The sequence below is a fragment of the Pholis gunnellus genome (assembly GCF_910591455.1).
Source record: "Pholis gunnellus genome assembly, chromosome: 16".
NCBI classification, from domain to species: domain Eukaryota; kingdom Metazoa; phylum Chordata; class Actinopteri; order Perciformes; family Pholidae; genus Pholis; species Pholis gunnellus.
The window spans coordinates 1,249,822-1,367,136 of NC_136543.1; the positions used below are offsets into that span (position 1 = coordinate 1,249,822).

A 117,315-nucleotide genomic window follows, 5' to 3' on the forward strand; every position below is an offset into this window, starting at 1 on the left:
AGTCTGAGGTTTATCGTGAAGCATCTCAACAGTGTCCTGTATCCTGCAGCAGGGGGCTCAGCGAGACCTGCTGCTATGAATGGCAGCTTTGTTTAATGACTCAATGAGTCCTGCATCCTGGAACAGGATCCTCTGTCTCTAATGTAAACACGTCTCTCCTCTCCTAAAGAGTTTTATCTGGAACAAACATTAGAGTTCAACAAGGAAAAGAACAGAAGAAGCAAGACATGAAATCATGAAACACAAGGACAATAAAATGATATCAAATGCTGAGTATGCATGTTATGACTAATGTGTTGTGAATTGTTATTTGCGTTCATATTTTTCAATTAAACTTAGGGTAAAAGAGACACCCACATCTGTGTTTTTGTTCAAAGATCCGAGCCTTTAGTGGTCAGACACATGGTATTTCTCAAGCCACTAGTTTTTTTAAAGTTAATGGTAAATAAATAATTTATTTTTAAGCCGTTGGGAGGCCAGGTTGTTCATCATCCTTCAGCAGGACATTTGCTTCAGTGGACTGACTGGTTTTAATTAATCGCTTATTAACATTTAGATCTGCAGATTTTATGGATTGTTGTTAATGACTGTAACATGTTTGTGTTTTGAGGTTTTCTACTCAAATAAGTGGATTTCCAGTTAAGTTACTCCTTTTACAAAATCATGAAATAATCATGGAGGACTATATAAACATGGCACCCAACAGCAATTTCAGTGATTAACAAATATTGTAAGAAAGGTAACTGAGACTTTGGGGTTATTATTGAAAAGTTGGTTCCATGAATGTAACAAACACCACGCTGCGGGTGAAAATGAAAGCAGTGTAGATGAAAGTTGAATGGATATATTCCACATAACCAAAGTGGCACCTGAACAGCCCAGAGACATACTCAAGAATCACACTTACAGGAAGTGTAATCACATGAAAAGACCAAAACCTGCACGCAAAACCTTTCTGACTTCCTGTCCACAGCTCAAACCAAACGTCCCAAAGCACTAAACAAATAATTGTTTTGGATGCTGTGTGAATGTGCTGTTGGCTTGTAACCAGGATGTGGGAACAGTTTAGTGCTGAGGTGTCCTTAACCCCCCCGCTTGCTCTTTCACTGCGCGTCTCTGTCTCTCCGTCACGGTGTGTTGTCACAGCACCAGGGTCAATATTTGAACGACAGGGCAGCGGTAACGGGCGCTCCTATTAACACTTCTCATTCAGCAGCTGTACTCAGCCCTGCCCTGATAACACACACACTGCTATTGGCCGGCCAACTCGAATAGGATGCAACTTCCTGGTTTGTAGTGAAGCACAATGCACCTGAGCTCACTGCAGATAAAGCTGAGAAATACCTACACACATGTTGTGTTAACCAACTCTAGACTTCACTAAACACACACATTCACTGCTTTCCCTTAGATCACTTTCTCTTTTCATTATTTCATTTCTGGACCAGTGGTGAGCACATCACACACTACTACTGGTATTATTAGTCACATTTCTATTACTATCACTGCTTTTATTATCATTATGTCTACTGCTGCTGTTACTACTCTCATTCTATGAAACATTTATATCATCTGGATTGACTATGTTGTAACTCTATGTTGGTCATTCTGTACACATGACATCTATCACACTTCAACAACGTTTTTGCAGGAAACAAGAAGGCTGAGGGACAGTTCATTGAATGGTTGGTATATTTCAGTCTGGGTTTACAGATGGACAGACTTCCTCATGGCGAGAGACGTGTGTTAAACAGGAAACAGTTACCGCCAGTTCAGGGAGGACGAGTCTAAATGACCTGCAACATGATATGACAGGGCGCCTTTACAGCACTTCACTTGACTTCATGTTAGAATGATAATCACACGGTACAGCTGAGGGTTCAGAGCCAATGCTAACATGACAAGTGTCATTCAGTCATTTATAGTACACAAGGAATGAATTCTACTCATTCTATCGCCATCATCAGACCAAGATTCTCACAGAACAAATCAAATGGACAAACCCTCTCGAGCACATTCAGTTTCCCCACAGCATGAAGCAGAGATCAGCTGCTGCTGCTGCTGCGCGCGCGCGTGCGTGCGTGTGTGTGTGTGTGTGTACGCATAGCAACGTCCCACTTTCAAATTAAACACAGCGCATTTATGTTTGGACATTTATTCAATACACTGTGTACAAAAAAAACGGAAAATATGTCTGTGTATGAACGTGTATTCTGTTCATACACACATTTCATACTGACAAAGAACGAACCCATCTTAAAAAAGGGCCAACATTCTGATGATCGCATGAAAATAAAATAAAAAACAACAACCAATACATTCTCACAGTCCCACAAGAGACACAACGCTCATCGTTTTCACAGAAAACAGTCATATGGCTGCCCCCCCCCCCCCCCAGCAGCTCTGGACTGGGACAGCACCACGCCATGTTTGAAGCTAATGATTGTCATGCCACACTCTCTGAGCTACTCACTAGGATGCACAGAGGGAACGCTTACACATGGTAAGACACACGGCTGTGGCTTCTTCATCACCTCCTCACATTCAATAGCAGCTGCTGGAAGAACCCAACGTCTGACACCATTAAACAAATCATGGCCGTGTTGGCCTTTTGCTTCATAAAGTGCTTCCTAAATGTTTGTGTCACTTTTCTGCCTCTCCTGAAGGAGCCCAACTAAAGGGAATATGAGACATGTACACATGTACACAGGACAACAGCCACGATCAGAAGGAATTCAGTGGTGTGGAACGCTGTCTGCTGAGTAGGAGACGTCCGTTTGGTCGACCGTGTTAATGGAGTGGAACGAGACGGATGAGACTCACACATAGTGGTTCAGTGTCACTGTTTAAAATGATCCCGATAAAAACACACAGTGGCATCAGTGATCGTGTCTCCTCTCAGGTGAGCACATCTGGCTAACAGTGCAACGTTAGAGCACAGCTCTGAGGTGTTCCGCTCGGCAGCAGTGCCACTAGTGTCCGTGCTGTGGGTGCTGGTTGTGTTGGTTGTTAGCGGGGTGGTTGGGGGGCAGCGGGGGTCCGTTTACACCCGGATGGTAGAAAGCACAGTTACTCTCGTACCTGCAGCTTCCCTTCATCATGAAGTGACGACACACGGGCCTCTTGGACATGTCTGACAGGAGGAGACACAGCAGCGTTACAATCACACCAAACACGTTTTACATTCAACAATTCAATCGTGGATTTCTGATGAATCTTCAAACATATCTAATGACGTCATCATTTTGAACAGTGATTCATTGGATTCAAGGAACAGTGGGTGGCGTTAAGGGGCATCTATTGGAGGACATGAGTGGAGCCTCTGTTGTTCTGATGGACATTAATCTGAATACACCATGTGTCCCACATACCATTCATGTTGTTGTGTCCTCCTCTGGGCCCCCCTCGTCCTCTGCCCCTGAAGCCTGGCTCTCCACCACCTCCTCCACCTCCTCCTCCTCCTCCTCCTCCCCCTCCTCCTCCCCCTCCTCCTCGGCCTCGTCCTCCTCGGTGGAAGTGGCCCCCTCTGTGAGGCCCTCCTCTCATGGAGTCATCTCCCCAGTAGTTGCCATTGTCTCCTCGGCCCTGGCCCGGCGGCGGCCCCATCATGCGCGGGCCTCCGCCACTGTTGAAAGGTGGGCCGTGGTTGTGAGGGGGTGGAGGGTGGTTGAAGCGAGGACCGCCGGGCGGGTTGTTGGGTGGGTAGCCGCCATTCATGGGCATCGGCATGTGCATGTTCATGTTGTTCATATTGTTCATGCCTGGACCGTGGCCAAGCAAACCCGGGTTGACTAGATAGAAAGACAAGCAGGTTACATAACGAAGAGTAACGGGACCACCACAGGTGGACATGGTGCTACGACAGATGGAGTTTACCTGGTGGAGGTCCACCCTGGTTCTGGTTCTGGGTCTGCTGCAGAGAGCCCAGTAGTTGTTTGATCTTGTCTGAGAAGTTAGGCTGCTTGATCAAGTCTTCAGTAGACTGGTTACCAGAAGCACCCTGACAACAGACAGCTACACATTAGCTTCACACTACAACTAGCTGCTCACATATTTCAATCTAATCGAGACATTTCATGGAAAACTAAATGTGAATTTGGTGAACTTTGATAAGCGAGTTTAAAATAGTAAACCAGGATCCAGAATATCCACTAAATATGTACCATGATGGATGAGAGCAGCTCCTGTACGTTGACAGTGGGAGCCACAGGGTTGGTGACTGTGGGTGTGGCCTGCGGGCTGCGAGAGCTGTTGCTCAGGCTGCCCAGGTTGCCCATGAGGTTGGCCAGGACGGGGGGCAGCTTGGAGCTCTCGGTCTGGGCCATGGCAGAGCCCTGCTGTGACGCTGTGTCCATGGGCTCCACGTAGCCGTCCTCCATGCTGGTGGAGTCCTGCAGGGACACAACGTGTTCATTAGGAGGAAGACATATTAGAGACCAAACGTGAGTGAGGGAGTGTTCTGAGTGTACTCACCTCATCCAGAGGGATGAGACGGGGGGGCATGGGTTCATACGGCTCCGGGTCAGGTTCATGTGGACTATCGGGCACACTAGTGACAAGACAAGACAGGAAATCATTAGCATACATTGCAGGCCCTCTTCTATGAAGAACTCAGAGTAGAATAAACATAGAAAGGGTCAATGGTGCTGAAGTCCTACCTCTCTTTGCTGAGGAAGATCTCCTGCAGGATGCCCATCTCACGGTCTCTCTGGGTGAGTTTCTCTGTGCTGTTGGCCCCGGGGATGACCAGGCTGCCGGTCAGTGTCAGGGGCCTCGGGGGGGTCCAGGGGACCCTCTCTTCCATGGTGTCATGGGAGCTCCGTCGGGCCATCTCAAACGTCTGCCTGTCCATCATCAGCTCTCGTTTAGCGGCCTCACCGAAGTCCTTGATCTTGTTGACGTTGACTGTGAAATATTTGTAATAATATGAGTCATAACTCAGCTCTAGTGGTGTAAAAGATCGTTGTTAATTCGTGATCCGTATGGATCCCCCCCCTCACAGTTCAACCCACATGTGAACCGCAAATTAATGACATAGTTTACCTTCACCATCACAGTGTGAACTACAGTTTTACTGACTATCGTTATCCACCAATGTTCAGTAGAATATACATGTTACATTGTAAACAACCAATCCGTGTTTAGACAACAAACCACGGTTCCTGTACTGTTGTGTAGTAACTCCAGAATCGGATAACAAAGTATCTAACAAATGGTGACAAAAGAAACTGTCGGGAAAATAAAGAAATCAGTGCGACATTGTTTCAGCACACGACCTTTCCATTATGATGCGTTCAGGCTCTGTTCAGTGAAAATGAGTATTGGGCAAAGGTAAATGATAACGTCATCATGATGTGTTCACTATTACATGTAATGTAATCATTTTAAATAGATCCAGTAGTTTGAAGGAGATAGAGAGAGAACTGTAACCTGTTTGCACTAGCTCATTAAAACTACTGATAACAAGATTTGTTTTAATCCATTAAAAAATACAATCTTATATTTCCTAATCAATTGAATTGTATGTTTTTATGAAGAAAAAAACCACGATAAATGACTTTAACAAAGTCAAATGATAACATTTAGAAGTGTTCCACTCTGAAGTCTGTAAACCGTTAGAGTGGTTGAAATGATGTTTGGGACGGTGGCCAAAAAGTCTGATTATAGCAGCTGGTCTACAAGGATCCAAACAACAAAAGGATCTGTATCTGCCAATATGGATCATCAATGATCGGCAATTAGTATCAACGGCACCTCTACTCAGCTCTGAAATCAGATCATTGGCCTTACCTCTCTCTGTCTCATCCAGATCAAAGTAGAAGTAGTGTTTGAGCTGCTCCTCCTCTGCCCAGTGAACGGTCTTCTTCTTCTTGCCTTTCTTGGTCAAGCTCTCTTCTTCTCCTCGTGGTTCTGCCAGAGCGTTAGGCTTCTCACCTACAAACAACACAAACAAAGAGAAAAGAGGATGTCATTTTCAATAGACAGAAAATAGAATGTCAAAGACGTTGATTAAGCTTATCATCATCAAGGACCTTACCGTTGTCCGAGACCTCAGTCTCCTCAGATGGAACGGGGGTCCCAGGCCGCTCGGGCTCCTGGTTTTCATCAGCAGGAGTGATGGAAGCAGCTGTTTCTGGAGATGACGGTTTAGCAGAAGATGAAGAATACGCAGAGGGTTTGCTGTCAAATGGACTCCCCTGAGGACAAAAAAGGAATAAGAATGACACAAGCGTTGGACATTATTTTGCGTGTAAAAAGACAAAAATGTTGACAGCTAAAAGTTCTTGGAAAGTCTGACTCAGCTATTTGCTCACTTATCTCCACCAGCTATTTACATCAGAGACTGGAAATGATGACGTGCTAGAATACCTTATTTTCAGAGGGAAACCTCTCCACCAATACAGCCCGAGTCCAACCAAGAAACTGGGAAGGACCACGTCGGCCATTAAAAAGCCACCTCGCAGTAAGGGCGTAGTTAGGTCATTGTGTGTCATTATCTGGTTTGTTGTAACTGTGACTTTATCATTGAAAAAGACCAGAACCGCCGGTTTCTGTGTGATAAGTTATTCCACGGCTGCAGTGGATAACTCTATTAATGTCAATAATTTAGTTTTTCATATTTGCTGATAACTTAAACACGCTCCTTTTGGTTCCCAACAGCAGACAGTACAGCAAAGTCTATTCAAACAACAGCAATCACATATATTCTGATATATAGGCTGTTTAGGACTGACAATGACCATAATACATGCGGTCATGATGAGATGAGTGTGTACCTTGTTAGACGTGGGGGAGACAGCCTTGGTGTTAGGGGGAGTACAAGCACTGGCTTTCTTCTTCTTGATCTTGATCCCGGGCACTGGAGCAGAGTTCAGAGCATCCAGGAACCCCGTGCACTCCATCGCTGACGGGAGGACACAAGAGAGCAGTGAACACCACACTCCACCACCATCTCTCTCACATGCAGTTCAGATATGACCGTGTGTTTCAAACCTACGTTGTGCTGGAATGATCTTGACTTTGATCTCTTTGGTAGAGTTAGAGGGGGTGTTCAGAGGTTTGTATTTTTTCTCCAGAGGTGGCACATCTGATGGACCAGAGCTGTTGGGGTGGGGGTGACAAAAGGAAAACATGTCAGCACATCAGCCACCAGAGGGCAGCACTGAGCCAGTGGCCTGAATCCACATTCGGACATTGTCCCTCAGACAGTGAGGGTCCAGTACCTTGGCCTCTTGAGGACTGGAGGCTTGATGTTGTACTTGTCGCCCAGCTGTGGGGCGGTGGGCGTCTTCTTAGCAGGGGGCATGCTGGGAGTGTCCATCTCCAGTCCTACACCACACAGAACATATCCATCATTTACAGAGTGCAAAACACGGAGTCTCAAGCAAATAGGAATAGTGAGCGTGAGAGACCACGTCAATATTTGCGTGGTGTAGTTGTTGCTGCGTGGTGTGAGTGGCCTTTCTGTTAACGACATTAACCTCTGTGATGTGGGTGCAAAGTGTGTACAGCCCGGTTGCCTCGACTTTGATCCATGAAATTGGGTATACTAGGTTTTTATGTAAATGATGCATTCAGCATTATACTGGAGCATATTTGAACACGATCAGATGTGACATTAAGGGCCAACTCCATCACCGCTCATCGGGTTCCGTTTACCTATGGAGCGAATCTTTGCGTGGCTGGGTGCATGAGCTTTAGGTTTCTCCTTCTTCTTCTCCTCATCCACGCTCTTCTCCTTCACGTCCCGCACCGGAACCTTGCCCTCCTCTTTCTTCTTTTTCTTATCTGGAGGAGAGATGGAGTGTGTTACTACGTGTTGCAGGTAGGAGTCACAGGGAAACAGACAGAATGAGGGGTGCGTACCAGCAGGAGAGGTGCCGCTGCTCGACACACTCTGGGAGCGGATTGTAGCCATCCAGCCTTCTACCAGCACAGACGCCAACTTCCTCAGCTCTAAAGGTCAAACACAAGTACATGAGTGTGAGGCGCACTTTCTCTTATACGATGATTTCATGTTTGGTGTACACGCTCACTGACCTTCGGTGTCTGCACTCTTGCTCAGCTGCTTCACCAGCTTGGCTGTGTTGTTCTGAGAGCACATAAAGGCAGAGACAGGTTACATTACATTACAGTCATTCAGCAGACGCTTCTATTCAAAGCGACTTACAATAAGTGTATTCAACATCGGTATTGAAGAGAACTACTAGTCACCAGAAGTCATAAGAGCATCTCCTTTGTTAAACAAGCATCTAAGAGCATAAACCAGAGTAAACGTACAGTGCAGAAACAAACACATACAATAAGTGCAACGAACTAACGCAAATACAATAAGTGCTGAGTGGAAGGCTCAGGGTAGCACTTCTTAGGTTAGATGCTACAGTTGGCTGTGCGGTTTACTGCAGGAGTGTTCTGGTGGATGGAGGGAGACAGTACCTGTTTGAGGTGGTCCACTTTGAGAGGCAGCTTCTGCAGTGTGAGCAGGATGAGCTGCAGCAGGGGGGTGTTGTTGGTGGTTTTGGAGTAGGTGAGCCAGGAGTTGAGCATCCTGTAGCCACCAACTCTGATAAACCTGGATGAAAGAGGGAACAGTTGAGTATGATGAAGGATGCACATGCTCATGGATTACACTTGCTGATCAACAAAGACATGGAAACTTGCTAATAATTACTCAGATTATCAGAAGTGCTTATGCTCAGAGGCTGGTGCTATCGCTCCATTCTCTCTGACGCTGGTGGATTAATATTTGCTTTAGTGACTGTTTCTCACAGCAGAACGGTCTGAATAAAACAGCTAATAAACAATAAACACAATACTTGTTTGTGGGATCCATTCATTGCTGGTTTGTGTTTGTCTGCTCAGTTATGTTACTGCATCACAAACAGACTTCTGACATTTTCTGTCAGAAGTCTGGAAGAAGTGAGAATAAATATGGATTGATTGCGATTCATGTACTATTATAACAATGTGCATGAATTTAAAAGAACACCAGCTATAGAAACGATGGTAAAAGAACAGACGTAATTGTAACATGATACTGACTCAAGAAACACGTATGTTGAAACGGTTCCAGCCCTAACGTTACGTTTTATTCATGCATTGAATTGTGTTCTTTTAGAATTACATGCAAAATAAATGTATGTTTGTTTATTTCAGTAGTAACTTTGATTTCAGTTTACAGTTCTTCCAATTGAATGGAATATTTTGAATGAACACAGACAGCATATGAAGTAGAAGTGAGGCCTACCTGTTGAGAACATCATGGGATTTGGTCTGCAGCAGGATGCTCAGGTACATACATCTACTGACCATCTTGGTAGAAGCTTTCATAAGGCTGCATTAAAAAGAAAAGCAGAAGTATGAAGATGATGCCGTGGAGAAGTTAAAGGTCCAACAGTTAGGGCACAGAAGCGAGTCCTCACCTGAACACCTTTGGGACTCCCTCCAGGCTGCGCAGCTCTCCATCTTTCCCCAGCAGAGCCTCCACACCTTTCAGAATCTCTCTGGGGTCCACCGGTCCTCCTGCCATGTCTGAAACACACACCGCAAACAATGAGTGCACACGGCAACAGGACATATATAGGAAATATTTGGTCTTTAGTAAAAGGTATTCAAGTGCTGTTCAGTGGGGACTGTTTGCCTGCCAGATAGAAAAGGGAGCTCCACGCTTGTCTTTAGAAATTAGGACTCAACAGCTCCGATCTGTTTTGTTTCTAAAATGTCCCATCCAGGGTGGGACACACACACCTCAAGTGTATCAGGCTGACACGGTCACCTCACCACTCACACCATCTAGACTCCACTGTGGATCATCTCACTTGATACTGGTTCCTGCAACAGCAAGGTCTAAAGACTGACTCAACAACAAATCAGGAGATCAGCACCACAAGCTGCCAACAAGACGTCATCAGAGGTGCCACACAGGCCATCCTCCAGAGCCAGTAAAGCAGCTGAATATCAGGCCGAGAAAGGAAAAGTAACACGTCGTCAGCTGATGACCTGGTTGACCTGCTCACATACACACCACTAGTCACACAGCTGTGTGGCTCTGACAGGCAGTCATCCCCAGTGCAGGATGACTTCAGTGTGCTGCCACATTCTTGAGATGTTTGGAGGCGTTCACGTGACATCAGTTCAGCAGGATGCTGCAACTTACTCCTCAGTGTCTCCAGAGTGTCTCCTCTCTGGGACGTTTCCTTGCAGCACAGACTGATAGGACGTTCATTTTGGAGTGCGAGGCAACACTAGTGATTCCACTTCAGGCTATGAATTAAGAAGCAGCAGCAACGCAGAAACCAAACTACATGTTATTAACTGAGCAACAAAATATTACAAATCAACTTGTTTTATTGACCTAACTTTTCATTTCATTGAAAGGTTTCCCTAAATATATCTAAATGAACTATTGATATAAATTCAATAGCTATTACTATGATATATTTTTACAAATAAATGTATTATATTAATATGTATCAGAGACAAGAGGAAAGGTCAAAGTCTTGTTAGAACAAGAATAGCCAAAGGGATGAATTCTTAAAAGAAATGTTACTGGTAATGATGTATCACGTTTTTAATGCCACATGTCTATCACAATCATTCACATCAAAATCAACTCAAACCAGAAGAATGGTAACAGAATCATCAACAGTCAATGAAAACCCTATTGTCACTTTTCATGTGGTATCTGATGAAATGGTCAAAATGCAGAAAACAACACATTAAAATGTGTCTGTATGAAGTATGAAATGCTTGGAAACAGTGGAATTAGTAAGTTAAATACTCAGTGGTGTGGACTGTTCCAGCCGCGGTACATGAGGCCACTACCTGCCACCTACAGGCCCCTTTATGCCTACACACGCCACTCGACTGTCTGGGGAGTTCCAGAAGAGGCACAGCATTGTTAGTGCAACATCACATGACAACGGCCTGAACTGTCATTAGACTGTAAAACCAAGTCATTAACGAAAGTGTTGTCTACTTGTTAACTTTAAAAAGTCCAATGTGATCCAAACAAAGACAGCCGACACTAAATCACCGAGCCTTTATGAATGTCTTCACAATTACAGATTACAAGAAACTACCAAGACAAAGGGTCTTATGAATAACCTCTGAATGGTTCTTGATGCAACACTGGGGTTGCATCTTTTAAGCATGCAAATATTGTTCCATGTTTATACACTTCATAATGGAACCGTTCTAACTCAAGAGCAGAACCCGAAGTCAATTCATTGGAAATGTCATGATGTGAGGAATCAGTTAGGTCTTACCCGGATAACTGTTGTAGTTGAAGTTATATATAGTCTCAGACCTCCACAACACTGCAAATAACCCACTTCCTGTAAATGTCACAATCGTTACACATACACAAAATCAGTGTTAATCATGGCCCTGGATCAGTGGTGGAAAGAGCATTATTGGTGCATTGCCATACTGTGGTGTTACTACATATATATCACTGGTACATTATGGACAACAAACTAGGACTATACTCAAATGACCAAGCCTTCTAAAAGAATATCATTTACTGAAATGTTGTTTGTGAAACAGTAGACTTGACAACAAGGCAGCTCATCGAGGTGAAACTGAATGAATCAACTCATGTAAAACGGTTACATAAGGGCAGTTCAGCTGAAGCCGACATCTGTCCTATACAGTCACTGGTCATAGCTGAGAACAGGCAGTCAGAGGGAGGAGCTGGAGCCCGCTAATCAGAGCCCTTCCTCCGTTAACCACTTCGACGACGGCCAACGAAAGCAATCCCACACGAGCAACAATGGCTCCCCGAGCAAAGACCGTGCTGCTTGATAGGAAAACAAGTCACCGAGCACAACATATCTACCGAACCATACGCGCGCGGCAGTCTGTACTTGTCTGCTTGCCAGTTTTGTAAAAACTCCCAAATGTTGCTCCGAGAACACGGCGAGCCCCCGGAGCTGTCCGACGACGAAAAGCAAACCACAACCAGTCCGCCATGTTTGACAATCCCGACTGTTTGTGTTTCGAAAGAGCACTTCGCTTGAGTCATCCTGCAATCTTTATCCACAGATTGCCGAGTACGTGCTGCGGGCTTTCGGGAAGTCCCTGTGTTTAATTATCGACATTTCAGTATACACAGTACTTCATAAGATCTGTCCACAATCCTCAAGCTAACGCAATCTTTATGTATAGATTGCGGTGAGTGTTCGTTCCGTGAAGCAGCCCCTATAAAACAAATCTGGCAGGCAAAAAGTCCGACTTCATGAGCTGGAATTTGTTTTTTTGTGCCTACGGCAATCTTTATGAATAGATTGCTTATGGATAAATTACGAATTTACTGACTATACTAACTTTTGTTTATACAACTCGCCCATTCCGTCTCACACACAAAGAAACGGAGCCTAGTGCCTCCGTCCACTTTCCTGTGTGAGCTCATACTATAACGTTGTCTATATTCAAATGGTTTGAAAAGAACCAAGCTAACTTACGGTGCCGGCTAACCAGCTACCGCTAACTAGCCTATCGTCTACGACCATTTTTACTTGATTGCTCTCGATTCAATTTAACTTCAAAATCAACTTACTATTGACACTATAGATCCTCAGCGTCTCGGGTGTATTAGAGTGTGCTTTTCAGGCACTTATATCTCTTATTTCATAAATTTTATATCGTCAACCTTCATGGTTTTAATATCAACTGAAATACTTCTTATGGGTGGGGCTGAAAGCTAGCCTTTCCTTCAGGAACAAACTGGAGGCAAAAATAGTAATCAAATGTCCATTACTTGAAGAAAAAAATATGAATTTGAGTAGAGTTGTTCAAAGTCCTCGACGGGTCAGTCTTCGGCAAAGCGAATTCATACCTGCAAAACACACAAAAAACACACATTTTAATTTAGAGTCTGATAAATTCCGTCGTCTACCGTTATATCAAAGTCATTTGTTGGTTCTTGAAAACATTAAGTAGGAATTTCGCATTTTAGACGGACAAAATGTTGAGAATAAGCCTCGCTGTCTTTCTGACTTCACTTACCTTTGACCAAATCCAGGAATGACTCCGAAGAGGAGGGACTTGGGTTTTATAGTAAGTGACGATTTTTACGTCATGGGCAACGTTTTTTCCGTTTTTGCTGAAACAAAATGGTGGATAGCCGACCTTCCCTGGTCCTGTCAAGGGCGTAATGGCGTGTCACACATTTTGGAAGCTGTTATCAAGAATTACTGCCGGGATTTACCTTGAAAGTATTGTGTATTTACGTCATAAAGTAGCCAATAAAGCATACCAAACACTGCCGTTGATTTGGCTGGATTGTAGTTATTATTTAATATATAAATGTAATTAACAGTATTACTTCAAAATGGCGACTAGTTTGTCTGTCGGGGTTGTGTCGTCACCATGGTTATGAAGAGAAGTCGACGAGAACGCAACATTTTAACAATCTTCTACACCCAACAAACTCAAATAAAACGGTCAAAATATGGCTTCACACACAATATAAAGGGATTGTTTATTATACAATTTTGATATAAAATGTAACTTGATATTTCTACATTATTGCTTGATCTTTCACCTTTCACCTACAACCCCACCGGGATAGGAAAATGGCTGCCTCCTTTCAAGGGATCGCAAAGGTTCTGGGCCGTCTCTCGCCTTCCCTTTTACATCCATTACGACAGTATCAGGTAACTAGTTCATTTCACTTTGCTGTTGACATACCGATCATCCGATGAGTTTATTTGTGATCAGTGAGTACTGAGGTTTTGAAATGTTGAGGTGACAAGCCGGACGCTTCCAAAATCCTACGGTGTGCAGCAACGTAACTATCTACCAGCGACTTGTAGCCTCCGGTAAAAATGCCCCTTGTGTTGACTTTATTTAGCGTTAATAAGAGTTTGAGAATCTCTCGGCAACAACACAGACAATACTGTAGGACACAGGGGGACATTGTATGATTCTAGTAGGAAGTAATGTGCATGTTTATGGGTTGTTTAGCTTCTGTGTCCGAAAGGCAAGTCCCATTTGTACATGTGGATTTTTGCACCTGACTGATCAAATAGATTTTTTGTATACTGTAGTTTAATTTGCACTCTGTAATACGTTTGCACTCTTTCCCACTTTACACTGCAGCTACCGTTGAAAATAGTTTAATCTTATCTTATTTAGACTGACCGAAATACACAATTAAATTCAATTTATTTAGTGTAGCCCAAAATCACAAATCTGCCTCAGAGGGTTTTACGATCTGTTCACATGTGACATCGTCACATCAGAACAGGAAACATTCCTCCAAAATAAACTTAATGGGGGGGGGGCTTAGAGAGAGCAACAGAGGAGGATCCTCTATCAGGATGGACAGAAGTGTGATAGATGTCATGTCTACTGAATGAACAATATAACTATTAATAGCTGCAGTGTATATAGTAGAATGGCAATAAAAGCAGGAATGGTATCGGTAATAGTAATAGCAATGTGACTACTAATAATAGCAGTGGGTGTCCGGCAGGACTAGGGTCCAGATAAACCCACGATCCATGGAAACCTGTGAGGAGAGAAAGCACAAAGACTCCGGGGAAGAAACAAAGTTAGTAATGAGCATTAATGGGACATGAATTCATACAGAAGGAGAGAGAGGAGCTCAGTGTATCCTAGGAAGTCCCCCGGCAGTCTAGGCAAGGCAAGGCAAGTTTATTTGTATAGCACATTTCAACAACAAGGTGATTCAAAGTGCGTCACATAAAAGCATTAAAAGCATCAAAACATAAGGCAAAAGAAAAGGAGATTTAAAAACAAGAACATTCATTGAAGCATTAAAAACAGTCATTAAAACACTAAAAAGCAGCATAAGAAATAAAATACAGTAGTAAAATGCAGAAATTGTTTAATATCCTTGAATGTGGTTCAATTAAAGGCAGCAAACCGAAAAGTCTTCAGTCTTGATTTAAAGGAGCTGAGGGACTCAGCAGACCTGCAGCTTTCTGGACTTTGTTCCAGATATGTGGAGCAGAACAACTGAACGCTGCTTCTCCATGTTTAGTTCTGACTCTGGGAACAGAAAGTAGACCAGTCCCAGACCACCTAAGGGGTCGGGATGGTTCATGAGGTAGCAGCAGATCACAGATGTATTTTGGCCCTAAACCATTCAGTGCTTTATAAACCAACAGCAGCATTTTAAGGCTTATAGCAGTTTATCTAGGGGCTGGTCCAAGGCAAACCTGAGCCAGCCCTAACTATAAACCCGAGCCAGCCCTAACTATAAACCCGAGCCAGCCCTAACTATAAACCCGAGCCAGCCCTAACTATAAACCCGAGCCAGCCCTAACTATAAACCCGAGCCAGCCCCAACTATAAACCCGAGCCAGCCCCAACTATAAACCCGAGCCAGCCCCAACTATAAACCCGAGCCAGCCCCAACTATAAACCCGAGCCAGCCCCAACTATAAACCCGAGCCAGCCCTAACTATAAACCCGAGCCAGCCCTAACTATAAACCCGAGCCAGCCCTAACTATAAACCCGAGCCAGCCCTAACTATAAACCCGAACCAGCCCTAACTATAAACCCGAGCCAGCCCTAATTATAAACCTGAGCCAGCCCTAACTATAAACCTGAGCCAGCCCTAACTATAAGCCTGAGCCAGCCCTAATTATAAACCTGAGCCAGCCCTAACTATAAACCTGAGCCAGCCCTAACTATAAACCTGAGCCAGCCCTAACTATAAACCTGAGCCAGCCCTAATTATAAACCTGAGCCAGCCCTAACTATAAACCTGAGCCAGCCCTAACTATAAACCCGAGCCAGCCCTAACTATAAACCCGAGCCAGCCCTAACTATAAACCCGAGCCAGCCCTAACTATAAACCCGAGCCAGCCCTAACTATAAACCCGAGCCAGCCCTAACTATAAACCCGAGCCAGCCCTAACTATAAACCCGAGCCAGCCCTAACTATAAACCCGAGCCAGCCCTAACTATAAACCTGAACCAGCCCTAACTATAAACCTGAACCAGCCCTAACTATAAACCTGAGCCAGCCCTAATTATAAACCTGAGCCAGCCCTAATTATAAACCTGAGCCAGCCCTAACTATAAGCCTGAGCCAGCCCTAACTATAAACCTGAGCCAGCCCTAACTATAAACCTGAGCCAGTCCTAACTATAAGCCTGAGCCAGCCCTAACTATAAGCCTGAGCCAGCCCTAACTATAAACCTGAGCCAGCCCTAACTATAAACCTGAGCCAGCCCTAACTATAAGCCTGAGCCAGCCTTAACTATAAACCTGATTCAAAGAGGAAAGTCTTCAGCCTCCTCTTAAATGTGCTGAGTGTGTCTGCCCCCCGGACTGAAGCTGGTTCCACAGAAGAGGATCTTGATAACTGAAGGCTTTGGCTCCCATCCTACTTTTTACGACTCTAGAACCACAAGTAACCCTGGATTTAGGGAGCGCAGCTCTCTAGTAGGGTAATATGGTACTATAAGCTCCAAAAGATATGATGGTGCTGACCAATTTCCAGAGTTCATGGTTTCCTCCTCCAAGTGCATCATGGGAGAAGCGCCACATAGCAGCCACACGGTCTTTGTAGGTGAGAAGAAGGATTTTAAATTCTCTTCTAGATTTTACAGGGAGCCAGTGCAGAAGCTAATACATGCATTTACTCATTTTGTGATGATGGCAATGCTGAGATCATTTTCTTTTGCATTCAGTCGTGTCTGCAGAGGCTGCCTGTCGGATCCTGCCCGGGTCTCTCTCCATTTGTATCTCCACGTCGCTTGTTCTGCAAAGCAGCATTGCTCCAGGATGAGGATGCTGCTGAGGCTCTCCTCCGCTACAAGGACAGACCCTGGGATTATCTGGAGAGTGAAGGTACCTAAAAGAAACTCAAGTCTCATCTCCCGTCCTTGTACTTTGTTTTATAATATATTCCTTTCCCCTGACAGAGTATATTGAGAGGTATGGGACCAATCCAGTATGGGCAGGCTACAGGAGGAACCACAAAGGTGGCATTCCCCCACAGAAGACACGCAAGACTTGCATTGTAAAATGTCTATTTGAATCCATTGGTTCCATGCATCACATCTGTCATGTTAAGGGAAGTCCCCTAAACACTGGTTCTGTTTCTGTAGAGAGGAGACAAGATATGTGGAAACCCCTGTCCAGTTTGTCGGGATCCAAACGTTCTAATCCACCATCAGGTGGGTCAGCATCTCAGTCCCACTGGTTTTCTCACCGCACATCAAACACATTGTGCTGTTCTTGATCTTTCACTGCTGAAGTGTGTCTGGAGGCTTTTATTCTAACCAAGCACTGCACCTGCTCATTTAACTGATTTATTTGCAAACAAATAAATACATGTTTGATTTGTCTGTAGCATTTGAATAAGGAGCATCTGGCTGCTTAAATGGAGAGTTTATAAGAAGTAGCAGCCTACGTTGTTAGACAGCACATAGACAGAGCCTCAGCCTCAGCTCATCCTGTGCTACAGTTGAAACAGGAGTCGTCCATTCTTGTGGCTTTGACTTCATTGATTTTCTGAGCTGACCAGGCACATTTCCATTCAATAGTAATAAATAAAGACAAGTGAGAAAGGAAGTAAAACTTTTTTATCATGTCAAAACATGTGGCATCAGCCATCCAGTGTTCAAGCTTTGCACCATAATCAGGACACAAATATCTATATTGAAGTCAAAAAATCTCAAATTGTACATCAGCCATATTATGTTTTTTCTTAAACACATAACACACTTAATTTGAATAAGGATCCTCCAATGCGGACATTAAATAATGCAGACCAATATATTTAGTGAGCAGGTTGTTTTGCAGCATAAAGGGAAAGAAGTTAAAAAGTTACGCACATAACAGAAACACATCTCTGACAAGCTAACTAGGACCTCAACTAACAACTGTCATTGATCATGGAGAATCAAATGTATGTCATTTATTTAGCAATTTAAAGGCAAACAGCTTTTGCATCAAACTGCTTCACAAAGACAGACATATACACACGTACAAGCATAGAGACATACTGTATATATATGTATATATGCATACAGTGTGTAAATAAAGTAAGCTTTAAAAACAGGTTAGACACAGTTCACAGACTAACAGCAGCCAAACTGTTCCAAAGTGGAGAAGCTGCTACAGAAAAAGCCAATCGACCCAATTCTTTCTCCATTTATGGATAAGTCAGATAATTGTGAAAGATCCAAGGTGATGTCTTCAGTCTTAAAACTAAATATTTTCAATTTACGTCATAGAAGAGTAGAGAGAATTGGAACCTGTGATTTATTTTTTATTATTCAATTGTTGCCAATTAGATTTCTGTTAACCAACTGATTGATTAATCATGGAATGGTGTCGGCTCTAAAGCTGATGTCTGCTCAGTCTGCTCAGTCAGGCTCTGCCCTGTTTGCTTTGGTCCAGTATCACTTCAAACCAATTCTGTTTGGAGTAACGACATACATTTACTCAAGTACTGTTCTTTAGTGCAGTTTCCACTGACTTGTACTCTATTTCCATTTGATGCCTAATACTTCTACCCCAGTGCTTTTAAGAGACACATATTGTACTTTTTACCCCACTACATTTACTTTTCAGATTTATATTTTACATAAAAATCATATGCTAATCTCCTAAAATACAGTTGATTGTTAAAATGAAGCCAGCTGTTCCCATCCGTTTGGCTTTGTGACCTGATCTAAAGTCAGGGCCTGTTAACATGTTTCAGATGTCTGAGTTATTTGTTAGTGACTGACCGTCCAAACTTCAACTATAGCCAGCTAACATGTTAGCCAGTTTCACAATTGTATGCATTGTGTGATTTGAATTGGCAGGCTCATAAGAAGCAAAGGGCTGAAGCTGGTGAACAGCTGATATCGGCTATAATCTCTGAATCTTAACATGATGTTGAAACAAACAGAACCACATTCCACACCACTGGCTGATAGCTGACTTCAATAACTTTATTTTTTTTAAAAACATGCGCATCGTAGCCGTGCGCTTCTTACAGCACCGTCCTGCAGGTGACAGCGTTCTCAAATTGGGGATGTTTGCAGTGAGAGCGCCCAGGGCCTCCGTAATATTGGCAGTAATGAATTAGCTTTCTTTCTTGTTGAATTCATTGATCAATCATATAAACACCTACATGTATCCTCTTCTGCAGAATGTGAAACTGTTGCAACAGTTCATTAGTCCCCACACTGGATTGGTGTATGATCCCACTCGAACCGGTAGGTCCTAAACATGAGCACGTACTGATGCATCAGGGTGTCCAGTGGATCATGTAGTGTTTGTTCTGTCTCCAGGTGTGTGTATGAAACAGCAGAAGAAGCTGCATGAGGCAATCAACACAGCAAGAGATCACGGTACGTAGGTCAACACGAGACCTGAAAGGACAGTGGGATGTTCTGAGATGGGGCTGTACGGAACTGGTCCGGCTCAAGTACAGCTGTGGACGTGTTTAAGTGTACGTTGTATTTAGAATATTTGTACCGCTTTGCCGTGCTGTCAGACAGCTCCCTCTGACGGAGAAATAGAGTAGTTATATGATCCATCCGTGCTCTCGTTAAAGCCAAAGAACTCCATTGACAAGTCATTTCACCTGGAGTTGCTGGTGTATTGTCTGGTTATTGTGCGACTTTGGTGAACCGAACTTACCCTTTGAAACAAGTCTCACTAAGCTTTAAAGCTGTGAGAATATTCACTATATCAACTAATCGATTCTTTGAAACAGTACTCCTGTAGTAGTGGAGTGGAGAAGTAGATCACACAACACCTGGAAACATCACAACTGTCCCTTTAAGGACTTCTGTTTTCTGAACACTGTTTTAATTGGACATAAAATGAGATAGAATTTACCAAGTCCCCAGTACAACCCAATGTGATTTTGACCTTCAGCATAGCTACGATAGGACCCCGAAACAGAAATGAGTTCACAACCGACTCAGGTGGGATGGGAAGTGTTTAAGATCTCAGCGGTATTGATTACCTGTGGACCCCTAATATTCACAGAACCAGTCAAATATTATCTCTGTTCCATGTATGACAGAAACACCCTGTGTCCTCTTCCAGGCTTTCTTCCCTTTCAGATTCCATATGTGGAATTTTCAGGAGAGGACTACTCCAATTCCCATGATGCTGTGAGGTCAACACCACCTCCCCAGTCGTTGACCTCTGGTGAAACCTGGTATAAGTGGTACAGTGAAATAACACCTGATGAGAATGAAGTGGCTAAAGTGAAGAAGACATACAAGGCTTACTTAAAGTGATGAAGACTCCAGAACCCGATCATGTTGTAATGACTGTAACTAAGTTACTTTGGTTTGCTGACCATGTAAATGTCCTACTGGTATGCAAATACAAATGGCACAATAAAACAATGAAAATTGATTTATTTTATTGTTTGGCTTTAGGAGATCATAACCACAGATATTTAGTAGACTTCCCTCTATTTCTAGAAATGAACAGTAGGAACTCCAGGAAGAGGCTTTTATTATCAGCGTTGCTCTGAGACACATGCGACTGGTCCCAGCTGGTGTGTACGCAGCACAGAGTGATCATGGGTTGACCTTGTTGACCATGGTCTCTCCCAGAGACTCCAGCACCTCCCGCTTGTAATCGTCAAAGTCTCCATCGATCTGGTTGACCGACCTGTCTTCCACTACCCACATCTGGCACTGAGTCTCCGTGATGAGCCGGGCATCGTGACTCACGATGATCACAGCTGGACAACAAGAGACAGATTGTTAGCTCTCGGAGAAAGTACACGGACAGTCAAAATAAAGCGTTTTTGGCTTACTATTGCAAAACCTTGTCATTCATCGGACTTAATGGGAGTACTTTTTACGACTACTTTTCACTGTTTTTTTCTGTTTAGGCTTCCATAAGTAACAGCTGATCAGTAACAGGACATGTCAGCAGAGACATGTCCTGTAGAAAGAGTGTCTCCATTACAGAGTTAGTCCACCAGAGCACACTGACCCTTTAACAGCCTCATGTAAGGGACCCCAATCACAAATATGTGTCAATGTATATCAGACGATATTATCATCCGTCTTTAACCGGTCAGTCAGGCTCTAAAGTGCCTACATTGTTAATCAAGCCATCACTCAAACTTCTAACAATAAAGGAGCATTCTTGTCTCATTTGTGGTCTGACAAACATTACATTTAGTTTTTGAATGACATTTTTGGCGGAAGTAAGAACGGTGCATGCTGTAATGATAAATGTCAGGTGTTGTGAATGATGTGTGTCTCCCACCCTTGAGGCCACTTTTCTTTCAGAAACTAAATGAAGAAACTCCTAGTCAGTGTTACACAGGAGCATCTTGGTTGCATGTCGAACCTTTAATTTGTGTTTCCTCCTACTTCCCATACATTTCACTACAATATGATAATCCACTTGTACATCAGCCAATCTGGGGAATGTTATGATTATTAGAGTAGATCCTTGCTGGTGGACACCTCATGTGTCTCCTCTTACCTCCTTTATATTCATTGATGGCCTCTGATAAGGCATCGATTGACTCAATGTCCAAATTGTTGGTGGGTTCATCCTAGGAGAAAAGCAGCAGCTGGTCAGTTGGTAAGTCAGGTAGAACATCAGTAGTGTGTATAAAAGGCTCAGTGAATCTCACCAGGATCAGCACATCAGGCTGACGACAGGACAGTTCAGCAAACACTACTCTGGCTTTCTGCCCACCTGTTTGGAGAGAATTCCAGAAAACTATGTTAGAAAATGTCTCCTTCCTGTCAGCCGACAGAAAATGTCATGTCGTGACGCTTCATATAAGTACCGGACAGTTTAGAGATCTGAATGGTGTGGGCGTGGCTCTCCAGGCCAAAGCGTCCCAGGCACTTCCTGCCATCCTGGTAGGGAAGGTTGAAGTTCCTCATTAGATACTCTGTGGCGGTCTCCTCCATGTTCAGCTGATCAGCATACTGCTGGTTAAAGAAGCCCACTTTCTGCAAGCAGACAATAGACCAGAGTTACAACTCTGCTCATTTACCAGAATCACACTGTGTACGGTAACACACCACATTCAGCAGTCTGTTCCTGTCAGAACAGGGCACCATGCCATACAATCAGCAGACAGTTGCTAGGACTGTCACAATCATGACCAATTATTATTATTATGATGTGTAATAGATAGGTTTAAGCCCACCACCCTCCCTCTGGTTCTTCAACATGCTCTGCAGGCCCTTGTTTGAATCTTATCCGCCTGGCTCTAACCCAAAGCCGCTAAACAGCCTCCAGCGAGCCCCACTGTGCTCTGCTGCTCCTCCACCATGTTAAATGTTATGCACCTCCCGTCATGTCAAATTCCTTGTATGTTCATACCATGGCAATAAACGGTTCTGGTTCTGATAGACCCACTCGTGTTCGTGTGGTGTGTCAGAGAGCTCCAGCGTTCTCACAGCGGGGTCTGTGAGCCTGAACTGGCCGAGTGGCTAGCCATCGACCCCCAAAGGGACAAGCTTAAAAACTATGGGGCACATTTTCGGTCCTCCAACATTTGTTTGGAAGATTGGCAATATTCAGAATCTATATCCTCTCTTCGGACTATGGCAACAAAAAGGTGAGCTGCCATGGCTGAGTCACTCTTCCCCAGCTTATCTAGGTCAAAGCGCCGGTTAGCATCATAGCTAGGCTAACATTAATGTACTGGGTAGACACTGAGCCTTCGAGCACAACATGCGAGCCGTGATGACGCCATTTTCTGACACACCCACCCCACAGTGGCTTCACTACGGCGAGCGCAAACAGCGCTTTACTACGCAAACAGCGCTTTACTACGCAAACAGCGCTTTACTACGCAAACAGCGCTTTACTACGCAAACAGCGCTTCACTACGGCGAGTAAACTCTTAACAGCGTGGTACGCGTGTGAAGCGGGGCTGTTCGCAATAATGTGGTGAGTCATTCTCTCTCTCCCCCTCTCTTTGAATGGTGTGAGCATGTGGAAATAAATACTGTATTCAAGAGACATACTTTAACAGGAAGTTACTCACCAAGCGATGATTTTTCCTCATCTCACCTTTAGACTAAAAAAAGAAACATCCAGTTACCTCACTGGTACATATATTTGAGTGAAATTCAAATGTTTGCATATCTACATACTTACAGGATTTAATTTCCCAGTGAGCAGCAGCAGCAGGGTACTCTTTCCAACACCATTGGGTCCAACTATACAAACTAAAGGAAGGAGGTCAGGTCAGCAGAAGATTGGAAGATCAACTCATCTTTTTCTGCCATTAACAATATAGTAACTACCGAGTGCCTCCATGTTTATTTCGGTTTAACCCTTGTGCCTCACTCTGAAAAAAGATCCTCTGGTGTAACTAACACATGTTCATTCATTCTTTGGAATTTTAACCATTTAAATGCCAATGTCTGTTTACATAATGCAACTCTTTTATTTGAAAAACAAAAAAAACATTTGTTTCCATATACTAAATGCCGGGGAGATTATCAGAGTCACAAAAACATGCAAATCATATGTCAATGATTTGAGACAACAGTCATTTTGAGGAAATATGTTTTGAATATTGTCAGATAAAAAAACAACAACCTCCCTCTTGAGCACCAGACAAAGGACTTGTCTCTGTTCTTGTCTTGTCAGACCTTAGTGCTGCGTTCGACACCATTGACCATTACGTCCTATTACAGAGATTAGAACATTTGATTGGTATTAAAGGAACCGCACTAATTAGGCCATTTCCACACTACTCCGTTTCCATTTGAAAACACATATGTTTTGCAACGTTTACACTGAGCGTCCACACTACGCCGGAGTTTTCGAGCACCGAAAACGGAGGAGTTTGAAAACGCTCCTGAGGACGGATACGTTTGAAAACGTCGGAGTTGCGTCTTCGTGTGGATGGTCGAAAACGGATACGTTTGGAAACGATGACGCCCACACCTGTGTTCGCTACTTGATTGGTTCTTAACAGTCATGACGTGTCATCACACTCCTATCACGTGACCCGTACCTCGAAGATCACAAACAACAACATTGATTATCGATCGACTACCAGGTTCATTTATTATGGACAACTGATTACAAGCGTCGCTGACCTTGTTGTCTTTACTAGCAGCTGTTCAGTTAAAGTCTGCATTATTACGGAGGAAGCAGCTGTTAATGGAGCGATTAGTGAGCGGCGTGTCCAGCGGCGTTATCAGACCTACGGAGCAGACGTCTGAAGTCATGTTAGCGGCTTTGGGGAGGACGGACACAAAACGGAGGACTTTTCTGTCCTTATTAATGCAAATTTTTTGTGCTAACTATTGTGAAGTCTGCAGATAAAATGTAAAGGAACAAAATATGAAATGCTCTCCAGTAGGACAGAGACTTCAGACACCAGCAGAGCTACGAGTGAGAACAACGACGAAACCGAGGAAACGAGTGAGAGACGTGTGTTGACCCCATGTATGGACCCATAATCTAGTAAACCTTTATGTGCAAGTGTTGATTTAAAAATAAATTTGATGTGTGAGAGAGAGATAGAGCAAGACCCGCAGCGCTGTACTTCCTGTTTACACCGGCATGCCCAGTGTACGTGAAGAGTCATGTGATATTTGTTTTCAGGCGTTTTAGTCTGGACGGAGATCATTTCGATAACGGTGCTGAAACGCTGTGTGGACGGAGATCGTTTTTGTTTTAAAACGAAAATGTATTAGTGTGGATGTTGCCTAAGCTGGTGTAAGTCCTATCCTCAGATCGATCTTAGATTGTATACGTAAACGATGAAACCTCGATGAAGACCAGCGTTAGTCATGGAGTTCCACAAGGTTCTGTGCTTGGACCAATTTTATTGACCTTATATGCTTCCCTCAGACAATATTATCAGAAAACACTCTATGAACTTTCATTGCTATGCAGATGATACTCAATTATATCTATCGATCAAGCCAGATGAAACCAATCAGACACTGATGATCTTTTTTTCAACCAAAAATGCTTTGCGCTGGTTAGGGGGTACTTGGCTGAAAAAATATTTCACAGGGGGTACATCACTGAAAAAAGGTTGAGAACCACTACTGTAGACGACGTCAGAAATCTATCTAGCAGCACTAACGGCTTCCACAGTCTGCAGCTGGGACTGCTGCGCAAGGCTACTGTGAGACTGACCGCCTGCGAGTACTTTGGGACGGCGGAGGGGCTCACGGCAGCAACCGCTGCTCGTTGAGGACAGTCACTGCAGAACGATACGTGCTTTCACGTCAGAGTCTCGAAAGTCGCCAAGAGGATTTGGAAACTCGCCAGATTTAGCGAGAAAGTTGTCAATTTGGCAACACTGGGCGAGCCAACATCAACGTTACTGTGCAAGGCAGAAGTAGCAGACCAGAAGCGATCACACTCCTGTGACCAATCCTGCTTTAGACAGAGGTTAGGACCTCCCACCTCATTAGCATACAGACACATTAATAAATAAATGTAGGTGAACAGAAATGTAGAAATATATATATGATATGTATTTCTTTATGTACCGTTTTATTATCAACTTTTATTTATTTATCTATACATTAATTTATTTATTTCCATATATATTTCAGCATTTATTTATCTATACATTTATTAATGCATTTATTTATTTATACTCAAGTCATAATCGGTCCTCCATACCTGACAACATGTAGTGTTAAAGCGCTTTGAGTGGTTGGAAGACTAGAAAGGCGCTATACAAGTACAGACCACATCATTTCTGCTGCATACATTTGCTGCAGTGCTCCATAATACAGCAGCAATGCCCCTAGTGGAAACCAGGACAATAGCATGTATTTGCCTCATAAGGCAAACATGAGAAAATGACTCAATCTGGAAGAAAATAGAAAAATAAATATTTCGAAGCCAGTTCCTACATTGAAAGCAATGATATAATATAATTAGGGCTGTGAAATGATTACAAATTGTAATCAAATTAATCACAGGTTTCTGTGGATTAATCATGATTAATCACATATTACCGATTTTTGTCATTATTGTGCGTCTTTGCGGTGCTTTGATGCTCGAGTCCCCCGTTGCCACTCGCAAAACTTCCCCTCGTCCTCAACAATATTAATCGGTCTACAGCTTTTTGCAATCCATTTGGCAACTGTGCTAGTCAACTTGTCACAGGCAGACTTAGTGAGGGAACTACGTTGTTCAGTGAGGGTGGTTTGGCGCATTCCACTTAAACTCCCCTCACCGACCAACGCATGCGTCGCGTGGAGATGGTACTTTAGGCTGGTAGTGCTACGGTGAAACCATAACGTCTTCCCGTTTACATTTACGCCCCTTTTCCTCGAGGCGGGAATTGCCCCCTCTCTACGGCAACGCTGATGGGACATATCTTCATCACCAGAAAGGACAAACATGAGACAGTCTGTTACATGTGTTTGTTTGGATAGCAGCTAACGTCTGACTGCATTAGAGATGTTTTGATTGAGACCTGTATGCTTTTGCTTCGATTATTGTTGTGTCACCTTCGTGATCTTAATGTTTTGGATATATCCTTCCACTGCATATTGCAGTCCCTTTGCCTTGATCCGGAGAATATCGCGGAGATATTACTCCAAAAAGTATCACTGACACTGACAGATATAGCGCTGGTCCCCGTCCTCGCCATGCTTTAGGGTTGACAGTCCTGGGAGTTTTGTCGACGTAGCAACAGTAACTAAGGGGGCGAACGGTCAATTGTGGGTATATTGGAAGCTCATTCTGCGCATACGTTAAAAAACGAATTAATCCTGTAATTTAATCATAACGCGTTAACGCGTTATTTTTCACAGCTCTAAATATAATGTATGCTTTTATATTGTGATGACAGTGGGATAAAAAATGTGGATTTAAAATGATTCAATGGGGACATTTTTGTGTCCGTATTTTGGCTACAGAGTTCATCAGACCTTTTATAGTAGCGGACATTGAACTTAAAAAATTCAGAAAAACACTCAAAACTTTACCAAACGTCATAAAATGAAAAATGTTAAAGCCAAAAAGGTCCCGAGTGAGGCACAAAGTGTTAAGCTACTAAATCAACTTCCTCCACCAACATATAAGTACACAACGATGTTCTCAACGTTGGTCTCAACAAGGTAGAAGCAGCATACTTACTCCTGGAGTCCATGTCGATTCCAAAGTCCACGTTTTTGAAGAGAGGCTTCTGACCCCCGTAGTCAAAGTCAACACCTGCAGAGGAGAGAGACACAGCGCTCACTTCACTGCAGGGTATTACTCTGTGTTGTATCTATGTTGTGTATCACTGATTCTTATCATGTGTCCTGTCTTCTTCTCCAAGGTCAGCGTCAAAATAGATTTCCAATTCTTGATTATGTGTTCGTCTGTGACATTTGTCAACACTGTCATTCCCTTTAGTGCTGATTGATGAATGGTATTTTCATCGTCATAGTGATATCAACATGCGTGATGAGTTAAAGTAGACCTGTATGGAGCCAAATCCAGGCCAATAGTTTTGATCATTTGAAAACAAAAATTTTAACCTGAAAGAATAAAAATTAGTTAATGAAAGTTTTTTTTTGGGTTGAATATAATTTTTTATTGAGTCGTGGAATTGTTTTGAATAAAATATTTATTTAAATTTTTCACTTTCATATATATTTTGATATTTGAGGTCAGATTTGATATTTTCAGCGCGAGAATTATGATTCAACACTCTATACACCATATTCACGTGAATGCAGTGGGGAAAAACTCTGAGCTCAGCTATCCTGAGGGAAACTTCGGAGTCGAACTGTCACCAGGGCGGGGATCGGCTCACGGAAAATGCGATGTCGGCAACCCACCCGACCCATCTTGAAACACGGACCAGGGGTGAAGCAAACCCTGTGAAGGACTAATCGAACCAGTAGCTGGTTCCCGCCGAAGTTTCCTTCAGGATAGTGGGCACTCAGTTTTTTCCCCACATTTTCACGTGAATATGGTGTATAGAAAGCGTTGAATCAGAATTCTCGCGGTGCCTACGTTGCCTGAAGGCTGAGGAAGGTCGTCAGCCTTCTTTGTTATGCTGTCACTCATGATGACACGCCCCTCTCAGTTGATGCCACACCCCCCACACCAGAGCAGGGTCAAAAGTCTGAACTGAAAAAAAAAAGACCTCAAATATCAAAATATGAAAGTGAAAAATTAAAATAAATATTTTATTCAAAACAATTCCAGGACTAAATCAAAATTAGTCAACCCAAAGCATTTCATTTACTTATTTTTTATTTTGAATACATTACTGTATTTTTGAATGTTCATGACCAAAACCTGAACTTTCAGGTTCATTTTTTTTTCAAATGATCAAAACTATTGTCCTGGATTTGGCTCCATAGACGAGGACTATTTATTTTATTGACATGTTAGATTTGTTTCTTGTGAGATATTAATGACTGTATGATGTGACTTTGCTGTTGTAACCATAACTGTTGCTGTTCTAGAGCCTAGTTATGTTGAAAATATTCCATTCTAATCCTGTTCTGAATTTACAGACAGCCGGCTGATGGAGGAAATGTACAGCTAATATGCACACTTCAATATTTGTTTATTTATGGCAAGTCATATTGTCATCACAATATTATCGCACATCTCAGATTGACCTAATTCCTCCATCATGACTGAAGGTTCATCTAACCAAACCATGTCGTCAGCCCTCACCTGTGTGTTAGCTCACTGGTCACCTGCTCTACTGGAACATGTGCAGCATTGAGCTGCTGCAACAGTGTCGGTGTTCATAGTTCTTACTGTGTAGTCCCAGTATGGGCGGTGAGAGAGGAGGTGGGTTGGGGAAGGTGAACTTGACGGTGTACTCTTTAGGCCTCTTCAGCAGCTCAGTGGCATCCTGGCTCTCCTCCTCCTGACCTCCCTTCTTCTTGCCTTTCTGCTGCTTTCTGGTCAGGGCCTCCTTAGTTTGCTTCTCCTGAGAGGAAACATTGAGACAAACTGCTGTTAGTCGTACAAAACAACGAGACAGGATGGATGGATAAAGCACTGGTTTAACTGAGAATGGAGAGGTTTGACACACACCACATCTTGATGCGAGTCCACAGTTTTATGTTGTACATTTGCTTAAGACATGAGGACCTTATAAGCATGTTTCAACAGTGACTACTGTAACAGAGTGAGAAAAGTCTGGTTCACTTTGTCTCAGCTTTAGAAAACTGAATACTCACAGCCTGTTTGGTGGACTTGCCACCAGCCTTCAGATCTTTCAGTTTCTTCTCCTGCTTGTCATACTGTTTCTGCAGTTCTTTCTGCTTCTGCACATACATCTTCTTGAAGGTCACTTAAAAAAAGCAAAGTAAACCAAAAAACACCGTGAGTAATGTGTGTGTCTCACTCTGTCTAACCACAACGCTAACCCAGTCCTGTCCTAACTCAGTACAACAAGCAGCAAGAAGACAGATTTCAACACAGATATAGAAAATGAAGTCGCTCAACAGATTGACTTTCAGATCCATTAGATCTGAAGGTAGACATTAATAATGAAGTCAGATCAGTTGTTAATGAAGGCACACAGAAGGATTCACATATATATTTTGTATAGACAAATGACTCTCCAAAAAATATCTATAAATGAACACAAAAATAGTTAATATATATATATATATATATATATATATATATAAATGTAAACAGATACACAAATGAATTAATGTAATTTTCAACCAATCACATGAGTGACCTTATGATCTTACATCATGCACAGGGTGGAAAGGATGGAACTCTCCAGACAGCAGTGTCGATGGTACAGTTAACTCTTTGGATCAGAGGAGTTCAGCCTGTATTAGTTTGATAGACTAGTAATATGACAGCTGAGTATTGTACCCTGCAGCATTAGCAAATCTTGGCTAATGCTAACATTAGCATAGCTATGTTTGTGTGCCAGATGATGGTCTTTCCTTCAACATTGTGGGTGTAACCGTCGATCCAGTAGCTGTATCACTTTGTTTGGATTGTTTGGAGGATCCTTACAGACTAACCCGCCCACGTTTGGTTTCAACACTTGTTATCAGATGTTTGGACCTTTTCCCCGGAGCTAGCTGTCTGAGCTATTTCCAGGAGATTCCTTTCCATCACGCTCCCTACATGAGTATGACAGAGGATACCCTCATTTGTTGAAAATGGAGTAGAAATCTGATTGGCTACAAACAATTTCCTGCAAGTGACGTCAGAAGAGTCTAAAAAAACCCAACACACATGCAGTGAAGTTCCCACATGACAAGTAGTTTGTAAATGCAGCTTCAACTGTTTGTATATAAATTAGTGCTGGGCAAGTGGACTTAGGACCCAGGGGAATGTAGGTGAAGGAAACAGGAAGAGAAGGGAGAGACGCCACACAAACAGCTGTTCACCGCTGCTGCCTGCTGGTGGGCCAGCTGGTTCTTGTTTAAAATGTCCGCTTAATAATAATAATAATAATACAAAAAACTGTTAACGCGCGATAAAATAATTGCGATAACGCGTTAACAGTTTTTAAATTATTATTAAGTGGACATTTTAAACAAGAACAGCTGTTTGTGTGGTGTCTCTCCCTTCTCTTCCTGTTTCCTTCACCTACATTCCCCTGGGTCCTAAGTCCCTCCAAGTACAGCTTCTTATCACCCTCTATGTACCAACGTACATTTATAACAAATACCACACATATTACGGTATGTGTTGCATATGTGTCTGACCAGAGTACCAAAAAAGTTTTTAAAGTGTTTTTGTTTGGAATATGTATAATAAGCATATCATTTAGTTATCACTAGTGAGAATTTAACAAACATAAAAAGAAGAAGAAAAAAACATGACGTAGATAGGTTTGCAGTTTTCAAGGTGTATATTTCAAATTGCATCTCCTACACACATGAAGATAAAGTCGTGAACACCGGCTGAATATCTATTATCAGAATTATAACTGTATTATAACTGCTACTGTGTAAAGAGAATACTGCTGTTAAAAAGAACCTGATCTGTTTAAAGTGTTTGCAAACCAAATGTTATTGCACTTTTGTTCATATAGCAGTACTTTTAAAATAAAAGTGCGCAATACACTACTTTTGAATTTATTATTGAATTTTGTGCACAACAATGCGATTAATCGCAAAAAAATCATGCAATTAATTGCGATAACAAATTTGAATCGTTGCCCAGCACCAATATAAATGTAACAAGATCCAAATGTTTTCCATTCATATACATCCATTTGTATTACATATATTTAAAACAAGACACATTTGTGTGTATATTAGAAATATATTTGTGAATGTTATTTTTTTTATATGTGGAATTTCTTTACATTTATATATAATATATATTTTGTGTACATTGAAAACAGTTTTTGTGGCGAAAGTCAATTATATAGAAATCACAAAATACATTTTGTGATTCCTTCATTCATATTGAGACTGACTCATCCCGAAGGTATAAGTTCTTGCTCTAAATTGCACTTACAGTAGTTCCCTCTGTAATAGTAGAGCTTCTCATTGTCTAAGTGGATGATATCTGTACACACTTCATCAAGGAAACTCTGGTCGTGGGAAACTATGAGGAGAGTCTTCTTCCAGCCTTGAAGGTAGCTGTGGAAAAGAGTATATAAACAAACAACTTGAGTTAAAAGTCACCTAATGTAAGAGTGAGAGTTAATGCTTGATCAGGTCTATCTGACATATTATTTACCGAAAGCTAATTGATGCTGAGTGGAATATTTTTTTATAATAAAAAAACAACACCGTTAACTGTCAGCACTTTCGTTGTAGTTAGCGCTGTTAGCAGTGTTAGCTATGAGCCGTCGGCTCAAACGTCGTCATGTTAAGTACCGTTGAGAGGTTATAGCATATGCTCCTAATCTTGTATTAGGCCTCTTTAAGGAAACTTTGTTAAATTTGAGAGTGGCCCTCTGCCACCCCAAAGCAGCCAACCAAGGGGAAACACTGAGCCTTTCTTTCCACTGAAACCAAGCTGCATCCCACATTCTTTGCTGCTTGTATTATTTCAACTGGCAGACACAATAATATAAGCAAACAATATGTCCTGAGTGACAGGTCTGTCTCACTCTGCCTCAAACAGGTAGGACATTGAGTCAAAGTTCATTCAGAACGTGCTTTGAGTGGTCAGAAGACTAAAAAGGCGCTTTACAAAGACAAGTCCATTTACCAATCAGATGTCATTCTGCTTAACCAAGTTAACTTCCCTCATCAACATAATTTCTTCCCACTTAATACTAATTAAAATCTATAATAGAATAGAGAAAGGAGTGTCGGAAAGCTGAGCGCAGGTGGCGAAAAACAAATCTCCAGGTTCACTGTGACATCTATAAAGAGAGACTTCGCAATTATAACTTGGAACTTAGAAATGCAAGGCAGTCCTTTTCTGACATCATAACCAAAAACAATACACGCGCCTTATTTGCTACCGTCGACAGGCTAAAACCCTGCAGTGTCAGTAGTTGCTGAGCTCCAATCCACCTGGGCATCAATCAATTTGCCTCCTTTTTTACTGACATTCAGAAAATTAGACAAGCAGTCAGTGCCTCCACACTAACTACAGGATGTGTGTTGTTCCCATCTCTGAATAACATCCATTCAAATATCATGACACAATTTCATTCAATCAATCTTAGAAGCCTAGAAGATATTATACAACATCTGAAGTCATCCTCCTGCTGCTTGGATATTCTACCAACACACTTATTTCAAGCTGCATGACCACTGATCTTTTACAGATTGTAAACACATCCCTTCTCTCAGGTGTCTTCCCACAAGCCCTAAAAACTGCAGTTAATAAACAGCTGCTAAAGAAGGCTAGTTTAGACTCTGCAACAATGAAAAATGATAGGCCAATATCAAACCTCCCATTTTTAAGTAAAATAATTGAAAAGGCATTTTTTCAACAGCTGAACAACTTCTTGGCCGTAAATAACAGTTTTGATGTCTTCCAGTCAGGCTGTAGACAGCACCACAGCACTGAAACTGCTCTTGTTAAGGTTTTCAACGACATCCACACAGACAATGGCAGAATCTCAGTCTTAGTATTACTGGATCTCAGTGCTGCATTCAACACGGTCGACCATGACATACTACTAGAAAGACTCAAAATCTGGGTGGGACTCTCTGGCACAGCACTCAACTGGTTTGAATCCTACTTGAAGGACAGAGAATACTTTGTGTCTGTAGCTAATTACATGTGGTGTTCCCCAAGGTTCAACACTGGGGCCTCTTCTGTTCAACATCTCCATGCTTCCACTGGCTCAGATTATGGAAAACAACAAAGTGTGTTATCATAATTATGCAGACGACACACAAATCTACATAACTATATCAACATGGGACTATAATCCCATAGAAGGGCTGGGTAAATGCATTGAACAAATCAACAACTGGATGAGCCAGAATTGACTTCAATTAAACAAAGATAAAACAGAAGTCATTGTTTTTGGTACCAAGGACGAACGATTGAAAGTCAGCGCTCTGCTTCAATCACTGATGTTAAAAACCACAAACCAAGCCAGAAATCTAGCTGTAGTTATGGATTCAGACCTCAACCTGAACAGCCATATCAAGACAATTACTGAATCAGCCTCCTATCACCTGAAGAATATATCAAGGATTAGAGGATTTATGTCTCAACAGGATATGGAAAGACCCGTCCATGCATTCATCTTCAGTAGACTGAACTACTGTAACGGTGTGTTTACAGGTCTCTATAAAAAGTCAATCAGAACGCTGCAGCTCGAGTCCTCACTAAGACCAAGAAAGTGGATCACATCACTCCAGTTCTGAGGTCTTTGCACTGGCTTCCTGTCCAACAAAGAACTTACTTTAAAATGCTGCTGTTGGTTTATAAAGCACTGAATGGTTTAGGGCCAAAATACATCTGTGATCTGCTGCTACCTCATGAACCATCCCGACCCCTTAGGTGGTCTGGGACTGGTCTACTTTCTGTTCCCAGAGTCACAACTAAACATGGAGAAGCAGCGTTCAGTTGTTCTGCTCCACATATCTGGAACAAAGTCCAGAAAGCTGCAGGTCTGCTGAGACCCTCAGCTCCTTTAAATCAAGACTGAAGACTTTTCGGTTTGCTGCCTTTAATTGAACCACATTCAAGGATATTAATCAATTTCTGCATTTTAATACTGTATTTTATTTCTTATGCTGCTTTTTAGTGTTTTAATGACTGTTTTTAATGTTTCAATGAATGTTCTTGTTTTTAAATCTCCTTTTCTTTTGCTTTGATGCTTTTATGTGAAGCACTTTGAATTACCTTGTTGTTGAAATGTGCTATACAAATAAACTTGCCTTGCTACTATTAAATATTCCTTCATATCACCTAGGAAAAGACACTAGATTAAAAAGCTGCTTTGTACTTGTTGAGCCAGATGACGGCGTTCAGGTCCAGGTGGTTGGTGGGTTCGTCCAGCATCAGCAGAGTGGGTTCCATGAACAGAGCTCTGTGAACACAGATGGTTAGAGTGAATGAAAAAGAACTTCCAACAGGTCAACGTTGGACCAGTTCCATCTATGAAGTTTGTAATGGTGTACCTGGCCAGCGACACCCTCATTCTCCACCCTCCAGAGAACCTCTTAGTGGGTCTGTTCTGCATCTCAGTGGTAAATGACAGACCAGCCAGGATTCTTCTGGCCTTGGGCTCAGCTGCTGCAGCTCCTATAGCCCTGAGCTCTTCATAGACCTGTGAGGGAGGAGAAACACGGAGGCAGGTCACATGCTGTAAATAAACCAACAGTTTATCCAGATTGTTTTCCCTACTTTGTTTGGAAGTGAAACTGAAGGTGAGTGCACCTGAAATGTCACTAATAATCCCTCACTGCACAGGGAAGCTGCACAATTACTGCTAGTACAGTTTGTTTACAACAAATCATTGTACTGTTTGCTTTGTCCTGTTGTGGCAATGTATTCCCAGATCTTAGCAATTCATGATTTCATTACTGATAGGAATGAGAAATAACCCTAATCCAGAAATCCAAAAAGTGTTCCTTGTAGTCCACTGGAAGTATTCTTAAAAGCTGAACGTCGTTTGGCAACTTGGGGGCAGTAAAGATAACTGTGAACACAACACTGACATTCTATCACCTTGTAAAGTTGATAATGTGAACAGTTGCCAGTAGACAAAGAGCAGCACCATCATTCATTTGGATTAATGTAAGGCACATATTCTCTCTCTTTACGCTCTGGTTTGGGTCTCCACCCTCTCCTAATAGAAAGCTGTGCCTCTTTTGCTGCTAAATTCTCCCTTGTATTCTAAAGCTGGACCCACTGGTTGTAATGCTTAGCATGGGATAAATGCCTATTAAAAAATGTAGCAAATACATAAATATTCTAAAGGCAAATACAGCCTGGTAAACTGGCACTCACCTTCTCCAGCCTCTCAGCCACACTGTCCTCTCCCTTCTCCAGACGAGCCTGGAGCTGTCTCTCCTCCTCCAGAAGCTTCAGACGGCGAGTGTCTGCCTTCAGCACTGCCTGCACCGCCGGCGTGTCATCAGCTACCACCTCTAACACAAAAACAGGTATGACAGAGTCAGTGGGCGACGCCAACATGGACAGACAAGGGATTTCTGACAGGTCACTTACCCTGTTCACACAGCAGCACATCAATGTTGGGGGGAATGCTGAGAGCTCTGTTGGCTATGTGTTTCAGTAATGTGGTCTTTCCTTTGCTGAAAGATGAGACGACGGCAAGTGAATACTGAATCAGTATACAACAGGAAATACATTGGCAACTATTACAAGCCATAGTAACTTGGCTACTGGTCACACCTCCAGGAAACCTGCAGTTAGCAAAAGATCACCCAACTCAAAGTTCAGATCAAGTCTCGGATCGGATCACTTTTGGAGATGCCCCAATCAAGTTCTTTGAAATCGCCAATATTGATTGCAGATGAGCCAAATCATCAGATACATATGTTTTTTGTTGGTTTTCTTTTGCTATAGTAGCTAGTATTCACTGATGGCAGGGGCTACCATGCAAGGTACCACTTGCCCATCACGACTATCCATCATTCACGCAACATTCATACACCGCAGGCACAGCTACGGGAGCAATTTTGGGGTTACGTGTCTTACCCAAGGACACATCGACATGGACTTACTAGTTAAATAAAGGTAATATATATTAATATATATATATGAAATATAGTGGTTACTTGCATAAAAACACATTTCAATTGATTAGGAAATAAAAGATTGGAATTTTTATTTAAAAAAGTGTTAAGAAGTTAGTCCTAAATCCCTCTCTAGTATCTATTTTATATTACGGTGCAAACGTCTTCTTCATGTCAAAGGTGGCGCATCGAGATGCTGTATAGACTTCGCTACATTTATAACAAAAATACACTCAACAACGGAAAAGCCTGCCCACAAAATCTTACGACCACTCAGGCACACTGGCCGAACCAAACACAATCTAAAGCGGTGTGACCATATAAGGAAGAGAGGGATAAGATCACCGATAAAGATAAAACCTTTACAGAAACAAGGCTTCATCAACAACTGGATTATTATTGCATCACGGATTATTGACTGTATACCACACCAACAGAATGCAAGACTCCGGTAAGAAGAGGGGAGGCGGACTGTGTGTTCACATCGAAGATGCTTGGTGCTCAAACATAGTCAAAGTCGATGGACAATGTTTCCTTGATGTTTCATTTTTAATGCTAAGATGTTGGCCATAATATCTGCCCAGAGAATTCAGCAGTGTTTGTTGCTGCTGTTTACATTCTTCCAGATGCAAATTAAAAAAAATGCACTACAGGAATATACATCAACAGTGGCATCATATATCAAATGTGTTGATGTGGTGATTACAAAGACAAAATAAAATCAATCCCCAACCAGAGAGAATGGATGAATGGAGAGGTGAGGACTCTATCCAGAAACAAAAAGCTGCCTTTCAATGGTGACAAGGAAGCATACAGCATCACCAACAAGGCTGAAAGCTGGCATCAAGGAGGCAAAGAGGAGTCAAGAGAGACTGGTGAGAGACCTCAAACCCAACAACACTAAAGATATGTGGCAGGTGATCCAGAATGTCACAGGCTACAAAAACAGGAGCATCCCCATCATGTGTGAGGCCACGCTGCCCGATTTATACTCGCTTTGATCTCCTCAACAAAGAGTCAGCTGTCAAGTCTGCCCCGCCTCCAGAGGACCGCTCACTGTCAGTGTCCTCAGAGGACCGGCCACTGTCAGTGTCCTCAGAAGATGTGAGGAAAATCCTGATTAGAGTGAATATGAATAAAGCTGCTGGGCCTGATGTCATCACATATATTTTCATCATATCTCTGTCACAGGAGAGAGTTCACACTTTCGTCATTGTTCCTGTACCTAAAACATCTGCAGTGTCCAGTCTAAATGCACCTCCGCATCAAAACCAACATCCCAGCCAGCTTGGACCCTCACCAGTTTCCATACAAATCCAACAGATCCACAGCGGATGCTGTCTCCACTGCTCTCCACTCAGCCATCACTCATCTTGAAAATAACAACACCTACATCAGAATGTTGTTGTTTGAGTTCAGCTCAGCCTTCAACACAATCTCCCCCATGAAACTGATTTTTAAACCTCACTCTGTTACTGGTTAGTAGACTTCCTCACAAACAGACCCCAGCACCTCCTCCACTCTAGTGTTGAACACCAGAACCCCCCATGGCTGTGTGCTCAGCCCCATCCTGTTCACGCTGTACACCCACGACTGCTACCTCAAACATGAAGAGGACTCTGTTGTGAAGTTTGCAGATGACACTAAAGTCATCGGCCGGATTACAAACAATGATGAGACTTATAGAGAGGAGTGGTGCTCAGAAAACAACCTACTGCTCAACGTCAGTAAAACCAAGGAGACGATTGTTGATTTTAGAAGAAAGGCGGCGAGGACGCACACCCCTGTCTACATCAATGGAGCTGAGGTGGAGCAAGCTAACAGCTTTAAGTTCCTGGGAATCATATCATCACAAACAACCTGACATGGTCCTCAAACATCTTCATCCTGGTGAAGAAAGCTGATAAACGACTTAAGGAGACACTTTGTGCCAAATTCTTGTTAACTTTTGCAGAGAGAGGGAGAGAGTGAGTGCTCATGTGGATAAGCGAGAGACGGAGTGTGAGTTTAGTGAAGTGTGTACTATGAAGTCCTACTAACATCGACAGTGTGACGGCTGTCTCTTATGAACAGGTCCAGTGCAGGTTGGATGCCCATCAGTAGGTTTGCGTTGTTTACATCTGGTGTATGAAATGTCCTGTATTTTGATACACTGATAATCTGGTCATGGGTCACATCTCTCCCCTACATCCAGGCACCGTCTCACTCCCTCTTCTTCTCCATTCTCATACTCACAGACCCGAAGCTACATCCAGTACTACCATTCTTCTTTTGTGATTTATTTTTTATCAGTGGAAACACTGGTTTAACTTTGCTTATTCTTCTTCAGCTGGTTGTCTTTGTTTTGCCTGCATGTCTGTGTGTGTCTTCCTAAACACTGTTCTTGGAACTGTGTGTAAATACATTGAGCCCTAGAAACCAGTGCAGGGCTACAGCTGTCAGCTATTTTACTACTCTACTTCTACCGATTATGTCCAACAATTCTTATTGCTTAAATAGCATACGAATATATTATCTATCAAAAACTAAACCCATTTAGTTCATTTACGTGCCATATTACTTTCTAGGCTTCAAAGCTTCTCTGTAACTTTTTTCACCTCGTCCCGAAAAATAATTTCAGCTGTCCCGAAGTCAGTCAAACTATCGACGATTATAAATGTTTTCTGTTTACCTTGTTATTGTCATCTATAGTGGTTATTTGCATACAAAAACACAATTCAAATGATTAGGACATAAATGATCAAAAACTATTCTTGTCATTAGTAGTTTTAATGATGTATTATAAGCTTCTTAGAGCTAGTGTTAGGAAGTTAAACTGGTCATAATTCATCTCTAATATCTATTTAATATTGCTGTGAAAACATGTCCTTCAAACAACTGGATTTATTCACATTTCTCACTAAAACTACATTTTACAAGATTACATTTGAACACATCATAATAATGTTATAATTTACCTTCACCCGACTTTACTAAATAGAGATTAAACGCATCATAATGTAACTTAATGCTTAGCTTGTTTTTTTTAGCCAGCAGGAGAGCTAACAGCTAACGGCTACATTAACTCGCTCTCCTGCTGATTTCAACTCGAATCGATTTAATCTGCGCACCGATGATTAGCAGCATTGTTTTTAGTAATCAAGTTCCTTTAGTTTCAGCCCTATTACATATTTAACCCAACACCTGATCCTCTAAGTAACATCATTAGCGGTAGACGTCTTTGTGTCTGTATCCACAGCCAGTAAAAGATACTTACCCATTTGGTCCAACCAAACCATATCTTCTTCCTGCCACAATGAGAAGGTCAGCGTTGACGAAAAGCTCCTTGCCATGAGCAGAGATGCTGAACCTCTCCAGCTAAAGGGCACAAAACAAATCTTCACCAACACATAGTTCTGCTGTACATGCAGCATTTTCCAATCTAGTTTTCATTGTTAAAAGCATCTAAAGAGCTTCAACACAATATTCTTATGAATAATTAGATAAATTCTTTCATCATGAGTCACATGTCAAGAGATCTGAATTTCACGCGTCAGTAAGTTTCCCACCTTGATATCAGAGGCGTTCTCTAGCATGGCCTGTCTGGAGGACATCTCTGCCTGGGAAATGGAGAAATCTCCCTCCAAGGCATTCTGAGCACGGATACTGGCCACCTGACGCTCATACTCCATCTGTAACCAAACAGAGCAACACACAGAAATGAGAACCTAAGAACACAACAGTAAATAAGCCTACAGCTCACATCATCAGGGTTACTTGGACCTGCCAATGTGGGATGCCTCGAAAATGGGCCTTACATTTGTTTCCATTTTATATTGTACATTTTAAATATTATAATATACATTAAAGCTGACATTTAGATGACCTTTATTTTTTATAGGGCTGATTAATCTGCTTTTTTAAAATTCAGTTACCATATTAATCCAGATATAACCCTGCTAAGTATGTTGTTATGCCACAGCTAAGATTGGTAACATGTGTTACCAGTGAAACATACCAGTGACACCGGTGAAATCGATGACACCGGTGATAGAAGTGATACCGGTGTTATTGGTGATACCAATGTTTCCGCAGTAACCGGCGATACAGTTTTATACACGCTGGCATATCGGATCACATTACTTGCCATCATCCACAACGGTGGATGAGCAACTGTTCCCAACAATAGCATGATGCAATATATGACAAACAAGCAGACACGTTTGGGATCAAGTTTTGGCTGGCTGCTGATGTTGACAGTAGGAACATGGAGGATGGCTTCCCATGCCTGGAAAAAGATGACAGCAGCAGAGTGAATGTGGTGCTGAGGCTGGTGGAGCCCTTCCTAACTACCCAAACCAGAGCTCTCACCTTCTGTGCCAAGGAGAACAGAGCTGTTCAGTACGACGGTGCTGAAACATGACACAATGCTGCTGTCCGTATATCAATGTAAGCCTAAGACAAACACCCTCAGCACACAACAGCAGCATGTGGTCATCTCCATGGACATGAAGAGGTAGCCAGAGACCAGGGCCTGTTACAACCACACAGACAGAGGGGCTGCAAGCTCCACCACATGGCTCCTCTGTGCTCAGTGAAAGGTTATTCAGTGTGGCACAAAGGCAGTTAATGCCTGTGCCAAAGCCAAAAAGATAATGGTTTCTCTCTCTTTATCCTTTAGACCAGGGGTCTTCAACGTTTTTCAGCCCAAGGACCCCCAAACTGACAGCGCGATGGAGCAGGGACCCCCGAATATATATATATTGTATAAAATTGTGTTTTATATTAAACGGGGCCTAGTGCCATGTATAAACATACCTCTTTACTGTGCATTCAATACTAAGCTATTCAAATAATACACAGGTTGATATGTTCATGTTGTTATTTTAAACATGTGAAGGTACAGTGAGTAGGGGGGCCGTGCCACTGACATTTAGAAACACACCTTCAGCTGATACCAATACCAACATTGTCTGTCAATTGCATGATAATCATGCATACAAGCTATTCAAATTGACGTTTTCATTTTAAACGAAAATGAAAATGAGTGATGGCCTATTAGTGCCACTGCCATGCATAAACATACCTGTTATCTTGCATACAATACTGAACTATTACAATAATGAACAGATTCATGTTTAGAATTTTTTTTTTTAAATTGTCTAATCAACCAAAACTTTCGCGGACCCCCAGCAGACCCCCTGTTGAAGACCTCTGCTTTAGACTGATTTTTCTCTAGTTTTGCATTTTGCAAGTGTCTTCGTCACCACTGGTAGCATGAGTTGGTACCTGCAGTCCATTCAGGCTGCAGTCCAGCTCCTCCAGGATGGCCCATTCATATGAGCCATCGCAAGAAGATTTTCTGTGTCTCCCAGCACCGTCTGAAGAGCCTGGAGGAGATACTAGGAGTTTGGCCATTACACAAGGAGAGCTGGCAACAGCGAAGAAGGGCAACAACCCAGCAGCAGGAGCGGTATCTACTCCTTTGTGTGAGGAGGAGCACTACCAGAGCCCTACAACATGACCTCCAGCGGGCTACTCGTGTGCATATATTTGACCAGACTGTCAGGAACAGACTCCATGTGGGTGGAATGAGGGCCTGGTGTCCTCTAGTGGGACCTGTGCTCACAGCTCAGCACAGTGCAGCTCCATTGGCATTTGCCAGAGAACATCAAAATTGGCAGGTCCTCCATTGGTGCCTCGTAGTCTTCCCAGATGAGAGCAGGTTCACAATAAGGCTCATATGACAGACGTGAGAGAGTCTGGAGACGACGTGACGAACATTATGCTGCCTGCAACATCATCCAGCATGAGCGGTTTGGCGGCGAGTCAGTGATGGTCTGGGGAGGCATATCCTTGGAGGGTCGCACAAACCTCCATGTGCTAGCCAACGGTGCCCTAACTGCTGTTAGCTACTGAGATGAAAAACCTCAGACCCATTGTCAGACCTTAGGCTGGTGCAGTGGGCCCTGTGTTCCTCCTGGTGCCCGGCCTCATGTGGTCAGTGTGTAGACAGTTCCTGGATGACGAAGGTATTGATGCCATTGACTGGCCTTCACGTTCCCCAGAACCTCTGGGACGTCATATATCGGTGCATCCTCCACCGCCAAGTAGCCCCACAGACTGTATAAGAGCTCACTGATCACCTGATCCAGGTCTGGTAGGAGATCCCCCAGGACACCACCTGCCGTCTCATCGGGAGCATGCCCAGACATTGTTGGGATTGCACACAGGCAATTGGGGGCCAAACACACTAATGAGCCACATTATGAGATGAAAGTTGGATCAGCTATGATTTCGACATTTCACTTAGATTTTTTGTGTGATTTTTAATGGGTTAAGGATTTTGGATAATTCCTACGTAATTTTGTTCTCGACGAATAGAAACGAAGATGATGTCAATATATCAATAGATTTTCAACATGAATAGTTAGTTAATTGAGATCGAATGTGTGATTGAAGCGTTCCTTTAAGTTCTATAGTTCACTATGATTTTATTAAATATCATTTTGTAAGTGGCTTGAAGGGACTATAACATTTGGTTGCTCTCGAATAGAGGGTAAATTTGACTGTTGTCTGTTTTAGGAATACAGCGACCTGGCTGCGTCTAGGAACATCTACATTACACAACTCTTCCTCAGAGCAGCAGTTCATGACTTTAACATTTCAAATAAATAAGAGGAGGTTTATATAATTAAAGCATAATAACAGCATATATAATGATTACCTGTTTCTTTTTCTTCTTCTTTTCCTTTTTACTCATGTTAGCAAACGGGTCGTCTTCCTGCTGCTTGGCCTGCTCTGCGATGACATCCTCAGCACTCTGAGGGACACAGACAGAAAAGAGAAGGGCTGCCACACCGATCCACAGCAGGACAGGAGAAGAGACAGCTTTGTGGAGGACAAACTTACCATCATCATGTCACCTGCGTCACTGTCGTCGTCATCCTCCTCCTCCTCCTCCTCATCATCTTCATCCTTACTGTGTGATCGTTCAGCAGGTTTCCCTCTCTGCATGGACAGAGTTAAATCACATCATGGTTACCTGGAGGAGGCTAAACAACACAAGGAAGCCTTGTGTTGGCCTCTTGTCCTAATCATTTTCTGGTGACTAAAAACTATATATAATGGCATAATGGTGTCTAGAGCAAGATCGACACATCTTAAAGGAACAGCGTGTCAGAGTTAGTGGCATCTACTGGTGAGTTACAGATTGCAAACAACTATATACTCTGCTCAAGCCTCACTTTCCCAGAGTATATACACACATATATATACACACATTACATTTACATTACACTCATTTAGCAGACGCTTTTATCCAAAGCCACTTACAATTCAGATCCTATCACATTTCTACACCGTAGGCCAGTGGCGGGCCGTTGGGGCCAGCAAAGCCTTCTCTGGTGGCCTAAACAGAATCACAAAGTTATAGCTATTTTATAATTTTTCTGAAATACACTACATGTATCATAATTTATAAAAATATTTTTCCCATTATCTTATTTTCTCATTGCACAGCTACTGTATTCCTCAGTTGCTCTGCTTCCAGTGCAGCTTGTTTTAAGTAGAGCTTTTATCCAATCAGATTTCACCTCTGTGTCTCTAGGTAAGAAGAGAGGCCCCAGGCCTGCAGACTCACAAGTGAATCCATGTGCAGTTTAAGTGAATGGGGACGATATTGTTGATCGTCATAGTCTTCAACCAATCAGATCTTTAGTTTGACATGTTGGGCGTATTCTTTGACGTGTCAGAGGTGCTAGCTGGCCTACAAGTACGTCAGCATTATGTGCAGCTCAGTTTTCAGGAGCAGCTCTGCAGTGAGGTGCAGGGTGCGCTGTGAGTGGGCGAGCACGTGACTATTGGAAAACGAAACTTAACGAGCCAGCAGAGCTTAGTTGGAGTAGTAAGAGTTCAAATTGAAAGATATGGAAGAAATTATAACATTTGTAGGGTTTTGCTTGGTGTAGATTATTTATTTTTTTACCTAGCTTTGTTTTTTTAACACTCAATGGCTGAATAAGGAGGAGAAACGGACTTAGTGGCATAGTTACTAACAACGCCTTTCTCAAGTAGGACATTTCAGGAAAAGCTGGACATCGTAAGAAATGGTCAGTCAACCCCACAGCTGGCAGCCCTGACTCAGGCAGGAAAAGAATTTGTATGAACGGTATTTCTTGCTGACAGCGTCGGAGAAGCTTTGTTTGGAGCTATGCTACGCTAACCTGAGGACACCCTAGCATTTGAAAACTTTTGGAGAGACTCGAGTGGATCTACAACTCAACGAACACGTTCGCAGGGAAACAGCTCCGCAACCGCGGTCCGCCCTTCACCGGTTCACGGCCGAAGACGGACGACCGAACAGTGGCCGAAGAAGGACGACCGACCGGCGGCCGAAGACGACCGGCAAAATACAACTGGGGAGGCTCGACTGTCATCACTGGCATCCATGGCAATCGAAAGGGACCTCTTGCTGGAACTGACACACAGCCGCGTTATTGAACTCTTTGTAAACAAAGACAGGAGGATGGACTTTGTATTTAAATAGAACAGCATTTGGTAAGTGAAATTGCTTTTGTTTTCTTTACACCTGCAGTGTGTTAATTTTGCCTATCGTGTAGCTGTGGCGCCTTCATGAGGTTATTAGGTGGTAAGACAGCAGTGAAGGCCCAGGTATAAAATGAACGGCCCGCCACTGATACACACACACATATGAAAACATAGTACTCTAGCTGGATCACAATGAGATGTAACACACTACTCTTTTCTGTTGTGACTTGATTTTAAGTTGCAACCTGTATTGCAGCTTGCAGGTTGTCTGTGGGCGTGCCCGAAGTGCTGCTTGCAGCGTTCAAGAACCGCTTATTGCTCGTTGACTACGGGGAAGGAGAGTTCGGTTCTAAAGACACACACACTACAAAGATTCTTTGCTTGATAGTTAGATGTGGCATGGAAAATTCAAGTTGGAATGAAAAACGTTTTATTCAGTTATTAAAGACAAAATGCTTAACTTTGTAGTTTTAACACATTTTCCATTATTACATGGTAAACGCACACATAAGAAGGAAATACAGAGAACTATGTTCACTGTATAACAATTGATCTCTTGATTTGATTTATTTTCATGTCGGCATTTTAGATCTTTCATACTTGAGGGGCCTTTTGGGGACTCCAGCTCCAGGTAGCGGCTCTAAAAGGTAGCGTCACACACTTAAGCTGCATTTGTTTGTGGTCATTTTAAGCCAAAGAATGGACTGTACCTTTTTTGCTGGTGTATCTCCTTCATCCAAATTACTGTCCTCACCCTCATCACTCTGGCCCTGGCTGAGAGCAGCAAAGATGTTTCCGACCTGAAGGACACCAGAGATGCTTTACACTGCCAACATGTTCAGAGTCAGGACAGTGTGTTAATGCAGACTTAAGACAAACCTTATTCTTCTTGTTCCCTTTACTGCGGGCGATGACTGTTGGAAGGAAAGGCAAGAGCATTGAACTATGAATGTACAAGTGTGAGGATAAGAATAACAATTTCATTGCAAGCATCGTTCTTGAAACATACCTGGCTCATCTTCCTCGTCACTTGCTTGCACTGAAAGCTTTTTCAGCTTCAGCATGACATCCTCATCATCCTCATCTGCAGCGCCACTTTTTCCTTTCCGACGGTCTTTTTTCTTTTTCTGAGACTGAAAAGAGAGAAAATATCAATATGAAAATTCAGTGGAAACACCAAAGGACAGAAATAGAATAAAACACAAAAACTTTCCATTTATGGAGCCTCAAAGAGCTCATCACTATATAAAGGAATGATATAGTCATATGAATAAATAGTGCAAAATAGATAAATGAAGCAATAATTGAGTGAGTTTTAGTAATATTTAAATTTCATTACGTATTACAAGGAGATTAGTTTTAACCTCAAACTTTCCCAGCTGATTACTGAACCCACTAGGTCAAATCTGAAAAAGGACATTAGGTCCACACTAATTAACTTCATTTTCTCCAACAGATGTGACAAAGTTCTCGTTTGTGCTGCTTTTGATTTTGGAATTTGTGATCATTGGCCTATAGCTTGTATCAGAAGTACTTTGTTAAAGAAAATAATCTTACATAATCAAAAGAAATGTATGACATTTTAATGACCAAGCTTTTTTTACTGACTTTTTGCACTGCAACATTCACTTTATATCAAATATCACAGATGTTGAAACAAGACCTTTGTTTTAATTGTGAACAAACATGCACCATTCAAAAAGCTTAGAATAAAAGGAAGATCAACTGAATTATCTGCTTTATTGATGGAAAGAAACAGAGCCTGGTCTCTTGACAGACACTCTGCAGAATCATCCCACTGGTCTTCATTTAGACAACTGAGAAATAAATGCACATCCTCTGTGACAAATGCCAGATCTATTCATTACAAGGACTTAATCACTACGTCCTATTCAAATCCTACACAATTTTGGAAGGCAGTAAACTGACAAAAACAAAACAACTAATCTTATATCTACATGTCAACCTCAATGATTGTTCATATCTGAACAGAAACAGCCTAGCTTTTAACAAACACTTTGCTGATGCTGGTCATTTATTTGCTAACAAATCTACAGGACCCCCTGTAAACAATCCTGGACATGTGCACACTATAAGGCATGCCTCTGTTTCCTCTCCAGCCGTTGTCTTGGAAATATTGCAATCCATTGACCCCAGAAAATCAACAGGTGAGGATATGATGGATCCAATTTTTCTCATGTTATGAATTACTGAGAAAATAGCAATATATTTAATCATTCTTTATCAACAGGCATAGGTCCCAGTGCACGGAAAACTCATGCTCATGCCTCATGCCCATTATATAAAAGGTGTTGCTGCAGCACTGTCAGATGTGTACTCTTTTTCTCACACTCCCAGAGCTGCGAGGCGGGGTGGTGGTACTGGCCTGCTGATTCCCCTCTTGGGCCTCTTGGTGAGTTCTTGGAGGAGCTTGACACATTAGTCTCGCACTTCCATGACGATGGCTCCGCACTCATCTTGCTCTGCGACTTCAACATCCAGACTGATAGGCTAGAACCTCTTCTTTCCTTCCTCTCCTCCTTTGACCTTTACCACCCCTTCTCCTCCTACCCACAAGGCCGGCAACCAGCTGGATCTCATCTTCACTAGACACTGTTCTACTGCCAACCTGTCCGTCACTCCTCTCCAGCTGTCTGACCACTACTTCATGGCCTACTCCCTCTCCCTCTCCTCTCCCTCTTTACGTCCACCACCTATCCACATGGTCTCTACCCGTAGTCATCTTCGATCCCTCTCCCCGGCTGATCTTTCCTCTTCTGTTACCTCTGCTCTCCCTGACCCTGAATCCTTCTCTCTCCTATCCCGTGATACTGCTACTAATCTCCTCCTTAGCACCCTTTCCTCTTCATTGGACAACCTCTGTCCCTTCACCTCCAGGCCTGCGCGGCCAACTCCACCTGCCCCGTGGCTGTCGGACTCAGTGCGTACTGATAGACGGAGTCTAAGAGAGGCTGAGCGTAAATGGAGAAAAGGCAAATTTGCAGCATTTGACACTGTGAACCACCAGATCCTCCTCTCCACCCTCAAGGGGATGGGGGTCTCAGGCTCTGCACTCTCCCTGTTTGCATCCTACCTGACAGGTCGATCCTACCAGGTGACATGGAGGGGGGCCGTGTCGGAACCACGCTTGCTGACAACGGGGGTTCCACAAGGTTCAGTCCTGGGCCCCCTTCTCTTCTCGCTCTACACAACATCTCTGGGCTCTGTTATTCGCTCACATGACTTCTCTTACCATTATTATGCCGATGACACCCAGCTGGTCTTGTCATTTCCTCCCGGTGACACTCAAGTGGAGACACGCATAGCTGCGTGCTTGGCTGACATCTCGAAGTGGATGACGACACACCACCTCAAGCTCAACCTGGACAAAACCGAGCTACTGTTCCTCCCGGGAAAGGGTTGCCATCCTTTATTTTACAAAGACTATAAAGCTCTGGCTTTGATCAAAATGCTTGCAGTTGGTTTCAGAACCATTTGTCCAACAATGTGTGTGAAAACTGGGACTGCAGAGTCAGAGTTCTGGCCCATTACAAAAGGTGTACTGCAGGGATTAATCCTGGGTTCTGTCTTATTTACCATTAATACCATTGTCGAACCGTTAAATGGCTGTCAAGTCAAGCTATATGCACATGACACTGTTGTCTATTGTCTCTGTGCAATGAGCCATTGAGAATCTGCAACTCTCCTTTAATCCCTTTTAAATTGCACTTATTAGTCCGATACTGGTATCTAATACAAATAAAATATCAAACTCGTTCAAATGTTTGGCTTACACTTGATGCATCCAGAGTTATCACTAAACTTGGAAAATCTACCTTCGTCCTACAGTATGCTTTAAAACTCAATCCATTGGTCAGTTTAGATAGTTCATAACCAAACATTTCACCCCAATCTGCAGATGCTTTTAATTGTTTCGTTGATGACCTCTATCTTCACATCTATTTTGTGTATATTCCCGACATTATTGTAAATGAGAGCTTATTCTCAATTATCTATAAAGATTTCATAAAGATTGAATGAAATCAGTGGCGGCTGGTGGAAAATGTTCGAGGTAGGGCCATCCAATCAATTTCAGCAAACATCCCAGAATGATTTAATGCAAAAAAAATGAAGGTATCAAACACGCATTACTACTTTGCAGTTAAATATTTAACATTTATTCCAACACGAAAAAAAGCAGTAAATAACACTTCAAAAACACGTCAGGACATCTTATTTTAGTCACCCTCACAGGGAATTCAGTATAATATATATATATATATATATATATATATACATACACCGTTCAAAAGTTTGGGGTCACTTAGAAATGTCCTTATTTCTCAAAGAAAAGCACTGTTTCTTTCAATGAAGATAACATTAAATTAATCAGAAATACACTCTATACATTGTTAATGTGGTTAATGACTATTCTAGGTGGAAACGTCTGGTTTTTAATGAAATATCTACATCGGTGTATAGAGGCCCATTTCCAGCAACTATCACTCCAGTGTTCTAATCGCCTTAGAAGACTAACTGATGATTAGAAAACCCTTGAAAACAGTTATGCTGGTGAGAGAAGCTATAAAACTGGCCTTCCTTTGAGCTAGTTGAGTATCTGGAGCATCACATTTGTGGGTTCGATTATACTCTCAACATGGACAGAAAAAGAGAACTTTCATGTGAAACTCGCCAGTCTATTCTTGTTCTTAGAAATGAAGCTATTCCATGCGAGAAATTGCGAAGAAACTGAAAATTGACACGAAATTGTCTGGGTGACCCCAAACTTTTGAACGGTAGTGTATATCATATGTAAATAACCCGATTCGTGTTTGGCAAGCAATCTGTTGCCTCTCGTTGCATGTTTTTGCCTGTTTTCTGAATTTGTTACGTCTTTCCTGTTTTAAGATGAAATGCTTTTATTTTGAAGAGTTCTCAGAGTAGTAACGGAAGTAGAACTGTGCGAGCGAAGAGAGAGAGAGTAAAGTACGGAGAATATGACGGTTGAGAATGTATATTAACGGTACGGTATTAGTAACCCCCCGAAGAGGCACAAGCTCTTACGTTGTTTGTGGGATTTATAAAGAAATTACACAATCATCAGTCAAGTGTCGAACCATCTTTCGGAGGGATATGCTACATCATATAATAATATTCAGTATAATATAAAACACACGCATACATATATAAATATATATATATAGATATAAGCTATGATGAGTTTTCACTGTTAATTTACCATCTCTATTAAATGTTGATGCCTCCATGACCAAGTTAAGCAGATGAGACTGAGGACAACTATGTAGAAGAACAGATGCCTAATATGTAGCATGACAGAGTTCTCATGTGTGCCCTGGTGTTCTCATGTTTCCTTACCTCCTCATCCCTCACTCCCTACCCTGGTGTTCTCATGTTTCCTTACCTCCTCCTCCCTCACTCCCTAACTGTCCGTGCTGGATCTGTCCCTGTTGTTTTAAAAAGCTAAATAAGTTATTAGCATGACATCATCCAGCTAGCCAAACCTGTCTGGTACAGCTAGTAGAGAAGCGTCATGTACTGCTTCCCTTTCCCGCTAGTCTGCTGTGTGATTGTGAGGTCAGGCTGATCTGGGATCAGCTCTTGGGCCTGAAGTTTCTCCGCCAAACTTCTCCTCTCAAACAGGTCTTGGAGGAGAAGTGCTCGCGCTGGCACTGGCGCTCGCCTGTAGAGACTTCTCCTGACGAGCTGAATCTATTTGAGGACGCTGATTGGCTAAATTGTATGTCACTCATTTCTATCTTTAATCAGCAATTGGCTAAACTGCTTCATAGACCCGCTTCGTTTGGCCCCACTAGCTGCGCATTTGGAGACGTGCACACAAGCGGAGATGATGAGCAGACAGGCTGCATACAAAATCCCCTTCAAAATAAAAGCACAGGATTTTTTTTTCTTCGGGGCTCAAGGTGGGGCCCACCCATGGCCCTCTATTGACCAGCAGCCACTGAATGAAATAATGTAATACAACTCAAAACATTAAGTGATTTCATTCTTCTTATTTTATATATGTTTTGTAAGAGCTCATTTTTATTTCATATAGATTTTTTTTCAAATGCCTTTATTTCATCATGGCATTTTTCTCACTGACACCAATTTAATTGTTCATATATATATATCACAAATTGTTGACTTGTCTACATATTTTACACAATTTGTTCATATAATTATTTCATAATTGCTTTTTGATTAATTCTATATTGAACACTTTGGATTTCTATATCTACTGAGACACAGAAAAAAGAAAGCTCTTCAGTGAAGAGTCGGCTATCGAACAGGAGAGCAGCACTGCAACACTAGCAGGCTGAGGTAACAAACCACAGTAGAGACAGAATCTAATTTTGATCAGCTTTATTTTAGCTGATATCTATCGTTTAAAAAAGGGCCCAGATCAGTCCTGATACTGATCTGGAAAAATGTAAAAAATATCCAAATAAATACAAAAAGTGCCAGCACAACTACATGTACAATGCAGCGCATGTCTGAAATGGGCTATAGTAATAAGGAGGCTGAATAGCAAACTCTGGTTTGTTGCTACAGACTATAGCACAGAACTGGACCTCTCACATTCTGCAAGCCTAAAAAGTCACGTTAGCCAGCAAATTGTATACATAGTTGTTTTTAAGAGTGTACGATCAGTCACCTTGTTCATTAAATACCTTCTTTCAGACTCACGATTACCTGTTTTCCTTGTGTGTCTTTCACAGCCACCTCATCTACTTCAGGTTTGCCATCTGTGGCGAGTTCATCAAAGAACTAGAGAAAGATATTCACACAACAAATCCAATGAGATGTATTGCACCATAGAGATAAAACTGCAGCTATGAAGCCTTTTAGTACCTTACTTAGAAACTACAAATGAGTACTCACACTTTTTTTCCCCTTTTTATCTTTCTTCCCCTTTTTCACCGTTTTATCTGCTGGAAGAAAACAGATTTTTAATTTCACAATATCAGCGGACGACCAGACATTATACGTGTCAGGTGTGACTCCAGCAAACTGTATCTGAAAATAAACTACATAAGCTGTTTTGGAGGCTTACTAACACACTTCATCCTTTCCTTTCCCTGGTATGAAGAGTGAACATCCTCAAACCCCTTTAACCCGAGTCAGCATTTTTAACCTCATAGTCATTGTTTCATTTCTCTTTTACTTTATCTGTTTGCTGTAATGAAGAAAATCAAAACAACGTCATGACTGGAGTCCTGTACTGTCACGAGTAAACTGCCTCTTTATTTCACATGTCAATGCCGACAGTAGTATTGCATCACCTGATGATGTCATGAATGGACAGACGCATCTAGCTAGCTGAAAGCTACATTTGTTTATCACTTAGCGTTAGTTATTAAAAGTTATATTAGATATAATATGATATTTATTCATGCTGACATAGTAGCATTTGCTGACCAAATGAGCCCGGTGTATGTGTCGTTCTGTTAGACCAAACACAATTACATCAACCATTTGTTTAGATTCACGTTAGCATTAGATGCAATCAACGGTTAGATCGCCGATCAAAACACACGCCATTTTAACGATTTCATTATTACATATACTTGTTAGCTCTGTCTAGCTTAACGTTGTCAAATTATTGAGCAATTGACTTCAATTATAAATTGGAATGTATTAGAATGAATCCCTCTAGATGAACTCTTTTATATCTGAATCGATCATTAGATGCTCTAGATCATGAAAGAAATGAAGTGGTTTATGACCAGATATTCACCGTTTCCAATCACCAGGTCAGAGTGAAAATTGAAGATTTTCAACGGAGATTGGCATTTGTGACTCCTCATCTGGACTAACGTTACTGTTTGATTAGCATTCACGCTAGCCTAGCTGTGGCACTAGTTAGCCTGCTGGCTAGCTTCTCACTAAACGTTAACCTAATCTCACCAGCTGCCGGGGCGACTTCATCGTCCACCCACACCGCTTCTTCTTTCATCTTCTTGGGCATTATGTTACTCTAACTTCGACTTCCTGGAAATAACGTAGCTTAAACGATGTCCTTTTTCTATCCAGTAGAATGAATAGCCTCACACGTCATGCGGCCCAACGTCGGCAGGCACATGCCGGGTCATCAACAAAGTTTTGTTCTTCTTCGTCTGGCAGTTTGCTCGGTTGACAAACCGGTCGAGGGGAGATACCATCACCTCTAGGCTGGAGGACTGGGACAATCTGAAGTTTACGCCAGTGTTGCATTACTGCCATCTTCTGGAGATAGTTTGCTCTTACAGTCATTTCCTGTAAAACCTAATCCATCGGTACAGACTGAAATTGACAGGGCCCAATTTTTTTCCCAGTTCGACCCTGCCAACAACGTTTCTAGTAATCACACAAGAATTGTCGCAAAGAATACTCATGGAGCCTACTCCTAATTCCTAAATCTCTTGCAGCTCCTGTCCAGTCTAACTTGTTTTCTGTGTGAAGCACTTTTTGGGGGTTGAAGTGTATTTGAATACTTTTAATGGCATAATAACACTAAGACGTGTGAGATTTGTTAATATGTGTACATGTCAGTGTATTTGTTACTGGTTAATGCTGAATGAAGATAACACACAGCTCTATAATAACCTGTAAAACATGGCTCAAACTTCAATTGAACCTCCCACAGCCTGTGATTGGCGGATTTTCGCCTACAACATCGTTGAACGCGGAAGAGTGTAAGGAGCGTAATGGTACGTTATTTGAGTTGATTGACAGAATTTTAAGCCACTAAAAATCCAAACCGTGGCGCGCGCCCCCAAGGGTCAAACCCATTCGCCGAAAATGAAAAAGACTACCCCTTCGTTATACAAGCTCGTAGAGACTCATTTCTTTCACAAAATGGAAGAGAGAGACCGGCAGCACATGGCTGAAAGGATTAATTTGGGATTTTTGGAGATTTTCTTCCAGAAAACTATATCAAGGTGCCAAGCGTTTACAATGTTTTGCTGTTCGGCTGTGTGTTGATCTGTGGCTGATGGAGTGTAACTTTTTAATGGTTTGAAGGACAGGAATTTGGAAGATATTGTTGGATTCAGTGTGGAATGCTCATGCTCTGTGATATGCGGTTTGTCTGTGAAAGTGCCGTAGTTTTTGGTTGGTATCGGTAACGGAGAACATAGCTCGCCGTGTCCTGGTGAAAAATACGTGAAATTGTGGTACAACTTGTAGTATATTGTATTACTTTGTGTATATATATGTTTTTGAGTGAGTAAAATAGCTTACATGGTCCATTTGCTCAGAATTTCTTCGTTACGTAGGTTTTTGATATATCATAAAATATCATTTTATTCGTTCTCAGAAATGATTTGTACTACATGTGTGTACTCTGTCGCCCCCCCTCTAGGCCCCAAATTCGGGTGCTTTGAGTCTTTACTCATACTAATGCTTCATAGCGTATAGTTATTATAAAGTGTTACCAAAGATTATTTTTAGGAGCAGCTCAACAATGTCAGGAAATTTGGATGAGAGAGGACAACATGCAGGAAAGGGCCGCAGGACAGAATCAAATGCAGGGCGCTGCCAATTACTCAGCCTTCATGTGCCACTCACTCTATCGCCGAGCTAGAGGTCACCCCAAGGACCCTAACTCTTGTCTTTCAATGGCACAATACTTGATGGAAGTAAACTTCAAGCCACTTACTTGCCATGCAGGAATGTGTTGAATAGATGTAAGTCGATGATTTAAATGACTACAACAGATAGTTTACATGCAATGTTTTGAAATATGCCTATTAAGCGACCTCTGCCCTGATGGACACATAGGTTGTTGTATATGTAGTGTTGTGGTGTTTTTTTTCAGTAAGGTGTGCTTTACACTTTCAGATGTGTTGGGAACAGTGCTACTATTTTCACCCACAGCAGTGTATATTAGGGGTGGGGGAAAAAATCGATACAGCATAGTATCGCGATATTTTGCGTGGTATATTGTATCGATACACGGAAGCCAAGTATCGATCTTTTATTCTATAAACTATAAACGTTTTGGTACTAGAAAAATAAAATCAATTGCTTTTTCAGTCCACTAGATGGCGCTGAGTTGTTTTCTGGTGAGGTCAGCAAAGGTCAGCTTGATTGGTAGGAAGTTGGTCAAAACAAAGATGGACACATCGGAGAAAGAAAAACAAAAACGTTTCCACCGTACTTCTAAAGCCAGTTACGCGCTGCACTCTCCCCATGAGCCTGCTGCTGTTGGCAGATTTAACACCCGTTGTGAGGCCAGATTGAGCGTGTGAGCGAAACGCTTCACATGCAGGAATCCCGCTAACTAAACGGCAACGCCCACGTTAGAACCATTGTCGGTTACAACCACCAGGTTTTTGTTGGCAATCCCCCATTCTTATGCTGCATTTTTTGTACAATTGTATTGTTAATACCTGTAATAGTACAGCTGTCCTCACACGTTTGCATTCAGTTAACCTCTTGCTACCGAGAGCCCCATTCAAAGGGTGTTCAGAGTACACACATGTAGTAGAAATCACTTCTGAGAACGAATTAAATGATATTTTATGATATATCAAAAACCTACGTAATGAAGAAATTCTGATAAAATGGACCATGTAAGCTAATTTACTCACTCAAAAACATATATATACACAAAGTAATACAATGTACTACAAGTGGTACCACAATTTCACCTATTTTTCGCCAAGACACCGCGAGCTATGTTCTCCGTTACCGATCCCAGCCACGACCTACGGCACTTTCACAGACAAACCGCATATCAAAGAGAACGAGGACTCGAGAAAAATCTCTCTCCTCCATTCTGTGAAAAAACTGAGTCTCTGCGAGCGTGTATAAGGAAGGGTAATCTTTTCAGTTTTGGTCAATGGGTTTGACCCTTGGGGGCGAGCCACGGTTTTCGATATTTGTATTGGCTTAAAATTCTGTCAATCAACTCGAAGAACGTATCATTACACTTATATGCGCAAATCGGCCAATCACAGGCTTTGCTTCTTACCCGGAATCGTTGTGCTTTCTCGTGTCACAGGTTTCCATGGATCATGGATTTATCTGGACCCTGGTCCTTCCTCCCGCCATGGCCCTGCTGACTCATTCATTTCGTGTCATGAAAATAATCATGACTAGAAAATGTTGTATTTGCGGGGCTTTTATTATGGGGGGGGGTGAAAGGGGAAAAGTCTTCTGTCTGTCTGTCTGTCTGTCTCTGTCTGTCTGTCTCTCTGTCTGTCTGTCTCTGCCTGTCTGTCTGTCTCTCTCTCTCTGTCTGTCTGTCTCTCTCTCTCTGTCTGTCTCTCTCTGTCTGTCTGTCTCTGTCTGTCTGTCTCTCTCTGTCTGTCTCTCTCTCTCTGTCTGTCTCTCTCTCTCTGTCTGTCTCTCTCTGTCTGTCTGTCTCTCTCTCTGTCTCTCTCTGTCTGTCTGTCTGTCTCTCTCTCTCTGTCTGTCTGTCTCTCTCTCTGTCTCTCTCTGTCTCTCTGTCTCTCTCTCTCTCTGTCTGTCTGTCTCTGTCTGTCTCTCTCTCTATCTCCCTATCTCTCTGTTTCTCTCTCTATCATACAGTCATTCAGGTCTTATATATTTTTAGAAGACCCCCCCCCCCCCCTTTCTAGTTTGTATTATCTCGCCTCAAAGGTTCCCGTGGATCTTATACCTGGACTCTGGTCTGGCCTCCTGCCGTGGTTCATATGCATTGAATGTGCTGTAGTGTTCATTCTATACACATGACATCTATTGCACTTCTGTCCATCCTGGGAGAGGGATCCCTCCTCTGTTGCTCTCCCACAGGTCTCTCCCTCTTTTCTCCCTGTTAAAGGTTTTTTTGGGGGAGTTTTTCCTGTTCCGATGTGAGGGTTCTGGGACAGAGGATGTCACATGTGCATAGACTGTAAAGCCCTCTGAGGCAAATTTGTAATTTGTGATATTGGTCTATACAAAAATAAATTGAATTGAATAGGTACTACAACCAGTCATTCATTGATGAAATAAAAGCAAGACATCTAACCAGTGATGTAAAACATGTGTCTAAAGGTGGATGTTTTGGCAAATACACTTATTGTCTTTTTCGCCAGGAGAAGGCGAGCTATGTTCTCCGTTACTGATCCCAGGCGCGACCTACGGCACTTTCACAGACAAAGCGCATATCAAAGAGCACGAGGACTCCATACTGAATCCAATAGGGTAGAAAATGTAACTAGATATTGCCATGATTACAATTATTTTTCTGAAAAATGTATGCTTAAAAGTGAAAATGACACATAATCTTATTAAATATGTGCTAATTTACATACATTCCCAGCACAGAAATCTGAACGTTGGATAGAGCCAGGTTCAAAATTCTTGTTACATTTTGTTGAAATATTACACTCAAAGGTTGTTACTGAGGGAGTTTTTGATATCTCTTTGTACACTGTAAGAAAAGTCAGTGAATTTTACAGTGAACAACTGTTAAATCACAACAGTAAGAGAGCGTAAGTTGTAAATAGGTTATATTCAGTTTATCAGACAGTGAAACACCGTAAACATATATATCAGCCGAAACAATAATTTGTGCATGTATTTCTTGTAAAAAAATACATTTTGTCACTGTTAAATGTACTAAACATTGTACTGATAATGGAAATACACCGTAATATGAAAATAAATCTACCGTAATTCTTGCATTTATTACTTTTAAAAAATACATTTGGTTACTGTTAAATGTACGGACCATTGCGCTGCCAATGGAGGTAAAACGCATTATACATTCAACAGCCAGTTGGATGAAAAACTCATTACTTGTGTTTCTTAGTTTCCAGAACTGTGAAATAACACATTGGCCTCATATCATAAGAGATATTCTCTTGGCAAAATATCCGCATGCAAGTGCAGCTACTAGGTTTGTAATAAAAAGTCTCATAAACGTTATCATAGTTACTGGCAGCAACATTAGCATTGCAGCTAAGGTAGCATAGAAGCACAGAGGATTACGATAAAGGCCTGACAGAGCTATTGATTGATTGATTGATTGATTGGATTTGGTAAGGTTCAATTGCATTCTGTAAAACTGAAATTCAGACGAAAATGAGCCATGTTTTACAGGTTTATATAATAATAATAAAATGATGCCGAACTGCTGTATTAGATAGATTGAACACTATTAGTCATAAAATAAGTGAAATATATAGTTATATAGTATATACAATTACAATAAAACAGCTGAAAGTGCTGCTTCCAAATTCAGAATTGACGTCGGCTGACCTGTACAAAAACATCTATATCTCTGTCATGCTTCACTTTATCAAAGCCAATTATTTTTTTAAAAGGACTGCTGACATGTTGTGCTATGATTTGGGAGAGTTTAGGCCTTCGTCTGCATCATTTCAAATCAATAGCATCAATAAAAGTGCTTTTTTTTCCAGGCGAACCTGAACATTTTCAATTTGAGCTGTGTGTTATATTCATTCAGCATTTACCAGTAACATATACACTGATAAGAACAAATCTCACAAGTGTTAGTGTGAAAAAAAAGGAAGAGACCTTAGGGAGAGCAAGAGGAGGATCCTCTATCAGGATGGACACAAGTGTGATAGATGTCATGTCTACAGAATGAACAACACAACAGAGTTACAACACATTCAATGCATATGACATAAATTATTCATATAGTGAGAGTAGTAAGGAGAATAATGATGGAAAAATTCCGACTACTAATAAAAATAGCAGAAGTGGATATAGTAGAATAACAATGATAGCAAAAGCAGTAATGGTATCGGTAATAGTAATAGCAATGTGACTACTAATAATAATGATGGTAGCAGTGGGTGTTGTTGTGGTTTTTTTCCCGTTGATGGATCGCTTCTTGGACTTTACCTAACGTCTGGCTCAGTAACTGTTATCTATCTGACTCGTGGTGAGACACCACAGGATCTCACTATTAGGAACTCAGTAACGAACACCCACAGAACTCAAGAGAGATTGGATTTTCTTCAGTTAACGCAGATTTATTTGCATCACAAAGTATACAAGTAAACCGAGCTGTTCGGAGTCAACTAACTTCACAATAGCATTGTACATTATTTTATACCTCCATTCTACCCTAAATCTCCCCCCCTTCTGAAATGTCCTCCTCCTCTGAAGAAGAAGACAAGTTACACTGTGCACCTTGGACAAGTCATAACAGAGGGTTTTTTTGATTAACCACAGTCTCCTTCCCCACTCGTCTTCTCCTGATTCCACCTCTGGCCACCCGTCACAGCGACCGGCTCTTGTCTTTCCCCTCCGTTAGAAATCTTGCCCTACTTGTTCATTTACGTCATCCCCCTCTATCTTCACCCGGGCTCCAAGGCCACTATACTAGACTCCCTGTCTCAGTGACGTGAATAACATATGACAATGATACAGGCCAATACCACAGTATGAATGTGAATATACATGGATACATTTTGAATTATGGAAATGATTTTACCCAAATAAACTTCAAGACACAAATACATTTTTCTCCCACAGTGTCAGGCAGGACCACGGCAGGAGGTAGGACCAGGGTCCAGATATAACCATCCATGGAAACCTGCCAGGCGAGAAAGCACAAAGACTCCGGGGAAGAAGCAAAGTTAGTAATGTGCATTGATTGGACATGAATTCATACAGAAGGAGATAGAGAAGAGGAGAGAGGAGCTCAGTGTATCCTAGGAAGTCCCCCGGCAGTCTAGGCCTATAGCAGCTTATCTAGGGGCTGGTCCAAAGCAAACCTGATTCAACTATAGACCTGAACCAGCACTAACTATAAACCTGAGTCAGTCCTAACTATAAACCTGAGCCAGCCCTAATTATAAACCTGAGCCAGCCCTAACTATAAACCTGAACCAGCCCTAACTATAAACCTGAACCAGTCCTAACTATAAACCTGAGCCAGCCGTAATTATAAACCTGAGCCAGTCCTAACTATAAACCTGAGCCAGCCCTAACTATAAACCTGAGCCAGCCCTAACTATAAACCTGAGCCAGTCCTAACTATAAACCTGAGCCAGTCCGAACTATAAACCTGTGCCAGCCCTAACTATAAACCTGAGCCAGTCCTAACTATAAACCTGAGCCAGCCCTAACTATAAACCTGAGCCAGTCCTAACTATAAACCTATGCCAGCCCTAACTATAAACCTGAGCCAGTCCTAACTATAAACCTGTGCCAGCCCTAACTATGAGCCAGTCCTAACTATAAACCTGAGCCAGTCCTAACTATAAACCTGAGCCAGCCCTAACTATAAACCTGAGCCAGCCCTCACTATAAACCTGAGCCAGTCCTAACTATAAACCTGAGCCAGTCCGAACTATAAACCTGTGCCAGCCCTAACTATAAACCTGAGCCAGTCCTAACTATAAACCTGAGCCAGTCCTAACTATAAACCTGAGCCAGCCCTAATTATAAACCTGAGCCAGCCCTAATTATAAACCTGAGCCAGCCCTAACTATAAACCTGAACCAGCCCTAACTATAAACCTGAGCCAGTCCTAACTATAAACCTGAGCCAGTCCTAACTATAAACCTGAGCCAGTCCTAACTATAAACCTGAGCCAGTCCGAACTATAAACCTGTGCCAGCCCTAACTATAAACCTGAGCCAGTCCTAACTATAAACCTGAGCCAGCCCTAACTATAAACCTGAGCCAGCCCTAACTATAAACCTGAACCAGCCCTAACTATAAACCTGAACCAGTCCTAACTATAAACCTGAGCCAGCTGTAACTATAAACCTGAACCAGTCCTAACTATAAACCTGAGCCAGCCGTAATTATAAACCTGAGCCAGTCCTAACTATAAACCTGTGCCAGCCCTAACTATGAGCCAGTCCTAACTATAAACCTGAGCCAGTCCTAACTATAAACCTGAGCCAGCCCTAACTATAAACCTGAGCCAGCCCTCACTATAAACCTGAGCCAGTCCTAACTATAAACCTGAGCCAGTCCGAACTATAAACCTGTGCCAGCCCTAACTATAAACCTGAGCCAGTCCTAACTATAAACCTGAGCCAGTCCTAACTATAAACCTGAGCCAGCCCTAATTATAAACCTGAGCCAGCCCTAATTATAAACCTGAGCCAGCCCTAACTATAAACCTGAACCAGCCCTAACTATAAACCTGAGCCAGTCCTAACTATAAACCTGAGCCAGTCCTAACTATAAACCTGAGCCAGTCCTAACTATAAACCTGAGCCAGTCCGAACTATAAACCTGTGCCAGCCCTAACTATAAACCTGAGCCAGTCCTAACTATAAACCTGAGCCAGCCCTAACTATAAACCTGAGCCAGCCCTAACTATAAACCTGAGCCAGCCCTAACTATAAACCTGAGCCAGCCCTAATTATAAACCTGAGCCAGCCCTAACTATAAACCTGAACCAGCCCTAACTATATACCTGAGCCAGTCCTAACTATAAACCTGAGCCAGCCCTAACTATAAACCTGAGCCAGCCCTAACTATAAACCTGAACCAGCCCTAACTATAAACCTGAGCCAGCCCTAATTATAAACCTGAGCCAGCCCTAACTATAAACCTGAACCAGCCCTAACTATAAACCTGAGCCAGTCCTAACTATAAACCTGAGCCAGCCGTAATTATAAACCTGAGCCAGTCCTAACTATAAACCTGAGCCAGCCCTAACTATAAACCTGAGCCAGCCCTAACTATAAACCTGAGCCAGCCCTAATTATAAACCTGAGCCAGCCCTAACTATAAACCTGAACCAGCCCTAACTATAAACCTGAGCCAGTCCTAACTATAAACCTGAGCCAGCCGTAATTATAAACCTGAGCCAGTCCTAAACCTGAGCCAGCCCTAACTATAAACCTGAGCCAGTCCTAACTATAAACCTGAGCCAGTCCTAACTATAAACCTGAGCCAGCCCTAACTATAAACCCGAGCCAGCCCTAACTATAAACCTGAGCCAGCCGTAATTATAAACCTGAGCCAGTCCTAAACCTGAGCCAGCCCTAACTATAAACCTGAGCCAGCCCTAACTATAAACCTGAACCAGCCCTAACTATAAACCTGAGCCAGCCCTAACTATAAGCATTATCAAAGAGGAAAGTCTTAAGCCTACTCTTAAATGTGGTGAGTGTGTCTGCCCCCCGGACTGAAACGGGATGCTGGTTCCACAGAAGAGGATCTTGATAACTGAAGGCTTTGGCTCCCATCCTACTTGTTGAGACTCTAGAACGACAAGTAACCCTGAATGTAGGGAGCGCAGCCCTCTCGTGGGTTAATATGGTACTATAAGCTCCAAAAGATTGTGTTCATGTTGTGGTACCAGCTCAATCAGGAATCCCAGGGAATGAGAAAGTAGACAAGTCAAAATACAAAAAAAAGTAGTAGCTGTAAGACGTAGAAAACAACAAGTTATCATGAGTAGATTAAGAATTGGTCATAGCATCCTGAACAGTACACTTTATGTCACAGGGAAACCTACTGGTTATTGTTATCAGTGTCAAGAAAAGGAGAGCAAGTCCTGATGGCATAAGCAGGAAATATGAAGAAGAAAGAAGGGTTTTGATTGCAGTACTACCGGGGCTAGGAAGAGGACAGGTCAGGGGTGAGACACTGGAGGGGAGAAAGGGCTATTTTAGTTTTTTGAAAACAACCAGACGACTTACAAGGCAGCAAGATAGTAATCTATCATTTCAGAAATTAAAGAATTTCAGAATCAGCTTTATTGGCCATGTACGCGTATGCATACAAGGAATTTGACTCCAGTTTTTTGTTGCTCTCCACGTACATACACAGAATTTACAAATAAACAGGAAAAAAATGTAATATATAAAAAACTAAAAACAAGGACAACAAAAAAAGTAGAACACAACGACTATGTACAATACAAATATAAATATATATCCAAAAGTATATATATACATAAATATATATACGAACATAACCCTATACAACAATACAACAACAGTGTCCATGGAATCAAGGTGATGGAGAATGGAGGTAATAATGCAGTATGTCTGATTAATTGTTCATGAGCGTGACGGCCAGTGGAAAGAAGCTGTTCCTGTGTCTGGTGGTTTTGGTGTAGAGAGCTCTGTAGCGCCTACCAGAGGGAGGAGTTAGAACAGCTTGTGTCCAGGGTGTGAAGGGTCTGCAGTGATCTTTCCAGCCCGGTTCCTGACTCTGGAGGTGAAACCAGGATGGAGAGCAGGCTGGAACCAATGATTCTCTCTGCAGACCTGACAGTCCATTGTAGTCTGTTTCTGTCCTGTTTGGTGACCGATCCAAACCACACAGTAATGAAGGAGCAGAGAACAGACTGCACGATGGTGGAGTAGAACAGAATGAGCAGCTCCTGAGGCAGGTTGTACTTCCTAGCTGGTGCAGGAAGTACAACCTCTGCTGGGCCTTTTTCCTGATAGTGTCAATGTTGGGAGCCCACTTCAGGTCCTGGGAGATTGTGGATCCCAGGAACCTGAAGGTCTCCACCGCAGACACAGTGTTGTTGAGTATGGTGAGGGGGGGCAGTGTTGGGGAGCTCCTCCTAAAGTCCATTGTCATCTCCACAGTTTTGAGCTGGTTTAGCTCCAGGTTGTTCTGACCGCACCAGAGGACCAGCTGTTCAACCTCCCGTCTGTACGCAGACTCATCACCGTCCCTGATGAAGCCGATGACTGTTGTGTCATCTGCGAACTTCATGAGTTTAACAGACGGGTCCTCTGAGGTGCAGCCGTTGGTGTAGAGGGAGAAGAGCAGTGGGGAGAGCACACATCCCTGAGGGGTACCAGTGCTGATAGTCCGGGTACTGGATGTGATTTTTCCCAGCCTCACCTGCTGCGTCCTGTCTGTCAGGAAGTTTGTGATCCACTGACAGGTGGAAGCTAGCACAGTGAGCTGGGAGAGTTTTGGTTGGAGTATTGCTGGGATGATGGTGTTGAACGCTGAGCTGAAGTCCACAGACAGAACCCTTGCATATGTCCCTGAGGAGTCAAGGTGTTGCAGCATGTGGTGCAGTCCCATGTTGACTGCATCATCCACCAACCTGTTTGCATGGTAGACAAACTGCAGGGGGTCCAGTAGGGGCCCTGTGATATTCAGATGGGTCAACACCAGGCTCTCAAAGGATTTCATGAACGCAGGCATCAGGACGACGGGCCTGTAGTCATTTAATCCTGTGATGGAGGATTTCTTGGGGACCAGGATGATTCTGGAGCATTTGAAGCAGGAGGGGACTTCACACAGCTCCAGTGGTCAGTTCAAGATCTGTGTGAAGATGGGGGCCAGCTGGTCAGCACAGACTTTCAGGCAGGAGGGGCCCGGAGCCTTCCTGATCTTCTGTCTGTGAAGAGCCGACTCACATCTTCTTCGCAGATCCCCAGTGCTGGTGGGGGGTCGTTTGGGAGAGGTGAGGAAGTGGCAGGGGGTGTAGGTGGTTGTTTGATATCAGGGCAGTTGGGGGGTGCGGAAGTGGGCTTATCAAACCTGCAGTAGAAAACATTCAGGTCGTCAGCCAGTTGGTGATTCTCCTCAGTGGGGGGTTGGTCTCCTGTAATTGGTGAGTACTTCTAGGCCTCTCCACACTGACGTTGTGGAGAGGTCGTTGGCTGAAACCTTTTCCAGCTTTTCAGTGTAGCTCCTCTTTGCTACCCTGATCTCCCTCGTCAGTGTGTTTATGGTCTGGTTGTACAGGATCCTGTCCCCACTTCTGTAGGCCTCCTCCTTAGCCCAACGAAGCTGCCTGAGTCTTGCAGTAAACCAGGGTATATTGTTGTTGTATGTGCAGAAGGTTTTAGTCGGCACACACATGTCCTCACAAAAACTGATGTATGATGTCACAGTGTCAGTGAGCTCATCCAGGTCTGTAGCAGCAGCATCAAAAACACTCCAATCAGTGCAGACAAAGCAGGATTGTAACTCCAGCTTTGCCTCGTTGGTCCATCTCCTCACAGTCTTCACCACAGGCTTTGCTGATTTAAGTTTCTGCCTGTAGGTCGGGAGAAGATGAACCAGACAATGACCAGAGAGTCCCAAAGCTGCACTGGGTACTGAGTGATATCCATCCTTTAGTCCAGTGGAGCAGTGGTCCAGTGTGTTGTTGTCCCTGGTGCTACACTTAATATGCTGTCTGTATTTTGGCAGTTCTTGGCTGAGGTTTGAAGTCCCCAAGAACAATGAGCAGGGAGTCTGGGTGTTTGTGCTCCATGTTGATGATCTGCTCTGCCAGGTGTTGGAGTGCCTCACTCACACAGGCCTGAGGATGTAAACACCGGCCACAATGAATGAGGAAAACTCCTGTACTGAATAAAATGGTTTGCAGTCTATTAAAAGTGTTTCTAAGTGAGGGCTGCATGATTCCTTTAACACTGTGACATCCGTACATTAACCTTCGTTAATAGAAGCAGATTCCGCCTCCCCTTGTTTTCCCCGACACGGTCCACTCTGAGGAGTTGGAAGCCCGGCAGATGTAATGCCCTGTCCGGGATGTGAGCACCAAGCCAGGTTTCAGTGAAGCACAGGGCGACGGATCTGCTAAAGTCCGTATTTGCTTCGTTGAGGAGCTGTAACATCCCAGTAGTAGTAGTAGTACACAAATACCTACCTCAACAGTAGTCTTTGTGAAGTGTGACAATTTATAAAAGGAAATGAAATCTTCTCAAACTGAGGATGGATTCAGTCCTCTCTCCGACCACGGAAACTTCACTGATGACAATCATTTTTGGACAGAAGAGTGGTGTCTTTAGGAACAGCTCTTGTAAGCCAAAGCTGTGATGAAGGAAATCATGTGAGCAGATAAACTGCAGACGGAAGAATCAATTAAATCAATGAGGTAGGTAATTTAGGCTTAATGTTCAATAAGAATAAACCAAACATCTTTATTTTTTCAATTGTCATTATTTATTGCCTCATGATCAACACATGCTCACTCTTCCATGTAGGTATGTTTAGTTCTTAAATGACACAAATATAACATGTAAATACATGATGTATATAACTAATGTAAATTAACCATAAACATCAAATATCAGATTAAATAATCAGTTATTGATACATCACATGTATCAATAACCTAGATAATTAACAAAGGCACAGGTAAATATGACTAAATCTATGGTTTAAATACACGTTTACTGCCATCTAGTGGTAGAAAGGTGAACACTTACTTTGCGTGTCCTTACAGGCTACACTCTGTGTTCACTAAATCAACGGCACAACACAGTGGAACAAGAAATATCAGTGCCAACAGAGATTTATTTATTTATTAATTTCTTGCATACCGTCATTATATTGCCTTCACTTTTATTTTGAAATATTCTTGTTTCCCGGTTACCTGTTGTGCTCCGCAACTCGTTTTAAAGGAAAAAACAAAAAATGGATAAACGAAATACGGCTCGTTATTTGACTTTGGTTCTTTGGTTTTTTGGTTCTTTGGTTTTTCCGTTTTTGAATTGAGAACCAAAAACGGAAATACGGCCGTTTTCCCGTTTTTGGTTTGAAACGAAAACGGAAAACGAGAATACCATGGTATTTCCATATTTTGTTTTTTCCGAATTAACGGTAAAACAGATGACTAAAATGTACACAGACCAAAGTGGAGTCGGATTCTTTAAACACCACGTTTTAAACAAACGTCTGTTTCTGTTTATAAACACTCAGGCATGATCAGCCTCACTGAATGAAATGATGATAAATGATGTAAAAAGCTCTCTGACTTTAATTGTTTTCATTATAAAAGTTATTGAGAGAAATATCAGATCATGAAAAGACACATCTTTCTAATAAATGAAGAAAGTTGTTTGTGGTCCTTTTGTTGTCCAGTCTACAATGAACATATATTTAATCCAGACGGTGAATCAGAAAACGAATCAAATATAAACTAGAGTTTAATCTGATCTGTCTTCACTCTGGCGTTAAACTCAGTCAGTCCGATCGGCTGCAGCGTCCAATCACATGACTGATGAACAATGAGGGGGCGTGTCGCCCGTTAAAACACTTCCTGGAAGTCTGTTCTCGTGGTTCCTCGCTCATGGCTCCTCGGAGATCCCTCCTCCCTCCTCGATCCTCGCTCCTCAGAGCTAAATAAGAGCTTTGGGACGACCGTCAATATGGCGGCGCAGAACAACTTCCGGTTCGAGCGAGGATCGAGGAGCGAGGAAATGACAATTAAAAGACTTGGCATGTACCCACGGTTGTCTTTTCCTAACTCCTCATAAACTCTCCTTCACATCTTTCCTTGACCCAATGACGTTTTCCTTAGAGGTCAAAGAAAAGTGGTTAGGAATAGACGACAGGGGTCCGTGTACGTTTTAGTTATCCGCAGCCTGCTCCCACTACGTGCGCGACGTTACGCTATGACGTTGCCCTATAATGTTACGCAAAAACGTCACGGATCAGGAAAGGCAATTTCTTGGCGACAAGACGAAGGAATATCATCCAAATAAGCAAGTATTAATGTTACGTGTTTTCATTAAACGATTTCCTCTTGTTGACAATATGTTGTTGTCTCTAAGTTTGTATTCCTGAAGAACACGCTTAGCGGTGTAGGAGAGGTAGTTTATCGTAAACTACTGAAAGCTGCCAAGTTAGCGCCAGTTAGCTAGAAAGCTAACAGCTGAGCATACTGTCGTCGTAGCTTCCCGTAACTTGCGGAAAATAGATAGAGCAAGATGGATAGTCAGGTGAGGTAACTAACGTAGTACGTAGATCGCAAATAGTACGTATACAAACCATGTTAGCATAACGTTCCTATTGTGATTCAGCACATATCACTTGCCCTAACGTTAACGTTACATCTTCTTGTGATTCGATATTGGCAAGCTAACTTGTTAACAAGCTAACCGTTGACAAGCTTAATCTCTCGTGTCAGTTAAACAAAGATATTCCGGAATGTGGCAGGTGATCAATTGGGCCCACACTATCATCGTCTTGCACATTCCAATGTTACAGAAAATGATATGGCTGTTAAGGAACACCTTTGGATGGCATCTAACTCGTGAAACACTTCCTCCCTCTTTCTGCAGTCAAAGTTCACGCTTTGGCAGACATGTCGTACGGCAAAGCAGAGAGCTACCGCCCGGTCCCACGGGACTTCAACGCCCTCATACAGACATCTAGCTCCAACATCCAGAAGATCACACAGAACAGTAAGTGCTGTTCCTTAAAGATCCTTAGTTCCAGTGAGGTGTATCAAAGTATACATATGCATAGATCTAATTATTTGGATTAGTTATTATAACATGACGAGTTAGACAGACAAAAGTTGGCTTTCACTGGTGGACTCATCAGCCTCTGAGTGTGTGACAGAGGAATGATATGAGCCTGTGCTGTCTACTGCCTAGAGATTAAAGAGCTCGTCCAGTGGTCCTGTGTGCAGGTTGTGAAATTTGGAGCAGATTGGACAATGTTTCCAACATCGTTCACTGAAAATACAAAAGCTTTGTAACGGAGCTTAAAGGAGACCCCAAGGACTTTCTTCCTGCTAGGAGTACATCAAAGTACAAAACATGTTATTTCCTGTTGCCAGTAGGTAACTACTGGCCTGTAGATGTATTTAGACGTGGACTGTTAGATTGGATTGCATAATGTACGTTCAAGTTACAACAACTTCCTGTTTTAATGAAAGGAGCATTTTCGACACCACTGCACATACTTCCACGCTGACTGAAAAGCATCGCAATTTAGCTTAGCAAAGGTCTTAAGATGGTGCTGACCAAATTTGAAGTTGATCTGGTGAAATATCTAGTAGGAGTTCTTTCAAGTACAGTGTCTAGAAATGACAAAAAAAATCCCTAAAATAGCACAATCCATTCAGAGTGGTTGACCTCCTGTCATGTCGGCAAGATAGGAAGGTTAGGGTTAAACAAGCAAGAATAAATTAGGTTTTAAAAGCATCCAACTGAGAAACTGCCCAATGTTGCCAATTCTTCAATGAAAGTCGCTAAATCTAACGTGAAAGTTGCCATGTCGGCAACCCTTCACGTCTCCCTCTGAAAGCCACTCCCCAAATGATCATTATGAACGTAAACGACAAACATGGCTATTGGTAGTACTCACAGCTGTGGAAGACTCTGTGGACATCAGCGAGTGCACAGGCAGAGTGGACGCAGGCGAGCAGGCAGATACCGCATTTAAAAATGTTTCTATTTGATTTATTGTTTGCTGTAGGGATGTAAAGAGAATTTCAATAAATAAAGCTGAACAAAAAAGATTTCTAAAATACATTACCCAAACTAGCTTAAACTCTTCCAATGCACATTTGGGCATGTTGCTATTGTTTTAAGATAAACTTATCCAGTCAGATAATGACAGAGCATAAAGAGATATTTGTCTTTTCCAGCAAAACAGAAATGGTACGCTGTAACATGAGCTTGTGCTCTTTGTGTATTTGTTAGAGGATAAAGTCTTGTTGTTCCGCCCTTACCTAAAATATAAATGTCAGCGACCGCAGATAATCTCAATGTCTTTAGGAAATGAATATCATTTTTTATATGCTTTAGCCCATTCATATGGAAAAGTAATCTCACATTATTCTCTATGCATCAACATTAATTATAATTTTTCTGGGCAGTATATTAACATATAATCTCCAATATTATAGAAATGATGTGTGCACAGAGTCACAGCATTATGCTATATTTTTCTTTATTCTGAGGCTTTGTAATATTTGAACGTGAAGGCAAAAACCAACAACTGCTGTTCAAAGAAATGACTGGCAACACACTTTAGATTTCCTGAGTAATAAACTAATAAACTAATATCCAACAAGGACTTAGAATGTGACACACAGTAAACCTTCGATACGGACTGAATCATGAGGGAATGAAACGGTGTTTCTAGCTTTGTAAGAGGGAGGCGACCGAGAGAAACTTAGGGTTTGTTAAAGAAAACCTGACGGAAGGGTAGGTTCACAGAGTCAGTTACCATGGTAACACAACTCTCTGTCTGGAACTGAAAACCCAGAGTTTCCCTCATCTCAGGGTTAACTAACTGTCCACAGAAAACTCAACATTGAGACTTATCACTGTGTTTTCTTCTCTTGACAGCTGCTCAGATCAAGAGCCTGGTGAACCAGCTGGGGACCAGTCAGGACACCAGTGAGCTCCAGGATCGCCTGTATGTACCCACCTCATCTCCAGTAACTTCCTCTCTCACACAGACACACTTTGTCACTTTGAGCTCATCACTTGATCTGTTCTGGACAACTTCCTCAGAGCTATTATACAAATCTCTATTAAACTGTCCAGAATGACCTGTGCTTTTTATGATCACGGTATCAGGGATGGTATCTTTAAATGATACAACATCGTCATCCAAAAGACCGTTCAAATCTAGTTTATCCCTTCTGCATCACAAGGGACATTTTAGTTTTTCTCCTTTTTTGATCATTTTGTCTGTTAGTACATACATGCATACATTTTGGCATGGTTGTTTTTTTTTTTTCTTATTTTGGAAGTTAAACTTCAGCTCCTATAGTACGTTTACAATAAACTGTGTAGCCAAAATACAGGCACACAAACCCTGACGGTTACAAGGTTAATTTATTGTCATTGTAGAACAGGGGTGTGTGTGTGTGTGTGTGTGTGTGTGTGTGTGTGTGTGTGTGTGTGTGTGTGTGTGTGTGTGTGTGTGTGTGTGTGTGTGTGTGTGTGTGTGTGTGTGTGTGTGTGTGTGTCATGACTCCACCCCTCGTGGACAGAGGGTACATCCCAAGTCTCTTAACTGTCATTTCCTCACTTGAACCGGAAGTTGTTCTGCGCCGCCATATTGACGGCCGTCCCAAAGCTCTTATTTAGCTCTGAGGATCGAGGAGGAGCCATGAGCGAGGAACCACGAGAACAGACTTCCAAGAAGTGTTTTTTAACGGCCCATGTAAACAGTGAAGACAGATCAGATTAAACTCTAGTTTATATTTCGATTAGTTTTCTGATTCACCGTCTGGTTTAAATATGTTCATTGTAGTCTGAACAACAAAAGGAGCACAAACAACTTTCTTCATTTATTAGAGAGATTTGTCTTTTCATGATCTCATATTTCCCTCAATACCTTTATTATGAAACAATTAAAGTCAGAGAGAACTTTTTACATCATTTATCATAATTTCATTCAGTCACGTGAGGCGGATCATTCCTGAGTGTTTGATGAGTTTTATCATTCAAATTTAACCTAAAACATGGAGCCTAATAAATTAATTCCAGTATTCAAGAGAAACAATAATCACATTCTGACTCACTCCGTAACTTCTACCGATAGCAGAACCGTAAACTCCGGACGTTATCGATACTCCGGGTATACTGTCTTATCGGTTCCCGTTTAGAACCGGGTATCAGGGGGCATCCTTATTCATGAAGTGGATTTATTCAAGTTTCTCACCAAAACTACAAGAGATTACATGTGAACACATCATGATAATATTATAATTTACCTTCACCCAATACTGATTTTCACTGAACAGAGCCTGAATGCATCATAAGGGAACCGAACGGAACCTTGGTTCGTTGGCCGTTAGCGGTGCTGCTAACATTACTATATTTCTAAATTTTACGGATTGGTTGTTTACAATGTAACCTTATCAAAGATCGGTGACTAGAAAACCATGAATGCCAATGTCCTGATTGCATATTTTTCTGAATATTGGTGGATAACGGTCGCCAGTAAAACGTTAACTCAAACTGTGATGGTTAATGTTAAACTGTGTATTTAATCCGTGGTACGGATTGACAATAGTCCGTTACTCCACTAGTTAGCTGGTTGGTACATGTTCTTAGTACACCACCAGGGATGTTATCAGGCCAAGCAGCTTTACTCGTTTTCACTCATCAGGGTTTTCCTCACATCCTCTGAGGACACTGACAGTGAGCGGTCTTCTGAGGACACTGACAGTGAGCGGTCTTCTGAGGACACTGACAGTGAGCGGTCCTCTGAGGACACTGACAGTGAGCGGTCCTCTGAGGACACTGACAGTGAGCGGTCCTCTGGAGGCGGGGCAGACTTGACAGCTGACTCTTTGTTGAGGAGATCAAAGCGAGTATAAATCGGGCAGCGTGGCCTCACACATGATGGGGATGCTCCTGTTTTTGTAGCCTGTGACATTCTGGATCACCTGCCACATATCTTTAGTGTTGTTGGGTTTGAGGTCTCTCACCAGTCTCTCTTGACTCCTCTTTGCCTCCTTGATGCCAGCTTTCAGCCTTGTTGGTGATGCTGTATGCTTCCTTGTCACCATTGAAAGGCAGCTTTTTGTTTCTGGATAGAGTCCTCACCTCTCCATTCATCCATTCTCTCTGGTTGGGGATTGATTTTATTGTGATCACCACATTTGCTGATATATGATGTCACTGTTGATGTATATTCCTCCAGATTGATGTGCTTCTCCTGGGTGGCGGCATCCCTGAACATGTGCCAGTCCTGTAGAGCTGCTGTAGCTTCATCTGTCCACACTGTAACTGTTTTTTTCTGATGGTTTGACCCGTTTACACAGCTGGGAGTAAGTAGGCAGCAGAAGCAGGGAAATATGATCTGACCAAAGCGGCTTGTGGAGGGCTTTGTAGCTGCCAGGAATATTTGTGTAAACATGGTCCAGTGTATTCCTGTGTAGCAAATGTATGCAACAAAAAGTTGCATTTAATAGGTTGACATTTTGAAAGTGAATGAATATGTGGTAGTTATGATCAAGACTGAAAGAGGATAATAAGATTAATAGTAGCAGTGCAACGGATCATAAAACTCACGGTTTGGGTCGTGTCACGGATCAGATCTCAGATCAGATCAGCACGAATGAAAAAAAAAGGAGCAAATATAACTTTTAGAGATCCCTGATCATGTTTTTGTTTTGCTGCTGATCATTGATGATCCATATTATTGTTTTTGCCACCATCCCAAAAATCATTTCAACCAGTCTGTAAACCATCAAACATTCTAAATGTTATCCTTTTACTTTACTTTTAGTGTTTTTTTTCCCCTCAAAACAAACCCAATTCAAATAAGGAAATACAAGATTATTTTGTAATGGATTAAAACAAACTTGTTATCAGTAGTTTTAATGATGTATTCTAATCTGCTTAGAGCTAGTGCAAACAGGTTATAGTTCTATCTCCTTCAAACTACTGGATCTATTTAAAATGATTACATTACATGTAATAGTGAACACATCATGATGACGTTATCATTTACCTTTGCCCAATACTCATTTTCACTGAACAGAGCCTGAACGCATCATAATGGAACTGAAAGGAACCTTCGTTCTCCTGTCAATCGTAACACGGATTGGTTGTTTATAGGGCTGCAACTAACGATTATTTTAATAATCGATTAATCTGTCGATTATTTGTTCAATTAATCGATGAATCGGATAAAAAAACAAAAAAGCATTAGTTTCTAACCCTTTATTCAAAAACAGAACTGACTGCAAACTCACAGTGCATAAAATCTTCAGAAAGTGCACAGGTTGCTCGAACATCCCTGAGCTGTTAAAGTAATAATTAAAAAAAAAAAAACTGGACTACTATCACGAGTGGGGTTCAGCGGGTTACCCACGCCTCTCGGTGAAGGGTAGACACTTGCTGATCCACTCAGTGTGGCCGCGTGCAGCCCCGGACATCTAAGGGCATCACAGACCTGTTGTTGCTCAATCTCGTGCGGCTGAACGCCACTCGTCCCTCTAAGAAGCTGGACGCCGACCACACGGGGCCACGTAACTAGTTAGCATGCCGGAGTCTCGTTCGTTATCGGAATTAACCAGACAAATAGCTCCACCGACTAAGAACGGCCATCACCACCTCCCACAGAATGGAGAAAGAGCATCAACCTGTCAATCCTCTCCGTGTCCGGGCCGGGTGAGGTTTCCCCCGGCCGTCCCTCTTAATCACGGCCCCAGTTCAGAGAAAAACCCACAAAATAGAACCGGAGTCCTATTCCATTATTCCTAGCTGCGGTATTCAGGCGACCGGGCCTGCTTTGAACACTCAAACATCTTTGCGACTTATTGAGTGGCGTAATAATTGCGCGACACAACGAATCGATAATGAAATTCGTTGCCAACTCTTTTAATAATCGATTTTTATCGATGCGTTGTTGCAGCCTTAGTTGTTTACAACATTATCAGATCGGTGACTAGAAAAGCCATAGTGATGTCCTGATATCATATTTTACTGAATATTGGGGAAATACAGATAGTCAGTAAATCTTTATTTCACGACGTTAAACTGTAATTAATCTGCTGTTCACGTGCGTGCCAGACCGCGAGAGGTGATCTGTACGGATCAACCGTGGTCCGTTACACCACTACTTTATATTTAGTATTTTGTAGCCATGTGTTAAGTGGACATTTGTGTCCTCTCAGTGGGATTTTTCTTTAATCTGCCAATGCTCCAAATATACCAATGCATCAAAAATGAATGTTATTGCTAATCATTGACATATCCCAGACTGACCCATCCCACCCCACACACTCAATAAGAATAAACCCCCAACATTTAGTATTTGTTTTTTCAGTTAAAAACATAGTGGCATCACCTCACAAAACTGTCATTTAAAGGGTTCCATTCTGAACATGAATGAATATTTACTAGTTATGATCAGGACTGATGTTGGTTACAAAATTGAACTCAGTGAAATTGGAATATAATATTATTGTATTGTATTTTTAAAAGCAGTTTAAGGAAAGGGACATTTTTGTCTGAAAAGGACACCAGAGCAAAGGCACAAAGGTTAAATTCCACTGTGCTGCCATTTGTACTAGAAAGGTGATCGTCATTGTGATGGGTGGTGGGTGGTCTTGGGTCGTCTAGAGCACTTCTAAACTGTTGGTGTTTCCACAGGCAGCAGATACAACATTATACCAACCAACTGGCAAAAGAAACCAACAAGCACCTGAAAGAGTTGGGCTCAATCCCTTTGCCTACATCACCCTCAGAGCAAGTAGGTATCGGTCTACATTTGTTAATAGAATACATCATAATACACTACATCATACAGTAACGAGTATGTTTGGAGTTAAAGTGACTGTGGTGTTGGTAGCTTATGATTAGTCAGTGTTTTAAAAACATGTTGATAATTATCTAATTATATATTATCTAAGTCCATCATGAAAAGTATTAAATATTTTAAATTACATTTAGCTTCAACTGCTTGTTTGATTTGAAATACTTTCATAATCAAGGTTATCATTGATTGATAGAAAGGCAAAACCCAAAATATGTCAATAGTTTGAATTATTTCCACCACAGCATCCAACTGTCTGATTTAATTGCTATAGTAAAATGGATCCGATTTATGGCGTGGTAAAGTAATCTCACAATTGACCGTTTTCATCTCTATGAATTCTGCCGTGTCTTTCTAACTGGTTTCATTCAATCGGTCTCCCTCTGCTCTGTGGTGTCCAGAGGCAGCAGAAGATCCAGAGGGAACGGCTGATGAATGATTTCTCAGCAGCTCTCAACAACTTCCAAGCAGTCCAGCGGCGTGCAGCAGAGAAGGAGAAGGAGTCAGTTGCCAGAGCGAGAGCGGGATCCCGCCTATCAGTAAGTAGTCTGTGGTGGTTTCACTCCTTACCGAGAGACGAGAGAATAAACGTCACATTCATGTCTTGCAACTCTGTGTTCTGCTAACACAATAGTGGACTTTTCTCTCTCCCACAGACTGAAGACAGTTCTCGGGATGAAAAGCTTGTTTCTTTTGATAAGTAAGTGGCTGTCTTTCATTCAGGGTTTCCTCTTTGCAAGGTGTATTATTGAGACCCAAAGTCTTCAAGACATTATGAAGTATATGATCGGATAAATAATTACAGACAAAAATATAACCATTCAGCCAAATGCTGGTTCTTTCTCATTTGGTCAGTAGTGTGCAATGGTCAAAAGAAATAACCTCTCTGTATATTTCCTGTTTTCTATTGAAGAAGAGTAGTCCTTTTATTTCTAAAACCAAATTATACCATCAACAAATATGGACGATATCAAATGCCAAAATATGCACAAATGAAAATCAGCTGTGATGTGTTCCCATCTCAAAGAAGAAAAAGCTTCCTCGCATCTCCTCATGAAAAATAATGGCAGTCAGTTGTACTCTGCTGAACAACACTGAATTGTAATACATATTGTCACTTTGTTTTTGTGGTGTGACTTGAATGTGGCATGGAAAAAAAAACAATTCATGAAGTTATTTTTAGAGAAACAAACATTTCTTTATTAAATTCTGACAGTAAATGCATATGTAAAAAACATTTACACAGAGCAATGTGTAATATATTTCACTTAATCTATGCAAGTCTTCCATACAAAAACCATGCCATGACTTAACAAGTAGACTGAGACTGCAGGTGTTAAAGTGTCAGTTTGGGGTATGTTGTACAGTTTTCAAAACATTCGTACAGTTGATACAATGCATATGAAAGAGAACATCACACAGTGACCACAGCAGGAGTCTGTCTTCACACACATTCAAAATGTTTTCCTGTTTGTGTAAAGCCAGGAGGACTGGGGTCAGATGACCACCCAAACGGAGGATGTGGCCATCACAGAGGAGGACCTGGAGCTCATCAAGGAGAGAGAAACCAACATCAGACAGCTGGAGGTCAGGCTTACTATTTTGAATATGAATCCATCCATACCAGGACCTCTGCTACAACCCACTGTCATGTTCTGTGACCCCACCCACCTGACACAGGTGATTGTAGCTTGTCTGTTTGTGTGTTTCAGTCTGACATTTTGGATGTAAACCAGATCTTCAAGGACCTGGCAGTTATGATCCACGATCAGGGAGAGATGATCGGTGAGTAGCACTGGGCTTGTAATTCTCAGGGCTCTGAGGACCTGAAGTCCTAAACACACCACCAGTGGACAGTGCACATCACAGATGCTCCAGTTACTCTCTGCTTAAACTTGCACACCAGCAGCAGTGAGACCGAATCCACTACTGCAGTTTATAGATCTGTAAGATGATATTCATCTGTAAGAGAATGTTATACATACACTTCCTGGTATGTCAATATTGGATTAACAGATAGCAAGCTCAATAACTAAAGAGTTATGAGCATGCTTAGACCTCAAACTTCAAGTTGAAGTGGTGTTTCTTCTCATTGGCTATGACATTGGCCAGCCAGCGTTTCTCAGATTGGAGTGAGACGAGGAGAAAGGTGATGTCGTGATCTTCACAATAAAACATCTTTGATGTGACGTGTCGAGTCTTGGCCAATCAGCGTTAAGATTAATGTTGCACGGTGTACCGATACTAAAAAGGTACCGCGGTACCCGTACGTTAAAAACGATACGTTTTTGCATATTTTTAGTATCGATACTTAAAATAGCGCGCGATCAGAGTGCGTGCACTCACTGTTCCGCTCCCTGTCATGCTGCCAGCACGCATTGACTGCAAGGGGGCGGGGCTACCCAGCGCTCACACACGCAACAAGCAGCGCTCGCTCACAGCGAGTGATCGTAGGGGAGACATGGCATCAAGTGCAGGAGCTTTTGCAGACCGTCCTCGGCTTGTTGGAAAAAAAGATGCCAGAAGTGAAATGTGGAAGTACTTTGGCTCCATTGCAGACAGTGAAGGAAAGCACACTGACCTACTGTTGAACTGCGTATAACAAACTGTTAAAGTGAACAGAACGCGCTCTCGCACCACCACCTTTATCCAGGCCCACCTCCACCTTTATCCAGGCCCACCTCCACCTTTATCCAGGCCCACCTCCACCTTTATCCAGGCCCACCTCCACCTTTATCCAGGTCCACCTCCACCTTTATCCAGGCCCAGCTCCACCTTTATCCAGGCCCACCTCCACCTTTATCCAGGCCCACCTCCACCTTTATCCAGGCCCACCTCCACCTTTATCCAGGCCCAGCTCCACCTTTATCCAGGCCCAGCTCCACCTTTATCCAGGCCCAGCTCCACCTTTATCCAGGCCCAGCTCCACCTTTATCCAGGCCCACCTCCACCTTTATCCAGGCCCAGCTCCACCTTTATCCAGGCCCAGCTCCACCTTTATCCAGGCCCAGCTCCACCTTTATCCAGGCCCAGCTCCACCTTTATCCAGGCCCAGCTCCACCTTTATCCAGGCCCAGCTCCACCTTTATCCAGGCCCAGCTCCACCTTTGACCAGGCCCACCTCCACCTTTATCCAGGCCCAGCTCCACCTTTATCCAGGCCCAGCTCCACCTTTATCCAGGCCCAGCTCCACCTTTATCCAGGTGTTACGTTATGTTACGTTACCATTCAGACTTGCTGGTTAAGTTAACGTCCACTGCATGCGGAACTCTGTGGACTGTTAACGTTCGTCATTATCGCGATTTAGGAGGAAAAAACGACTCTACGGATCTACACGATTCACGTGGATGATATATTTTGATTCAAAATGGCGAATTTTAGAAGTTAATATGAAGACGTACAGTAACAGTAGAAGTTAATATGAAGACGTACAGTAACAGTAGAAGTTAATATGAAGACGTACAGTAACAGTAGAAGTTAATATGAAGACGTACAGTAACAGTAGAAGTTAATATGAAGACATACAGTAACAGTAGAAGTTAATATGAAGACGTACAGTAACAGAAGTTAATATGAAGACGTACAGTAACAGTAGAAGTTAATATGAAGACGTACAGTAACAGTAGAAGTTAATATGAAGACGTACAGTAACAGTAGAAGTTAATATGAAGACGTACAGTAACAGTAGAAGTTAATATGAAGACATACAGTAGCAGTAGAAGTTAATATGAAGACGTACAGTCACAGTAGAAGTTAATATGAAGACGTACAGTAACAGAAGAAGTTAATATGAAGACGTACAGTAACAGTAGAAGTTAATATGAAGACATACAGTAACAGTAGAAGTTAATATGAAGATGTACAGTAACAGTAGAAGTTAATATGAAGATGTACAGTAACAGAAGAAGTTAATATGAAGACGTACAGTAACAGTAGAAGTTAATATGAAGACATACAGTAACAGTAGAAGTTAATATGAAGACGTACAGTAACAGTAGAAGTTAATATGAAGACATACAGTAACAGTAGAAGTTAATATGAAGACGTACAGTAACAGTAGAAGTTAATATGAAGACATACAGTAACAGTAGAAGTTAATATGAAGACATACAGTAACAGTAGAAGTTAATATGAAGATGTACAGTAACAGTAGAAGTTAATATGAAGATGTACAGTAACAGTAGAAGTTAATATGAAGATGTACAGTAACAGTAGAAGTTAATATGAAGATGTACAGTAACAGTAGAAGTTAATATGAAGACATACAGTAACAGTAGAAGTTAATATGAAGATGTACAGTAACAGTAGAAGTTAATATGAAGACATACAGTCACAGTAGAAGTTAATATGAAGACATACAGTCACAGTAGAAGTTAATATGAAGACATACAGTAACAGTAGAAGTTAATATGAAGATGTACAGTAACAGTAGAAGTTAATATGAAGATGTACAGTAACAGTAGAAGTTAATATGAAGACGTACAGTAACAGTAGAAGTTAATATGAAGATGTACAGTAACAGTAGAAGTTAATATGAAGACGTACAGTAACAGTAGAAGTTAATATGAAGACGTACAGTCACAGTAGAAGTTAATATGAAGACATACAGTAACAGTAGAAGTTAATATGAAGACATACAGTAACAGTAGAAGTTAATATGAAGACGTACAGTAACAGTAGAAGTTAATATGAAGACGTACAGTAACAGTAGAAGTTAATATGGAGACGTACAGTCACAGTAGAAGTTAATATGAAGACATACAGTAACAGTAGAAGTTAATATGAAGATGTACAGTAACAGTAGAAGTTAATATGAAGACGTACAGTAACAGTAGAAGTTAATATGAAGATGTACAGTAACAGTAGAAGTTAATATGAAGACGTACAGTAACAGTAGAAGTTAATATGAAGATGTACAGTAACAGTAGAAGTTAATATGAAGATGTACAGTAACAGTAGAAGTTAATATGAAGACATACAGTAACAGTAGAAGTTAATATGAAGATGTACAGTAACAGTAGAAGTTAATATGAAGACGTACAGTAACAGTAGAAGTTAATATGAAGACATACAGTAGCAGTAGAAGTTAATATGAAGACGTACAGTAACAGTAGAAGTTAATATGAAGACATACAGTAACAGTAGAAGTTAATATGAAGACGTACAGTAACAGTAGAAGTTAATATGAAGACGTACAGTAGCAGTAGAAGTTAATATGAAGACGTAACAGTAGAAGTTAATATGAAGACGTACAGTAGCAGTAGAAGTTAATATGAAGACGTAACAGTAGAAGTTAATATGAAGATGTACAGTAACAGTAGAAGTTAATATGAAGATGTACAGTAACAGTAGAAGTTAATATGAAGACATACAGTAGCAGTAGAAGTTAATATGAAGACGTACAGTAACAGTAGAAGTTAATATGAAGACATACAGTAACAGTAGAAGTTAATATGAAGACGTACAGTAACAGTAGAAGTTAATATGAAGACGTACAGTAGCAGTAGAAGTTAATATGAAGACGTAACAGTAGAAGTTAATATGAAGACGTACAGTAACAGTAGAAGTTAATATGAAGATGTACAGTAACAGTAGAAGTTAATATGAAGACGTACAGTAGCAGTAGAAGTTAATATGAAGATGTACAGTAACAGTAGAAGTTAATATGAAGACGTACAGTAACAGTAGAAGTTAATATGAAGATGTACAGTAACAGTAGAAGTTAATATGAAGACATACAGTAACAGTAGAAGTTAATATGAAGATGTACAGTAACAGTAGAAGTTAATATGAAGACGTACAGTAACAGTAGAAGTTAATATGAAGACGTACAGTAGCAGTAGAAGTTAATATGAAGACGTAACAGTAGAAGTTAATATGAAGACGTACAGTAACAGTAGAAGTTAATATGAAGACGTACAGTAACAGTAGAAGTTAATATGAAGACGTAACAGTAGAAGTTAATATGAAGACGTACAGTAACAGTAGAAGTTAATATGAAGACGTAACAGTAGAAGTTAATATGAAGACGTACAGTAACAGTAGAAGTTAATATGAAGACGTAACAGTAGAAGTTAATATGAAGACGTACAGTAACAGTAGAAGTTAATATGAAGACGTAACAGTAGAAGTTAATATGAAGACGTACAGTAGCAGTAGAAGTTAATATGAAGACATACAGTAACAGTAGAAGTTAATATGAAGACGTACAGTAACAGTAGAAGTTAATATGAAGATGTACAGTAACAGTAGAAGTTAATATGAAGACGTACAGTAACAGTAGAAGTTAATATGAAGACGTACAGTAACAGTAGAAGTTAATATGAAGACGTACAGTAACAGTAGAAGTTAATATGAAGACGTACAGTAACAGTAGAAGTTAATATGAAGACGTACAGTAACAGTAGAAGTTAATATGAAGACGTACAGTAACAGTAGAAGTTAATATGAAGACGTACAGTAACAGTAGAAGTTAATATGAAGACGTAACAGTAGAAGTTAATATGAAGACGTACAGTAACAGTAGAAGTTAATATGAAGACGTAACAGTAGAAGTTAATATGAAGACGTACAGTAGCAGTAGAAGTTAATATGAAGACATACAGTAACAGTAGAAGTTAATATGAAGACGTACAGTAACAGTAGAAGTTAATATGAAGACGTAACAGTAGAAGTTAATATGAAGACGTACAGTAGCAGTAGAAGTTAATATGAAGACATACAGTAACAGTAGAAGTTAATATGAAGACGTACAGTAGCAGTAGAAGTTAATATGAAGACGTACAGTAACAGTAGAAGTTAATATGAAGACATACAGTAACAGTAGAAGTTAATATGAAGACGTACAGTAACAGTAGAAGTTAATATGAAGACATACAGTAGCAGTAGAAGTTAATATGAAGACGTACAGTAACAGAAGTTAATATGAAGACGTACAGTAACAGTAGAAGTTAATATGAAGACGTACAGTAACAGTAGAAGTTAATATGAAGACGTACAGTTACAGTAGAAGTTAATATGAAGACGTACAGTAGCAGTAGAAGTTAATATGAAGACGTACAGTAACAGAAGTTAATATGAAGACGTACAGTAACAGTAGAAGTTAATATGAAGACGTACAGTAACAGTAGAAGTTAATATGAAGACGTACAGTAGCAGTAGAAGTTAATATGAAGACGTACAGTAACAGGGTTCAAAGAAAACTAATCACTTTATTTTGTACAGGCGATGGTTCTCGCTTCTCTCGCTATCTTTGTTTTTATATGACTAAAACTTTTAAAAATGAGACCTCGGTCTCCATGGATTTTGTCTAAATAAAGGTTCATAATGATAGAGCTGAAATACTGATTAATAACTGAATAATACATTTGTTTTCTGCTTAAAGTAATTATTGTCTTACCTTGCTGTATGTTCTGCCTTGCAGATAGCATTGAGGCAAATGTGGAGAATGCTGAAGTTCATGTAGAACGAGGTACAGAACAGCTCCAGAGAGCTGCCTTCTACCAGGTGAGTCTGCAGCGACATCCAAGTGCTGTCCATCAGTGAGGTTCCTGCCAGTAACCCTCCTGTCTCTGCTTTTCTTTCACAGCAAAAGTCCCGGAAGAAGATGTGTATCCTTGCTATGGTTTGTTCTATTGTGCTCGTCATACTTGGCATCATTATCTGGCAAGCTGCTGCTGGCAAGTGAGTTGACGCCACACAACCGATGTGTCACTGCTATATTTACTCTGCCCTTCCCACCTGCAAGTACCTGCTTGGAATCACAAGAAGAACAAGAAGATGCTTCACCACGGTCAGCAGATTAGATCTATGCAGGGGGGATGGTCAGTGTGGAAAACATACTCATCTGATCAAGACTGTTTTTGTAAAATCCTATTTAAAGTGAGATGAAGGACTGAGGTGATGTCTTGTCTTGTTTACTGCACTAACACTAGTTGTCACTGTATTTCAAAATGAAAACATGTTATTGGGAATGATTTTTAGAACAGGCAAAATCTAAAAAGAAACACACGACTTGTTAAAGTAAATGAATCTGTGGTTTCGGCATCTTCTGGTGTAAAGTGTGTGGAGTGCCTGGCCTTCCCGGTAACATTACATGGGACTTGTATTAATCCTGGTGGTGATGGCAGTCGTGGTTGTAATATATATGTTGTAAAATGAAAGTTCTAACAGATTACCAGTATGAATCTAATCCATGTCTGTAAATATTACAAAGTGCTGCAATATATTCTGTTAAGTACATTATGACAGTAAAAAATGAAAGTCCAGTCTTCAAAGAAAACATTTTTAAATTGATTTCTATGAGTCGTACCAGTATGCATAATAAATGTCTTCAACACTTAAGCTCTCCAGGATGTCATCGGTTTTGTGTCTTCTAGTGAGTTTGAAAGAATGTGTTAAAAAAATACAAATATGTTTACTATAATGGAAAAAAATTACATTGTGTAATTCCAAATTACATTTAGTTTAATGTAAATCTCATTTCTGATAAAATGACAGTATGGAGAACATACTTTATTGGATGGAGGGAGACGATTAAGATTCATTGATCAATCGTCTCACATGAATTTTAAATATCCACTGTATAACCGCAGGGGTCTTGTTGGAGTTTGATTTATCATGATACCACCATCCATTTGTTTAAATATATCTAAATGTTTGAAACTTGCATATATGACCTCTGCATATTAGTGTGTAGAGTGTCTGAATGGGTTAACATACAGCCTGTTTGCCTCTGTAAGGATCCAAGTCTCTTATAGAAGGCGTAGCAGGTGCAGTGAGACTGGCTTTCCTACAGAGGCTGGCAGGCGTATGGAAAAGGCATCGAACTCTGTCTGATCCCAGTGCGTTCTTCAAAGATCATCAGGACACCAATAGGTATTCAGTATAGAATATGAACAGAGTTGGTGAGCAGTAGTTTAGACTTCATCAACTGAACGTCTTTTCCACGACGGTCTCAGTTGCAGATGTTGCTGCGGTTCAGACTGCAGCCAAAACACTCTTTTTCCCACTCTGAACAGGAATAAGTCAGTATCGTGTGGTAGTAGATGAATGCGTTTCCTCAGTACACAACACAAAAAAGTCAATGTGGACTGAACTGTGGATAACTTTGAATAGCTTTGAAACTGCCTCTCTCCGGCCTCGCGTATCTTCGCTCACGTGTACACACGATGACTCTGCTGGATGTCATAGGGGTTGCCGCTTTTGTGAATATTGCTGTCTGTTATTTTAGTTAAGGCTGGGGTTAAGTTATTGTAATGGTTTGATTAGGTTTTTTTTGTGTCACTCCCTGAAGTTATAATAAGCTCCATGTACTTTTCATACTACACTGAAATCAATTCAGTTGTCACCATATTCAGTAATCTGTGTGGCTGCTTGGGACTTCCTCATGATGGGGCATAGCACGAAACAAATGTGTTGAATTTTGCTGATTGCTACTTTTTTTAAGAAGTCACCACTACTAACTATTGATCGGTGAAATAGCGTAAAACTGGTAAGACTGTGTTTAGTATGGACCTTGTGTGCACAAAATACACAAGTGGTCAAAAACGTTGCAGTCTCCTTTAAGATAGAGATAGAGTTTGACCTGTCAGGTCCTCTTTATCAAACTCCATGTGTTGGAAGCCCCAAACCCTAGGAATTATGTTCATATTGGATGAATCTGCTGCTCACATTTTATGTCCAGTGTCCATGCAGGAAGTACATTTACACATACAAGGAATTTGAGCTGGTGATGGTGCATGACAGTAAGCACATAGTATGAGCCACAATTAAAAATAAAAATATGAGCATTTACAATAGAATATGATAATCAAACAAACAATATAATAGTATGTTGAACTAGAAAATGCATTTCCTGCTGAAAATGCGTTGGAAAGCTGAAATAAATTGGAGAGAAATTGCTGAAAATACAGAAATGGGAGACTACCAGTCTGAAAAATGTTGAAGCCCGAAAGCATTTAAACTGCTGAAAACCCTTCTAGTTGAAATGTTGAACTATGGTGTCTGTAGCTGAAAGTATGAGGAAGAAGAAGGCTTTGAAAGTTGAAGAAGTTTAACAGGATTTGAAGATTTTCTCCATAGATGTCCCATTCAAAAAAAATTGCAAAAAGCTGAATAATTCAAAAAGTTTAAAGATTACAAATATGAAAAGTCACATCACTCCTCTCCTGAAAGAGCTGAACATTTTGATATTCAAACGGTTTCCGTGGCTTAAAAAATATCAGCAGTAGTGATATTTGTAGTAGTAGTAGTAGTAGAAGTTGTCGTAGTAATAGCTGTAGTAGTGGTCGTAGTATTTAATATAACAGTAGTAGTAGTAGTACAATCATGATATTTGTGTATGATCACACTGTAAGAATCTAGTTTTTAAAACAACCTACTGAATTCTCCCCGCCCATCTCTGGTCTTCTTTCTGCACCTCCTTGTTTTCTTCAAGCTGCTCTGTCTATGAAAAGAGTCCCGTCATGCCTAATCTTACAAGATCTCTAAGTGACCTTTGACCCCAGTCATACATCTTTGTGTCCCATTAACTTCCTGTTCCTATTTCTTCTTGTACTCGCACAGTGAAAACACACTCCTGGGCTTTCATATTCTGGATGGTTGCTTCTCAGCCTGCTAAATCATTCATTTCACGACAAAACTTTTGATTTAGTGCAGCTCATGTTATAAAATGACTGGCATGTGTTGTAGAAGCCAAAGTTTCTTTTAAATGAACTCGTGAAGGTCTTATCTTATGGTTGACACTATCTTTTAATCAAGTCCAAATGTTGAGTCATACAAACACATACACAAAGTATACAATATGTGTTTTTGCACAGGGCTGCATCGTATTGCTAATAGCTGGATGAATGAGCTGAAGCTCTAGAGACATTGCTTCTTTTAACTCAAACTGAAACCCAAGACTCACACCCAACTGGTCATTTCTCTACATGATGTAATGTATTTCCATAGCACTGCACACATTACTACTCAATACAACAGTCATGCCACTCTCACTAGTCCGCTGCTCTGACTTTATATTTTCACACAAATACTGTTGTCATTCACTAATTATGTATCAATTGCTTGTTCGCATTTGTTTTATCTGTGTTAAGCCACCCACAATGAAACTCGCCATTTCAAGCTGATTTTTGTACAGTCAAGGCCAACCTGGGAATATAGAAAATGATCCCCTTTCACCAATTTGACTCAGAAGAAAATATTTAAAATGCTGCTTTAATTGTTCTCAAATATCTCACATTAGTAGTTTGGCATACACTTACAGTCCATATTGTGTTGCTATCTGTATAGGCAGCAGCAGCAGCAAGTGGTAAAATTACTAATACATGATATGTAATATAAGCTATATAAGGGAGCTAAGGATAGCTACAGATGATTATGTGAGTACTGAGAAAACAATTTCAGTAACCCTGTAGCAACTCTGCTCAAACCAAAAAGGAGAAACGGTATTAAAAGGGTTTCGTGGGGAAATAACTGAGAGTACACACAGTGCTGAACTAGGGTGGGTCTCATTGACTCTGGGAAAATTGGTTTGACCACCTCATCCACCTTCCTGTTCCTGTTCCTTAAATTATTTCCAGATGGGCCAAATGTTGAAAGTGGAAGGCCATCAAGGGCCTCTCCTGTCTGGGTGTATGAACGCACTCAGCGGAAACAGAGAACAGGGGTGGGCAGGAAGGCAATCTGATATGCCACTCCAAACTCTATAAAGGGATCGCTTTCAGAAATTCCCTCTTGACCTTGAGGTTTGTCAGCCTACAGCAACATGAAGCTCTAGCGTACGTTCAGTCAGGAAGACTATACTCTTGCATGCCTAAGCCCATAGCTTATACACCAAACATCTGCATCACTCCTCATGCAGACACACTCATTATTTCCTTGCTGTTATTGTTTGGGGCTGTCAATCATGATATCAGCTGTTTAGATCAGCTGGTCTCTCTAGCCAATAGCATAACGACACAAGGACATCGTTAGCCTATCATCTTGCTCTCTTTTAAATATGATTGTCTCTCTACCTTCAGTATGTTCATGCTGCTGTTACGCAACCCTCCACCTCCCCATCTCCGCCCAATCTTCATCAGATTCATCAGCTTCATCAACTCATCGTTCTATCAGCCTCATCAGCACCATCACCACCAGTGTCTGGACTCCACGGGGGATTTATATTGTTGCCACTCAGGGCAATCACAACTCGATCACAAACCTCCTCGTCGAGTTCAAGCACCAAAGAATTTCTGTGTAACTCATTAACGCATCATCTGTCCTAATAAATGTTAACTACTAATCATTCACTTGTCTCTCCTGATTGAAGTGCTGCCAGCCACTGCCTTCTCCTGGCTCTGCTCTCTGCCTGTAGCTGTGCTGAAGTGTTTTATCCAGACTGTCAAAGCTGAAGCATGCCTGCCCTCAGTCAGTGCCAGAGGTATTTCCTCTTAGACCTGATCCAGCTGAAATCCAAGGGGACACGTCTACCTCTGCCAGCTCCAAGCAGTCAAAACAGTTCTCAACTCCAGCCAGTCAGGACAAGGTTCCTTTCAGCTGGCAACTCTATGCAACCATGTCTTGCTAAATAGTAAATAGACTTGTAATTGTATAGCTCTTTTCTAGTCTTCCGACTACTCAAGTAATAAGTTCTTTAACACAGTTTACAAGCAAGTTTGTTATACTGAATCCTTGTAACTTGGCTTTATGTTCTACACTTCAACACTAAAAAGGCAAGGACCCTGGGCAAGAATGTGAATGCACACAAATAGACATTACACAACATTAGCTGTCAGTGAACACAAAACAAAAACCACTTGACTGTGCTTGAAACTATTGCAATAATAAACAACTGCAATACCCTCATATTCCTGCACTGCTCCTGGAGTTTGGCAAGATGTAATTCTCTGAAGTTGAACTAGATATCAAAAAGCCTGTTTAGCACACAGTGTTCATTTCATTTTATTGTTATATTGTCATTCATTGGGATGCTTACATTAAACAAGAAAAAACAGTAATTAATTAGGGCTTAAAATGTGTTACCTGATATTCACCTGCTATATGTGCTTTTCCTAAGGTTAGACCGATACATTGTCAATGGTGGGCTCATTTGGTGAACCAACAAGCATTTGCCAAACTAACCAATTATAAAATTAATACAAGCTTATAATAGATGTTTTGATAGCAGCTATACGATTGTGGAACTGACTACCAAAATTTCGGAAATGCCAGAAATCCATCTGATTTTCCAACAGCAAATTAGTTTGACATGTTGGGCGTATTCTTTGACGTGCCAGAGCCTTCCAGCTGGCCTACAAGTACGTCAGCATTAACGTGCAGCTGGCTCAGCATTAACACTCAATGGCTGAAGGAGGAGAAACGGAATTCTCAAGAAGGACATTTCAGGAAAAGCTGGACAGGGTCGGTCAACCCCACAGCTAGCAGCCCTGACCCAGCATGGAAAAGGATTTGTACGAACGGTATTTCAGCATCGGAGAAGCGTTGCACATTTTATGGCTGGGAATGCGTTTTATTTGCAACTGAGCGTCTTGGTGTTTGGAGCTGTTTGGAGCTACGCTACGCTAACCTGAGGTGGCTAACCAAGGCAGCAAAACGACACCATAGCACCACAGGACACTTACAAGCTACGGTGCTTTTGAAAACTTTTGGAAAGACCCGAGTGGATCTACAACTCGATGAACAAGTTTGCAGGAGGACCTCTGGCTGGAACTGAACTGAACCGATGTTCTGTACAACCGCGTCATTGAACTCTTCATTAACAAAGAAAGGAGGATGGACTTTGTCTTGAAGTGAACAGCAGCTTTGGTAAGTGAAGTGCTTTTGTGTTTTTACATCTGCAGTATCGTTACTATTGTATTAATTCGTCTATGGTGTCGTTTTTATGATATGGTTAATATTGTTCCCTCTGAAGTACAGTTGCATGTATACCTGGGGCCAGAGCAGGCGACATTGAGTCCTATCTGAAAGTACTGGCTAAAGATAACCGTAAATACAGTAAGATTGTAATTCACGTCGGCGGTAATGACTCCCGACTACGGCTCTCTGAGATCACTAAAGTTAATGTGGAATCTGTGTGTACATACGCAAAAACCATGTCGGACTCTGTAGTTTTCTCTGGCCCCCTCCCGAATCTGACCAATGATGAAATGTTTAGCCGCATGTCATCGTTCCACCGCTGGCTGTCGTGGTGGTGTCCAGCAAACAATGTGGGCTTCGTAGACAACTGGGAGACTTTCTGGGGAAAGCCTGGTCTGCTTAGGAGGGATGGCATTCATCCCACTCTGGATGGAGCAGATCTTATTTCTGCAAATCTGACCCAGTTTCTTTGTGGACCTAATCCATGACAACCCAGAGCTCAGACCATGAAGCAGATTTGCAGTCTTACACACATCTCTGAGCTTCCATTAGAGCAGTTACCCACCCAAAACCACATAGAGACTGTGTCTGCCCCACGGCCACTTAAATTAATTAAATCAAAAGTAAACAGTCGAGGAGTTAAACAAAATAACCTAATCCAAGTTAACACTAAGGCAACAGTGCAACAAAATATGATAATTAAATGTGGACTCTTAAATATCAGATCTTTGTCATCTAAAGTTAATATCAGATAATCATATTGATATATTTTGTCTTACTGAAACCTGGCTGTGTAATGAAGAATATGTCAGCCTAAATGAATCAACTCCTCCAAGTCATATTAATACTCACATTCCTCGAGGCACCGGCCAAGGAGGTGGAGTAGCAGTCATCTTTGACTCAAGCCTATTATTAAACCTAAACCTAAACTAGACTATAACTCATTTGAAAGCCTGGTTCTTAGTCTTTTCACACCTAACGTGGAAAACAATACAGCCAGTTCTATTGGTTATAGTGTACCGGGCCCCAGGTCCTTATTCTGAATTCCTATCGGAATTTTCTCCGTTTTTATCAAATCTAGTTCTTAAAACAGATAAAGTAATTATTGTAGGTGACTTTAATATTCATGTGGATGTCGAGAATAATAGCCTTAGTACTGCGTTTATCTTCTTATTAGTTCAGTCAGAGTGTACAGAAACCCACTCACTGTTTTAACCCTCGACCTGGTTCTGACTTATGGCATTAAAATAGAAGATTTAATAGTCTTTCCACAGAACCCTCTTTTATCGGACCATTATCTAATAACTGTTGAATTCCTACTAACAGAGTGTACGCGATTAAGCAAAAGTTACTCCACTAGATGTCTATCTGATGGTGCCGTAGCTCAATTTAAAGAAGCGATTCCGTCTGTATTTAACTCAACACCATGCCTCAATATAACAGAGGACTCCTGTGATAACTTTAGTCCGACCCAGATTGATCATCTTGTCGATAGTGCTTCAGGCTCATTGAGAAGGACACTAGACTCTATTACTCCTCTAAAAAAGAAGTTGGTAAAACAAAGGAGGTTTGCTCCATGGTATAACCCTCAAACCCGTAAATTAAAGCTGACATCGCGAAAACTTGAAAGAACATGGCGATCCACTAACTTGGAAGAATCTCGGTTAGTCTGGAGAGACAGTCTTAAGACATATAAGAAGGCCCTCCGTAATGCCAGAGCAGCCTATTACTCATCGTTAATAGAGACAAATAAGAACAAGCCCAGGTTTCTCTTCAGCACTGAGGCCAGGCTGACAGAGAGTCACAGCTCTGTTGAGCCGAGTATCATTATAGACCTCAGTAGTAATGACTTCATGAACTTCTTTAATGATAAGATCATAACTATTAGAGAGAGCATTAACAATGTACTGCCCTCGACTAGTGCTGATCTTTCCTCGAGTGGAGTAACCTTAGAAACAGCTGTGGACCCTGATGTATGTTTAGATGGCTTTGCACCCATCGACCTTGGCTATTTGACTACGGTGGTTTCTGGGTCTAAACCTTCTACCTGTCTCTTAGACCCTATACCGACTAGGCTGCTTAAAGAAGTGTTACCGTTATTTAGCACGTCTTTACTAGATATGATCAACCTGTCTTTACTAACAGGCCATGTACCGCAGTCCTTCAAAGTAGCTGTAGTTAAAACTCTTCTTAAGTGTTGGCTAACTATAGACCGATCTCTAACCTTCCCTTCCTCTCTAAGATCCTTGAGAAAGCAGTCGCAAATCAGTTGTGTGACTTTCTACAAAACAATAGTTTATTTGAGGATTTTCAGTCAGGATTTAGAAAGCATCACAGCACAGAGACAGCTCTGGTAAAAATAACTAATGACCTTCTTATTGCATCAGACAAAGGACTTGTCTCTGTTCTGGTCTTGTTAGACCTTAGTGCTGCGCTCGACACCATTGACCATCACATCCTGTTGCAGAGACTAGAACATTATATCTGCATTGAAGGAAACGCACTGAACTGGTTTGGATCTTATTTATCGGCTTGATCTCAGTTTGTATATGTAAACGATGACCTCGCTGATGACCGACGTTAGTTACGGAGTTCCACAAGGTTCTGTGCTTGGACCAATCTTGTTCACCTTATATATGCTTCCTTTAGGCAATATTATCAGGAAACACTATAAACTTTCATTGTTATGCAGATGATACTCAATTATATCTATCGATCAAACCAGATGAAACCAACCAGCTCGCTATACTGCAAGCATGTCTTAAGGACATAAAAACCTGGATGACCTGCAACTTCCTGATGTTAAACTCAAACAAAACTGAAGTTATTCTACTTGGCCCAGAACACCTCCAACATCAGTTATCTACTGACAGTTTCTCTAGGCATCGGGCTGGCATCAGAATCAGAACCGTTTATTGCCATGGTATGTTGAACATACAAGGAATTTGACATGACGGGAAGGTGCTTAACATTTAACAATCAACAACAATCAGTGCAAGTAGAAACATATTCAAATTTACAGGGGGATATAAAATAAAGTGAAACATAGAATAAGGATGAAATATAAAATAAAGTGCACAAATGAACCGATAACAGGACTATAAACAACGAACAGATAACAGGACTATAAACAAGTAAGATGTGTAGTGTAAAAGTGTCGAGTGAAATAGAAGGGATCGAAGGGATGCAGGGGAGTGACCGGTAGGAATTTTTCCTGGGGATGACAGTCAGTCATCAGCCCGGGCTCTGTTAATGAGCCCGACTGCGGAAGGGAAGAAGCTGTTCATGTGTCGGGAGATCTTGGTCCTGATGGACCTCAGCCTCCTGCCAGATGGGAGTGGCACAAACAGTTTGTGTCCAGGGTGAGAGGGGTCGGCTACAATCTTTCTTGCTCGCTTCAGGGTCCTTGAAGCGAACAAGTCCTGGAGGGACGACAGATTGCAGCCAATCACCCTCTCAGCAGAGCGAATGATGCGCTGCATTCTGCCCTTGTCCTTGGCTGTGGCTGCAGCGTACCAGACTGTGATGGAGGAGCAGAGGATGGACTCAATGATGGCTGTGTAGAAGTGCACCATCATTGTCTTTGGCAGGTTGAATTTCTTCAGCTGCCTCAGGAAGTACATCCTCTGCTGAGCCTTCTTGGTGATGGAGCTGATGTTCAGCTCCCACTTGAGGTCCTGGGATATGATGGAGCCCAGGAAGCGGAAGGACTCCACCGCGTCGATGGGGGAGTCACACAGGGTGATAGGGGCTGGTGGGGCTGCGTTCTTCCGGAAATCCACAACCATCTCCACTGTCTTTAGAGCGTTGAGCTCCAAGTTGTTCAGACCGCAGCCTTGTGGGGAACCGGTGCTGATGGTCTGGGAGGCTGAGACGTGTGTTCCCAGCTTCATGTGCTGCTTCCTGTCAGACAAGAAGTCTGTGATCCACTTGCAGGTGGAGTCGGGCACGTGCAGCTGGGAGAGCTTGTCATGCAGCAAAGACGGGATGATGGTATTGAAGGCAGAGCCGAAGTCCACAAACAGGATCCTGGCGTAGGTTTCTGGGAGTCCAGATGCTGGAGGATGAAATGAAGGGCCAAGTTGACTGCGTCGTCTACAGACCTGTTGGCTCTGTAGGCGAACTGCAGGGGGTCCAGGAGTGGGTCGGTGAGGGTTGTGGTTGTCCTGTGGTCCTTGGTTTTTTGGGGACGGGGTTGATGGTGGAGACCTTGAAGCAGGCTGGTACGTGGCATGTCTCCAGGGAGGTGTTGAAGATGTCTGTAAACATGGGAGACAGCTGATCAGCACAATGCTTCAGGGTGGAGGGTGAGACCGAGTCCGGGCCGGCTGCTTTGCGGGGGTTCTGTTTTTTAAAAAGCCTGTTGACGTCTCTCTCCAGAATAGAGAGAGTCGTCACTGGGGGTGGGGGGGACACTTGGATGGGTGATACAGAGGCATGGGCCCCTGCCGGGCTGGGGGAGGGGGACCTGGTGGTCTGGGGCTGGTTGACGGGGCTGTGGGGGTTGGAGTCAGGGTTGCTGTACTGTAAAGAATCTTGGAGTAACTTTTCACCTACGTAACATTTAAAAAATCAGGCACATCCTGTTCAATGCGATGCAGAGAAATGAGTTCATGCATTTGTTACCTCTAGACTAGATTACTGCAATTCCTTATTATCAGGCTGCTCTAATAAGTCTCTTAAATCGCTCCAGCTGATTCAGAATGCTGCAGCTCGTGTACTAACAAGAACTAAGACAAGAGATCATATTACTCCTGTATTAGCCTCTCTGCACTGGCTCTCTGTAAAATCTAGAATAGAATTTAAAATTCTTTTACTCACCTACAAAGCCCGAAATGGTAAAGCACCATCATATCTTAAAGAGCTTATAGTACAATATTATCCTACTAGAGAGCTGTGCTCCACTAATTCAGGGTTACTTGTGGTTCTAGAGTCTTAAAAAGTAGGATGGGAACCAAAGCCTTAAGTTATCAAGCTCCTCTTCTGTGGAACAAGCTTCCCGTTTCAGTCCGGGGGGCAGACACACTCACCACATTTAAGAGAAGGCTTAAGACTTTCCTTTTTGACAGTGCTTATAGTTAGGGCTGGCTCGGGTTTGCCTTGGACCAGCCCTTAGACAAGCTGCTATAGGCTTAGACTACAGGGGGACTCCCTAAGATACACTGAGCTCTTCTCTCCTTTTCTTCATCTCTGTCTGTATGAATTGATGTCCTATTAATGCTCACTACTAACTTTACTTCTTCCCCGAAGTCCTTGTGCTTTCTCGCCTCACAGGTTATCATGGATCACAGTTTTATCTGGACATTGGTCCTTCCACCCGCCATGGCCCTGCTGACACCGACTACCAATTCATGTTATTAACATCACTACCCCTATTATCGAAACCATTAATGCTCATTACTGACTTTGTTTACTGCCCGGAGTCTTTGTGCTTTCTCTCCTCAGTGAAGTTCCATGTATCGTGGTTTCATCTGGACCCTGGTCCATATCCCGCCATGCCCCTGCTGACTCCCACTAATAAATAACACTCTTATTATTACTTACATTACTATTCATATTACCGGTACCATTAATGCACATTATTGACCTGCTTCTTCACCAGAGTCTATGTGCTCTCTCGCCTCGCAGATACCTCTGGATCCGCGTTATACCTGGACCTGGTCTTTCCTCCTGCCGTGGCTCTGTCATACATTGAATGTGTTGAAATTACATTGAATGTCTTGTAATTCTGTATGCTGTTCAAACATCTGACATCTATTGCACTTCTGTCCATCCTGGGAGAGGGATCCCTCCTCTGTTGCTCTCCCACAGGTCTCTTCCTCTTTTCTCCCCGTTAAAGGGGTTTTTGGGGGAGTTTTTCCTGTTCCGATGTGAGGGTTCCGGGACAAGATGATGTCATGTGTACATATTGTAAAGCCCTCTGAGGCAAATTTGTAATTTGTGATGTTGGGCTATACAAAAATAAATTGAATAGAATTGAATTGATGTGAATAATATTTGAATGGCTCGTGCTCTTCAGTGTGCGGTGGAATACTGTTTTAGCGCTGCAGTGTTGCTGGATTGATTTGTTGCTTTGTTGTCATGTAAACATATGTGACTGGTTCTTGTGAGTTTGTTCTTGTCATTGTGTTAATTACATTGATTCTGACTTGTCCGTTAATGACGAAGCATCCCGTCATCGCGGGCTTAGGGTTGGACATTCTCTGTTTGGGGTTTTGTTTTGTTTAACAAAGCAAGAATGATGGTCTGGAGAAATGGGGATTGTGTGGCGACTGCTTTAGCCCTGTCAGTAGGGAACAGCTAAACGCTGCGGGGAGTGTAGCGTGTTAGCTGCTGTTATTTTCCACTAAGCTAGTTTAGCGTCGCGTGTAGACTGTTTTTCTTCCGGGGTCGGAGTGTCAGACAGATGTCTGTTACGTCATGTGGGTTGCCAGTTTGAGCGCAGTCCACTGAAAACATTATATTTCCCACAATTTAAGCTTCTGCATTTTCCAAATGCACTAGTATTATTCAATCGTATTGTTCAGTTCGTAAGCTTCGTACCGAACGGTTTAATACAAATATGTGTATTGTTACACCCATAGAAACAAATAATAACGGTAGCTGTGGCGTCGTAATGAGGTTATTAGGAGGTTCAACTGTAGTAGGACAGCACTGCACCAGCTATACGACGCACAGCCTGCCACTGCTGTACATTGAGGACAGGCATCACTAAACATAAAAAGTGTTGGGATCTGGCAGGAGCATGTTTGGTTATTAGCAAGTATGAAAATTCAAGTATTGATATTAATACTATTATTAATATAAATAAGATTATTAACATAATAACAACGGGGTACCACCATGAGATGAGGGACCAAGAATCAAACTGTGGATTAAGACACTCACAATGTCAATAGTCAAAGTACTGTTCCTCATTCAGAGTGAATTCCAGCACAGACCACATATCAGCTATAATCACAACACATATGCACAAACTGATTAAAGTCAATATTATGAATCAACAAACATCTATTATACAATTAAAAGCACAATACCTAAAAGCAACAAACAATCACGTGAGTAAGTAAAGGTGTGTGTGTGTGTGTGCGTGCGTGCGTGTGTGTGTGCGTGCGTGTGCGTGAGTGTGTGTGCGTGTGTGTGTAGGAGGGGAAGGAGAGAAAGATGGTGGTCGCAGTCTCGTAAGTGATTACATCACGCAATACTATACAATGGAGGCCGCGCTTACACACCACGTGTGTATGAAATAAGCATAACGCCGTATGTGTGTGTGTGTGTGTGTGTCAGTTTGAAAATAAATGAAAGTAGGAAAAGAAGTAGACACTCAATACAAGGCAAATCCTCACAACAGCAGTAAAGTAGAGTAACTGTAACTTTATCACACAGGCACTCGACTGACTTACTCACATTCGGCAACAGTGGACCTTTAACTAATAAAGTTCAGTTTACCGACTTTACTCATGGTGGCGGATTTAAACACAGCAAAGCTCAGCAGTGTGGAACAATACTTTTACAGCAGCAACAAGCACGACAGTTATGTTACACAACACCGAACGGGACTAAGCGGTCCGTAAAATACACAATAACAAGGTAAATAGTTCAGTTAAACTTAAAACAAAACAAACAAGGTAACAAACACTGACCGGACAAAAGCCTCATACTTGAGATCGCTTTGTTGTGGAAAGTGTGTTTCTTCGGATTTGTAGGCGGAATTTCTCTAAGCCTAGAACTGGGGACTTTTTGACTGCACTCTCTTGGCGGGCCAAGCGGCAAACAAATCCTCCATATGACAGCGGTGATCTGTTCTACGGATTTGTAAGGGCAAGGTTTGTCTAAGCCTAGATCCGGGGATCGGAACCGCTCTATATCGCCTGTTAAACTGCACGCTGATTCTCGTCTGGTGGCAGAGAAAACAGCGAATGTCGACTTGAAGAATCCGGGAATTCCGTTTCCTTTTTCTGGATCCAAAAACAGTCTATTGTTCAACCAGTAAATGTAGAACTATTACCTAGGAGTTTTTCTTTAAAGGCGCCAATGTTGTTTCACCTCCTTTCATCCAAATCGAGTCGGATGGGACAGAGCAGGCTGTAGGTGGCGCCGATGTTTATAGGCTCAGTCAAGTCATGGCCGTATCACAGGGACTCCTGGGGTTCCCGTGGCCCTCATCTATTCTCATTTCCCCCCGGTGACGCTCAAGTGGAGGTACGCATAGCTGCGTGCTTGGCTGACATCTCGAAGTGGATGACGACACACCACCTCAAGCTCAACCTGGACAAAACCGAGCTACTGTTCCTCCCGGGAAAGGGTTGCCCGCACCGAGACCTGTCCATCACCATTGATGAAACCGTGGTGACGCCAACTCGGACTGCGAGGAACCTGGGTGTGACCCTGGATGACCAACTGTCGTTCTCAGCAAACATCTCATCGGTTACACGCTCCTGTAGATTCCTGCTCTACAACATCAGGAGGATTCGCCCCTTCCTCACTGAGGAGACGGTGCAGGTGCTCATCCAGGCTCTTGTCATCTCCCGCCTGGACTACTGCTACTCTCTACTTGTCGGAGCCCCGGCGTCGGCCATCAGACCGCTGGAGCTTGTCCAGAAAGCTGCAACTCGCCTGGTGTTCAATCGCCCCAAGTTCTCCCAGACAACTTCCCTTCTCCATTCTCTACACTGGCTCCCTGTAAGAGCTCACATCCAGTTTAAGACTCTGGTGCTAGCCTACAGGGCAGTGAAAGGAACAGCTCCTTCCTATCTCCAGGCCATGGTCAGCCCTACACGCTCTGCTGCCTCGGGGCGATTGGTTGCCCCGTCGCTCAGAGGTCCCTGCAGCCGATCTACCCGGTCACGGCTGTTTTCTGTCCTGGCCCCACAGAGGAGGAATGAACTCCCCACTGATGTCAGGACAGCAGAGTCACTGCCCATCTTTCATCAGGCTGAAAACCCACCTCTTCAAGAAGTGCTATAGCCTTCCTCTTAGCACTTATTGTATTCATATTAGTTTGTTTCTGCACTGTACGTTTGCTCTGGTTTATGCTCTTAGATGCTTGTTTAAAAAAGGAGATGCACTTATGACTTCTGGTGGATTGTAGTTCTCTTGAATACCGATGTTGAATACACTTATTGTGAGTCGCTTTGAATAAAAGCTAAATGACTGTAATGTAATGTAATGACTCACCAATGTTGTGATTTGAACCAAATCTCACACGTAGGTGAGATTTTAACGCCTGGTTGGAAAAGTCCAAACCAGTTTCGGCTTAAAGTCCCATAGGCCCCATGTCTTTGTTTCAACCACATTGTGAAGTCCCAACGAAAGTAACCACTCCTTATGTTGATACAACTTATGTTCATCGATTAAACTACTTACCCAGGGAATGTACACAAAGTGCTCATGCATATCAATGCAGGTGTGTGTACAGTATCAATCTTGGATGTGCACTGTGAGTAATCCACTGCTTTGTAAACACTCTTACCAGAAGAGTACATCCATGGAAGGGTAGCTAGTTTATTTACAAAGGGTAATACAACCCGCTACTTTTGCATTTAATTCCCAACAAATAAAAGAATAACAAAAGATCTTCAATACATAATTGTTGCAGTTTAATACATGTTCTCAAATAATAAAGAGACATTTATATAACATCACAAATCCCAGAAAGTACGGCATATTTGGAAGAAAACAAATAAATCATTTAATCTTAAATTACCAGCTTAACTGAACTCATGAGCATAACCTCAGACACTGAATTAAAATAGCATCAACAGTGAAACACTGAGTTAAAATAGTGTCAAGAACAGTGTAATAGAACTGCATCACAGTCTAGCTTGTTAACACGTCTTATACACATTTATGAACTCACATGAATGAAAAGAATAAAGAGAGAGAACACCTTAAAAGAGCACTGCAGTGTCTGGCTGGTGTCCTCAATCTCTGATGTGACTGTAAAACAAACTAAATAAAAAATTAGAAACTCAGTGTTCTGAACTTCTGGAAAGTTCTATGACATCGCAGGATAATGTTGCCCCTGCACACACACACACACACACACACACACACACACACACACACACACACACACACACACACACACACACACTAAATTAACTTTATTTATTTTAGCAATGCGTTACGTGTTTGTAATGTTTAACGGAAACAATGTAACAAGTACAGAAACACGTCACAAACATCACTAACATAACTTCAGAATAACTACAACAATTTAGCACATAAACACTGGTCTCACACACTTGAAAGTTTTGTTTAACGATCCACCAAAATATATAAAATATCACATTAGGAAATGAATGACTGGCAGATGTAATGATTTTTCTGTTGGGGTTTTATTGATGCATAATTGTATTGTAAATTGAATTAGGCTACTGGTAATTATTTTATATATAATTGTATTGTGTTTTTTAATAATCTAATGTCTATAATTATGATTACTACTAGGCTATTATTGCCTTCTGTTCACAAATGTTGACAGCTAAAAGAGTCGCGCTTCCTCCATCATATCCACACCACCTACATCAATGATGGTTGTGGTACGGTGTGGATTTGTTGTAGACTTTTAACGGCTGCATTCATGTTTCCGGTATAACTGAAGCAGCTTGACGCAGCCAAAGCCCTCCGCGGCCACTCCTCCGCGGCTCCGCGATGCGCTGCGGTGTCGATGTGATGAGCTGCTGGTGATATAGAGCTGAAATCCAACCAGCTGAGGCGGATGGAACAGACCGACATCTGTCAGCGGAGAAGAGGAGCAGGGCTGCTGTCAAGCTCTCAGGTGCCGTAACCGTTTACCAAACTGCAGCCTCATGCAGCGGTTTCATGTTCCACTGGAGCCCATTTTACTGTCAATATGCAACTGCTGCAGTAGTTTGAAGGCAACCTGTCTAAGAATTGTTTTTTATGGGGAGGCAGTAGGAATATTGTAGATCTAATGAGTATTAATATTGCTATTTGGCCGGAAAAGGTATTTTATTTATCAGTGTGTTTCTGGTCTTTGACAATAACAGTAAAAGCATTCATGTAGTGAATGCATATCTCATGAATCTGCCACAGCTGCATGGTCTTACTGACAAGCTCACCAAGCTAAATTGAGAAATTAGCCAAATGATTAGTTTTGCCTCAGCAAAGGCCACATTATGGCACGGCTTGAAACCCTTACAAATCACACATTTGTTCTGGGAAATCCACTTCTAAACACAATGATATAACTCAACTTTAAGAATAGTGTGTTTTGGTGGTTAAATCTTACAACATTTAAGGTAATTCTAAATGAGTGTAGATATGAGGTGTATGTGAAGCTGAACGGTGTCACCCACACAGTTCTGACAGGCCTAGGCAGCAGACCTCTCATCTGTGTGTCCACACTTCGATATCACATCCCAATGTCTGCATAAAGACAGAGTTGGGGCTTCCCGCTGTTTATGCTAACGTAGGAACAGGAATCCTGTGAGTCTGACTGAGCAGAAATATGATTTATTGTTGGTGATTATGATGAAAGCCCAGTGCTGATGATGATCCACTTATGAGGCAGCTCTCTTCATGCAGAAGGCATGACTGCCATGAAGTAAACAATAAGCTGTGTCCCTATATGGAGCTTTTTTCCTAGAGTTGTATAAGAGAGCATGACTGTCCTTGCCCTCAAATAACCCCTGCTTGTTCTTGGATTTGCTCTGCTTCTGCTCAATGCTTGCACACAGATATATTTGCACAGATTTCCTGCATTCTAGCATCAGCCCTTCTCCTCACACTCAGGAGTGTGTGCTCGTGAAATGTCTGCTCTCTGATTTCTCCTCTGCTCTCTGACATTTTGTGCAGTAACCCTTTTGACCGATGAAATGATCCCTGCCTCATATGACGATCTTAGGTTACAACTTGCAACGTAGGGAATCAAAAGCTCAGTGATTTAACAGGGGTTAAGCCTTAAAAGTTATTAAAATAATGTTTAAATCAGTCCTGAATCCTCTAACTGGCAACCAGTGAACGGAAGCAAGAATTAAGGTGATATGGGACCTGCGAGTATTAGGAGCATTCTGCAGTAGCTGAAGCTGAGCCACTGAGTATTGACTAAAGTATGTAACAGTGCATTACGACAGTCCAAACGTAAAAAGACAAAGACATGAAGCAGGATTTAATGGGATTAGACATCTGCTTCAGTGGCGGATGGTCAATAGAGGGCCATGGGGCCTGGCCCCACCTTGAGCCCCGAAAAAAAAAATCCTGCGGTTTTATTTTGAAGGGGATTTTGTATGCAGCCTGTCTGCTCGTCATCTCCGCTTGTGTGCACGTCTGAGAACGCGCACCTAGTGGTGCCGAGGCGGGTCTATGAAGCAGTTTAGCCAATCGCTGATTAAAGATATAAATGAGTGACCTACAATTTAGCCAATCAGCGTCCTCAAATAGATTCAGAGTGGGGCCAAAACGATTTGGCCCCACTAGCTGCGCGTTCTCGTCAGGAGAAGTCTCTACAGGCGAGCGTGAGCGCCAGTGCGAGCACTTCTCCAAGACCCGTTTGAGAGGAGAACTTTGGAGGAGAAACTTCAGGCCCAAGAGCTGATCCCATATCAGCCTGACCTCACAATCAGACAGCAGACTAGCGGGAAAGGGAAGCAGAACATGAAGCTTCTCTACTAGCTGCACCAGACAGGTTTGGCTAGCTGGATGCAGTCATGCTAATAACTTAGTTAGCTTTTTAAAACACCGGGGACAGATCCAGCACGGACAGTTAGGGAGTGAGGGAGGAGGAGGTAAGGAAACATGAGAACACCAGGGCACACATGAGAACTCTGTCAAGCTACATATTAGACAAAGTGAACATCTTTTCTTCTACATAAGTTTCATGATTATAAGTTTCATTTACCATCTCTATTAAATGTTGATGCCTCCAAACTTGGTAAATTAACAGTGAAAACTCATCATAGTTTATATAAACGTGTGTTTTATAGTATACTGAATATTATTATATGATATATATCTTAGCCACTGGGCTGAGCGTGCATCAGCTGCCTGTTTTATAATATAATATATATGTATATATATATATATATTATACTGAATTGCCTGTGAGGGTGACTAAAATAAGATGTCCTGACGTGTTTATCAAAGTGTTATTTACTGCTTTTTTTTTGTGTTGGAATAAATGTTGAATATTTAACTGCAAAGTAGTAATGCGTGTTTGATACCTTAATTTTTTTGCATTAAATCCTTCTGGGATGTTTGCTGAAATTGATTGGATGTGGCACAGCCCTACCTAGAACATGTTCCACCAGCCGCCACTGATCTGCTTTGAAGTCCGAAAATGGTATTATTATTTAATACAGCTAAGAATTGAACTAGCACCACCTTTTAAATAACTTTAGATGTGTAATAATTTGGGATGCAGCCAGGAGTAAGGATACCACTTAATAATGTGGGTATGCAAGGCCCAATGGCACCCATAACCTATTTCAAGAGTGAATCAGGTAATAAGACAAGAAGACTTGAAGAGGAAAGCAGGTGCGACACAGTGTTATGAGCTCAGGAAGATACATTTGCTAAAAATGGTGAAGCGGTTCAGGACAGGCAGGATAATGTGAAATATCTGCAACATTAGTTCTGTTAGTAAATGCAATGTTGGACCTAATGTCAGTAAGTTTTTGCTAAGGCTGGGCAATATGTAAAAAATCAATCATCACAATATTTTTGACCAAATACCTCATCATCAGCCTTGTATCAAGCTTGCAGGAACGCCGCCCTGCTACAGCCACTGGACTGAGTCTGCTCATCGCTCGTACTATGTTGCTTGCTCTGACCGAATGCAAAAATGTTGACATTCAACATATCCGTGGTTTGCAGAAACGTACAATGCCAACATTTGACTTAGCCACTGGGCTGAGCGTGCATCAGCTGCCTGTTTTATAATAGTTTGTATATTACACCCTCACTGCTCTTCAGTGGTCAAGTGATTTTAAATTCTACATGTAGAGGGATGCAGAGGAATTACAGCAGGACTGTCTATCCGCTATGTCAGTGTTTTTCAACCTTTAAAGAGCCGCGGCAAACTTTTTACATTAAAAAGACACACCAACAACCCAAAACGGAGAGACAGCGAGATCCTCCTTGTGGCACTGGCACCCCAGTGGCAGGTCTGTGGCAGGTGTCGGAACTGTGGCAGGCGAGCGGCACTCGTTCGGCAGCTGCCGAGCTGAGCGGGCGGAGTGGGCGGAGCCACATTTCCTGAGAACATTGTTGTTACAGAGGTCAGCTGCCATAAATCAGTTTTATGATTTTAGTTGAGTCACCGGAGCCACCCGTTCTCTGTGTACATCCTGAGAGTAACCACGTTGTACTTTTTGTTTCTCATTCATTTTATTTAAGTATGATTTTGCTGGTTTTGCAACAAAAGGGAACATAATACACTCTTTCCAAATTATTACTCAGAGCCGACAACTTCCAATAAAAAGACAGCTTCATTTAACAGACAATATCAGGAGTATTTCTGACGCGCCAAACCTGCTCTGCATAAAATGTTGCCACAGAGGAAAATCAGCTGCTGGAGATTGTAAATGACGGTGGCCTTAAAAGTATGTTTGAGACAACAACTCTGCTGGTGTTAAGGATTAAAATCAAGGCTGAATATCCTGAGATCGCCACTAAAGCACTGAAAACCATGTTTCCATTTCACACATCCTCTTTGTGAAGCGGGATGTTCTGCAGTGACAACAATAAAAACAAAGTAGTCTGGACATGAGGAACAGACTTCGGGTGTCATTGTCTCCCATCACCCCCAGATGGGACCGTCTCGTTGCAGAGAAACCAGCTCAGGGCTCCACTGATTCAGCGTTATTGTGAGTTGTATTTATTTATGCATTTTTTAAATTTGTTTTAATGCCGATCGTATCATTTAATTTCGTCGTGTTTATCCGCCACACGTTGAATGCCGATCCGTGGAAATATTGTCTTACATGAAACCGGTCCATGGTGCTACAAAGGTTGGGGACCTCTGACATAGAGCAGAGATAGAGCAAGACCCGCAGCGCTGTAACTAACGTTAAGTCTGAAAAATAAAACTTCTTAAACTTTCCACTAAATGTGTCTGTTTGAGTTCATAGAGGAAGATTTTAGAAAAGATCTTAAGTATCAAACACGACCTTTCATTATTAAAGACTACTTTTGTTTAGCAAAGCAACCATTCTACTTCCTGTTTACACGGAACCCACGCGCATGCCCAGTGTACGTGAATAGTCACGTGATATTCATTTTCAGGCGTTTTAATCTGGTGGGAGATCATTTCTAAAACGATGCTGAAAAGCTGTGTGAACAGACGTTCAGTGTGATGAACATCAACAAATCACAGCACAGATCCCAGTTAACTGATGAACACCTCACATCTGTCCTGAAAATTGCCGCAACCAAACTGACACCAAACTTTGATGCACTGGCAAAAAAAGGGTGACCAACAACACTGTTCCCACTGAAATTAAATGCAAGTTTTCTTTACTTGTTAGGTGATGGCTTTTACCTGTAATTTATATTAGTTCACAGAAATCCATCTGCTACTGGCCCGGCCCGTCTGTCAAATTTTAAAACTCAATGTGGCCCCTGAGCCAAAAGGTTTGCCCACCCCTGGGATAAAATAATGAAAATAAATAATTTGTTTTATTATCATTTAAAAGTATATATATAAAAACGTTTTAAAATTAAAACCCATAAAATCTCCAATGCCGCCAGCAGTCAGAGGGGTGCCGGAGGGTGCCAGAGAGTGTTGTAGTCAACTACACACTCCCATCAGCCCACATTTATTTATTTATTTGTCTTCTAATGTTACCCTGGTATGTGCTTGCATCATAGACAAACCATTTTCTTGTATATGGTCATTCTATTACCTTCACTTTTATTTTGACATATTCTTCCGGACTACCTGTCTTACTTTGCGTCGCTCTTCAAAAGAAAAACAAATAAACCGTAAAACAGACTATCAAAACATACACGGACCAGGGGGGCACACTCCTGTGACAACTATGGGCACTGGCAGCTTGTGGCTACTACTGACACCTACACATAAGCAGAGGAAGAGTGAAGATATTTTCAGACATGTATTTTTGGATTGGAGATTTTATGGGTTTTAATTTTAAAACGTTTTTATATATATATATACTTTTAAATGATAATAAAACGGATTTAGCCGATTGTTGTAAATGACTATAAAAGTAATAATTTGGAAAGAGTGTATTATGTTCCCTTTTGTTGCAAAACCAGCAAAATCATACTTAAATAAAATGAATGAGAAACAAAAAGTACAACGTGGTTACTCTCAGGATGTACACAGAGAACGGGTGGCTCCGGTGACTCAACTAAAATCATAAAACTGATTTATGGCAGCTGACCTCTGTAACAACAATGTTCTCAGGAAATGTGGCTCCGCCCACTCCGCCCGCTCAGCTCGGCAGCTGAGTTCCAGGTGCCGAACTGAGCCGCTCGCCTGCCACAGTTGTGGCACCTGACTGACACAGTTCCGACACCTGCCGATACCTGCCACAGACTTGCCACTGGGGTGCCAGTGCCACAAGGAGGATCTCGGCCCTACACCAAAAACGTTGCAAAATGACACATTTTAGCATAATACAGCATATATGCTATGGTGTCAAACTCAATCCCAGAGAGGGCCAAAACTAAAAATTGGGACTACGTTGAGGGCCAAATAGAGTCACCATTTAATAAACAGGATAGAAGGGATATTGGACAAAGTGCAAAAAGAATACATGTTTAGGTAGCTACATTATTTTATGCATACGTACCAGATGTTTGTGATCACACGTCCCTGAAGCTGGAGGTTTAGCGCAGTGAGATGCTTCGTTATGTTGCACATAAAGCCAGCTCACATCGCCACGTTTCGTCCCGGAGCTCTGTGGTGGCGGCGAGTTATGATAAACAATGATATGTTCTGGCGGGCCGTTGTACCGAGGGCCGGATACATGCTGACAATTTAATGACAAGTCTCTCAATGTGTTGATCCTTACGAGGCTTTTCATCTGGGTTATTTTGTCCAGGGCCCAGTTCAGTGTCTGCATTTTTCCTTTTCAAATATTTCTCCATCGCTGTTCGTCTTGTCATCACAACCTCTCCCGCTCATCATTTAAATCTACTGTTTTAAATTAACAGGGTAATTATTGCGCTACCCACTGCCACCCACTGGCATGGAAGAGTATTATTACTTAGCCAGCCACTATATTGCAGCTCAGACGCTTAACAATAGCAAAGTATTTGCAACAACTAAATAATATATTTTTTTGACTCATTAAGTGAAATTGGACATTTTCCCACGGCACACTGGTGTGCCGCGGCACAGCGGTTGAAAATCACTGCGCTATGTGATGCATATCTGTACACAGAGACAGTGGGTTCACTTTTATCTTCTACCCAAAACCCACTTAAAGGGCTTTACTGTGTGTACAGTACCAATACGTTCTCACTCCCAACATGTAAAATGACGCAGCTTGGTCAGTGTTCCTCGGTACTAATGCCGTAGAGGGCCTTATTTCAAAGCTTAAGGGCCCAGACCAAGCTATGGTATTTGACGCGTTGGTGTGAGAATGCACACCCACTAGATAAAGAAAAAAGAAATGCTTCATCCTGGACAGTATTAACGATAATTAAATTACTATGATAAAAATATTAGGCGGATAAAATGACAACATTTTAGGGATACCTGCAGAGCGAGTCATGCTGCCTTGATGGTTGGGGAAAATAATGATGATGTACTGGATGTCAGAAAAAATGTTCTCCCTCGGGGAGTTGAAAAAACAAGGATTGAGGATTAAAAATAACAAAATAGAAATCCTATCTCTGTGTCATGCAGATTCTGTGCTAACTTTTAGTTTTGTTTGTTTTTTGTCTAACTTTGGACCCATGACCGCTGATGTCTTCTGAATTTCTGCCTCTGATATAATGGTGAGTAACATTACATCTGAACTATTCTGAGAGACGGAAGGACCCTCTCTTAGACCTTAATGTCGAAGAAAACAAGTCTATTCCAAAATAATGGAATGTTAAAATGAGAGTAAACATAACCTAAAGAGCAGAACGAGACATTCTACACAACATGACTGAACTCTGCATACAGTTATTGCACTATCCTATAGCCTATTGATGTGGGTGACACTACCCTAAAGGCAACATGTGTGCAATATATTGCAGTGTAGTGCAATTCCCACACACAAATACCAACCTTGTAATAACAATACTGTATTTGTGCCATGTTGATTCAAATCTGTGGTCCCTGTTTAGGTTTGTTGTGTTTTATTGCTTTCAGTTACAGTGCAGTGTTTATGATGGATTATTGTACCTTTGTGAAGGCACTAGGGCTATTGTGTTGGATTGTATCATACTGTGTAAGTGTTGTTTCTCAGTAGCACCATGGATGCCTGTTGGACTGGAGACATTCTGAGATCACTGCAGTAGATAACTGCAAGACTTTCAGCTGCTGTTCAAGATCAACTTGCAGCATGGCGACCCCAGTGAATGAATGTGTAGGAAAAGGATTTCAAAATGACCTCAATGATAGCTTCATCACCGAAAAAGTTGGAAATGAATATTACAATGATGAGCCTGCTAGGTGTCTAAGAGACTGGAAAGAGATGAGAACCAGACATAACGGCTATAACAACTCAAGATGTGGAGTTTTGGTGTGTGAACAGCTAATGTTGCGTTCACATCACATGTCAGCTCTAACAAAACTAACAAAACTAGTATTAGTCATGCAATACTGGTCGGAGTATTGATATCTATCCATAAGAGGAACTGATGTTCAAGTATTAGCTTATATCAGTTGCCTTATATAAGTCCACAATATGCTTTACATCATTGGTGATCTTCTGGCAGGATCTGGAAACGAGGGTAGTGATGCCATGAGTAGTACAGGATTATTCCACCCGATGGAGTTCAGGCTGACAGAGGCAGAACCGTTTTAAAGTTTGACAGCAATGACATGATTGGCTCAGGGAGATCGTAGCTAAATCTGACTGGTTTAACTTGAAAGATTCAGCCTGCTGTCAGCTGAGTGAGTAGAAGCAAAAGAGAGAGAGAGAGAGAGAGAGTGAATGAATGAGAGCATTAAGTAGCATGAAGTCCTGACTGAACTTCTGCTAAGCTTCATATGCTGGAGATATCACATTCAGTGATATATGGTTGACTATCATAACACCTAATATCTAGAGACTGAGTGAAACTTGTAACTGCATAAGAGAGCTCACCATCACTGGTTGGACAACCTTTAAGCTGCCATCATGGCTACATGCAGGGCAGCCTGCCCAGAAAAAGCTAAATATGCAGTTTATTAGTTGTACATAAGTGAATAAACCTAGGACAAAATATAGATCATTTGCAAAGCCTCATTTTTCTTTGTAGAGTAGAGCAATGCAGCCACCCTCTGAGGTTCTGGCTGCTGTGTGTCATCCAGTGGAGAACGAGGGCTGAGAAGGTAGATCCACTCTCCTGATTCATTCCAGCTGATCCTGCATAAACATGTGCATTCATCATGACACTGATAAGGTGTGATTGTGGGATTACTATCATCATGTGTGATAAGTGTTTGTACACTTTATCTGGAAAAACACTGTTGGGCTGAAACAGTAGATACAAATATGACTCATAAACGATGGAGCTGGAGAATATAACACATTTTCATTTTGTCCATTTGTTACAAATATTGGTGTGTTGTGTCCCCTTAATAAAATAACAACATCAGCAATTCATTTACCAGTATTCATGGCTGAAGTGCTCTAGAGCCAAAGAAAACCGTATTTATAACGGCAGCAGAATAAGCCTTGTATGGTTAGCGTGGTGAAAGGAACGGTTAGGTTTAGGTTCGAAAAAAGATCATGATTCATCAACGTCACATAACAACCGTAAAAACATAACTACCAACCTTTCTTACATAGCCCTAATAAAACATGTTTAATCCTGCATTCATTTATCACAATTTTATTTAATTTCATGGTACGAATTTAGTAAGAAATGTACTAGCAAGTAGCTCTCTTAAGCCGTGTTTCCATCAACACGTTTCTGGTCATTTTAGTCCCAGGATTACTTTTCAATGAACTAAAAGGTTCTTTCAGCTCATTGTTGTGTGTGTTTCTAAAGACTGGAGACTGACGAGGTCAGCGTGCCCGCCCGTTTCATCTAAACATCACGTTGAAAACAAAATAAAGCTACGTTCTGTCTCACTGGGACGATAGTTTTACTGCTGCAGAGTATTTACTGATGCATGTTGGCCGTGATAAATGAAATGCAGAGGAGAGCGTCTGTTGAGTCTGTGATGGTTATGTATTTGTGCTTTAGAACGTAGCCGCCGTGAAACAATTAGAATATCAGATCACTTTTATGAGTCGAGAAGCCGACATCAAAGCCTAACTTTAATGTGAATGTCATCGAACAAAGAGAAATGCTCTCCCCTCGACCTAAGATGGTCTTAAATCGATAGACTACTTTCTTGTTCTATGGATGAAGCCGTTTATGAGTTGAAGCAGCAGCGCTGTGTGTGTCTGACCAAGTACTGAAAACCCCAACCGCAAGAGTGCTTGTACTTTCAGAAAGTTCTTCCCTCGGACCAGAACCTTTATGGGGTTAAAATGGCCCCGGGACTTTATTTAGACCCTGATTCCTGCCGTCGAAAAACTGCAATTCAGTTCCTAGTTCCTAGGAAAGTTACTGCAGTTGAAAGGGGCTTTAGTTACTTTCTATACATCTGGTGTGGGGTCGTTTTTGAAGTGCTCTCAGCTAAACGTTTAGTGATTTGAGGGACCTTAGCAAACCCAAGCATGTGACCTCCCTCATGTCTTCTTCTCACCCGTTTCCTGATTGAGGATGTTATTTGTACTGAGGCTATTGTTATAAATAGATGCAATCATTGTATCTTCATTGTTCCTCTGCATACATAAACTGCTCCTAGACGAGCCTGTGATGGGAACTTAACACATTTTCTTCAGCTTATGTTGATGTAATTGTATTTATTTCATGCCACTTCATTCTTTTACTGCATTATATTTCAGATGGAAATATAGTACTTTTTGCTACTCTGACTGTGTACTGTGCTATAGTTGGTTAGTTTCTTAGCAGATTCAGATTTTAAGTAATCAATGAATGAAATACGATGCATCGTTCTTGAATAAAAAAGCCATCTGTATCAGAATCAGAAACAGCTTTATTGGCATGTATGCGTACGCAGGAATTTGACGATTTTTCCGTTGCTCTCAACGTACAGACACAGAACAACAACAAAAAACACAAAAAAACAAGGACAAGAAAGTGGAACAGAGGTAAGCATAAAAACATATGTAACTACTATGTACAAATATAAATATATATATGACCATAAACAACAACAATAACAATGAAATGGAGGTAATGGTGCAGAATGACTGATTAAGTGTTCATCAGAGTGACGGCCAGTGGAAAGAAGCTGTTCTGGTGTCTGGTGGCTCTGTAGCGCCCACCAGAGGGAGGAGTTGAACAGCTTGTGTCCAGGGTGTGAAGGGTCTGCAGTGATGTTTCCTGACTCTGGAGGTGTCCTTGTATCCAAAGTAGTTCAAACTGGTTCCATCTCCACTACTGCTACAACATGAAAATGCTGCTTATGATGCTGTTTTGATGATCTAGTTGTTCCTTATGTATATTTCTATAATTCAGCTTTAGTTATCCACGGCGCCTCCAGCTCCTCTCTGTTTATATGCAGTGTGGTGACTTTTCCTTTCATAGAGCAGAGCCTCTGTTAGTTTGTCCAGCAGACAGCAGCAGAGAGCAGAGCAGCAGAAATGGATGAACAGGTGGTCCCTGACTCAGGATGGATTATCATCATCAAATGTCTACATGCTGATCCAATATCGGCATGGAGAGAGGAGAGCCGAGTATTTACTCACATCCAGCCTTCAGGCAGATGTAATCAACCACAGTCATAATGGAGACTGTACAAATCAGCATTGAGGAGAAGACCGTGTCAGACAGGTGTTGAACAGCAATAATCTATAAAAAGATCGAAAAGATACACAAATATAACACGTAAAAAATACAAATGAATAGAAATATGATAAAGTCAAATATATAAAAAATACTGAGGATTATAAAAATATATGTGTACAAATAAATGACATATATAACAGCAGATCAGGTCAAAGCTAGAAATGAAGCCAAAAGCTCCACTCACAGACACAATGTACAGAAACACTTATTTAGAGCTGATCACCCAACATACATTTTTAAAAGTCTGTATTTATTGATTTTATTCATTTACACACACACACACGCACACACACAAACACACTTATATCACATAGCCTACATACATATCTGAAACGTCCCACAAATTGATCAAGTGGCAGTGTATAAAATGATAAATGAACAATTATCACTTGAAAATAAATAGCTAGCTAAAGATAAAAAGGTTTTTGGAGAAGAGGTCATGTGAGAGCTACATTGTTTCACCGAAGTCTAAAATCATCCTCACATTCCAAAAGCAATGCTGTACCTTGATGAATATTGCATTTATAGCTTATCTGGAATATTAAAATCAAATTAATTTCACATCACATAGGGGATTCTCATTATCCAATTTGATATATATTAATCGCAGTTGTGTGTTTATGATTTGTCTATGTGCCATTGAACACTATCTGGGTATAATATACAGTATATTATACTAGACCCCATTCATCTACCAAGATGTGCTCTTGAGTCTATCCTCTCCTCTTGTAGACAACAGCTCCAGTGTGGGCATGGGAGGCCGTTTCACTGACTTCTTTAGACAGAATAAAACTTGTAAAAAGTGTTAGTAGCACATCATACTTCGCTTTCAACTCGTTAAATTACATGAGATATATATAGTAGTTAAACTATGCCCTTATTTCACCATGTTTTAAATCCCATGTGTTTTTTAGCCAACCTGTTCAATGCCCCACATTGGTAAAATACAAGACAACCCCGGAAAAGCACACTGATATATATGTACTTGTCACAGCCTGGCTCTGAAACCATGACAAAAGAGAGGGAGACGCAGAAGGCAAGCAATAAGTCATTTAAATAAAGTTGATGGTCTAAAACAACGAGAACGGTTGTATCTCCGCTAGCGGTTTTCAAACTGGTTGAGCGTGTATGTAAGGAGAGCCACTTGTTTAACCAGTGCTTCAGCCTTCCTCTGATTTAATGTCCTTGACGTTGCTGGTATGCTCCTCTGCCTCATCGCCTCCGGACAAGTCTCACACATCCCTCTTAACATCTTGAATTGCAGTCAGGATTCCAATCTTTGTGGCAAAGTCACTTCTCATCATGTCAAGTTTTCTGAATAACAAATAAAAAAACAAACAACAAATTAAATAAAATAATAAAATAATATTTAACTGGGTTGATGCTACTGTGCTGTTCTGGAGCTCCCTGACGGAGCCCTGGCCGTGGTTGGCTGCCCCCGACTTTGTTTACGTTAAAGCGTTGCATTGTTTTCGGACGTTATTATTTTGTAATTTTTGTAAATCTTTTTACAGTTTTTTACAATTGCTGAAGCACGATTTTAAAATCAGGGCTCATTTTGTCAAAACACTACACACAATTCTCACAAGCACACACACACACACGTAGCAGAGCAGCTTCGATATGTTGCGTGAAGTCAATGAATGTATTGAACAAACACGACACACAAGACCAGCACTGTTTAAAATGTTTATTTCTCTGCACGTTGTAAAATCAATGAAAACATCAATGCATTTCCAAAGGTTGCATTTTGTACTGAAAATCAGAACCGATCAGATTCTAAATAGAATTTAGTACATAAACACAGAAAAATCATTTGCAGAGATGAAATAAAAATCATGAATTACATTCAAATTCAATTGCTGATACACGTTTTTGAAAACAGGCCTCTACGTTGGCTTCCATTGTTGTAAACAGGTACTCTGTGGTCTTTTTAAAGTGCTCACATCCTGATTGATGAGTCAACAATCAAGCAATTAGGTGTTTGGCCAGAGGCCTGTACAAGGAAGTGAGTTCAACTCACACAGGGTATCTTCTGGCCAAACGGTCCCCTGAAGTTGGTTATCAACTCTGTAAATCACGGTTTCTCAATCTGGCTGTAAGACGGTGTTTGCAGCATCTGACCACTCACAAGCATGGACAAGTCTATATGCAGAGCGGGACATTTTACAAATACAGAAAAAACTATAATATCAGAGAAATATGAAGAAGTTAAACACATAATTCAAGCTGAAAGTAAAAGTTTAAACTGACAGCTGGTAATAAATCACTGACTGTGTGAATGCGTTTAAATGAATAGACCACACTAGACCATGATAGATCTGACGATAATTACATGTTAAATGAACGTGTTGGTTCAAGGTATTCATGTTCTTTCATCCATAACCTCGGCGGTGTGAAACAGACTTGGGGTCATATACAAAAATATATCACAACATCATTTTAAGCAGTAAGAAGGTTTCCTTCCATAACTGATCATCACCACAGCATAAAGAAGTAACCAGATCAAAGTAACGCTGCAGCCAGTCTGTGACTGTAAGACATGACTCTGACATGTCACACTGCAACACATGGCTCAAGAAGCTGACACACATGATGAATATATGACATGAATATATGATAAGATAATATACAGACTTTTTTTCTTTATTGTCAAGTCCGCCGGGGTTACAGGTGAAATAATAAGGCTAAAATATTGTTACACACACAATAAGAATAGATCTGCAACACATTAACGTTACAGAATTCAGACACGTAATTATATTCAGATCTATCATGCTTTTGTTGAAGCAGTGATATTATACATCTGTTAATTTACACTTTCACACAGTCAGGGATTTATTGCCAGCTGTCTATTCTGTATTTGTCAGTTTAAACTGAGTTGCTTTTAGTCTGAATTATAACGTCTTCATATTTGTGTAATATTATCTAATAATCCATGAACCGAGCTTTGATTGAGCTTTGGTGGTGCTTTTATACGACTTGATCTCTTATCTCTAACATAACCTGCTCTGGAGCATGAGTTAATCCTGAAGTTGCTACTCCAAATCCTGCTGTGTAGTACAGGACTCAGGTGCTACCTTAGGAGTACGTAATCTATGGGTATTGCATTTTGAGTGGAAGTATCGGTGACTTTATTTCAGGTTCCTGAGTCTTATACAGAGAATCATGTGCAAAAAGTGCCATGTTGAATTGCAAAGCAGAAAATGTGTTTGGAGTTTTGTCCTCTGTTTTGATATTTGTGCTTTATGTGTCATATTAGCAATTGAAAAAAACTTCAAATAAGGACTCTACCTTTAGTACAATCATGCTGCTGTTTAACGCGGCCCTCCACCTCCCCATCACTGCCCAGCAGTGGCAGCTGACCAATAGAGGGCCATGGGGCCTGGCCCCACCTTGAGCCACAAAAAAATGATAAAATTAAACAAATTGTCAATATTTGTGTTTTTGAACTTTGGAATGTACCCAGTAATATGTGTAAAATAGGATATCTGCGCAAAATATATGCTTTTCCTGCTCGTCCTCTCCGCCTGTCTGCACGTCTCAGCAGCGCTGGGGCCAGTGTTGCCGACTCCTCAGTAAGGAAAGTAGCTATTGGCTGTCCTAAAAGTCGCTAGAAGTCGCTAATTGACGTCATTGCCTAATTTGCCTAATAGTAAAAAGTGAGTAAAGAACACCCTAAATATGTTTAGAACTACAAATGTACTTTCTTCTGTTGATTCTTCTTTATTTTAATTTTATTTTGCCATTGAAATAGGCCATCACTTCTTATGGACCCATTGTTAATCCCTGTCATAACGGAGGCATTGTCAGTCCGTATACCCAGAAGTTTCTCTGTTTTAATAGATATTCACCTTTACATCCCGCTCCGTAAGCCAGGGTTGGATCAGCGTCGGCTCTGCGCATATGCGACTCATTTGCAGTCGGACGCGGTGAGTGCGTCTCCTCTCTGCTCTGACTGCAGCTGGGACTGCTGCGCGAGGCTGCTGTGAGAGTAGCCGCCTGTGAGTACTTTGGGGCGGCTCACGGCAGCACCCGCTGCTCGTTCACGACAGTAACTGTAGAACGTACGAGCTTTAATTTCAGAGTCAAAACACCAGAAAAGTATCCAACAACACCAAAACAAGTCGCTAGATTTGTCACTAATAGCTTTTGACAAAAAAAGTCGCCATGAGGGTTTGAAAAGTCGCCAGATTTAACGAGAAAGTCGCCAAGTTGGCAATTGCTTGTTTAAAAAATTGCTGATTAAAGATATAAATGAGTGACATACAATTTAGCCAATCAGCGTCCTCAAATAGATTCAGCTCGTCAGGAGAAGTCTCTACAGGCGAGCGCCAGTGCCAGCGCGAGCACTACTCCTCCAAGACCCGTTTGAGAGGAGAAGTTTGATGGAGAAACTTCAGGCCAAAGAGCTGATCCCAGATCAGCCTGACCTCACAATCACACAGCAGACTAGCGGGAAAGAGAAGCAGTACATGACGCTTCTCTACTAGCTGCACCAGACAGGTTTGGCTAGCTGGATGATGTCATGCTAATAACTTATTTAGCTTTTTAAAACAACGGGGACAGATCCAGCACGGACAGGTAGGGAGTGAGGGAGGAGGAGGTAAGGAAACATGAGAACACCAGGGTAGGGAGTGAGGGATGAGGAGGTAAGGAAACATGAGAACACCAGGGTAGGGAGTAAGGGAGGAGGAGGTAAGGAAACATGAGAACACCAGGGTAGGGAGTGAGGGAGGAGGAGGTAAGGAAACATGAGAACACCAGGGTAGGGAGTGAGGGAGGAGGAGGTAAGGAAACATGAGAACACCAGGGTAGGGAGTGAGGGACATGAAGCACCTGTCTGAGAAATGGATCTATAGTTATAAATAAATAATTATATATATGTGTGTGTGTGTGTTTTATATTATAGTGAATATTATTATATGATATATATATATTATTATATTATACATGTGAGGGTGACTAAAATAAGATGTCCTCACGTGTTTGTCAAAGTGTTATTTACTGCTTTTTTTCATGTTGGATTAAAGGTTAAACATTTAACTGCAAAGTAGTAATGCGTGTTTGATACCTTAATGTTTTTGCATTAAATCATTCTGGGATGTTTGCTGAAATTGATTGGATGTGGCACAGCCCTACCTAGAACATGTTCCACCAGCCGCCACTGGTTATTACGATAGTTATCAACCATAGACGTCTCTGGACCAAGAGTAATTATGTCAAGAACTTGCACTATAAAAACTCATTGGATGAAGGAGTCAACTGATGGTTCATGAACCCTTCTGAATGTGTGATGTGTCCATCATTGGTTGGTGATATTTGTATAGTCTTCTTGTAACTCAGTCCCATGTGTTCATTGACGACTCTGTAACATTTGTATCTGCTAAAGTCATCCAAGCCGATGCTACTCAGATAGTGACAGAATATTACTAACACTTATGTTTTCTTGTTAATCTGGAGATAAATGGAACTATTCTAAGTGGCTAGTATATCATTTCATACACTGTTTACCATAAATATACACATTATAAATATATACCATGCAGACATATTGGTAACTTTGGAAATGTTAGGATCTGCACTAGATTGTTAGACAACGTTCTGTGGGTTTTAATTTGCAGCACTACATGAGTTCAGATGTGGTGAAAAGGTTCAGACGTCATTTATGCTTGAAATGTATTGTCTCCAAACTGGTAGCTATAGGGAAGGGACGGGGGACATGTGGAGAGGCGGTGGTGTTCTCTCTGCTCCTCTCTAGCTGTCACTTCACCTCAGCAGACGGTCTGGCTCAGCACCTGCTCATACTGGGGGAGGGAGAGGCTGCTAGTGATAGTGAAGGGGGAGGGGCTGCGAGGGCAAAGGGGGGCCTTTTGTGTAGTGATGGGGGAAGGACAGTCTGTATGAATGAGTGAGGAGATGTGACTGTACAGACTGCTGATGCAGGGAGCGCTATGCTCACCACACAAAGGCCCTCAAAGTGGCTTAGATACGGCAATTATAAGGAGAGCCGCGTCATATGTCTTTGTACTCATGTGCTGTTGGAGTATGCATGGTGCTGCTGATTTGAGGGTTACATTTTTCATTTTTGTCAAAGATGGAAGTCTTTATTCAAATACTGCCACCCGTTTTTAAATTGTTTCATTCAGCTGCTACTTTCATTTTTTAATTTTATTCATAAGGAATAAAACAAGCCCTGCTCAATTTATATTGTTCAAATACCGCAGCTTGGTCAGTGGCCCTAAGCTTTAAACAATGACCCTCTACGTAACCTAGTGTCAGTTTTGGACGTGTCGGGGTGGCGTGTCTAGAGAGATAGATAGATAGATGGATAGAGAGATAGATAGATAGATGGATAGAGAGATAGATAGATGGATAGAGAGATAGATAGATAGATGGATAGAGAGATAGATAGATACTTTATTAAACCCGTAAGGGGACATTTTTTCGCTACAGCAGCAATTATGGTACAAGTAAATAAAAATAAATATCAAATATCAAATGCACAATATATACAATAAGAATAACTGAGTGAAACTATTAAATATAAAAATGCACAATATATACAATGAAATAGAATAATATTAAATTAACTAACTAAACAATTGTGCAAAGATTGAACCAAACAACAACAGTGTAACACTGTTATTGTCGTGTGATTTATTTGGCCAGAGATGATTTATTATAAAGTCTTGTTGCAGAGGGCAGGAATGTTCTCCTGTATCTGTCCTTGTGACAGCGGAGCTGGATCAGTCTGTTGGAGAAAGTGCTCCACTGTCCCTGCAGTAGGTGGTGCAGAGGGTGATCCGGGTTATCCAATATGGATAATAGTTTCTTCTGTGTCCTCCTCTCCACCACCTGTTCCAGACTGTCCAGTTTGCAGCCAATGATGGAGCCGGCCTTCTTAATCAGTTTATTAAGTCAATGTCAATATTGCTCTTTAGTTGCAAAATGAAATTCAGTCAGCCACAT

At 41.7% G+C, this 117,315-nt stretch overlaps 4 protein-coding genes across 7 annotated transcripts; 2 read left to right on the forward strand and 2 right to left on the reverse strand.

Moving 5' to 3' along the window:
* Positions 1-1,745: 1,745 nt before the first annotated feature.
* Positions 1,746-12,836, reverse strand: ppp1r10 (protein phosphatase 1, regulatory subunit 10). Of its 2 annotated transcripts, none has more exons than XM_079175586.1 (18): positions 12,761-12,836; positions 9,423-9,531; positions 9,248-9,334; positions 8,437-8,572; positions 8,041-8,092; positions 7,867-7,956; positions 7,660-7,788; positions 7,224-7,329; positions 6,998-7,101; positions 6,777-6,904; positions 6,038-6,197; positions 5,791-5,934; positions 4,659-4,905; positions 4,474-4,549; positions 4,164-4,391; positions 3,877-4,000; positions 3,372-3,791; positions 1,746-3,133 (listed from the first exon to the last, which is right to left on the reverse strand). In XM_079175586.1, the coding sequence occupies exons 2-18, from the start codon at positions 9,527-9,529 to the stop codon at positions 2,973-2,975; spliced, it is 2,499 nt and encodes an 832-aa protein (XP_079031712.1). In that variant the 5' UTR covers positions 9,530-9,531; positions 12,761-12,836; the 3' UTR covers positions 1,746-2,972. The 2 variants fall into 2 exon arrangements, with proteins under 2 accessions (XP_079031712.1, XP_079031711.1); XM_079175585.1 differs by having other exon boundaries at positions 12,560-12,834.
* A 736-nt stretch (positions 12,837-13,572) lies between these two features.
* On the forward strand, positions 13,573-20,246 carry mrps18b (mitochondrial ribosomal protein S18B). Its single transcript, XM_079175857.1, has 7 exons — positions 13,573-13,658; positions 16,672-16,831; positions 16,906-17,003; positions 17,092-17,160; positions 19,128-19,194; positions 19,270-19,329; positions 20,036-20,246. The coding sequence occupies exons 1-7, from the start codon at positions 13,578-13,580 to the stop codon at positions 20,230-20,232; spliced, it is 732 nt and encodes a 243-aa protein (XP_079031983.1). The 5' UTR covers positions 13,573-13,577; the 3' UTR covers positions 20,233-20,246.
* Positions 20,247-20,438: 192 nt separating this feature from the next.
* abcf1 (ATP-binding cassette, sub-family F (GCN20), member 1) lies at positions 20,439-52,677 on the reverse strand. 2 transcript variants are annotated; one of them, XM_079175856.1, is made up of 24 exons: positions 52,504-52,677; positions 51,478-51,524; positions 51,289-51,363; positions 45,584-45,707; positions 45,454-45,488; positions 45,285-45,374; positions 42,937-43,035; positions 42,752-42,847; positions 39,594-39,716; positions 39,302-39,402; positions 35,516-35,601; positions 35,297-35,436; positions 34,465-34,613; positions 34,290-34,373; positions 31,379-31,503; positions 29,116-29,228; positions 28,688-28,862; positions 27,059-27,133; positions 23,087-23,157; positions 22,974-23,006; positions 21,759-21,927; positions 21,600-21,664; positions 21,446-21,518; positions 20,439-20,687 (listed from the first exon to the last, which is right to left on the reverse strand). In XM_079175856.1, the coding sequence occupies exons 1-24, from the start codon at positions 52,562-52,564 to the stop codon at positions 20,521-20,523; spliced, it is 2,376 nt and encodes a 791-aa protein (XP_079031982.1). In that variant the 5' UTR covers positions 52,565-52,677; the 3' UTR covers positions 20,439-20,520. The 2 variants fall into 2 exon arrangements, with proteins under 2 accessions (XP_079031982.1, XP_079031981.1); XM_079175855.1 differs by having other exon boundaries at positions 51,478-51,527.
* A 14,145-nt stretch (positions 52,678-66,822) lies between these two features.
* stx12 (syntaxin 12) lies at positions 66,823-82,821 on the forward strand. 2 transcript variants are annotated; one of them, XM_079176380.1, is made up of 10 exons: positions 66,823-66,947; positions 67,527-67,649; positions 69,549-69,618; positions 74,322-74,421; positions 74,886-75,023; positions 75,141-75,184; positions 75,966-76,071; positions 76,197-76,269; positions 81,908-81,990; positions 82,073-82,821. In XM_079176380.1, exons 2-10 carry the CDS (start codon positions 67,550-67,552, stop codon positions 82,169-82,171), a joined length of 813 nt encoding a protein of 270 aa, XP_079032506.1. In that variant the 5' UTR covers positions 66,823-66,947; positions 67,527-67,549; the 3' UTR covers positions 82,172-82,821. The 2 variants fall into 2 exon arrangements, with proteins under 2 accessions (XP_079032506.1, XP_079032507.1); XM_079176381.1 differs by having other exon boundaries at positions 66,888-66,951.
* Positions 82,822-117,315: the final 34,494 nt, after the last annotated feature.

Excerpts from the sequence above, each read along its gene's own strand:
- mrps18b (XM_079175857.1), top strand. The coding sequence starts at position 13,578 with ATGGCTGCCTCCTTTCAAGGGATCGCAAAGGTTCTGGGCCGTCTCTCG. Across the intron at positions 13,659-16,671 it reads ATCCATTACGACAGTATCAG|TCGTGTCTGCAGAGGCTGCC; the intron begins GTAACTAGTTCA and ends TTTTGCATTCAG. Across the intron at positions 16,832-16,905 it reads GGATTATCTGGAGAGTGAAG|AGTATATTGAGAGGTATGGG; the intron begins GTACCTAAAAGA and ends TTCCCCTGACAG.
- stx12 (XM_079176380.1), top strand. The coding sequence starts at position 67,550 with ATGTCGTACGGCAAAGCAGAGAGCTACCGCCCGGTCCCACGGGACTTC. Across the intron at positions 75,185-75,965 it reads AAGCTTGTTTCTTTTGATAA|CCAGGAGGACTGGGGTCAGA; the intron begins GTAAGTGGCTGT and ends GTTTGTGTAAAG. Across the intron at positions 76,072-76,196 it reads CCAACATCAGACAGCTGGAG|TCTGACATTTTGGATGTAAA; the intron begins GTCAGGCTTACT and ends TGTGTGTTTCAG.
- abcf1 (XM_079175855.1), bottom strand. The coding sequence starts at position 52,564 with ATGCCCAAGAAGATGAAAGAAGAAGCGGTGTGGGTGGACGATGAAGTC. Across the intron at positions 43,036-45,284 it reads GAGATACACCAGCAAAAAAG|AGAGGGAAACCTGCTGAACG; the intron begins GTACAGTCCATT and ends CTGTCCATGCAG. Across the intron at positions 31,504-34,289 it reads GCCGTCATCTGGCTCAACAA|CTACCTTCAAGGCTGGAAGA; the intron begins GTACAAAGCAGC and ends TCTTTTCCACAG.
- ppp1r10 (XM_079175586.1), bottom strand. The coding sequence starts at position 9,529 with ATGGCAGGAGGACCGGTGGACCCCAGAGAGATTCTGAAAGGTGTGGAG. Across the intron at positions 9,335-9,422 it reads GGAGTCCCAAAGGTGTTCAG|CCTTATGAAAGCTTCTACCA; the intron begins GTGAGGACTCGC and ends TTTTTAATGCAG. Across the intron at positions 8,093-8,436 it reads AAGTGGACCACCTCAAACAG|AACAACACAGCCAAGCTGGT; the intron begins GTACTGTCTCCC and ends ATGTGCTCTCAG.